Genomic DNA, 144,179 nt, shown 5'->3' on the forward strand with positions numbered 1-144,179 from the left:
TGTTTTCTTTGATCAGTGTGTTTATTTCCTCTATAGTATCTTCAGCATCTGAGATTCTTTCTTCTATCTCTTATATTCTGTTGGTTATACTTTTCTCTGTAGTTTCTGTTCATTTACCCAGATTTTCCATATCCTGTCATCTCTCGGTTTGTGTTTTCTTCATTGCCTCTATTTCAGTTTTCAAGTCTTGAACTGTTTCCATTACCTGTTTGATTGCTTTTTCTTGGGTATCTTTGAGAAATTTTTTTCATTTCTTCTAACGTTTTGTTAGTCTTCTCATCCATTTCTTTAAAGGAGTTTTCACATCCTGTTTAATGGTCTCTAACACTTTCATAATCTTACGTTTAAAGTCTATTTCTTCTACTTCTTCTGGATTAGGGTGTTCAAGTCTTCATGTTGTATGTTCATTGGAATCTGGTGTTATCATGTTGCTTTTCTGATTGTTGGAAGAATTCTTGCATTGGTGCCTTTCCATCTCTTCCTTCATATGCTGTTAGGAGAGTCTTGGTGGCTTGGTCTGATCTTTGCTGTGGTAACTGTGTACTTGGGGGTTTTTCTTTGTCTGCCCTCTCTTAGGTTCCCTCAGGCCTGGAGTTGGCTCTCAGAATCTCTCCACCCTGAAGTAGGCTGTGGTGACAGATCCCTCCAGATGGATCTACTGGTACTGGACCAGGGCCACTTGCTGGGCAAGGACCTCGCAGACAAAAGGGCGGGCTTGGTAAATGTGGGCTAGGTGGAACAATGAAACCCTTGCAGTCCTGCACTCACCACTGTGTCCCCAGGCCCTCAGCCACAATAAAAGGCTGTGTTGGGGGATGCTGGGATCCCACAGATGGAAAGGTGTGCTGGGGGTAAGCTAGGGTGCGATAAATAGAGAAAGCCAGTAGCCGGGGAGAAGCAACACTGAATGGCCGGAAAGTTACGGGGATTGGAGGGTGCCTGTGCTCCCTTCCCGGGGCATCTGGCCAGACTGGGGGGGGAGGCACGCACTTACCCCTTAGGATGGATCTACTGATACTGGTTCAGGGCCACTTGCTGGCGAAGGACCTCACAGACACAAGAACGGGCTTGGTAGATGCTGGCTTGGTGGAACAAAGAAACCCCTGCAGCCTTGCACTCACCACTGTATTCCCAGACCCTCAGCATTGAAACAGGCTGAGTTGGGGATACTATGACCCCGCAGATGGGAAAAGGTGTTTGGGGGCAAGATGGGGTGGGATATGTAGAGAAAACCAGTAGGGCATTTGGCCAGCAAGCAGACACACACTTACCCCTCTGGAGGGATTTACTGCTACTCTCTAAAATCTATCTTACAGTACTCATACCTGTTGAAGCTAATGATAAATTTTTGTGAGTAGATAAATTAACTCTAAAAAACTAAGAGATAAAAATATATGTATATTTATATTTTTGTATTCATATGGCTATGTGTTTATGCGTACCATTATGTATGTGCTTGTGTATTTAAAAGAAAAGATTACCAAAAATTCTTTGATGTTATAAAAATAATGATCTCCAGATCTTAATTCTCATAGAGACATTCTATTCATGAATATATTTAGCAAATAGAGTTTCAACCCATTTCTAACCATTTATCATTCCAGCCATGCTCACATTTTCTGAAAGTGTAGAAAGCTTAACTGGAATATTTTGAATACACATCTGCCTTCTGTGTAGGGACAGAATCAGTATCCTTTCTAGCTCACCCATCCATTGCCTAGTTCAATAAGAAACACAACTGCAAAATTTACTCATAAGGAGTTTGATAAAAAGGAATTTGTGCTTGCAGCAGAAATAAGCCTATAGATCTTAGATATTTTCTGAAATCTCAGTACAAGTATGAATATCATTAATTTCAATTACCTTTAGTTTGTTCTGACTATATATTTTCAATTAAATTCATTTGCTCTTCAAAGTATACCAACCGACACTGTGATTCTTGGTAATGTTTTCACACCAGAGCTGCCTTGGAGCTTTTTTTTCTTTGTAATTTTTGTGTTTTTAAGATTCAGGATTGGGGATATCCCTGTTTCAGTGCTGAGGAGTTTCATCGAGACAGACAGGAACAGTTCCTGCTCCTGCACTGAGGAGATCCACCTAAGAGTCAGTCACAGCAGACTGAACCAAGACACCAAGACTCTCCTGGCTCCATTTGAAGGAAGAGATGGGCAGGCACCAATGTAAGAATTCCTCCAACAATCTAAAGGCAACATGACATCACCAGAAACCAGGGATCATGAAACAAGAAGAATTGAACACCCTACTCCAGAACAAATAGAAGAAATTGACTTTAAATGGAACTTTATGAAAATATTAGAGGACCTTAAACAGGAGGTGAAAAACTGCCATAAAGAAATAGAGATGACAAACAAAAAGGTTGAGGAAATGGATAAATCTCTCAAAGATACCCAAGAAAAACAAGAAAAACAAGATAAAGCAATCAAACAGGTAAGGGAAACAGTTCAAGACTTGAAAAATAAAATGGAGGTAATGAAGAAAACACAAACCTAGGGAAGGTGGGATGATGTGGGAGAGTCTTCTGTTTGTGTTGATTTCATTTGTTAATAAAGAAACTGCCTTGGCCCATTTAATAGGCCAGCCCTTAGGTGGGTGGAGTAGACAGAACAGGAAGAAGGAAGTGAGGTAGATGGCTCAGACAATTGCCCCGCCTCTCCTCTCTGGGACAGTTGGCATGAAGCCAGCCACCAGGTCAGACATGCTGAATCTTTCCCTGTAAGACACCACTTTGTGGTGTTACACAGATTATTTGATATGGGTTAGTAAAGATGTGAGTAAGAGGCTGAAACTAATGGGCCAGGCAGTGTTTAAATGAATACAGTTTGTGTGTTGCTATTTTGGGGCATAAGCTAGCCGGTGGCTGAGAGCCGGGCGGGATGAAAAGCAGGTCTGCCCCCAGCTCAACACTACAGCGGGATATGGAAAATCTGGGTAAACAAACAGGAACTGCAGAGACAAGTATTACCAACAGAATACAAGAGATAGAAGAAAGAATCTCAGACACTGAAGATACTACAGAGGAAATAAACTCACTGATTAAAGAACAAAACAAATCCAACAAATTCTTAACACAAAACATCCAGGTAATCTGGGACACCGTGAAAAGACCAAACCTAAGAATAATTGGGGTAGAAGAAGGAGAATTACAGCTCAAAGGCCCAGAAAATATATTCAAAAAATTATAGAAGAAAACTTTCCCAACATAAAGAAGGATATTCCTATGAAGGTACAAGAAGCATACAGAACACCAAATAGACTGGATCGAAAAAAGCATCCCCTCATCATATAATAATCAAAACACAAAACATACAGAATAAAGAACAAATATTAAGAGCTGCAAGGAAATAATGTCAAGTAAAGGGAAACCTATCAAATTACACCTGACTTCCCAATGAAAACCATGAAAGCCAGAAGGTCTTGAATAGATGTACTGCAGACACTAAGAGACCATGGATGCAAGCCCAGACTACTATACCCGACAAAGCTTGCATTCACCATCGATGGAGAAAATAAGATATTCAGGACAAAAACAGATATAAACAATACATAGCCACAAACCCAGCCTTACAGAAAATACTAGAAGGAAAATCACAAACCAAGGAAGTCAACAACACCCATAATAAGACAAACATCTGACAATCCTCCACAAGCACAACTCTAAGAAGAAAAATAAACTCTACCACCAGAAAAATAACTAGAGTTAACAACCACTGGTCTTTTTTTTTTTCTTTTTTTTTCTGGTCTTTAATATCACTTAATATCAATGGACTCAATTTACCTATAAAAAGGCACAGGTTAATAGAATGGATACAAAATCAGGACCCAACATTCTGCTGTTTACAAGAAACATACCTCAAACTTAAAGACAGACATACCTCAGAGTAAATGGGTGGGAAAAGGTTTTCCAATCAAATGGACCAAAGAAACAAGCGCGTGTGGCTCTACTAATATCTAACAAAATTGATTTCAAACTAAAATCAACCAGAAGAGATAGAGATGGACACTTTGTACTCATAATAGGAACATTTCATCAGGTGCAAGTCTCAATCCTGAATATCTATGCTCCTAATATAAAAGCACCCACTTATGTAAAAGAAACATTACTAGAACTCAAAGCATACATCAAACCACACACTCTAATAGTTGGAGATTTCAACACTCCACTATCACCAATGGATAGGTCAACCAGACAGAAACTTAGCAGAGAAATAAGAGAACTATCAGATTTAATGAATCAAATGGACCTAACAGACATCTGTAGAATATTCTACCCAAACAGAAAAGAATATAGCTTCTTCTCATTATTGCATGGAACCCTCTCAAAAATTGATCACTTTATTGGTAACAAACCAAACATCCATAGATACAAAGAAATTGTAGTAACCACCTGTGTACTATTGGATCACCATGGAATAAAGCTAGAATTCAACAACAATTCTAACCCCAGAAAGCCTACAAACTCATGGAAACTGAACAGTCAACTACTGAACCAAACCTGGGTCAAGGAAGAAATAAAGAAATTAAAGTCTTCCTTGAATTCAATGAAAACAAATACACATCATACCCAAACCTATGGGACATTATGAAAGCAGTGCTAAGAGGAAAATTCATAGCGTTAAGTGCCCACTTAAAAAAATGGAGAAAGCACTCATTGGAGACTTAACAGCACACCTGAAAGCTCTAGAAAATAAAGAAGCAGATTCACCTATGACGAGTAGAAGATTGGAAATAATCAAACTGAGGGCTGAAATCAACAATATAGAAACACAGAAAACAATCCAAGGAATCAATAAAACAAAAAGCTGGTTCTTGGAGAAAATCAACAAGATTGACAAACCCCTAGCCAAACTAATCAAACGGCAGAGAGAGAACATGCAAATTAACAAGATCAGAAATGAAAGGGGGACATAATCACAGACACAGAGGAAATTCAGAGAATCATTAGATCTTACTACAAAAGCCTGTAGGCCACAAAATTGGAAAATGTAAAAGAAATAGACAGTTTTTTAGATAAATAACATATGCCAAAATTAAACCAGGACAAGGTAAATGCTCTAAATAGTCCTGTTAGTCGCGAAGAATTAGAAACTGTTATCAAAAACCTCCCTACCAAAAAGAGCCCAGAATGTTTTGAACTTATCCAATTTATGAGAGAATTTATTTGTTAGTAAAAGAGATCTTACAAATTTGAAACACAGGAATCAGTACGTAGGCTATTATAGACATTTTGTGCTTATTTATGTGCATAGATTTCAATGGATTTTTTAATACATGAAGGATTACATTTTTAACACAATTAAGAAATACACAAATTTGCTTCAATGTCAATTATGTGATGGAAGAATATGAGTTTTTCTTTAAAATATTTTGCTAATAAATGAATATGTTCTAGTAGAATTTTTCCTGAGGCACACATAACAAACTGAATCTATTACAGCATATCATTGTCTTTCTTTTTTATTTTCTAGGAAACATAGTCACATTTTAGCCACTGGGGTTGTCAGAGTTGTGTCACTATTTTTATAGTATATGAATATTTTAACATTTATATGGAAAAATATTTCCTCTCCATTGAGTTTAAAATGTTATGTCCATAGGCTAAATCCAGTGTTTCATGCCAGATAAAATACATTGCTGATGAATATCTGAGATCTTTTTGTTAAGAGCATTCAGATTTTTAGTTTCAAATGTTTATTTAATTTTAATATATATATGTTTTAAATGGCCATTTGTAATTGGAGGATTTGGGTCCCTCCTAATTCTGTAGCTGTTCAGAACCTTATATTAATTAAGTCCTAATGTTAGGACTATTGCTCAGGCTTATCACTAACTAGCTCTTAAAACTTAACACAAAATTCTTATCTATGTTTAGCCATGTGGCTTGGTAGTTTTTCTCACGAAGGCATTCTCTTTTCTATCTCTGTGTCTGGCTTGTGGCTGCATCTCTGCCTTTCTTCTTCCCAGAATTCTCCTAGATTATACATACTGCCTGGCTACTGGCTAATCAGCATTTTATTAAACCAATATGAGTGACAAATCTTTACAGTGTATAAGAGCATTATTCCACAACATTTCCCATTTTCTTTTCAAAGCAAGGGCACTGAATCTAATCTCTTTTGTTTGACTTTTTTCCTGACAGTTAACCATAACAAACAGACAAACACCCCTAACCCTAACCCATTCAATGATCAAAACCATCTACCCTTTCTCTTGGGAATTTGAGTGCTATGCTGCTTTCTTAAATTTACAAACATTGGGGAAGATTTATGAAGTTTTATCCTGTTGGAGAGGTGATATGCCAATATGCCAATTTACTCTTTTTTTCTTCTCATTTTTTTTATTAAAAATTTCCATCTCCTCCCCTCCTCCTCCCTCTTCCCTCCCCTCCCTTCCACCCATACCCCCACTCCACTCTTTTTATTGGAAATTTTTTTTCTGGATGATTTGTACCTTTTCTTCAGATGTGTCATTTATCTAGTGGTCTTAGGATTTCTTAGCTGGTTGCCTTTAGTCGCCTAAGAAGACAAGTAAAACCCTTCCCCAACCCTAAATTTTGGGGAGGTTCCCTTTTTGTTAGTTATAGCTGATCGAATGAAAAATATTTGTTAGTTTTATAGATTAGTTTACATTGAATGGCCACGGTGCTTGAAGAACTATGATCTCATCTAATTAAGAGGCCTCTCTTGTTCAAATCGAATGCTTATCTTTTTTTTCCCCTGTGGAAACAATAACAAAACCGTTTCCACAATGTAACACTTGTCCTGGTTTCCATTCTGAGATCAACACATCTTTAAAATATTCTGGCTGATTTAATTTCATAGTTTTTATTTTCTATTTTCCAATATTTCTCCACAGCTGTTGTTAGTTTCTCATTAGTATTTAGAAAATTCAAGGTTAATGAAACATTTTTCAATATATTTTGGGGAATTTTATTACCCATTTCTGTTTATTGAGCAAAGCATTTAGAGTTTGATTTGATATTACTACAACTCCTTGCCCTGTATGATTTTGTGGTATACCTCTAATTTACTATGTCTTAAAATAAGCAAAAATTTGCTTCATTTTCTCAGAGACATATGCTGGAGCATTGTCCACTTTGATTTGTGCAGGTACTCACAATGACCATAACTTCTACCAAATGTGTGATTACCAAATTAGCCTTTTCCAAACACAAAGCAGTTTAGTGTTGAAGTGCTGAATAGGCAGCAGTGATATGTGTGCATATTTCAATTTTCCAAATTCTGCAAAATTGAATATATCCATATGACAAATTTCATTCCTTTGAGTACCCTTTGGGTTACTTACTGCAGGTAGTGGTGTTTGGTTGAACAAAGAACAAGTAGGACATTTCCTTGACTTATTGCCACATGATGGAAAAATCTTTTTTTGAAACCTTTGCTGTTGATACGATGTTTTCAATGAAATTATGAGGCCTCCAGCACATTTCCAATCAATAATTGATCAATTTCTTCATTACTTTGTGCTGGAAGATATGACAGACTTGTATGGGATGTGGGTAATATAAAAGGGATGAGTTCTACTTATGATTATTTCTTATAACTTAATAAATAATAAAATCAATTCTGTATCATTTGGTATAAATTTAGTGGTTTCAATATGCAAAGCAACTCTTTGAACATATTGTGAATCAATAACTATGTGGAGAGGTTTTGTAAAATCCACTAATACCATGAGAATAGCAAATAATTTTGACTGCTGAACAGAATCTTATGTGCTTTAATGCACTTTATTTAAATTTTATGACTTGTAAACCACTTTTCCTATTTTATTGACATCAGCATAAAATTTAGGGATCCAGATATTATTTCTTATACAGTGTGAGGAAGGATCCAGCTAATTCTCTTTATAAGTTTAATTCTTTTGATTTTGGAATATTTGTTAATTTCTCCCCAAAAGTTACTGAAAACTCTTTTCCAGGATTCACTTTCTGTCCATAATTTTTCAAGATACTATAATTTCTGCTGGGTCTATTCCTACTAATTGATGAAATCCCCATTTTCCCTTTAGAATCAACTGAGAGATATTTTCCACATAAGTTTTTAATTTTCTGCTTTGTTTATGTGGTAAAAAATCCATTCTAAGATAATATCTTCCTTCTACATTAAAATCCTCTTTGGGGAATGCTTGGAGGGTAACATAACCAGAATGCAGTTAAGTTTCAGATCCACACAATTCACATGTGCATGCTGTAATTTCTCTTCCACCAAAGCCAATTCTTTCTCAGCTTCAGCTGTTAATTTTCTGGGACTTTTAAATCCTCAACAACTTCTAAGGTTTTGAACAAATTGCCCATTTAATCAGTTTTTATTCCTATAGCAGCCATATAGGCAATGTCTCCTAGCAAGTTTTGAAAGTCATTAAACATCTGCAATTGTTCTAGAACAACTCCTAATTTGCTCCTTTTTGGGAATATTTTTTGTAAACTTTTTCTATTGCCTAATAATTAATAGAAAATACTCCTTATATATTTTCATGAACAATTTGTAATTCCCAACAAGGTAAAATTTTACTTACTTCCTCAAACATTCTTTTTAAGAGCTGGGCGGTGGTGGCGCACGCCTTTAATCCCAGCACTCGGGAGGCAGAGGCAGGCGGATCTCTGTGAGTTCGAGGCCAGCCTGGTCTACAAGAGCTAGTTCCAGGACAGGCTCTAAAAAAGCTGCAGAGAAACCCTGTCTCGAAAAACCAAAAAAAAAAAGAAAAAAAAGAAAAAAAAACCATTCTTTTTAAGGTATGTGCATTTGAATCAGATAGTAAAATGTCATGCAAGTTATGGCAAACTATAGTTGCTTACGTATCATTTCCAATGACTAAAGTAAAAAATATTGGCACAGGATAGAGGTATTTAACATTCCTTGTGGAAGAATCTTCCATTGATAACTCTTAGCAGGATAAAAATTTTTATAATTTGGCATTGTGAAAGCAGAATTTGCTTTGTGTTTTTCTTGTAAAGGTAAGGGAAGAAACAATCTTTTTTTATTAAAAGTGTCCATCTCCTCCCCTTCTCATCCCCCTTCCCTCCCCTCCCTTCCACCCATACCACCTTCTCCCTCCCTCTCCAGGCCAAAGAGCCATCAGGGTTCCCTTCACTATGTTAAGTCCAAGGTCCTCCCCACTCCCCCTAAGTACAGGAAGGTGAGCAACCAAACTGACAAGGCTCACAGTGAACCCGTCCATGCTGTAGAGTCCAAGCCCATCACCGTTGTCCTTGGTTTCTCAGTCCTCCTCCACCGTCAGCCAAATTCAGAGTCCGGTTTGGTCACCAGTTCCATCAGTCCCATTCCAACTGGACTTGGTGATCTCCCGTTAGTTCTGTCCAACCGTCTCAATGGGTGAACGCACCCCTCACGGTCCTGACTTCCTTGCTCATGAGCTCCCTCCTTCTGCTCCTCATCAGGACCTTGGGAGCTCAGTCCAGTGCTCCAATGTGGGGATCTGTCATTTTCTCCATCCATCACCAGGTGAAGGTTCTATGGTGATATTCAAGATATTCATGAGTATGGCAATAGGATCTGGACATTTCTGGCACCCTCTCCTCAGCTGTCTAAGGAACTAGCTGGGGGCATCTTCCTGGACACCTGGGAACCCCTCTAGAGTCAAGTCTCTGCCAACCCTAGAATGGCTCCCTTAATTAAGATATATAATTCACTGTTCCCACATCCACCCTTCCTAAATCCCAACCATCCTATTCCCCCAAGCTCTCCCCATCCTCCACTTCACACTTTTCTCTCCCCATCTCCCATCCCCCCATCCCACCCCACCCCCAAGTTCCTATTTTTTGCCTGGCAAGCTTGTGTACTTTCAATATCCAGGAGGATAACTATATGTTTTTCTTTGGATTAACCTTCTTATTTAGCTTCCCTAGGATCATGAATTATAGGCTTGATGTCCTTTATTTATGGCTAGAAACCAATTTGAGTGAGTACATCCCATGTTCATATTTTTGGGCCTGGGTTACCTCACTCAGGATGGTGTTTTCTATTTACATCCATTTGCATGCAAAATTCAAGATGTCATTGTTTTTTACCGCCAAGTAGTACTCTAATATGTATATATTCCACACTTTCTTCATCCATTCTTCCACTGAAGGGCATCTAGGTTGTTTCCAGGTTCTGGCTATTACAAATAATGCTGCTATAAACATAGCTGAACAAATGCTTTTGTAATATGATTGGGCATCTCTTAGGTAAATTCCCAAGACTGGGATTGCTGGGTCCTGGGGTAGGTTGATCCCGAATTTCCTGAGAAACCGTCACACTGCTTTCCAAAGTGGTTGCACAAGTGTGCATTCCCACCAGCAATGGATGAGTGTACCCCTTACCCCACAACCTCTCCAGCAAAGGCTATCATTGGTGTTTTTGATTTTAGCCAATTTGACAGGTGTAAGATGGTATCTAAAAGTTGTTTTGTTTTGCAATTCCCTGATTGCTAAGGAAGTTGAGCATGACCTTAAGTATCTATGGCCATTTGAACTTCTTCTGTTGAGAATTTTCTGTTCAGTTCAGGGCCCTATTTTTTAATTAGGCTAATTAGCATTTTTAAGTGTATTCTCTTGAGTTCCTTATATATTTTGGAGATCAGACCTTTGTCTGTTGCTGGGTTGGTGAAGATGTTTTCCCAGTCTGTAGGCTGCCTTTTTGTCTTAGTGACAGTGTCCTTTGCTTTACAGAAGCTGCTCAGCTTCAGATGGTCCCATTAATTCAATGTTGCCTTTAATGTCTGTGGGGCTGGCGCTATACATAGGAAGCAGTCTCCTGTGCCCAAATGTTGTAGAGTACTTCCCACTTTCTCCTCTAACAGGTTTAGTGTGTTCAGATTGATATTGAGGTCTTTAATCCATTTGGACTTGAGTTTTGTGCATGGTGATAGATATGGATCTACTTTCATTCTTCTACAGGTTGACATCCAGTTAAGCCAGCACCATTTGTTGAAGATGCCTTCTTTCTTCCATTGTGTACTTTTAGCACCTTTATCGAAAATCAGGTGTTCATAGGTTTGTGGGTTAAGATCCGGGTCTTCTATTCGATTCCATTGGTCGACTTCTCTATATTTATGCCAATACCAAGCTGTTTTCAATACTGTAGCTCTATAATAGAGTTTGAAGTCAGGGATGGTAATGCCTCCAGAAGTTCCTTTATTGTATAAGATTGTTTTGGCTATCCTGGGTTTCCATATAAAGTTGATTATTGTCCTCTCAAGATCTGTGAAAATTTGATGGGACCTTTAAGGGCATTGCATTAAATCTATAGATTGCCTTTGGTAGAATTGCCATTTTTAAAATGTTGATCCTCCCAATCCAAGAGCAAGGGAGATCTTTCCATTTTCTGGTATCCTCTTCAATTTCTTTCTTCAAGGACTTAAAGTTCTTGTCAAATAGATCTTTCACTTCCTTGGTGAGAGTTATCCCAAGATATTTTATGCTATTTGTGGCTATCGTGAAAGGTGACGCTTCTCTGATTTCTTTCTCTGCTTCCTTATCCTTTGTATATAGGAGGGCAACTGATTTTTTGGACTTGATCTTGTATCCTGCCATGTTACTAAAGGAGTTTATCAGCTGTAAGAGTTTTTCGGTGGAGTTTTTCGGGTCGCTTATGTACACTATCATATCATCTGCAAATAACAAAAGTTTAACTTCTTCATTTCCAATTTGAATCCCCTTGATCCCCTTGTGTTGTCTTATTGCTAGTGCTAGAACTTCAAGCACTATATTGAAGAGATAAGGAGAGAGTGGACAGCCTTGTCGTGTTCCTGAATTTAGTGGGATGGCCTTGAGTTTCTCTCCATGTAATTTGATGTTAGCTGTCAGCTTGCTGTAAATAGCCTTTATTATATTTAGGAATGACCCTCGTATCCCTAATCTCTCCAAGACTTTTATCATAAAGGGGTGCTGAATTTTGTCAAATGCTTTTCAGCATCTAATGAGATGATCATATGGTTTTTATCCTTCAGTTTATTTATATGATGGATTACATTGATAAATTTTCTTGTGTTGAACCAGCCCTGCATCTCTGGGATGAAGCCTACTTGATCATAGTGGATAATTTTTCTAATGTGTTCTTGGATTCTGTTTGCCAGTATTTTATTGAGAATTTTTGCATCGATGTTCATGAGTGAGATTGGCCTGTAATTCTCTTTCTTGGTTGAGTCTTTGTGTGGTTTAGGTATCAGGGTAATTGTAGCTTCATAAAAGGAATTTGGCAATGACTGTTCTGTTTCTATATTATGAAATATATTAAGGAGTATAGGTATTAGGTATTCTTTGAAGTTCTGGTAGAATTCTGCATTGAAACCATCTGGTTGGGCTTTTTTTGATAGGGAAGTTTCTGATAAGAGTTTCTAATTCTTCGCGACTAACAGGACTATTTAGATTGTTCACCTGGTCCTGGTTTAACTTTGGTATTTGGTACTTATCTAAAAAAGTGTCCATTTTTTTTTACATTCTTCAATTTTGTGGCATACAGGCTTTTGTAGTAATGTCTAATGATTCTCTGAATTTCCTCTGTGTCTGTGGTTATGTCCCCCTTTTCATTTCTAATCTTATTGATTTGTTTGTTCTCTCTCTGCCATTTGATTAGTTTGGCTAGGGGTTTGTCAATCTTGTTGATTTTCTCCAAGAACCAGCTTTTTGTTTCATTGATTCTTTGGATTGTTTCCTGTGTTTCTATTTTGTTGATTTCTGCCCTCAGTTTGATAATTTCCAGTCTTCTATTCCTCCTAGTTGAGTCTGCTTCTTTCTTTTCCAGAGCTTTCAGGTGTGCTATTAAGTCTCCAATGAGTGCTTTCTCCATTTTTTTAAGTGGGCACTTAGTGCTATGAATTTTCCTCTTAGCACTGCTTTCATAGTGTCACATAGGTTTGGGTATGTTGTGTCTTTATTTTCATTGAATTCAAGGAAGACTTTAATTTCTTTCTTTATTTCTTCCTTGACCCAGGTTTGGTTCAGTAGTTGACTGTTCAGAAGAAACAATCTTTTAAGTCAATAACTCTAAGAGGCCATCCTTTAGGCAATAGAGAAAGCAACGGAATTCTAGACTGTAGAGAACCCATTGACTGAGTAGATGACCTTATTAACAGCTCTTAGATCTGTTACCATTCTCCATTTTTCTGATTTCTTTTTAATAACAAATACTGGGGAATTCCAAGGACTGGTTGAATCTTCAACTTTCTGAGCACTTAACTGCTTTTGTACCATCTTTATAAGGCCTGAAGTTTCTCTGTTGTTAAACACCATTGTACAATGATACTGGTTTTTGAGTCAACAGTTTTAAAGCTAGGACTATTGGTGCCTTTGAAAAATCAGCATCTGCTATGCCCTGTTTTAGTACAACCTGAAAGTTTGGTTACTTTTCTTTATAATACCTTGTAATGTTTCCCCAGAAACATACATTAATTTATGGTTTGGTTCTGAGATTGGGGGAATGTTAATCTGTATTCCATTGCTATAACAAATCATGTTTCCACAAATTCATTGCTATGTTAGTGACATATGGCTTTAATTTTTGTCTCTGTCTTTCTTGCCCTATACTTTTGACCCATCCCATGCACTGTTTTACTTGAGATAAAGTTCCTATCTCTAAAGCTGAGTTTGCCTCAAGAAGATGCCAATTTGGATGCCAAGATTCTAGTGCAATTATTATATCCATACCTGTGTCTACCAGATCTTCAGTGACAACATCCTTTATTGTATTTTTAATTTTGGTCTTTGCTCATTTATAGAAGTTCGCCAAAATACTCACTTTGTGTTTTCTCCTGAATTTTTTGTTCTTTCTTCTATAGCTGTTATATCATGTGGAGCAGTATGGCCTCTTACAATAGGCATTAAGTTTTTTAATTGCTCTGAGAAGAAGTTTTATCTCTGATGACAGGAAATAACTGAGCCGAATTTCACATGGGGGTCCCCCAAGGGAGGCTGCTCAAAGAGTATCTGGATGTCAAAAGGTTACCTTGACTGTACATTGTTGATATGCATTTATTCATCCAATGCCTGCCTTTGACACACCTTCTGTGTAATCCAGGAGGGACATTCTGTTTGAATTATACTTAGAAGAAACAATGTTTCTTGGACTACAATGCCTACAATTCCTTTTAAGATGACCTTGTTTGTCACAATTGAAACACTTGACCTTTTGATTTTTCTTCCAACCTCTGGGAATCACCTCTCCTATCCAAGTATCATCATGGTCACAAGAGTCAATTATTGATTATATCTTTGATCCATGCCCCCAAGGGTGCTGATCTTGCCCTTTAAAGACCTAACTATCCTTTTGCTTTGAGAATTAGCATTTTGAAAAACCAGAGATTCTATTGTTGTTTGTCTATCTTCTGTATTTGATATTCTAGTTACTGTTGATGTCAACCTTTGTAAAAAATTAGTGATTTCTTTCAGGTCCAGTGTGACTTTAGTACATGACTCAGTCTTCCTTCCTACTTAATCAATTAGGTCCAAGTATACAAACATGCTGCATGACATAAAACCAGGATGTGGCCATCATATAGGGCTTGCCTTTCTATTTTAGAATTATCTCTCTCTCAAAAAGTCAGTCTTGGGAGATTTCCATACTTCCAGCCTTATTCCACTGTTCAATGTCCTTAGCTTGTTCTTTCCAATGGGTTCTCCATTGTTATAGTGGACCAGGCTCCAAGACTACTATAACCAACTCTCTAGTCTTGAGAGATAAATTTATTATTAGTTGACTATGGTATAACATATGTTTCACAAATGGTGAATTCATGCCATATGAGACTATTGCTTCCTTGAATCTTCTTTAATTTAATGTTGCCACAGGAGTCCAATCAGCTCTTACAGATCCTTGGGATATCTATCATTTGGCATTTCCTGTAAGGTTACGGGATATATTAAGGTTGTTTGCTTGAAAACCTTTGGCTGTTTATCTATAACTTTATAATGTAGTGCTGCAATTCATTCCCATTTTTTAACACGACAAAAAAACCTCTTTTAACTAACTACCCTCTTTATGAATCTTCAATTTTCTCAGCAAAACTGCTGATGTTGATGATGGAGATGTGAGGTTGACTGCTGCTACAAAGAACAGTAAAAGCTTGTTTTTTGAGACAAATATTTAGTTTGACAGCAGCCCTGGAAGGGGGTCCAGGAAACACCTCCAAGGAGAGAAGAAAAGAAAATGTAGCTGCTGGGGCTGTTGACTCTGATTGCATGGAACTCTAGCCTTTGCCAGTGCCTGCAAAGCCACAGGCAAACAGCTTTTTTTTTTTTTTTTTTTTTTTTTTTTTTTTTTGTGAATTCATACCCCCAAACTTGGGTACCAAATGTAGTATGAATTCTAATTGTTCTTAATAATATAAACCCTGAGTCATATACCAGGGTTAATGTTGAAAGATCAGAGACACAGAGATGGGAACCATTAGAGAGTTCTTACGTCTATCAATGTTTAGACCAAAGGGGCTATCCTATCTCCATGAATCCTCAGACTGCATGCTCAGATTGAATCTTCAGAGTTCCTGTCTCCTCCTTTCTTATATTCTTCTCTATCCAATCATTTCACCCTTATTTCCACATGACTAGTGTTGGGATTAAGGGCATGTGATCCCAAGTACTCAGATCACCTTTTTGTGAATTCTGTATCTTTTTTATACATATTTACTCTCATGTTAGCTAAGGTGGCTTTGAACTCACAGAGCTCGATCTGTCTCTATTTCCCAAGTGCTGGAGTTAGAGGTGTGTGCTACCAGTGCCTGGCCTCTATGGTTATCTGCACTCTGATCTTCAAGCAAGCTTTATTTGTTGGATTACAAACAAACTATTACAATAATCACCCATATGTACAAGGGTACTACTTAGAAGTCCCAGTGTTTTTCTATTCTCTTCTGTTTGTTAATACAGCATGTGAATTTTCAAGGGACTAGGGGACAGTTTGCAGGGAAAGGAATGAGGTTTGCATTTGTGTACAAATGCATTATTTGCATGCATGAAATTAAAACAATTAAAAAAAATGACCAATTACAGATAAAACAAAAGAAATTTCAGACTAGGATTTCCAAGGCCACTTTCAGTCTTTATAATTATAGAGAATTGCTCACATAATTTAGAAAAGTTTTTATAATTAAGCCTTATGGTTTATTACACTGAAAATAGTACTTAAAATTATTATGAAAAGTGTTTATTAATAACTGGCTCAGAAACATCAGGTGTACAATTTCTGATTTTGTTTCCCATAGAGTAGAGATATACCAGATTCTCACAACTGTGTATCATATGACATTTACATCACATACCAAGAAAATCTCCTATACATCATAGTTTCTAGGGTTTTTACTGAGGGTCAACCATTTAGTCTGGAAGACCCACATAACTCCAATGATTCAGACATCATTTTTTCTCTTCTGTTATCAGCAGAGAATTCAGACAACCACATAAAGTACACTTATCATGTTAATTTAAAGCAGAATGACTCACAATCTCAGATAGAGAAAACCTCTTTGTCAGATCAAATGTTGCAAAATCTCCAAGGTTATGTCCTACAAACCAACTGTAGGCAAGTCCTGATGAAGAGACGTTCTTTCTTGTTGAGGATGTGTAGTGTTTGAAAAACTTAAAGACTGTTGATTTTACCCTTTCAGGTCTACTTTGCTTCATAATCACTTTATCATTTGTCTTCTTCCTGAGATGAGAATCCATATTTATTGCACCATTTACTTTTGAAGCTCTTAACTTTTCTCCTCTTAGCCTATTAAGAGAAAATAGAGGGAGTCTAATATTTTAAGCAAGTATCCTGAGCATTCTTGAGGAAACAAGAACACTGCCTGACTCTAATACACATTTTATATTCATGGTTTTTTATGCATAAACTGAATAGCTCACTTTAGTGACAATAGTCAGAGCAGTTTCTTAGAAATAAACTCACTTTTTTATTTGTTCCCTTTGGATTTGTTTCAGCAATAGTTTTCCATAATTGAAGTATCCTATACTATATTTTCCTATGTATCATGTAAAAAATCATACTCATATCCATGCAGTCATTACTTATCCATCCTACCTCAATGCTTTAATTGGTTCTGGATGCAGAATAGTTAAGGTTTCTCTTGACATGCTCTATGGTATACAGGTATTTCTTAGTGGTCACATTTTATCATCCCCAATGTCCACGTATACATTAGTGACCTGGCCTTCTTTCTGTAGGCAGCTAATTTGCAACTAAATCTGAGCACACTTTTTTCCCACTAAACATTACATTGAAGCTGAGGATAAGAGAAATTATTTAACTAAAGTCAACATGGCTGTAACTAAACAATTAATTTGCATCTGATTTGGTACATTCAAATAACAAATTAAGTATGACTTCCTTATATTCTAGAAAACTTTTATGAGTCTCAGTGATGATGTGTTTTCTTACTTCTGTGAATGCACATTTTGGTTTTCCCAGAGAAATTGCTCTTAATCATTAAAATGGCCCTATTCCTCAAAGCTTTAAATAAGTCAACTTAGGCAAACATTTATGCAGCAGAGCTGCAGATTCTGCCTGCCATCATCAAGAGTACTTAGACATCATTATGGAGAGCAATTTGGCAATTCATTGTCTCACAGCAAACTCAAAATTCTTTGTTGGCTGGAGCTAAAATTCTTTCATTTTCAAATTCTAAAATTCCAGTTAGCATTTTAATGTAGAGTATAATAGGGACATTATAACTGTGCCCAAATGGTTTTTAACATTTTTGGAAGTTGGAATAAAGCTGGCTGTCTTTTTCTATGAGGGCTCTCAAAGATTCACTGTGGTTTATACATCTATTCCTGAACCACCTTTCTTTGAGAGTACTAGAACAATGCTTAAAAGGTCTTTACTGTGACAATTAGAAGTTATAGTAAATGAACTGTCAGCTTTATAGTGCAACACTTCTGTAGTATAAATAGTAAAAGGCAGAGACATACATTGGGGTTTACTCCCAAAGCTAGAAAAGCAAAGTAGCCAAGCTACTAGAGAAGTCTTACCTTCTGGTGACAGCAAACTAAAACAGCCTACGTCTCTCTCTCTCTTCCCATTTTATATTTCCTCTAGTGCTGGGATTAAAGGTGTGAGCCATCACCACCTGGATTTGTTCCTGAAGTGATCTTGTGTAGCCTAGGGTGACCTTGAACTCAGAGAGACCCATCTGACTCTGTCTCCCAAATCTTTGGATTAAAGGGTTTTATCACCATTGCATGACCTCTAGTTGCTTTAGATTTACCTCTGTTCTTCAGGAATTATTGATTTATGAAAATACAAATAATATACCACTACACAGTTACCATACCAAAAAGTAAATTAGCTGTCTATAATGGATTTTAAGTGATTTGCAGTTTAAATAACCTATTTTTTTTAGTAATTTTGATGTTTGTTCCCATCTTCATGCTTCAGTTTTAGTAAAAGTTGTTGAGAATATCGTATGTTTCATGTTTCTAATAAACATACAATAGCAAAGAAAGATTTACTGGATATTTGCTTTAGTTAAACTTGAGGACCTTATAAAAATAGGGCCCTTTTGAAGTTATTATCAAAAACTGACACATTGTATCATTTATACCTTTTATTTGCACTAATGGTTCAAAATGTTTTACCTGTGTGCAAGCAAAGAATTCACTGTACTTTCTCCTACACAGAAAATCAGAACTTTGTTGAAATTAGTTACACAGAAAATGTCTCTTATAAACAGGGTATTGAAAAGTACATAATTGATTAAAGATCAGAAGAGCTCTGCCTCAGGATGGGAAGTAAAGAACCTGAAGCTCTTTAATTTCTAACTCTTTTTCTAAGTTTTAAAGTGTTTAAGAATATGGAATTCTTTTTAAAATATTGAAGAGAAGGTGGTCCCTGGAATTTCATTCAGTATGGCTTCAGAAAACACTTTGACTTCATTTTGTCATCTCAAGGACACACATGAAAGAAAAAAGTTATAATTGTGCTATAAAATATTCATATTTTGAAAACCTGTTATGTGACTTGAAGATACAGTTTCTGTTTTTTTGGTCTAATATTTCTTTATTACATATAGTCTAATGTGAGGTTTTAGATATTTAAGTAACATTTGAAGTTGATACTACTTTATTTTTATATGATTTATCAATGATTGCTTAAGTTTCACTCACAAAACACTGCTTGTTCGCATTATTAGTCAAAGCATTTTTGCTTGTGGCTACATGTACATGCAGTTTACCATTTCATAGACTAAACATTCAACTTGGACTTCATTGTGTTATTCCTAACACCACTTAAAATGTATATGCTAAGAAATTTGTCTTGAGAAAAACATGTTATTTATTAGTTGAAGAACAATTTCTGTTGTTGCCTTGTGAATGTTTGTTCTTAGAATTACTGCAGCATGTGTCATTTTGATCTGTTTCAGTGTCGTGCTGTGAATACACTGGTCAGCTTCCAGCAATATTTAGTGAGGTTTAGATTAATAAGCCACTGATGAGTTGATATTTAAAAACAGATGGGACTCACTTTCAGTATGACAGAAAATTCATCATCAGAAATCAAACAGTGAAGAATGCTAGACTTTGAACAATATTAAAAGTTGGGCTTATAACTCAAAATTAAAATGTCATGAAAAAAGTTGTTGATTTCTAATAAGGCTGAGCATCCAATGATAAATTAGTTAAAAATTCAGGCAAGGAAAATGTTCATTTCCCTTTAGATGATCATTCTTAATCTTCTATTTTGTCCCTTTCCTAATAGAATCTAATTTGGGCCAAAACTACAAGTGAAATAATTGAGTTGAGCTGAGCAAAAGTATGCAACTGATCTAGAATGTGTTACAGAAATACATGAGTTCCTCTTGAATCTTCTACTTATTAATTTATGTTAATTTCTATGTGTGTATAAGTGTGTACGCATGGAGATCAAACTAGGGCCTTGTATCTCTTTTCAAACATTCTACCATTGGGCTCAGTTCCCAGTGTCTATATTCTACTGATGCTACATACACATATTTATACCATTTTATACCCTGACTTTTGAAGAGAGATATACTTGCTTCTGACATATTCCTTTTTTATTTCATGCTGAGCATATATTTCAACATTTATAATCACCATAGTAAAGTTCCATCCTGAAGCAAAGACAGAAGATACAGAATACAAATCTGCCATTTATGTCAAATGATGAAAAAGGAAACCCTGGACTTTTGGTAAATCATTTCTTATTATCCTAAACGCTCTTGACTTGAAATAGACTCTGATATTCTCACATGTATAAACCCTGACAGCCAAGTTCCAGAGACAAGTCAGAGAAGTGAGAGTTAGCAACAATGTAAATGATACACATAGTTTGAAAGACTTAGGTAAACATGGTGACATTTATTTAAAAAGAGAAATCTTTTGAAGTTAAAAAGTCTCAAATCATTATATAATATTTTTATTTTAAATATTTAAATTAATATTGTATTATTGTTGGATCCATAACTATCTTGTTTTAACAGGATATTTGGGTGATGACAATCTAGTAACAATTCATTAATCCTTGGAAGCCAGAGGCAGGCATATCTCTGTGAGTTTGAGGCAAAAAAAAAAACCTTCAATAACTAGAAGAGGGGACTTCAAAGGCAGCTAAAGCACAAGATTGATAAATATTTAAGATAATAATATAGAGTGTTTCTATCTGTTAATTATATGTTGTATAGATGTTTTAAATTATCACACTCTATTAGTGAATGTACCATGACAATGAAAGTTAAAATTAATTCATGTGAAAGTTTATAAATTAAACTAATTAATTAAAGTAAAAGTAAAAAAAATTGAAAAAATCATCCCTAAATTAATGATTACAGTGTTTAAAAATGATAAAAGTAGAAAAACTTGTATTAGTAGTCACATAATCATTTTTAAATGCCTATCTTCAAAATTATGTGACATTTAAAAAAAATGTTTCTATTGTGCTAGATAATTTTCCACTTCCCTCTCTTTGTCTTCCCTCCCCTTCTACCCTCTTTCATGATCCTCAAGCTTCCAATTTACTCAGGAAATCTTGTCTTTTTCTAATTTCCATATAGATCAGATCCATATAAGTTTCTTTTGGGGTCCTTTTTGTTGTCTAGGTTCTCTAGGATTGTGAATTGTAGGCTGGTTTTCTTTGCTTTATGTCTAAAACCTACTTATGAGTGAGTACATATGATATTTGTCTTTCTGGTTCTGGATTACCTCATTCAATATGCTGTTTTATAGATTCATCCATTTGCCTGCAAATTTCAAGATATCATTACTTTTATCCACTGTGTAAACACTCCATTGTTTAAATGTACCACATTATCCCTATCCATTCTTTGGTCAAGGGGCATTTAGTTTGTTTCCAAGTTCTGGATAGGACAAATAAAGCTGCTATGTCCTTGAGGTATGATTGAACATTCTTTGGGTATATACCCAAAAGTGTTACTGCTGGGAATTGAGGAAGGTTGTTTCCTAATTTTCAGAGAAATTGCCATACTGATATCCAAAGGGGCTGGAACAGCTTGCAGTCCTACCAGCAATGAAAGAGTGTTCCCTTTACTTCACGTCTTCTACAGCTTAAGTTGTCATTAGTGTTTTGATCTTGGCCATTTTTACAACTGTAAGTTTGAACCTCAGAGTTGTTTTGATTTCCATTTCTCTGATCTAAGGATGGTGAGCATTTCCTTGAGTATCTTTCAGTAATTTAAACTCATCTGTTGAGAGTTCTCTGTTTAGCTCTGTACCCATTTTTTATTGGATTATTTGTTCTTTTGATAACCAATTTCTTGAGTTCTTTTAAATTTAGAGATCTGAACTTTGTCCAATGTGGGATTGGTGAAGATCTTTTCCCATTCTGTAGGCTGATATTTTGTCTTGTTGATCATGTCCCTTGCTTTATAGAAGCTTCTCAGTTTCAGAAGGTCCCACTTATTGTTTCTCTCAGTGTCTGGGCTGCTGGGATTATATTTAGGAAGTGGTCTCCTGTGTCCATGCATTCAAATATTCTTTCCAGTTTCTCTTCTATGAGGTTCAGTATGGTTGGTTTTATATTGAGGTCTTTGATCCATTTGGACTTGAGCTTTGTGCATGGTGATAAATATGGATCTATTTACATTCTTCTACATGTTGATATTCAGTCATGCCAGCACTATTTATTGAAGCTGCTTTCTTTTTTTTTTCTATTTTATGAATTTTTTTGCCTCTGACAAAAATCAGGTGTTAGAAGGTGTGTGGATTGATACCTAGGTTTTCAGTTTTGTTTCATTGGTCTGTTTTTATGCTAATGCCAGGTTGTTTTCAATACTGTAGCTCTGTAGTAGAGTTTGAAGTCAGGGACTGTGATGCCTCTAGAAGTTCTTTTATTGTTCAGTATTGTTTTGGTTATCCTATGCTTTTTTCCTTTTCCATATGAAGTTGAGTATTATTCTTTTGAGGTCTGTGAAGAATTTTGCTGGGGTTTTGATGGGCATTGCACTGAATCTGTAGACTGCTTTTGGTAAGATTGTCATTTTTACTATGTTGATTCTACCTGTCCAAGAGCATGGGAAATTTTCCATTTTCTGGTGTCTTCTTCAATTTCTTTCTTCAAAGACTTAAAGTTCTTGGCATACAGGTCTTCCACTACTTTGATTAGAGTTATGCCAAAATATTTTGTTATTTGTAGCTATTGTAAATGGTGATGTTTCTCTGATTTCTTCTCAGCCCATCTATCTTCTGTGTAAAGGAGGGCTACTGATTTTTTTGAGTTAATCTTGTATCCTGCTACGTTATTGAAAATGTTTATGAGTTGTAGAAGTTCCTTAGTAAAATTTTTGGGGTCACTTATGTAAACTATCATACCATCAACAAATAGTGAGAGTTTGATTTGTTTTCCAAATTATATTCCTTTGATCTCCTTTTGTTGTCTTATTGTTCTAGTTAGAACCTCAAGTACTATATTGAATAGATATGGAGAGAATGACCAATCTTGTCTTGTTCCTGATTTCAGTGGGACCTTTTTGAGTTTTTTTCCATTTAGTTTGATGTTGGTTGTTGGCTTGTTGTATATTGTCTTTTTTATGCTTAGGTATGTTCCTGGTACCATTGGTCTCTCCAAGACCTTCATCATAAAGGGATGTGGTGTTTTATCAAAGGGTTTTTCAGCATCTAATGAGTTGATCATGATTATTTTTCCATTTTGTTTATATGGTGGATTACATTGACAGATTTTTGTATGTTGAACCATCCTTGCATCTCTATGTTAAAGCAGACTTGATCATGGTGGATGGTTTTTCAGATGTGTTCTTGCATTAGGTTTTCCAGTATTTTATTGAGTGTTTTTTCTCATGAGAGAGATTGTCTGTAGATATCTTTCTTAGTAACGTCTTTGAATGCTTTGGATATCAGGGTAATTGTAACTTAATAAAAAGACTTTTGCAATGTTACTTCTGTTTATATTGTATGGACCAATTTAAAAAATATTGGTATTAGTTATTTAAAAATCCTGTAGAATTCTTTTCTCAAATGATCTGTTTCTGGGTTTTTTTTTTTTTTTGGTTGGGAAAATTTTTATGACTATTTCTATTTCTTTAGCAGCTATAAGTTTATTTAATTCGATTATCTGGTCTTAATTTAATTTTGGTAAGTGATATTTATCCAGAATGCTGTCCATTTCCTTTAAGTTTTCCAGTTTTTTTTTTTTTTTTTTTTTTTTGGAGTACAAGTTTTTGAAATATGACCAGATGATTCTCTGGATTTTCTCTGTGTCTGTTGTAATATCCCATTTTTCATTTCTGATTTTCTTAATTTGGATATTCTCTCTACCTTATGTTTAGTATGGATAAAGGTTTATCCATTTTATTGATTTTCTCAAAGAACCAACTCTTTGTCTCATCGATTCTTTGTATTGCCTTCTTTGTTTCTATTTTGCTGATTTCAGCTCTCAATTTGTTTATTTCCAGCCATCTAGTTCTCCTAGGTGAGTTGGTTCTTCTAAAACAAAAGTTCTAGAGTTTTCAAGTGTACTGTTAACTCACTACTGTGGACTTTTTCAGCTTCTTTGTGTAGTCATTTAGTGCTATGAACTTTCATCTTAACACTGCTTTCGTTTTGTCCCATAAATTTGGGTATTTTATATGGTCATTTTCACAAAATTTTAGAAAGTCTTTAATTTCCTCATTTTATTCTTTCTTGGCCCATTGATGATTGAGTTGAGCATTGTTTATTTTCCATGAGTTTGTGGGCATTCTGAAATTCATGTTGCTGTTTAATTCTAATTTTAAGCCATGGTAATCTGGAAAGATACATGGGGTTATTCCAATTTTTCTGTATCTGTTGAGGTTTGCTTTGTTACCTAGTATGTGGTCAATTTTTGTGAAGGCCCTCTGAGGTGATGAGAAGAAGGTATATTCTTTTATATTTGGAAGGAATGTTCTGTAGATGTCTGTTATGTTCATTTGGATAACAACATCTGCTAGTTTCCTTATTTCGCTGGTAATTTTCTGTCTGGCAGACCTGTCCAATGGCTAGAGTGGTGTGTTGAAGTCTCATATTATTAGTAGTGGGATTTAATGTGGGATTTAAGCTTTGATCATGTTTCTTTTACATATGAGGCTGCCCTTGTATTGGGGGCATAGATGTTCAGTATTGAAAATTTCTCTTCATGAATTTTTCCTACTATTAATATGAAATTTCCTTCATCTCTTTTGATTAATTGTAGTTTGAAGCCTATTTTATTAGATATTAGGATAGCTGCACCAGCTTATTTCTTAGGTCCATTTGATTGAAAAAAAATTCCTAGCCTTTTTGTCTGAGGCGATGTCTGTCTTTGAGGTTGAGGTCTGTTTCTTGTATGCAGCAGAAGGATGTGTCTTTTTATAGGTTAGTTGAGTCCATTTATATTAAGGGATGTTAATGACTAGTAAGTACTAGTATCTGCTATTTTATTTTTCATCGTTGGTTATATTATTATATGTGTTTTTTCCTTTCAGATTTGCTACTCTGAGATCATTTATTCTCTCTATTTTTGTGGAATTTCTAACTTCTTTGGATTGTAATTTTCCTTCTAGTACTTTGTGTAGGGCCGGGTTTGTAAATATGTATTGGTTAAATCTGGTTCTGTCATGGAATATCTTGTTTTGTCCATCTATAGTGATTGAAAGTTTTGCTCAGTATAGTAGCCTGGGCTGGCATCTGGGATCTCTTAATATATGCATAATGCTTGACCAGGACCTTTTATTGTTTTCATAGAAAAGTCAGGTATAATTCTGATAGGTCTGCCTTTACATTACTTGGCCTTTTTCCTTTGCAGCTCTTAATATTTTTTTTATTCTGCATGTTTAGTGTTTTGATTATTATGTGGTGAGAGGACTTTTTTGATTAAGTCTGTTTGGTGTTCTCTAAACTTCTTGTATGTTCATATACATATCTTTAGGTTGGGAAAGTTTTATTCTATGATTTTGTTGAATATATTTTCTGTGCTTCTGAGTTGAACTTCTTTTTTCCCTACTATTCTTAGGTTTGGTCTTTTCATGATGTCCCGTATTTTCTGAATATTTTGTGTTAAGCTTTTGTTAGATTTAATGTTTTCTTTGATCAATTAGTCTATTTACTCTATTGTATCTTCAGCATTTGAGATTATTTCTTCCATCTCTTTTATTATGCTGTTTATGCTTGCATTTGTGGTTCCTGATCATTTTCTCATATTTTCTGTTTTTAGAATTTCCTTAGTTTGTGTTTTCTTTATTGTCTCTATTTTGGTTTTTGAGACTTGAATCATTTCTTTAACCTGTTTGATTGTTTTTTCTTGGTTTTCTTTAGGGGATTTGTTGATTTGTATTTTTTTGTCTTTTATTCTATTTCTTTTAGTGAATTTTTCATTTCCTCTTTAAGGGCCTCAAACTTCTCCTAAAGTTATTTGTAGGTCATTTTCTGCTGCTTCATCTATATTGGTGTATTCAAGTCTCATTGAGGTAGCAGAAATAGTTTTTATTGGTGTCGTATTGCACTTTGTGGTGTTGAGTGTGTTCTTAATTTATGTACTCATTTCTTCCTCTGATTGGTGTAGTTGGGACTGTGCCTCTGGTGATCAATCTTTCAGGTGTGAGTGGATCCAAGGCTCAGATGGTCGCTCCTATTTGTACAGTCAGATCTGCAGTTCCAGTCTCTCTGGTGGTCACTTGGTGTTCCCAAAGGCCACTTGGCACTCCTGGGGGTCACTCTGTAATCCTGGAGGTTGTTTTTGCCTGCTCCCACTGAGATTACTGGCCTGGGCGTGCTCTAGCAGAGGTCACTGATTCAGGTATTCCCTGGTGGAGGTTGCCAGCCTGCTTTGGTGGATGTTGCCAGATCAGGCCTTCTCCAGTGGAGGTCCCTGGCTTGGGCCCAGTCCTGCAGAGTTACCTGGCTTGGGCCTGCTCTCTTGGTGGTTTCTCCCTCATAACTATGTGACCTTCAAAAATGTCTACATTAATATAAATATTATAACTCAAATATATTTTTTAGATACAATCTCACAGTGTATGCTTGTCTGGCCTTCAGCTAACTGAGATCTGCTTGCCTCTGCTTCTCAAGTCTTGAAATTAAAGACATATACCTCCTTGCCCAGTTATTATATAAACGTATTATTGATAATTTAAAATATCTTGTTCAAAAATAATTTACTAGCTTACCAACTTTTCACATAGTTGAGATATATGTTTTTATCTACATTTTATCTGTTTTCAAATGTTAAATTTAGTTTGCCTTCTTGAATTATAAAGAATTTGATCTTGCCATATGTTGTATTCTTTTAAGTTCATGGATTTCCTACATTGATGAACTATTCTTTTTATATATGAGAGGACTATTGCTCCATACTTTAAAAATTATTAAGACAAAACTGGCAAAACTGTATAATTATACACATTTGCTGTACTTCATTTTAGTAGATTAGGATATGTATTATATACATGTTCATAATGTATATATACTTGATTAGCTTTTATTGTCAACTTAATATAACCTATAATAACCTGTGTAACATAAGTAAAGAAATTGAATAATTCATTTCAATTATGAATGGTTTGCAGTCATATCTGTGAGAGATTGTCTTGATTGATGATTGATATGGGAGAGTGTTTAATTTAGTTTCTATTCCTTTGGTAAAATACCATCACTAAATGAAACTTGTGGAAGAAATGTTACATTCAGCTTCAATGACACATAGCTGATCATTGATGGAAACCATGGCAGAGTTCCAGCCAGTGCAGACACTGGGAGTGATACTCAAATCAAACAAACATTGCCTACTGTTTTTCTCCCCATGGCTCACTCAGTCTGCTTTCTTATACAGGCAAAGCCCAACTTACCCAGAGTGGCACTTCCCACAGCATGCTTGTTCCACTCACATAATTACTGATTAAGAACCTCAGCGTCAAGACCATCTGATTTCTGGATCAAGGTCAGTGATAAATGTCGGTGTCTTTTCCTCATGAGGCTCTTGTTCTCATTTTCCTCTTCATTTTGAAAGGATTAAATGGAACATGAAGCCCATAGACTTCTTTAATGCAAAGAATAAATGAATAGAAGATTTCTACCAATAAAATAACATATTAATGCCACGACTTTCATGAAAAGAACCTAATTACTAAATTTACTTATACTCATCTTACCACTTTGAAACTATTAATTTTGGATTACTTGTTTAGATGACTAATGTATTACACTGATTTAATATATTTCATGATGTTATTAATATTCATATCATCTCCAGAAAAAATAATGATATTTTGAATAACAATGGATGTGAATAAGGGAAAATAATAAATGACTCACAGAAATCAAAACACACCTACTGACACCCTTGGCCTGGCTCTTTCCTTACTTCTCCATGCTGTGCCTCACATCTATTGACTTCATCCAAATGAAGAAGAGAGAACAATTGACAGTGTCTGGGAACTAACCCTGAACCTATGTTAGTCATTCTTGGAGCACAGGAGTGCTGTAGTCTCTTGGTGAGCCCTCATGTAGTGTGCCATGGTTAATTCTTTCTATGTAGTTCTTCTACTTCCAGTTTTTCACAGATTTTAATTTTGGTTTAACTGATTTTTACTGGAGAGAAATGATCCAGTATCATTTAAATCTTGTTCCCAAAGTTAGCTGAAGCTCATTGAAGGTTTGTCTAAAGGAGCTATGAGGTAAGTATGCAGGAACCTCTCTTTTCTTTCAGTCAAATTGCCACCATGGGCTGGAAGCCATTCAGCTGCATACACTAGATATGTGATGATTCAAAGATTTCCAGAAGTGAGCTTTGTTTTCTCTGCTCAGACTGATGAAAAAACTACCAGCTGCATGAGGAGTGAGAGGCTGGATCTGAGAGACTGGTCAGTCCCATTTGATCTGTCCTATCAGACAAATTAAGTATGGATAGAGCCCAAGTCCAGAGTGGCTTGCATAACATCCATCTTTCTCTGAGTTTTTTTTATTGATGCTTCATGCCTCAGCACTCCTTGTACTGTGGCTGTTCCACCTGATTTCTGCTTCCAAAATATCGTGCCTGTTCTTTACTGCCCTGTTCCTCATGGCTTCACTGGTTAATGGTTTCTATACTTGGTTTTGCTAGGTTTTGAAAAAAAAAAGATTAGTTGCAAACATGTGTATAGGATGTCAACACCATTTCAAATATTGTCAGGGGGTCATAGAGTTATATCAGGTGATAGTGTTCAGATGTCAATCCACCAGAGGAATGATTATCTGATTGAGGTTAAATTATCCAGACAAGTTGTGTAGGACCATTTGACTCTGGAAACTGTTGCTCACTTTTGCTAAAGCAACTTGGTGTCTCCTTTACACCTGTATTGTAGTGTGTAATCTCATGTGATGTTTATATGGAATCTCATGATTACATCTCAATCTTAGGGGGACATAAATCTGTGGATGGATATTGTGGGAACTCCTTCAGCCAATAGCCTTTAAGATACTGGCTCACTTTGGGTGTGGTCTCATGTACAATAAAGGCAGATGAAAAGCATTTATGGCTCTCTTTTCTGCTGGATTCTGTTCTAGTTCCCAGCACACAAAGAGGACTGCAAATTGCTAGTCCTACTGTGAATTTATCCCCAAATAAATAAACCTTTGATAAACTCCATTCCAGGCCATTGTGTAATTCTTTGGCATGACTACAAATTGACACCCAACATTACCTGAGGATACACCATTGTTGGGCCCTGCCCAGAACATTACCCGTGGCTTCCTCCCAACCCATGCAGCTGAACTACCTCTCTGGTGCAATGCACACAGTTTGACTCAGTTGGCCCATTACACTGAATTGGTGATTTCCTGCCAGCCCTTGCCTGCATGGCTTGTTCCCATCTACTAAGTGACTGACTTACTACAACCTGATTCTTGTCACAACTCCTCTGTGGCTTCTCTGGCCCATATTTCTCACTGCTATTCCCCAAACTAGGATTTGCTTCTGAGGTCCAGCTGTGGCCAGGCCGGCTCTGTTCAGGTCAAGGTCTTACCCTGAAAGCTCTAAGCCTGTTCTCAGAACACAGCCTTGCATTTCCCATTAAGATCAATGACTCCCTGACCCAAGCTCTGGCCAGTAACCTAATGCTTCATGACTATCTGCAAGCTCTGGCTTCCATGATCTTCTGCCCAACTCAAACCTTCTCTATGAGCTGGTGTGCTGCTCTTAAGTATTTAAACAAATTTTTTAGTAAATATAAGTCTAAGGTAATTCAGGTACTGATCTAGGACCTCTCCTATCACAACTGTTACATTTACTGTGACATTTACTGGCTAATCACAATTATTATACCTATAAAAATTTTCTAAAAATTATGACAGAAGTAAGTTAATTTGTTAAATAAATAAATAAAAAACCAACACCAAGATAATTACAAACAATATCACCATCCAAGAATTTAATAACCTTTTGGTTTCTACTATGGCTGAATTTCAGCAAGAGCTATATGACCTACCTGGTAAATATATTTTTGTGGTCATGGTGGCTGTTACTTTTTTTTTTTTCTTTCTCATGGTTTATTTTTTTTTATATTTAAAAATTTCCATCTCCTTCCCTCCTCCTCCCCCTCCCTCCGCTCCTCCTCCCCCTTCCCGTCCCTCCTTCTCCCCCTTCCCTCCCCTTCCCTCCACACATACCTCCCCTCCCTCCCTCTCAAGGCCAAGGAGCCATCAGGGTTCCCCACTCTATGCTAAGACCAAGGTCCTCCCAACTCCCCCCAGGTCCAGGAAGGTGATCGACCAAGCTGAGAAGGCTCCCACAGAGCCCGTCCATGCAGAAGAATCAGAGCCCAGCGCCAATGTCCTTTGCTTCTCAGTCAGCCCCCTCTGTTGGCCACATTCAGAGAGACGGGTTTGGTCGCATGATCCATCAGTCCCATTCCAACTGGAGTTGGTGATCTCCCTTTAGTTCTGTCCCACCATCTCCATGAGTGAACGCACCCCTCACGTTCCTGACTTTCTCCCTCATGTTCTCGCTCCTTCTGCTCCTCATCAGGACCTTGGGAGCTCAGTCCAGTGCTCCAATGTGGGGCTCAGTCACCTTCCCCATCTGTCGCCAGCTGGAGGTTCCCTCACGGTCCTGACTTTCTTTCTCATGTTCTCCCTCCTTCTGCTCCTCATCAGGACCTTGGGAGCTCAGTCTGGTGCTCCAATGTGGGGCTCTGTCATTTTCTTCATCTATCGTCAGGTGGAGGTTCTATGGTGATATGCAAGAAATTCATCAGTATGGCTATAGGAACTGGCCTTTTCAGGCTCCCTTTCCTCAGCTGCCCAAGGAACTAACTGGGGACGTCTCCGTGGAAACCTGGGAACCCCTCTAGGGTCAAGTCTCTTGACAACCCTCAGGTAGCTCCTTAAATTAAGATATATGCTTCCCTGCTCCCATATCCACCCTTCCTATATCCCAAGCATCCCATTCCTCCGAGCTCCCCCCATTCTCCCCTTCACATTTTTCTCTCCCCATCTTCCCTTGGCCCAGTCTCGCCCAACCCTCAAGTTCCCAATTTTGCCTGGCGATCGTGTCTACTTCCAATATCCAGGAGGATTACTATATCTTTTTTTGGGAGTTCACCTTCTTATTATCTTCTCAAGGATCCCAAATTTATAGGCTCGATGTCCTTTAATTATGGCTAGAAACCGATTATGAGTGAGTACATCCCATGTTCATCTTTTTGGGTCTGGGTTACCTCACTCAGAATAGTGTTTTCTATTTCCAGCCATTTACATGCAAAATTCAAGATGTCATTGTTTTTTACTGCTGAGTAGTATTCTAGCATGTATATATTCCACAGTTTCTTCATCCATTCTTCCACTGAAGGGCATCTAGGTTGTTTCCAGGATCTGGATATTACAAATAATGCTGCTATGAACATAGATGAGCATATGCTTTTGTTGTATGATTGGGCATCTCTTGGGTAGATTCCCAATAGTGGAATTGCTGGGTCCTGGGGTAGGTTGATCCCGAATTTCCTGAGAAACCGCCACACTGCTTTCCAAAGTGGTTGCACAAGTTTGCATTCCTACCAGCAATGGATGAGTGTACCCCTTACCCCACAACCTCTCCAGCAAAGGTTATTATTGGTATTTTGGATTTTAGCCAATCTGACAGGTGTAAGATGATATCTCAAAGTTGTTTTGATTTGCATTTCCCTGATAGCTAGGGAGGTTGAGCATGACCTTAAGTGTCTTTTGGCCATTCGAACTTCTTCTGTTGAGAATTCTCTGTTCAGTTCAGCGCCCCAATTTTTAATTGGGTTAATTGGCATTTTACCGTCTAGTCTCTTGAGTTCCTTATATATTTTAGAGATCAGACCTTTGTCAGTTGCAGGGTTGGTGAAGATCTTTTCCCAGTCAGTAGGCTGCCTTTGTGTCTTTGTGACAATGTCCTTTGCTTTACAGAAGCTGCTCAACTTCAGGAGGTCCCATTTATTCAATGTTGCCCTTAAAGTCTGTGCATCTGGGGTTATGCGCAGGAAACGGTTCCCTGTGCCCATTTGTTGTAGAGTACTTCCCACTTTCTCCTCTATCAAGCTCAATGTGTTCAGATTAATATTGAGGTCTTTAATCCATTTGGACTTGAGTTTTGTGCATGGTGATAGACACGGATCTACTTTCATTCTTCTACAGGATGACATCCAGTTATGCCAGCACCATTTGTTGAAGATGCTTTCTTTCTTCCATTGTGTGCTTTTAGCTCCTTTATCAAAAATCAGGTGTTCATAGGTTTGTGGTTTAAGGTCCGGGTCTTCTATACGATTCCATTGGTCAACTTCTCTGTTTTTATGCCAATACCAAGCTGTTTTCAATACTGTAGCTTTGTAATAGAGTTTGAAGTCAGGGATGGTAATGCCTCCAGAAGTACCTTTATTGTATAAGATTTTTTTGGCTATCCTGGGTTTCTTGTTTTTCCATATCAAGTTGATTATTGTCCTCTCAATCTCTGTGAAGAATTTTAATGGGACCTTGATTGGGATTGCATTGAATCTATAGATTGCTTTTGGTAGAATTGCCATTTTTACTATGTTGATCCTCCCAATCCACGAGCAGGGGAGATCCTTCCATTTTCTGGTATCCTCTTCAATTTCTTTCTTCAAAGACTTAAAGTTCTTGTCAAATAAATCCTTCACTTCCTTGGTTAGAGATACTCCCAGATATCTTATGCTATTTGTGGCTATTGTGAAAGGTGATACTTCTCTGATTTCCCTCTCTGCTTCCTTATCCTTTGTGTATAGGAGGGCCACTGATTTTTTGGAGTTGATCTTGTAACCTGCCACGTTACTGAAGGAGATTATCAGCTGTAGGAGTTCTTTGGTGGAGTTTTTGGGGTCGCTTATGTATACTATCATATCATCTGCAAATAATGAAAGTTTAACTTCTTCCTTTCCAAATTGAATCCCCTTGATTCCCTTATGTTGTCTTATTGCTATTGCTAGAACTTCAAGCACTATATTGAAGAGATAAGGAGAGAGTGGACAGCCTTGTCGTGTTCCTGAATTTAGTGGGATAGCCTTGAGTTTCTCTCCATTTAATTTGATGTTAGCTGTCAGCTTGCTGTAAATAGCTTTTATTATATTTAGGAATGACCCTTATATCCCTAATCTCTCCAAAACTTTTTTCATAAAAGGGTGCTGAATTTTTTGTCAAATGCTTTTTCAGCATCTAATGAGATGACCATATGGTTTTTTTCCTTCAGTTTATTTATATGATGGATTACATTGATAGATTTTCGTATGTTGAACCAGCCCTGCATCTCTGGGATGAAGCCTACTTGATCGTAATGGATAATTTTTCTAATGTGTTCTTGGATTCGGTTTGCTAGTATTTTATTGAGATTTTTGCGTCAATGTTCATGAGTGAGATTGGCCTGTAATTCTCTTTCTTGGTTGAGTCTTTGTGTGGTTTAGGTATCAGGGTAAATGTAGCTTCATAGAAGGAATTTGGCAGTGACTCTTGTGTTTCTATATTATGAAATACCTTAAGGAGTATAGGTATTAGGTCTTCTTGGAAGTTCTGGTAGAATTCCGCATTGAAACCATCTGGTCCTGGGCTCTTTTTGGTAGGGAGGTTTCTGATAACAGTTTCTAATTCTTCGCGACTGACAGGACGATTTATAGCATTTTCTGGTCCTGGTTTAACTTTGGTTTATGGTATTTATCTAAAAAACTGTCCATTTCTTTTACATTTTCCAATTTTGTGACATACAGGCTTTTGTAGTAAGATCTAGTGATTCTCTGAATTTCCTCTGTGTCTGTGGTTATGTCCCCCTTTTCATTTCTGATCTTATTAATTTGTGTGTTCTCCCTCTGCCGTTTGATTAGTTTGGCTAAGGGTTTGTCAATCTTGTTGATTTTCTCCAAGAACCAGCTTCTTGTTTCATTGATTCTTTGGATTGTTTTCTGTGTTTCTATTTTGTTGATTTTTGCCCTCAGTTTGATTATTTCCAGTCTTCTACTTCTCCTAGGTGAGTCTGCTTCTTTTTTTTCCAGAGCTTTCAGGTGTGCTGTTAAGTCACCGATGAATGCTTTCTCCATTTTCTTTAAGTGGGCACTTAGTGCTATGACCTTTCCTCTTAGCACTGCTTTCATTGTGTCCCATAGGTTTGAGTATGTTGTGTCTTTGTTTTCATTAAATTCAAGAAAGACTTTAATTTCTTTCTTTATTTCTTCCTTGACCCAGGTGTGGGTCAGTAGTTGACTGTTCAGTTTCCATGAGTTTGTGGGCTTTCTGGGGGTAGCATTGTTGTTGAATTCTAATTTTAATCCATGGTGATCCGATAAGACATAGGTGGTTACTAATTTTTTTTGTAACTGTGGAAGTTTGCTTTGTTACCAAGTATATGGTCAATTTTCGAAAAGGTTCCATGAGCCGCAGAGAAGAAAGTATATTCTTTCCTATTTGGGTGGAATGTTCTATAGATGTCTGTTAAGTCCATTTGGTTCATTACCTCCATTAAGTCTTTCAATTCTCTGTTAGGTTTCTGTCTGATTGACCTGTCCATTGGTGAGAGAGGAGTGTTGAAGTCTCCAACTATTAGTGTGTGTGGTTTGATGGCTGCCTTGAGTTCTAGAAGTGTTTCTTTTACATAAGTGGGAGCTTTTATATTAGGGGCATAGATATTCAGGATTGAGACTTCATTCTGATGGATTTTTCCTGTTATGAGTATAAAGTGTCCCTTTCCATCTCTTCTGATTGATTTTAGTTTGAAGTCAACTTTGTTGGAAATTAGTATGGCCACACCTGCTGGTTTCTTAGGGACATTTGCTTGATAAACCTTTTCCCAACCCTTTACTCTGAGTAGGTGTCTGTCTTTGTGGTTGAGGTGTGTTTCTTGTAAACAGCAAAATGTTGGATTCTGTTTTCATATCCAGTCTCTTAGCCTGTGCCTTTTTATAGGTGAATTGAGTCCATTGATATTAAGTGATATTAATGACCAGTGGTTGTTAACTTCAGTCATTTTTAGTAGTAGAGTTTGTGTGTTTCCCTTCTTCTAGTTGTGCTGGTGAAGGGTCGCTAGATGCCTGAGTTATTGTGGGCGTTGTTGGACTCCTTGGTTTGTGATTTTCCTTCTATTACTTTCTGCAAGGCTGGATTTGTGGCTACGTATTGTTTAAATCTGATTTTGTCCTGGAATATCTTGTTTTCTCCATCAATGGTGAATGCAAGCTTTGCTGGGTATAGTAGTCTAGGCTTGCATCCATGTTCCCTTAGTGTCTGTAGCACATCTATCCAAGCTCTTCTGGCTTTCATGGTTCCCATTGAGAAATCAGGTGTAATTCTGATAGGTTTCCCTTTATATGTTATTTGACCTTTTTCCTTTGCAGCTCTTAATATCTGTTCTTTATTCTGTATGTTTTGTGTTTTGATTATTATATGGCGTGGGGATGCTTTCTTTTGATCCAGTCTATTTGGTGTTCTGTAGGCTTCTTGTACCTTCATAGGAACATCCTTCTTTAGGTTGGGGAAGTTTTCTTCTATAATTTTGTTGAATATGTTTTCTGGGTCTTTGAGTTGTAATTCTTCTCCTTCTTCTACCCCAATTATTCTTAGGTTTGGTCTTTTCATGGTGTCCCAGATTTCCTGAATGTTTTTTGTTAAGAATTTGTTAGATTTGTTTAGTTCTTTAATCTGTGAGTTTATTTCCTCTATAGTATCTTCAGAGTCCGAGATTCTTTCTTCCATCTCTTGTATTCGGTTGGAAATACTTGTCTCTGAAGTTTCTGTTCGTTTACTCAGAGTTTCCATTTCCAGTCGTCCCTCAGATTGTGTTTTCTTCAATACCTCCATTTCATTTTTCAGGTCTTGTACTGTTTCCCTTACCTGTTTGACTGCTTTTTCTTGTTTTTCTTGTTTTTCTTGGGTATCTTTGAGAGATTTATTTATTTCGTCTACCTTTTTGTTTGTCAACTCCATTTCTTTATGGCAGTTTTTTACCTCCTGTTTAAGGTCCTCTATTATTTTCATAAAGTACTGTTTAAGGTCGGATTCTTCTATATCTTCTGGGGTAGGGTGTTCAATTCTTGTTGTTTCAGGATGTCTGGATTGTGGTGATGTCATGTTGCCTTTCATGTTGTTGGAGGAGCTCCTGCATTGGCGCCTGCCCATCTCTTCCTTCAAAAGGAGCCCGGAGGCGTTTGGTGTCCTAGACCAATCTTTGCTGTGACTGAAACTGGTTGGATCTCCCCTGTGTCAGAGGAGGACCTATTCCTTGTGTCACAATCTGAAGAAGCCCGCACTCCCTTGCAGGAATCCCCAGACCTGCCTGGAGGCCAGAGTCTGATTCCTCTGGGTAGATGGCCTTAGAACAGGAGCAGGACACCAGTTCAGGTGGAACTGAACTGGTGGAATACCACACAGCGAACCTGGCAGCACAATCTGAAGGAGCCCGCACCCCTCCGCAGGAATCCTCAGACCTGCCTGGAGGCCAGAGTCTGACCCCTTTGGGTGGATGGCCTTAGAACAGGAGCAGGACACCTGAGAACACTAGGGAAAACTTGGGAGACACAGGGATGGGAGAAACCAACACAAGCCTGCAGAAGGAAGTGGTGGTAGGGGGGTCTGTGCTCTCTTCCAGGGCAGGTTGCCCCAGGATCCGCATTCACTCACCAGTTCAGATGAAATGTCAGGGCACAGGATCAGGGATTCCAGGCAGCCCAGGGTCGCAGCCCAGGCAAAAGGGCCAAGGTGGGGGCAGGGCGGGATGGAATACCACACAGCGAACCTGGCAGCACAATCTGAAGGAGCCCGCACCCCTCCGCAGGAATCCTCAGTCCTGCCTGGAGGCCAGAGTCTGACCCCTTTGGGTGGATGGCCTTAGAACTAGAGCAGGACACCTGAGAACAACTAAGAAAATATCACTGGTGCTACTGTGTTGAGAGGTCAGCGAGGTATGAAAGTGCATCTCCAGAAGTCATCATCAGGACTGCAGTGTTCCAAAGAATGATGGATCCTCTGGCAGACTGTCAGGTCCCCTTACAGGCCAAGCAGCTCTCAGACAAAGGCCTACCCTGCCCCAGGCAGGCCAATGTAGGAGGGGACCTCCCACGGGCCTGGGTGCACTCAATTCCAGGTCCCCAGAGCCCAAACAGGCTGAGCTGTGGGATTTTGTGGCCCCAAAGACGGGAGGATGAGGCAGGGGGAGGGGGGGAGGATTCTGGGTGCAAGCTGGGAAGGGACAGGAAGAGAGAGGCAGTATCCGGGGAGAATAACCCCTGCAGGAAGAGCAGGAAGTGTGCTGGTGGCAGGGGGAGTTGTGGAGTGTAGGTGGTCCCTCTCCGGGCAGCTGCCGCGGTTCGGGCACTCACTCCTCACTCACCCCAAAGAATGATGGATCCTCTGGCAGACTGTCAGGTCCCCTTGCAGGCCAAGCAGCTCTCAGACAAAGGCCTACCTTGCCCCGGGCAGTCAAATGAAGGAGGGGACCTCCCACCGGCCTGGGTGCACTCAATTCCAGGTCCCCAGAGCCCAAACAGGCTGAGCTGTGGGATTTTGTGGCCCCAAAGAGGGGAGGATGAGGCAGGGGGAGGGGGGGAGGATTCTGGGTGCAAGCTGGGAAGGGACAGGAAGAGAGAGGCAGTATCCGGGGAGAATAACCCCTGCAGGAAGAGCAGCGTGGCTGTTACTTTTGATCTTCATATTATATCTTCAAAGAAATGGTTTGATAACAGTGTCAAGAATGAGAAACTTTTAGAAATTATATAGTCTTTACAGACTGGTAATATAAAGTTTTCTGAAAGGATTCATACTGTAGAAATTAATAATCAAAATCTGTTAAAAAGTTATGATAAGATAACAGAGAGAACATCCCTCTGGAAGGCAAACTACACATTATCCAAGTAATCTCTAAATATGAGAAGATGTCATTAATGGAAAAATTTAAAACCTTGGAATCACATGTGCAGAATGACAACCAGAAATTGACTTTAAAAAATCAATAGAAATATTCACAAATCAAGAAATTCAGGCTTTACAAAAGACAGTGATAAAAAGATTTTAATCAACTGAGCAACTTGTCAGAACTGATAAGCAAGGAGAGGAGGTAGAGGCAAAGTATTTAGCATGGCCAGTACCTCTCAGAGTCACAGATGACTTACCAAGAGTTTTAGCTCATTTTCTTATTACCTCTGAAAACCCAGCAAATACCCAATGCCCAAACAGATATCCAGAATGTAAATGAGAAACTATAGGTGTGAAATATCTAAAAGATATTAAGCAAGCAGCAGTATCTTATGGCATGCATTCACTGTATTTTAGGGAGTTAGTAAAGACTTGTGATTAAGCAATAAAGTCACTCCAAATGATTGACTTCAATTAGAGCCAGCTGTGCTAGAAGATGAGCTGTGGTTACAATGGAATTGCTACTAGAGAGAGGAGGCTAAAGCTCTGGCACATCAAGATAAAATCAAAGGATTTGAGGCCTCCAAAGATCAAATTCTTGGTGAGAGTCATTGTACTGATCCAGATAGTCAAGCTATATACAATGAACACATCTTGTTCATATGTCATACAGAAGCCTTGAATGCTTGGAACAAGATACAGGAACTAGAAAAAATAATTGAATAATATATAAGGCCCAAGAGAATCTCTTAGTGACTTTTTACAAAGATTAACTTTAAATGTATAAGTATGGGTAACAGATCCAGAAGCTAGATGAATACTCATTGAATCTCTTTTTTTAAATGTCAGCTTAGAATGCAAAATGATACTTGAGCTTTAAAGGTCAAATGAACACCAATGGATGAATGAATCCTGCATACATCTAATGATGAACCATTTTACTATAATACTGAGGTTTGGGTAGGAGAAGAAATTTCCAAAGATGTGAACAGACATCAAAATACCAAATGTTTTCACTGTGGTAGAACAAGACATCTGAGAAGGGATTGTAGACAAGGCATTCCTAGAAATAATGTTTCTTCTGGGAATGACAAAAATAAAAGTTGTCAATCTTCTGGATTATGTAGATGTGGCAAGGCCAACAATGGACCAAGGAATGTAGACGAACAAGAGAGAAACAACACAGCCCATTACCAGCAGGAAACTCCTTGGTGGCCTCTCGCAGGTCCCCATTTCAAACGTGGCCCAGTCAATCCCAGTCACTATTGAGGATATATCTCCCCAGGAAAAACTGGAAAACTCAGTGCCTATTGTAAAAAAAAATCCATACTGCTCTGGATAATAGAATAATCATGGAATACGAATCAAAAATTTCAGGAGAAAATAGGAAAGGTATATTTTGGTAGACTTCTACCAAATACCAAAGCTGAGAGTACAAATAAATAACATTATAATTGAAGGATTAACAGACATGGGTGCAGATGTGACTATTATTACTCCAGAATCTTGTCATCAGAATTGGCCTCTTCAAAAGGCAGATGTTCAGTTCTTAGGAACTGGAACCCTATCTCAAGCAAAGCAAAGCATGAGATGGGCTGAATGCATAGAGACAGAAGGACAGAGAGAAAGGCTGAAGTCACATGTGGCTAATATAGCAGTGAATCTATGGGGTTGTGACCTTTTGCAGCAATGGAATACCCAGGCTAACTTCCTGAAGTCTCTGAAATGGAACATAAACCAGCTCATAGCTCATGATTCTGGGAAGGATATTATATGGAAAAAAATCCAGTCACCAACCATTCAGGCTGTATAAACTACAAAATAACTAGCAAACTTTCAGAGGTACCAACAGCCCTACTTTTCAAATGGCTAACTAAGTAACATATGTGGGTTAAAAAAATGGCCTTTAACAATAGAGAAAATATGAGCCTTAAAACAACTGGTACAGGAGCAACTAGATGCTCAGTATATTGAAGAATCAATGAGCCCTTAGTATTCTTCTGTATTATTTGTTGTTAAAACAAAATCTGAAAATGGAGAATGCTGACATATTTAAGAGCAGTTAATAAGGTCATTCAGCCAATAGATCCTCTACAATCTGGAATACCTTTGAATTTCCAATCGCCTAAAACCTGTTATAGCTATTGATTTTAAAGAGTGTTTCTTCACTTTATCTTTCCATGAAAAAAGAAAAAAAAATGCCTTCACATTGCCTACTTATAAGAATTCTCAGCTTATTTAAAGATAGCAATGGAGGGTCCTCTTATAGGGAATGTTAAATATCCTCACTCTGTGCTAATATTTTGTAAATCAGTCAATGGAAATAATATGTAAGCAATTTTTTTAATTTATAGCTTATCATTAAATGTACAACATTTTGCTATCTGATTCAAGTGGAGATACTTTAGAAAGAATAAATGAAGAAGTAAAGAAAGTTTTGCCTATTTTGGGGATTACAAAATGCTCCTGAAAAATACCATGAGGAAATTCTGTTATCAAGGTTATAAAATACATTTATAGAAAGTTAGAACACAAAAAGCATAAATTATGGGAGATCAATTGCAGACTCTTAATGACTTCCAGAAATTAAACCTTAGATGTTGACGAAGACTTAAATAGTCCCAAGGAATTATCAGCTGAAAGTAAGAAAGAATTGACTTTGACAGAAGAGAAATTACAGGGTTCACATTGGATTATATGAATCAAAATCTTAACTGCATTCTGGTCATATTACCTTCCAAATAATCCCCTAAAGGAATGTTAATGCAGAAGGAAGATATTATCTTATGATGGATCTTTTTACCACATAACTGAGTAAAAATTTAAAAACTTATGTAAAAAAGCTCTCCGAATTTTTTATAAAATCAAAATTGAGACTTGGTCACTTAGTAGGAATAGACCCAACAGAAATTATAGCACCTATGACTAATGATGAAATTAACAAATTATGGCAAGACAGTGAACCTTGGTAAAGAGCTTATATTATTTTTTTGGGAGAGATTAATAACAACTATCCAAAAAAGCAATAGAATTAACTTATAAAGAGAGCAATTGGATCCTTCTTCTCATTGTGCATGATACACCAATAATTGGAGCTCTTACATTTTATATTAATGCAAATAAGTCAGGAAAGGTAGGCTACAAATCAGAATATTTTAAATGAAGTGAAACAATGCCCCTATGATTCTGCCCAAAGGGATAATTATAAGCTATTCTCATGTAGTAAGGGATTTTAAAGAATCTCTCAATGTATTTACTGATTTGCAATATGCAGGAAGAGTTGTTTTGCATGTTTTAACCACTCAATTTATACCAGGTGATAAAAAATTGGCATCATTATTTATTCAGGTTCAAGATGTAATCTGGATAGGCTTCATTCCATATATACCATATATATATATTCAACATATACAGGTATACCAAGCAATCCTACAGGTCAGGTAGTTATAGAAAGATCAAATAGAACTATAAAGGATATGTTAAGCAAGCAGAAAGGGATGATAAATACCCCACAGAAATAGAGTTTATAATGTTTAATTAAACTTGAATTTTCTTAATGCTGGGAAGAAACAATGACTGCAGGGAGACATTGGATCATTGATGTTGGATTCCCTTCTGTATGCTGTGAATACCATTGGTTAATAAAAAAGCTGCTTTGAGCCTATTGCAGCACAGACTAAGGCAAGGAAGGAATTCCAAGCAGATAGAGAAGGAGAGAGATGGCCCCAGCTAATACCCTAGGCAATAGTGAAGTGGGTGCCCAAACTGGCATGACCCTGTATTCAGATTAATGATTATCTTAAATATCACCATAGAACCTTCATCCAGCAACAGATGGAAACAGAGGCAGAGTCCCATATTGGAGCACTGGACTGAGCTCCCAAGGTCCAGTTGAAAAGCAGAAGGAATGAGAATATGAGCAAAGAGGTCAAGACCATGAAGGGTTCATCCACTGAAACAGTCTGTCTGAGCTAATGGGATCTCACCAACTCCATTGGGACTGGGAAGGAACAAGCATAAGACCAAGTTAGTCTCTCTGAATGTGGTTAACAGTTGTATGGCTGAGACAGACTGAGGGGCCACTGGCAGTGGCACTGGGATTTGCCTTTGCTACATGTTTTGGCTTTTTGGGATCCTATTCTCTTTGGATGTATACCTTGCTCAGGATGGATGTAGTGGTGAGGGCCTTGAACCTTCCACGTGGAAAGATGCCTTGCCTTCTCTTAGGATTGGAGGGAGTGCTGTAAGAAGGTGTGTGTGGAGGGAATGGGAAGAAGGGAGGGAGTGGGAATTTGAATTGGTACTTAAAAATTAATCTAATAAAAAATCAACTGGTATATTTCAAGGATGTGCTGATCTCAGAATGAAAATAATGAGATGTATTACATTGGGGAAAATGTTTTACTCTTGTTTCCACAGGGGAAAAAAAAAACTATGGGTACCATCAAAATTAATCAAGATTTGGTGTGAAAAGTAGAAACTTCTTTATAAACAGAGAAGACAGCTAATCCACAAAGATGACAATTCCACAGGTTGTAAGGAAATCTATCAAGAGTTAGGGTAGGGTTCTGTTCTTGTCTTTATATGAAAATACCCATCTCAAAGATGGGTCAAGAGACCTTAGATATCTAGATGCTTAAAGAAGAAAAGATAGCTATCTAGTATGAATTACCAAGCAATGAGAAATCTGACTTACAATAAGAATATCCACTGTAGGGTAAGATATCAATACCTAAACATACATATAATAGTAGTCATCACTGATTAGAATTCAGAGTTGGCTTTGGAGTTGGATAGTGGCTCCCTTTCTCTAAATCCAAGCAGGTTAAAGAAAAATTCAGAGTTTCTGTCTCATATCAGGACCCACTTGATGTGGGACAGAAGGAAGATAAAATCTAGGGACTACTATTATCAAAACTCTGCTTTCAAAAATTTTACTTCTCCCTATACCTCTTTTTGTATCTATGGTATCTTTCCTTGAATACATACATACATATATATATATATATATATATATATATATATATATATGAATAATGTTTAACTTTTCAAAATCAATAATACATTTTCCTGCAGTAAGCTTTCAAGTCTTTAGGAAGAAGATGGGGCCCCACAACAATGATTCCACCTCTTTGATATGATGCCATTATGCTGATAGCACCACTAAATTAGTTCATGGGTTACAACCTGCTCAAAATGATTCCAACTTGGCTAAGTGAGATGGTGCACCTACTTACAACATTCTGGCCAGAACTTCAAATAAGTATTTCAGAAAACTCTAGCCACTACTCAGAGGTTATTTGCAATTGCACCAGACAGTAATCTTGAAATTTAAACATCATTTTACTTTTTTCAGGATGCCATAGAAATAGCATTTCCCCCATGACAGCTAGAAGTAATTCAAGAAAATGATGTCCCCTCTCTCAACAAACTTTGTGCTCAGCATTAGGAATATCTGTTGGATTTCTGTTAGAGGTTGGTTATAAGGTTTGGGATAGAAATGAAATAGGTACTGGGATCTCTTTTGAAAAAAAGGATTGGATAGAATGGAATAATAGGTAGATTAGTGTATCTATTTGTAAGTTATTATTTATAGACCATTTGCATTGGTATAAGTTTTTATATATTGATACAAATCTAAATTATATTTGTGATATTGAACATGCCCCTATTTCTGTTTATAATATTAGTACACCTATGAAAAGTTATTTTGCCATATTGTATGCATGCATGTAAGTACCTGCACTTAAGATATTTTGTATATTGATGCCATTTTATGATATATTTATAATATTGCACTACACTTTCTACCTCTGATTAAGATACTTACATATACATTGTTCCCAGTACACATAGAGAACTGTGGATTGCTACCCTTACTGTGAGTGTATCCTCAAATAAATAAACCTTTGTTATACTCCATTCCGGCTATTGTGAAACTCTTTGGAATGACTCTAGATGGTCAGGAAGAATCCAGAAAGTTAGAAGAAATGAACAAATCCCTCAAAGATACCCAAGAAAAAGCAATCAAACAGGTAATGGAAACAGCTCAAGATTTGAAAACTGAAATGGAGAAAATGAAAACACAAACCGAGAGATGACAGGATATGGAAAATCTGAGTAAATGAACAGAAACTACAGAGACAAGTATAACCAACAGAATACAAGAGATAGAAGAAAGAATCTCAGACACTGAAGACACTATAGAGAAAATAAACACACTGATCAAAGAAAACAGCAAATCCAACAAATTCTTTACACAAAACATCCAGAAAACGTGGGACACTATGACAAGACGAAACCTAAGAATAATAGAGGTAGAAGAGACAGAAGAATTACATCTCAAAGGCCGAGAAAATATATTCAACAAAATTATAGAATAAAACTTTTCTGACCTAAAGGATATTCCTATGAAGGTATAAGAAACATACAGAACACCAAATAGACTGGATCAAAAAATAACACAAGACATACAGAATAAAGAAAGAATATTAAGAGCTGCACAGGAAATAGGTCAAGTAACATATAAAGGTAAACCTATCAGAATTACACATGACTTCTCTATGGAAACCCTGAGAGCCAGAAGGTCTTGGATAGATGTGGTGCAGAAACTAAGAGACCATGGATGCAAGCCCAGACTACTATACCCAGAAAAGCTTTCTTTCTTGATCAATGGAGAAAACAAGTTATTGCAGGATAAAAACAAATTTAAACAATGTGTAGCCACAAACCCAGACTTACAGAAAGTAATAGAAGGAAAATTACAACCCAAGGAACCCAACAACACCCACAATAACTCAGATATCTAACAACCCTCCACCAGCACACCCCAAAAAAGAGAAACATATAAACTCTACCACCAAAAAGAAAATAACCAGAGTTAACAACCACTGGTCATTAATATCACTTAATACAAATGGACTCAATTCACCTATAAAAAGGCACAGTTTAAGAGAATGGATGGGAAAACAGGATCCAACATTCTGCTGTTTACAAGAAACACACATCAACCACAAAGACAGACATTTACTCATATTAAAGGGTTGGGAAGAGGTTTTTCAATCAAAAAGACCTAAGAAACAAGCTGGTGTGGCTATACTAATATCTAACAAAATTGACTTCAAACTAAAATCAATCAGAAGAGATGGAGATGGACACTTTATACTTGTTTATAATTGTTTATGGAACAATTCATCAGGATGAAGTCTAAATCCTGAATATCTATGCCCCTAACATAAAAGCACCCACATATGTAAAAGAAACATTACTAGAACTAAATCACACATCAAACTCCACACACTAATAGTAGGATACTTCAACCCTTCTCTCTTACCAATGGACAGGTCAACCAGACAGAAACCTAACAGAGAAATAAGAGAACCAACAGATGTAATGAATCAAATGTACTCAACAGACATCTATAGAACATTCCACCCAAAGAGGAAAGAATATACATTCTTCTCAGCATCTCATGGAACCTACTCAAAAATTGATCACATACCGGTAACAAAGCAAACTTCCACAGATACAAAAAATCTTAGTAACCACCTCTGTCTTATCGGATCACCATAGAATAAAGTTAGAATTCAACAACAATTCTACCACCAGAAATCCTACAAAATCATGAAAACTGAACAGTCAACTACTGAACCACACCTAAGTCAGGGAGGAAATAAAGAAAGAAATTAAAGTCTTCCTTGAATTCAACGAAAATAAAGACACAACATACCCAAACCTATGGGACACTATGAAAGTAGTGTTAAGAGGAAAGTTCATAGCACTAAGTGCCCACATTGAAAAAATGGAGAAATCTCACATTAGAGACTTAACAGCAGAGCTGAAAGCTCTAGAGAAAAAAAGATGCAGACTATTGCAATTTCTTTATCACTTCAAGCCTCCTCAGAAAAAGAGACTTTTTAGGAGAGAAAGAAAAATTTAGGAGCAGAAGCTAGGGGGAATTCAAGTAGGAGAGGAGAATTAGGATAGAAGCAGAATAATAAAAAAAAAAAAACTGGCATGAAGAAGTATGGAGTGAAAGATTAATTTTTCCCTCAGATCCTAAGCATTCTGGTGACTGTATATTCCTTTGAACTCCAAGGATCCTTGGGACTTGCCACCAAAGGCTCTCATTAAAATATGGCTCCTACTTTGTTACATTGGATGATTCCTTTAGCTTCTAAAATTATGAATTTTGAGGCAAGAGTTTTGCCTCTCATGATATATTTTCAAATTATAAGTTAACTTCTGAGCTAGAAATAGTTCATTATATCAGCAGTTAACTTGGAGTCAATAATAGTCTTTACACAGAATGCAATAGGCTAGTTGTTTCCTAGACTATTGACAATCCAGCATCATTTTTTGGAATTAAAAGGAAATCCACTTCAGAGAAAATTTATTCTACATAAATATATTTTTAAAGAAAAATGAAAAATTATCTTTGACAAGTAAAAGTTAATTTATAGAAATGAGTCATCTCCAATAAACAAAGGAAACTTGGTAAAATGTGAGATAATGATATAATAAAAAATTTGAGAGTATGACATATAGATTTTCGCTCTAAGAAGTTAATATACCAGTTAACTACAGGCATTTCTTAATCTCTTCCCATGACTTCATTAGTGTACTCCGAGTAATGTTTTAGTAAGGAACAATTATTCCAAAATGAAATTTTAATTTCACCTGAAAGGTTTGGTCCCTCATTTTATAAATTTATGGAATGGGAGAAAGAACAGAGAATAAAGAAATAGAACAGTCTTGATAGGCTCCTCAGTGAGTGTCTATTAAATTGCCAAAAGTTGTCTTGAATGGTTTTGAATAGATAGCACAAAGCACAGACAATGGACATGCACATAGCTTGTTAAAGAGGTCTGCCAAATCATCTCATATTCAAGATTTTCATTTCTGTAGGCACTTAAAATATACAATAAAACATGATTTTTATTATTTTATCTTATTTTTATTATTTTATTTTTTAACACAGATTTTATGGGAGAAACAAAGACTATGAAATCCAAGCAATTTTAATGATTTGTACAAACATATTGCAGGATTCTAGAAGAATTATAGAATATGACCCTGAGGCTAGAATCTATGTTCCAGTATAATGTAGTTGAATTTCTCTCATGCACATATAGCCTTTAGCACAAGAAAATATATAATTTAAGTTTTAACTCAATAATAACAATGAAATGAATTTGAAAGTCATTCACCATCACTGAATGAACATAGCAAAATATATGGTTTTTAAGTAAGTAGAAAGGGTTGAATAAATATACCCATTAAAAACAAAATTTAAAAAGTGAGATAAGAAACATAAATAAAGCTATTAAAGATGCAACAATAATATAACTGGAAAAGAACATTAGCAAAAAACATAATAAAATTTCAAATAGATTTAATATATATTTATTAAATATATAAATTAAAGAATTTTAAAATATATAATTTTATTACTGTTCCTGACAATTTTATAGCCCTGAGGGTTATGAAAGTCATTGATAATAAAGCAGAAGCAGATAATTTTGGGATATGTTATCCTTTCACAAAAAGGAATATTTAGTAAATTCAAGAACAAATTTGAAACACCACTTGCCATAAAGAAACATATGAAATCTTAGAATCATATAAAGAAAAAATTGAGAAAATAACAACCCAAGAAATAATTTTCAAATTTGTTTGAAATGAAAACTACAGATATCTAGTTAAAATGTATCAATTGTCTTGAGCACTATTAAAATCTCTGTGTCTGTTTCTCTGCCTCTATGTCTCTATGTCTCTCTCTGTGTATCTCTGCCTATGTCACTGGCTGTCTTTGTACATGATTACTTATAAACATATGGAGAAGGAGAAAATGTCATATTCTCCAGATGGAAATAATAGATTTTTAAATGTGAAAAATAATTAATTAAATTTGTATCGTTATTATTGAAAATTAAACATAAAGATATGCCACCAAAGCACAAACAACCATTACTGATTGGGAACATGATGCCACATACACATAGTATTTAGAATAATAGAAATGTTTTTTAATTTAAAATGTGTTTTCAGGTGTGCACATTTGTGTGCACACATGTAGAGTCTAGATGTTAACGTCAGGCGTGTTTTTGAATCCTCTTTCATCCTCTATTTTGACTGGCTTTTCCCTTTGATCCTGAAGGTCCTCAGCTGACTAGGATGGCTGGATAGCTAAGACCCCTCAAACCTCCCCAACAAACCTACCCAGCACTGGAGATTCAGTGCCACAACTATGCCTCATATTTGTGAGGGTTCTAGGATGCAAATCAGATCCCCATGTTTGTGTGGTAAGTCCTCTATCTAGTTATCTACTTCTCAAGGCCTAATTTTAAGTCTCTGTGTTTTATAACATTATTATATCTGTAGGAATTTGTCCTAGTAAACTATAAGGATGCTTATATTATTTACAAAAGTAAAACTTTAAACAATAATTTCCTAAGATTTTAAAAATTTGTACTTCTGTGTTTATATGCCCAGCAAATGTCTAACTTTCAACTATATAATACACTATGCTTAAATTTGACTTTTGAGTTGTTAATATTTAAAAAAAATTATTACCCATTACAAATATTATTCTATTACTTTTCTTGATAATATTTTTGAATACCATCACTTACTATTAACTTTTTCCATTGGGGTATTGTGTGGAAAATGAGGTTTATATATTTGGTAGGCTCCTAGTAATTATAAAATGGCTGACCTACTTAACATAATAAATAAATAATCATTGGATTAATAGTTCCATTAATAAATATTAGTCATGTAATGAAACATTATTTCAAATGTTTGTGTTACAATTATGGCTAGATTAGCCCCATCTCTGTGTCATGATTCTTAAAATTATTTCTTGTTCTATAAGTTGAGTTCATGTGTATTTATTGTTTATATTAGTTAAAAGCTCTTGTGTAAATAATGTATAATAAATACTAGAAATATAACTTTATACAAAGTTCAATGATTTCATAAGAGTATGTTTTCAAAGAATGTTAATTTTATACATATAATAAACTGTTATTCTTTATAGTTATTATTTAGAATTTTGCTTGATATCCAGAGAGGGATCTATGATGGAAAGTACTTAGTAAACTTTTTTTGTTTCTTTTAATGTTTGGACAACCTGTTATTTCTAAACATAGTGATATATTTAAAATTTGAAAGGGTCTCATGTATCTCATATTGGCCCATTATGCAGATGATGCTGGCCTTGGACACTGGGTCCTTTGTCTCCTCTGCCTCGGTGTTGTGATTAAGGGACATGCTGCCTTCATTCCTAAGGTACATTTTTTTCTTATTCATTCAATTTTTGATTATTTCTGGTTAACTTAGCCATAAAAATTACACTAAGACAGTTTGATTCCTGAACTCCCTCTCCTTTTTTTTTCTCTTTTATACTTTTTACTTTTTAAAATTTTTTAACAGTGTGAAAAGAAAGCTATGAAAGTCATTAATGCAGCTATTTTCCAGAACAATCAAACATTACCAGTGAGACCTTAGAGTAATTCAACAATTATATGCAAATATTTATACAGAGGATTTATTCCCATACTCTGCACTAAAACTGCAGAGGATTGAAGCTTGCTCACACCCACAGGGCTTGGCCTTGAAGGAATAAAAGAAGGTCTTTTTTTTCTGAATGAGATGAGACAAATCCATTGCACATCTCTAATGTTTGTTTTCATATGTGACTGATAGAACTCTGATTGTACTGAACAAACATTAGTTATCTTGAAACTGAAAGTTTAAATTACCTTATTTTCCAAAATCACTAACATCATTGCTTTATTGCAATAAAGCAAAAGTTTCTGATGGTCGAGAAAGGGGAAATAAACCCCAAAATGCCATTCCTAAGTTACATATAATAAATGAATTTAAAATATATAATCCTGTCATTCTTATAAAATAAAATCAATTATGAAAATTCACAGCAAGCCGAAGGCTATTCTGATTTCACGACAGAGAAAACCTAGCTTTAATATTGGATTTCTGAGGAGATCATGCAGAGAGTAACACCCTGGGAGAAAGATGAGTTATGAAATACTGGTGTTAGTAGAAATTATTTAAAGTAACTGAAATTGCAGGCACATTTGAGAGTACATTTAGTTACTTCAGGGTACTGATTATCTATTATTAACATTCTGCCTGAAAACCAGTGTATACAATTATACAAAAACTCTCTTTTCTTTTATAATGATGGGAATGCGGTACTGCTGTCTCATGCATACATTTTTCTACAGGCTTAATGAATGCATTTGTCTGTTGATAGGTGTGCATAAGTATTGTTAGTGTTTGTGATTGATTTTTTCAGAAATGTAAATTGAATGTTTTTAAGCATTTAAAATAATCTTCTGAGTCTATTATGCAGTGTATTTATGATTCAATCCTTTTGTGAAGAGTATGCAATATAAATTTTATTCCACAGCATCAGGTTATATTTGTATGCTCTGTTTCGTTATGTTTTCTTTTATATATCTATGAAGGACAGCACGTGCTTAATAAAGGCATACTAAAATTCAACTTTTCTACTTCAGGAAATCCAGTTTTCCTATATTTAATATGTTTATAGAATATTTTATGTGTTTGTGTGTGTGTGTGAGTACTGTAACATCATAAAATGCATATATAAACAAGGCACTGATCAAAATACAAAACTATTCTTACTCTTGGGTACCTTATATTTTATAGAAGTTAAAATAAGCAAATAAAAGATAAATCTGATATAAATATTCATTCAATTTTGATAGTGGTTTGTGAAAATATGTATAATAAGGAGCTGGTCATTGCCTGAGTATTTGACCAAGATTTCTGTCCCACCCAGTCTTGCTGTTTAGTCCCAAAGGAACATACAGAGGTCTACATTAAATATAAACTGATTGGCCTATTAGCTCAGGCTTATTCTTAACTCTTATAACTAATATTAGCCCATAATACTTGTGTGAGTTAGCCATGTGACTTGGTACCATTTTAGGTGAAGCAGTAACATCTTGCTTGCTCTGTGTCTGGTTTCCTCTATGTCTGGGATATAACTGCAGACTGAATCTTTCTTCTTTCCAGAATTTTCCTGTTCTCATTGCCCCACCTCTACTTCCTGTCTTATCATCCCGCCTATACTTCCTGCCTGGTTAGTGGACAATAGCACTTTATTAAACAAGTATAAGAAACAAATTTTTACAGAGGAAAATTATTGTCCCACAGCACAGCACTTTCCCCTCATTTTTAAAAACAAGAACTCTGAATTAACTCTCCTTTGTTTATCTTTTCTCTTGACCATTATCTATAACAACTTGTAACCAACATTCTAAACAAAGGAGAATATCTATAGTCCATTTTTTTTTTTGGAAATGTGGGTATGGTTTTCCGGGCTACTTGTTGTTGATCACAGGTGGCAATAATCTTATGGGGACCGACCCTAAAGAAAATTTAGAATTATTATCAAGTTGTGACTGGAGTATCCTGTGAGGCTTGATCACTTCAGGCAGCAGTCTTGAATCTGTTCTAGATATAGAACTCAGACATCTAGGCCATCCACTCCTACCAGAGATTTCCCAGGGGATCTTCCTTGATCAAACCTGATTTTTCTTAACCCAGAATGAACCCACAGTCTCTCATTTTCTGTAGAAACAAAAGCAAAACCTCTTCTCCAAACTAATATACCTTTTGACTTTAATTTTGAAGTCAAGGTATTTTCAAAATACCTATCTTGGATTAATTCAACAGCATTTATAAACAAATATCTTTTAGTAGCTGTTGCTCTTTCCTAAGCATTCAAACAATTCAAAGAGAACATAATAACATACAGTATACAGATTCTCTGTGTTTTCCATCTTTACATGGCTTTATTTTAAACTCTATTTCTTTTATTTCTAATTTTTGGATTTTTTGAGACAGGGTTTCTCTCTGTTTCTTTGTCCTGAAACTCACATTTTAGTCCAGGCAGTGAGATGTCTCTGTCAATTCTAGAGTTTTGGAAGTTGCTTAAAATGTACTTCCTGTTTACTTAGGTAATATTATATTCTTCTGGAGTTGAAGAATAGATAAATAGTTATAGTTTTCCTTAGTTATGATAAAAATAAATAGAAATATTGTAACTATAATTCATGCTTGATACCTGTTATATGTAATTTTACTATGTTAAAGTTAAAAACTTTTTATATAAACACTTTTTCATTGCTGGTGTGTGTATAAACTTATACAGTCACTATGTAAATAAATATGGAAGTTGTTCAGAAAATTGGAAACTGGTCTATCTTAAGACCCAGCTAAACAACTTTTTGGTACATATCCAAAGGATGTTTTATTTTACCACAGGGACACTTGCTGTACTATGTTAACTGTAGCTTTATTTATAATAGCTAGAAACTGGAAACAAACTACATGTCTCTCAATAGCAGAATGGATAAAGAAAATGGATAAATAAAGCATTAAGTATTATTATTATTATTTTATTAAGATAAAATTTGCAAATGAACTGTAGACTGGTGATGACAGGAGTGGGAAGGATCAGGTGGGGGCAAGTAGGAGAATGAGAGTGAGGGAATATACAGCTTATCTGGGAAATTTGGGGGACATGGTATGTAAAGTTGGTGGGACATGGTATTTAAAGTTAGTGCAGCAGAAGGAAATTTCTTGGAATCAAAGAGGGTATGTAGAGGAGGAGTGAGTAGGTAGAATCAATGAGAAGCCATGTATGTGCTGGAGAAGAAAGACACCCTGTGCTAGTACTGGCAAACCACCATACTCATGGTAAAATATAAAATAATGGGAAATGGGTTAATTTAAGATGTAAGAGCTAGCTAGAAATTAAGCTATTGGCCAAAGAGTATTGTAAATCATATAGGTTCTGTGTGATTATTTTGGGTCTTGGCAGTTGGAAACAAACAAGCAACCTCTGTCAACAAGGATGACCTTATTTTAAGACTTCTAGTAATGGAGGATGCCAGTCTTAAGTTTCTGTGGCTTTTAGCCAGGCAAGGTTTCCAGTGGTGAGTCTGTTACATTCTTTTGAGCTCTTGGACAAGGGGATTTCGTGGAAATACCTAAACAACCCTGGCTGATGCTAGGTCAAATGGTCACTCTTTGACAACTAACAGAGGGACCACATTGCTGAGAACATCCATCCAGCTCACTTACCACAGAGGTTATGCCAGTGTGTGCATGGAGCTTTCACCCCTTCTAGGCTCTTGTCTTGAGAAGGCACTTCACAGGCTACAGATAGAGAAATCTGAACACTAAGTCAGCTACAAAGCATTCTACCTACACTCTGTCTTGCCCTCAAGATGTTCTGGGGCAATGGTCAGTGCAGAACTTGTGGGAGTGACCAACCAATGTTTGGTTAAAGTTGAGGCCCATGCCAGGTGAAAGAGTTCATATCATTAGTCCATTCCTAATGATGTTCTGATGTTCTGCTACTCATAGATCAGTGGCTTGTCCATTAGAGTGGCTTCCTCAGACATCAGATAGAAGGGAATGCAGAGACCCACAGCAGACATTAAGCAGAATGAGTCTAAATCTGAGATTTTCATCTGGTTTCCTTTGATATCATAGAACTCTAGAGCAGAGAGGGGCAAAAGACCTCAGGAGTCAGAGGATATGGACAACACAGCCCACTAACTTGACTAAGTTGGACTCATAGAGATTGAAGTTACAAGCATGGATCTGCATCAGTTATTCTGTGTCTGTTGTGATTGTAATCTTGTTGTTTCTGTGGGACTCCTAACAGTGGGAGAGGGTGTATCTTTGACTTTTTGCCTACTCTTTTTTTTTAAATTTTTTTTTGCCTACTCTTGGGACTCTTTTCCTCCTATTGGATTGTCTAGTCCAACTTCAATATAAGGGCTTTTGTCTTGTCTTATCTTGTTCTCTTGTTTGCCTATAGTTTACTGAAGGCCTGCTCTAGAGAAAACAGAGCAGGAGTGGATCTGGGAGAGAGGGGAGGCAGAGGGTTCTGAAAAGAGTAGAATGAGTGGAAACTCTGGACAGAATATAATATATGAGAGAAAAATCTATTATCAATAAAAAAATTAAAATTAAATAAAGTATATTAAAGAAAAATAAGATAATTTGAAAACATCTGTTAAAACAACTCATGCAATCATTGGAGTTTCCCTATCCAATTCCCTATCCAGAAGAACTATGCTTAAAATGTTTTTTAACTTCCTGGGTGGCTATGGCACATGCCTTTAATCTTAACACTTAGGAGGCAGAGGCAGGCAAATCTCTGTGAGGCAAACCTGTTCTACAGAGCAAGTTCCACAGCAGGCTGCACAGTGAAACCCTGCCTCCAAAAACCATAAAAACAAACAAATGAACCAAAACAACAACAAAAATTCTGTTCAGATACCTATCTTTAGACTTTTATTCTTATTAAAAACAATAAAGACTTGCTGAGCAGTGGTAGCTCATGCTTTTAGTCCCAGCACTTGGGAGGCAGTGGCAGGCAAATCTCTGTGAGTTTGAGGCCAGCCTGGTCTACAAGAGTTAGTTCCAGCATAGGCTCCAAAGCTACAGAGAAACCCTATCTCAAAAAACCAAAACTAAAACCAAAACCAAACCAAAATAAAGCAATGAAGACTTGAAGGCTGAGTCCATTTCACTATTTAGATGCAGTTTATTTTTTAAAGATAAATTTTAGAAAACAAAACAATTTTATCCTAGAGAGTCATTCTGCATACTCTGACATGTGTAAGACATTCTGTCTACACTAAGGAAAAGAATAAAACCAGAAAACAAGACTCAACACAACACCATATTAGTAAAATCAGATCCATTAGAAAATAATTCAAAAAATTGATAAAAAAAAGCTAGAGAGCAATTTAGAAATCTTTTGTATGTGTATGCTTACTATATTTAAATGTAAAAGAATTTTAAATTCTTTAGTGAATATATATGCACATGTGTCTAAACACAATAATATATATGTATATATATACATACACACACATATATATGTGTATATATATATTCTATATATATATGTATATATATATATTATATTATATGTTTCTTCAGGATCTTTAAATAATTTATTATTCTATTCATTTCAAGGAAGTTTAGAATTTAAGAGCTCTCATGATTCCAAAACTGTGGACCTTCGAGTCTCCTGTCTTTTTTCAAAGTACAAAAAGCAAACCGGTGGAGGAAGACCCCTCATCTGTCTGCTCACAGACTCTCAAAGCCCCATGCCTTAAGGAGTGACCAGGTTTTGGCTTCTTCATTAGCACCTCTGCTGTTAAGAAGGCCTGTTTTGCTGTGTGTGTTTAAGTCTCCAAAACTGTAAAAAAAAAAAAAAAGCCTCTCTTTACTGACTGAGAAAAGCAAAGCTCTCTGCACAGTGATGAGATTTTAGATAAAACAAATGTTACTTATAAAAGTATTAAAAATTTAAATGCAAAAGGAAATCATGAATTTTTTCAGTCCTTTTTATTAGACCATTAAAATTGTGTTGTTTTTATTTCCTTAGAAAATCATCTCATATGTTGCAAAATAATAGAGAATAACTTCCCAAGTCCTACACCACTCTAATCTTTCATAATTTCCTTCTTTTCTATTGTGATGATTTCTTCCTTGGCACTCTCCTTTATTTTAATTAATTCTACAGAAATGTTTCTGTTAAATTTTTGAGATAAATTCCCTAGGGGTTTTATAAAATAAAATAGCATTTTAAAAATAAGAGACTTTGTAAAATAATTATTTTCTCTGATTTGTTTGATTTCTCTAATTCCACCTTATTTTAATTTAGCATTCTATACTTCTTATCTTGCTTTGTAAATTGAATTGCTGCAAATTTCATGAAATTAGAGAAATAAAATATTTGATATTAATTCAATTAACAAAAATTATTATTAAATAACAAAAAATTATGCTACTCTATGTGACCATATTTAATGAAAGGGTAGATGCTCATAACAAAGTATATTTATCAAATGTGATTCTTCATGGATGTTTTAGGCATACCACTTCAGAACAAAAGTTTGTTCTAAAGAAGACATGATTTTGCTACTCATTACTCTCTCATGTTATTTCTTCTAGGATAATATGACAGATGTGAGTTCTTGAGATAATGATATAGCTTTGTGAATATATAAATACATACTAATAAAAAGGAGAATGACTTTTAGTTTTCTTTCTGTGACTTTTAAAGTAATAATTCCAAACGACTCAATAAACTCAAATAACTCAGTGAAGCTAAATCCTAACTGTAATATGTATGTAAATATTCCTAGCATTCAATTTGTGACAGGATCCAGAAGCTGCAAGTAGCCAGAGATTCTGCATTCTATTCTCAGAGGATGCTTGGGAATAAATAAGACTGTGACAAGCAACTGTACACACGTCAAACACCCGGTGACCTGAGTGTCCTGCATCGCTAATGGACAGATAAAAAATAGCAAACCCATCTTTGCAGTCTGACATACTGTGGTATCAATCACCTTACTCTTACTCTCATAAAAGCTGTGTGTTTATTCAGTTATTATACTTGGAAATGTGAGATTTCTCATCCTCCTGACTATTAACAATATGTCTTCTCAAAATATGATATCATTGAAATGCTCTTAGAAAATGAGATTTAGTTTTCAGTCTATTACTGTCATTGGGAGACAGATGTGGTGCTATTTCATAAGAAATGAAATGAGGGGTGAAACATTTGGTAGCTTTCATAATAATTTCTGTTTGAAGTGGACCTTTCTTATGCTATTGCAGCCCAATAAATAGTAAATCATTTCAAAGGAGAATGTCATATCCACTTGCCTTATTACTGAAATATATCATAGTGATGGATGCTTTACTCTTTTTATAAAATAGATATATGTATATTGTGAATAATATTCAATTGGAGATAGAAAAAATCTATTAGCATGATGGAGCACTTACATATGGATAGAGCCACAAACATATACTATATATGTTGTATATATTACATAATATATATATTATAGTTGCATTTGATTAAATATTTATATTTAAAATATAGTAAATCAAATTATTAACAATTGGAAATTATATCATCTGTGTTTATATTAAAATATATACAAATATAATTACTAATATTAAAGTAATTATACTTTATTTTTACTATACTTTCATTTTAAAATGAAATGCACATACTAGGTTATAAGCTGCTGAGTATGAGGAGGACTGCCAAATATAACTCACCATGTTTCAGTATTTGCAGATATGTGTTTGTATACTGTGCATCATGGTTGAGTGAGATGGATGGAGAAAACATCTTGTACAATGTTTGTCAAGAAGTTAGTGACAGTGTTTGTCTTCTTGTCACAGATCTTTTGAACTTTGTTCTTTTCTATTGCCCAAATTTTCATCAAGAATGATAAAATTAATAGTAGCAAAAATTCAAAAGGAGACCTATCCAAAGGTATCTCAGTTTTTCTCTTCTCAGGCATCTCTTTGTGTTGTTCCCAAAGAGCTTGAGTCTTAGATTCATAACATTTCCCATAAAAATAACAATTCAAATGTTAGCATAAGATTTTGATAAGAATTAAAAGGCAAAATAAATGGCTTTTAGAAAAAATATTACTATTTCTTATGTATGACCCAGAACAAGACCTTGAATGTATATGCAGATCTCTAGAATAAAAACTCTGTCCTTAGTGTTGATTGATTTCCATGGTTCTGCATACAAGTTTAAAAAGCCATGGTAGTAGCTGTAGTCTCTCTTGCATCAGATAGGCTATTATATCAAATTCATGTAAAATCTTTCATGGATACATAATATATACATACATGAATTAATAATATATATTGTAATGCTAATAGACACTTGAAAAAATATTTTTAAAAAGTAATTTCTGAGGTTATTTGAACAGTAGATATTGGCTTTATCAAGCAGATTATGGTAGAGGGAAGTAACTGAACTTTGATGTAGGAATTCATGGTTTTAGTACCAAGATTGATAGTCTATTATTGGAGAATGAGACACAAAACAGTTCAGTTATATGTCAATTTGAATATATGACACACTTTTAGAATGAACTCTGGTTGGTAACAAGTTATATCCTTATTTAATTGTGAATAAAATACAGTTGACTGATGTAATGTCTAACAAACTTTTAACAATTTCTAATATAAATAATATGATAAAAACTTCATTGTATTCTTAGCCTGACACATAATAGGTAACCTACCTGGCTATGGTGAGGCCCTAAACGTAGACTCCAGTTACCATTTTTTTATTTTTTTCATGTTTTTTTTTTTTTTTTTTTTTTAGATTTAAAAATTTCCATCTCCTCCTCTCCTCCTCCTCTTTCCCTCCCCTCTCCTCCACCCATCCCCCCTCTCCCTCCCTCTCCAGGCCAAAAGCCATCAGGGTTCCCTACTCTATGTTAAGACCAAGGTCCTCCCAACTCCCCCCAGGTCCAGGAAGGTGATCGACCAAGCTGAGAAGGTTCCCACAGAGCCCGTCCATGCAGAAAAATCAAAGCCATTGTCCTTGGCTTCTCAGTCAGCCCCCACTGTCGGCCACATTCAGAGAGTCCAGTTTGGTCATATGTTCCATCAGTTACCATTTTTATGGAAACCAAAGAGGCACAACGTGAAGGCATTTGTAGGTGCTTGGCTTTGGACACAGGTCAGTTGCCATCCTAGCTAAGAGTCAATATCGCCTGCCAGAATTTAAGGCACAACTTTTTCACAAAAAATTAAATTTCATGAGATGCTAGTAGAGAACAGTGAATTTGATCTCTATGAACTCAACTTTAAAATCATAAGCAAAATATAAGTTGTTTTTGTCTTCCTTTAATTTATTTTTTGGAAATTTTCTTACTTATGGAGCAAGGTAGGTAAAGGAATGCATGTTTTCCTTTCCAGTCACTAAAGTTTAAACTTGTTTACAGTAGTACAAGCTACTAAAGCAAGAGGAAGAATCAGGTCATATCCATATTGTTACAATTGCACAAGTATAAATAAAAATAATTAAAAAGGAAAACAATGTTTCAAAACAGTAAAGCGAAGAGACAATAAGCCAATGACATAGTGAAAGTTAGCCACTAGCTGTGGGCTGGAAACTTCGACTAGAAGCCTGGGAGATGTGGTCAAGTAATATTGAAAGGAAAGTTGTTGACTGTTGCTGTGGTTGTTTGTGCAGGCCCACTAAGGATTCTTATAGTAGTAATTCCTTCTTCAGGGAGAAACCTTAAGAGGTAGATATCAGTGGGTAGAGACTTGAGAAGGCTTGCATTGGAATTGACTAAGTATTCTTATAAAATCTAGTTGGTTTGAGGGAAAATAAATTGTTGTCAAAGCAAGTGCTTTACCCTTTCATCATTGGCTTACCTTCTTGGTACATGGACAGTTCCCCACACATGCATTCCTATCTTGTTGCCATCCAACAAGTGGTACACACAAGCAAATTCTCAGCTAAGACTAACTAACTGAGTCTGCTTGATGTTGTGCTGTGAGATTCAACAACTGTCAGCTGAATAAACCACTTTTCTTTAAAAGGTTCTGGAACTAAAATACATTGTAATAGCCATAGAAAAAAATGACTAGTACAACCTCATATTAAAGTGTAAGACCAAAACTTATGACAACTTTTTAAAAAGTATTCCTTTTGTTTTCATTTTAAGGAAGTGTCTCTTTATGCATTCTTTTATTTTAAAATATTACATTATTCTTTGAATATTCCATAATTGTATACATTCTCCTCTATTTTCCCTTCTACCTCAGCCACATTCAGAATACAGCTTGTTTGACATATATAACAAATAAAAATTAGTTGTGTTGCTTTATTAATTAATATTAATGAATAATAAAGAATTAAAACCTACCTCTCAAATTTGAATTTTTAAATTTGTGAAGTAGCTGCTTCATGTATGTAAAAAAATCTCTGATTATAATATTATGCTTTAAGTTTTAAATAGGTATTTAAATATTTAAATATTATTTAAATAGGTAGAAATATCCTGAATTTAGCCCAAAATCTGTCATACATGCATGTACCACCTAGTTGGAAAGTGTATTAACCATCATCTGATCAATTAAGATTAATAAAATTACATTTTTATTGAATATATTTGATATATTATTCAATATTTCATTTTATGGTTTTCCTCTTATTTTTTATTTCTATTTGGTGGCTTCTCTGGAGGTGGTTTTGGGGTGCTGGCAACTCAATGTTAACAAAATACCTAATTATTCAATATTACCTAATATTTCAATATTTGTCTTTGGTAAACCAGATATCTCTATAGCATTTACAAAAATAGCAGCATAAAGGGCTAGATATCTTGGTAAACAATGAAGAGTGCTTACTGCCTTTGAAAAGGATCAGAATTCAGTGCCTATAAGTAGCTCATATCTGCCTTAACTGATGCTCTGGGAGATCCAAACCCCTCTACTGGCTTCTACATGCATTGCTCTCACAACACAAACTGACACACAGACACATACATACATACATACATACATACATACCCTACCCAACAAACAATGAAATTACAACATTTTTAAAGCAACATAAGAAGTAAATGAGTTCATTTTAAACCCCTAAAATAAAAGTTAATTATCTCAGTTTTCATAGATTAGATTCCTCTATAAAGTATTTCGTGTTAGAAACAAGAAGCACCCATTATATCAATGGCTTCTCATCACAATAAACATAGAGTCCTTGGTCAACACTGTACTATGTAGCAGGGAGCATTAGCCAATAAAATAAATCCAGAAGTCATAAAATCTTAGGCCACAACAAAACTCCAATTGGATGCCTCTTTGTGAGACAAATTGGAACTTCTGAATCATTTTTAGAGCGCAATCTCTACTGCAGCTTGCCTGGAGTACATGCTTATAAGTTGTCTCTGTGTTAAGTGCAGCAGCTAAATTAATAGCATATATGTAATGTCCATACATGTTGTGGTATTATAGAAGGCTATCCAAAGTTTATCTGTAAGTATGTCATAATGTTAGAGAATATTGGTGTTCTTCTTAGATTTATATTTTGCCATACTCTAAATAGTAAATGAAAGTAAACAAGCCTGAAAGCTGTACATAAGAACAACATAAAACAGGATAAAAAAAATAATGGCAAGAAAGCATCAGAAATGTGTCAGTGGATTGAGAATGTGAAGGGAGTAAGCTTTGCAAATGTAGGGAAGTTTTTTGCTAAGTAAAAGAATATTTTAAACATGGAAAGACAAAGGTGTTGGGGAGGGAGAGTGTGGAATGCTTCCTTTATCTTAGTTAGTTTGACAGGATTATTTGTTAAATAAGTAAGTAACTTTTCTTCCTCCCAATACATTATAGTCTTTAATACTGGTAGGAAAGGTATTTTGTTTGCACCTTGTCTAAGTATAACTTTAAACATTTCAAGCCAAGTAATGCTCTTCCCACAATGCTTCGCAGTGTGGAAATGATGCCAGTGCCAACAGAGCCCTCTTCTAAATGCAGAGAAAATGGTCTTTTAGGGAAGAAACTGAAAATGGGATCATTTTTATATAGTGAAGTAAAGCATTTTTATAAGCCATTCCTTTCATATAGATGTTGGACGTTTTCTCTAATTTTAGAGAGCTAAGTTCTATTTGTATTACTTGTCATGTAGACTAACCAACAAGGAAGAAATATTAGGGAACATTATTGAGACCAGACCATGAATTCTGTTACACAATATGTATTGATAGAAGGAATGAGTTCTATTTGATACTTTTTACATTGTTTCTATTTCCTTCTTTCTCTAGCTTTACAATTGTATATTCATAATTAAGTATTAGCAGGTTAAATTCAGCTGAATTCTCCAAAGCATGCTTAACTGGACATATTTGTTTATCCCTATGGACTTTCTAATCATGCTGACTTTTTCTTTCTCCACAATAGACACTCTTGATTGATTCCTTCCTAAATATTAATGTCAAGTATTTTCAAAAATTCTGAATTTTGAACAAATAAATTAATTTTCAATGTTCTTTCAAAGCATATATCTATCTCTACCTATCACCCTATGTATACATACATACATACATACATACATGTACATATATATATATACATATATCACAAAACATTTTATTCTCTTTCAATTCAAACATTTTCAAGTTTATTAAAACTTTATCATCTGAATGACATTAAGCGATACCATTATTATACTATTATTGCAATAGGAAATTTGGAGAGTGACCTTTTCTCAACCTCTTCGAACAATAAACCTTAATAAAACTGTAGAAGAAGTACTGTGGACAAATAGTTAAAGGAATTATAAGAGATTTCCTAACTATTAAAGTGATAACTAATTTTATATTCCTACTTTTAGTTTTATTTTTAATCAGTAATTATGTTTTTATTAAACTACCCTTTTGATAGGTAAAATAAAAAATAAAATAAAATGCAAATATTCCTAGAGGTTCAAACATTAACCTCTGTATCTATTCAAACAATAGGTATGTAACATGTTCATGAATACAACTGTTTAATGTAACATGCTCTTAGAAGTTCTCTACAGAGATACATAGTAAGCTTTGATTTGCATGGGTTCAAAAGAGTTCTAGGGTTGCACCAAGACTTATAATAATTATAGGTAGTTTATATATGGTATAACAGTTTTAATTACATTGATCTACTCAGTCAATTAAGAGAAAAAAAATGTAGGTAGTTGAAATGATTCCAAAATACAGTTGCTTGGACAGGTTAGGAAACTAATTAAAAGTTCTAGGCTGAGCATGCAGCTGAGAGGCCAAGATGAACATGTAAGAGCCATGCTGAGCCTGTGATTGCAGGATTACTATCAACTTATTTGTCTGTAAAAACAATTCTCCTTATTACAAGGTCAATGACAGCACATGATGGAAGACCAGCCATTAAGTGGCCAAGGCCTCAGTGAGTGGCTCCCTCAGGGATACTCAGTACTGAGGTTCTAGGGTCAACAAACCATAGATCATCATAATGACAGATAAACTCTCAGCAACTGTCTAGTGACAGATTGCTGCTTAATGAATAGTTTGTTAAGCAGGACAACTGAGGGTTGAATGTTGATGAGTCAAAGGTCACATTGTCAATCTGTTTATTTTGAAATGTTTGTCCTTCACTGGGATTGCCATAGGCTTTCTTGTGATCAAGGGTGATAAAAATTTGCCTTTCATATTTGAAACGGTGGAGAAATTTTGTTTCTGGAAAAGATTCAGATATATAGACATACTATGTAGTTTACAAAATATTCAAATGTAAGCACCATTAGCCTGTGTATATTTTAGATACACAAGAAGAAAGTGTCCTTTAAAGTAATTTATCTTCTTTGGCCTGTTGACTTTATAATTGCCATGGATAATTTTACTAAGTGGCCTGAGACTTGAAAGTATTCCCAACCAGGAGGAGACTAATGGAAGTAGAATATTTTATGAGCTTTAATTGGTGTGGAGCTTAAAGAAATATTTCAACTGAAGTTAAAGAAGCAGCTTCCGATATTGTTAAGTTCAAAATGACATGCAATAGTCACAAGATAACTGAGCAAATTTTATCATTAAAAATCTTGGAGAAATATTCTAGATGTAAATGTAAAATATTATGTCAAGAGGTTTTTTGTGGCTATTGCAAGCTTCATTGTGTACAGCTGCATAAACATCACACTCAACAGAAACTCAGTCTTTATTCAGGAAGATTATGCTACACTGAATCTACACACAGAAGGAAGGTCGCTAAACTACACTAAGAAGAAGATAAACTATTGTTTGAAAATTCTTTTTCAATAAAAGAAATATATAAGGAAAATGCATACTAATCAACTCTAGAAATGAACTGCCAACTAATGAATAAGATGCGGACATCTGTGTAAAACTTACAGTAGACATAATAATGCCAGTATACGGCTTCCCCAAAGCCAACTTCTTCCTTTGTATTTTCATACAATACAATGTGCTTTTATTTACATATCAGCATTTGCAGGCTTACATTGATCTAAACAATCATGCTGCTTTTTCCATCCATAAATATGACCTTCCCATGTATGTGTGCATACATAATTCATTGCTCATGACAATTTATTTTAAATTACTGTAAAACTTGATAATGTGTTTTGAATTGTCAATTGCAAAATAAGATTATTTGAGATTTTCAAATTTGCTTAATTTATAAGTTGTGTATGTAGCTATAAATGATACTCATTACAGGTACTGGATAATTTTATGTCCATTTGATACAAGCTTAAATCAACCAAAATGAGGGAACATCAATCAAGGAAATGCCCTCATAATATTGGGCTCTATGCAAGGATATGTGGCATTTTGTTAATTAGTGATTGATGGATAAAGAGCCTACCCCATTGTGGATAGTGCCATCCCTGTTCTGGTGCTCTTGGTTTTATGAGAAAGCAGGCAGGCAGAGCAAGCCATGGGTCACAAGCCAATAAGGAGCACTTCTGCTTCAGCTCCAGGTTCCTGCTATGCTTCAGTTACTGCCCTGACTTTCTTAATGATGAACTACAATGTGGGTGTAAAAACCAAGTAAACCCTTTCCTCCCCTGGTTGCTTTAGGTCATGGTGTTTCATGAAAGCAATAGTAACCATAACTAAGACATCACATTTGTTCCTTAAAAGAATTTCCTGCTACTTAAAGTACTATGTTTAGAGAGCTTAACAATTTAATAGTTGTTCTTAATTTTAAAAATATAAACTAATCATATTTGTAAAGACAGCTGCTTATTCTTATTTTGCACTGGCATATGCATAAATGACAAGAAAAATATATCAGTGGAATTATCTGAAAATTCTGTTTGCCTTTTATAAGTAACATCTGTTTGCCTTTTACGTGTAACTTTTCCTTTGTTTTCAAAGAAAGAATAGGGCCAGGAAGTAGACAATCATTACTACTTGCTCAGGGACTGCTGAGTGGTGGCTTGACTAGCAGAGATCCTATTATTCATGCGTACTGACATTCTGACAAAGATGTACAAGCTCAAAGGTTATCGTCTTTGAAGGAGGGTTTTGAAGAAAAAAAAGATTTATACTCAAAGTGGTGACATGATGTATAATCAATGGAAACACAGATGTAGTCTGTATTTTGGCTCATATGAGTCATGATATTTGTGCTACTATAGTAAGATGTGTATTCAAATAAAGCTTACTCAGCAACCACCATATTACAAAGCTTTCTATGTGCACAACTTTAAATTTATTATATTTAAAGTGAAATTAAAAGGAATGAAGTAATGCCAATAAGTGGAATCTTTTCAACAAAGGCTATAGCATAATTATTATTTCTTTTAATTTTCTTTCTTTGAGATTATAGTTACAACATTTTCTCATTTCTTTTCTTCTCTCAAATTCACCAACGTAACCCCTTCTCTCACTCTTTCAAATTTATAACCAATTTTCTTTAATTGTTGTGTGAAAATGCTCCTAAATACCTTAACACAATCACTTCAGACTGTATAAAGTTACTTGTATTTATGCTTTCAGGATTGACCGTTTAGTATTGGACAATCAGTTTCTGCACTCCTCCCTGGGAAGACTATTTTTTCTTCTCTCAGCATTCCCTAGTTGCCTTTAGTTCTTTCTCTTCTCTTCTCTGTAGTGAGGTGGCGGGGCTGCTTCCCGCCACCTGGCTAGCTTTACACCTGAAATAATTACACAGAAACTGTATTCTTTTGAACACTGCGTGGCCCATTAGTTTCAGCCTTTTATTGGCTAATTCTCATATCTTGCTTTAACCCATCTCTCTCCCAGAATTCTGTTCTGTCTATTCGGCCTACCTATTTTTCTGTCCTATTAAAGGGCCAAGGCAGTTTCTTTATTAACCAATGAAAGTAACACAGACAGATGACTCTCCTCCATCACTTCTCTCTATATATGTCTTTGTCTCTCTATGCTGGAGGATGCAAGAAAAGGTTTTATCATTTGACTTAAATTCCAGGTCATAATTCATTATCTTATAATGAATTACCTTAAAATTCAGGGCAGGAATTCAAGTAAGAACTTAGATCAAAGTGGTAGAGCAACACTTCTTTCTGGCTCACTCAGGATCATGCTTAGCTAGGTTTCTGATGCAGCTCAGAGCCACTGACCCAGGGAAAGGAACTGCCTGAAATGTGCTGAGACCTCCTATACCAATCAACAATCAACTCAACCCATGAAAGACACACTTACAGGCACTATCAGACCTGTATTTCACTTCAGATCTTCATAGTAAAAATTAGTTGTAAAGATTTCTACACATCTTTACTGTTAAACCAAATCAAACTGATTTTTATCACTGCATCAGAAAATTCATTAACTTCTGCTAGCTCATAACTTATTTGGGTATGTAGCTTAAAAAGTTACAGGCCATATGCCCCAGATTTCTTCTTAACTAAATGTGGTTGTTTGATAAGGTATTATTTAGATAATAGATACATTTTTGAATTATATCCTTAAAAAGCAAGGATATAGTTTTTTTCCTCTTCTATTGGCTAAATATAACCCCTGCCAAATGTGATCTTTAGATACATTTAAAAACACAAACAATACAATGAAGGATAGATGAAGTAATGTTGCATTTATACCTTCTCAAACCACCAAAGGATCCTTGAACCACCTACAAAAATTTGTAGGGACATTTAAATGATGGGGAAGCTCAGCCAATCACAGGACCCCTGTCGTGTGAGTTTTCCCTGTTTCCAATTATTAAATTATATTCGTTATTTTTGAGCTAGTCTGGTTAATTCTAGCTTACTGGTCGACTATGCCAATCATTTAAAGTAGTTTTAATTGTAGTTCTTTGTGGGGGTTAAGTCTCATGAACTGTCTTCCATGCATTTTAGTGTGCTTATTGCAGTTGATTTTGTTCACCTCACATTTGGGTAGAAATGTTGATAAGACTTTGTAGGCATGACTTCAACATTTCTAGGAGACATAATTTTACAGTAAACTCTATTCCTCTGGCTCTTACAATCTTTGTTCCCTCTTTTCTGCAATCATCCCCTGGTTTTAGGTGCAGGTTGACATATGTCCGATGTATTCCATATACTGTTTGCTCAGCCATTTTCATTGCTTTTCTATTCACAATAACCAGGAAATGGAGACAACATAAATGTCCTCCAACTGATGAATGAATAATTAAAATATACACAATGAACTAGTATTTAGCTGTAAAATCATGAAGTAATAAACTCTAAAGGTAAATAGCTAAACCAGAAAAGATCAAATGGTGTGAAAAAAATCTCAGCCCCAGGAAGCCAAATGCCACATGTTCTCTCCCATTTGAGGTTTGTAGTTCCAAATCTTCAGGTACATAATATGTATCTGAAGTACCTGGAGTAATTGTAGAAAATTGAAAAGCAAAAAATAATGCTATTGTGGGAGTCAGGGGAGGAGAACTATGTGTTATTTTTAATAGAATTCTTAACATTATAATGTTGTTGTTTTATTAGTGGAAATCTATAGATGCACTCCCATAACAAGAAAAGGAATAGATTTTATTTTAGAAAACAAGATTGATTTTCTTGTAATGATTGTGTATATTTTGTTTAGTGTAGAAATGCACATTGAGATTGAGGAGGTAACTCATGGGCAGAGAATTTACAATGAAACAGGCATGAGTTCAGATCCCCAGAACTGTGCAAAGCCAGATGTGGTGATTTGTAGCTGCAATTCAAGTGCTCCTAGAGCCAGATGAGAGGCAGAGACAAGACAATTCCTCTGAGCACCTGAGGCAGCAAATCTGGCACACTAAACAGTGACCAACAATGGTTCTTATGGGAAATAAGGCAGAATTTGCAGGTGTACATAACTGCACTCACTCGTATAGTCACACAGACATATCCACACACACATACATTATGCATGTATACAACGTTAAAATTTAATATCAAATCATGCCTTGTGTGAATAGAATTTTTCTTTTAATGTGATTTTCTTAAGAAACTTAATCTTAAATACCATAATTTTCATATTTGCAAAGCATTTTGTTTATTATTTATTTATTTATTTATTTACTTATTTATGTGCATTTGTGTATATGTGTATGTGTGCTTCTGGTGTATATGTATGATGCATGTATATCAGTGTACAATGTACAAGGTAGGATAGGCACAAGTGAAGATCAGGGCAAGATGTTGTCTTCATCTATTATACTCTGCTCTGTAGACCTGAGCGAAGGTCAATCACTCAATTGGAAGCTTGACAGTTAGTCTAAGAACCCTTGACTAAAACCTCCTCAACAACCTACAAATGCTAGAAGAATAACCACATGCACAGCCAGCCATGCCTGGATTTTCATAGAGTATTGAGGATTTATTTGTTAGGTCGTCATGTCATCAGTAAGTGTGCTCATCCACAAAATCATTTCTCCACATCAGTATACTATTTTTAAAGGAGCATTTGTGGCATTAATTGCATATATCTGATGACTGTATATCATCCCATGATGCAACACACATCACCTTCTCCTAGATATTCTTGCTATGGATGACCTTGCTGTCAAGAATGTCTTCCCAGCATGTCCTCATGCATGTAGAAATTCCATGAGGTATTTATAGTGTTAGAGTTGTATTAATCTGACCAAAATCCTCAATGGAACAACTTAGGTGGTGAAAAGATGTCTTCTGGCTTATGGTTCAGATGGAACAGAATGTATTTGCTTGCTCTCATGTCCAGAACATCAAGGCAGCAAAGATATGTTACAAAAGAGGGTGTTTTCCTCTCTCTGTGTAGGAAGTAAAACCAAAAGTAATATGGGAAGCGAGCCAGGGACAGTATAACCTCCAGTACACATCTCAATATTGTCTTAACATTTTCTAACTTAACCCTACTTACAACTACTACCCTTTACCATCAACCAATACAGTCACTAAGTTAGGGATCCATCAGGGTCTTTATGCCATAGTAAGTCAAGTCTGTCAACATGCAATAATGTCCTTAAAGTTTGTTAATTGGCAACCAAGTTGTCAATACATGTGTCTGAGAGAGTTCCATCACATATACATGGGTGCTAGATACATTCTTTTGTTTTCTTTCCTCTGCAGGTGTTCAAATTCTTTCTAAATAATTCCTCCAAATACTTCTTCCTCTATGGCTGCATTTTACCACCTTCAGATTCTGGCAGACAGGCTCACATAAAAGACTATTAGCCAAGTCTTTGCAAAACTCTCGTATACATAAGAGCAATAAATAATTTTGTAGTGATACTCTATTACAGACAATTGTGATTTGGAAGATGTAATGATTTTTGTTTTTTTAACCACTTAATTGAAATGAGACACAACTAAGAATCTAGAGACATACCTGACTAGTTGTGAGACACACCTTTATATATATGAGGCACACCTGGATAGTTGTAAGGCACACCTGGATATTTATGAGGAATTCTTGGAAAGTTGTGAGGCACAATTTCTGGTGTATCTCATAGAGTGTTTCCAGAGTATATTAGCTAAGGGAGGAACACCAGTCCTGAAATAGGAACACCAGTCCATCACACAGGTCCTGAAATTATAAGACAGCAGAAAGAGAAAGCTAGTTGATTTGTGACATTTCCCTTTCTCTGCTTCTTGATTCACACAGATGTGAACAAGCATCCACAAGCACAGCCATGAGTTGTTCTTAGTACTGTAACCTCTCCACCATAATTGTCGTCGCAAAGTGTAGCCCAAATTAATTCATCCTCTTTTAAATTGCTTCCTCCAAATAATTTATCATGAAATAGTAACTTATATAAGTGTTATATGATGGACATTTAGTAGGAGAAAATATTTTTTCTTTTAAAATTATCATTTTATTTTCAAAAAAACACAATAAATGAGAAAACACACATAGAAGAGAAAATAGAAACTGAGACATACAAGCCTATATATTTTGCATTGGTCCAATGTCGGCCTTTGCCACACTGTCTACATATACCTGAAGGCTGAATCCTCCTATTCTTGCCATTCCAAGAGGAGATATTATTCCTAGGAATTCCTTGTCTATGATCTTTTCTCAGATGTCCAATTTTACCACAGTTAAAACATTTGGCATTTTGGTGTTTCCTCATTCCTTTGGAAATTGCTTTCCCCAAAGTTCAGTTTTATAGTTGAATGACTCAATGTTCATTATATGCAGGATCTATTCATCCCTTGGTGCTAATCTAACCTATAAAGGCCCAAGTATACTTTTAGATTCTAAGTTGGCATTTTCAAAAGCCAGAGATTCAATAAGTACTAATCTAGCTTCTGGGTTACTTGTGCAGCCTTAGTTAATCATTGTAAAAGGTCACTAAAAGGTTCTCTCTGGCTTTGTTTAACCCTTGTATATGATTCAATTCCTTTTCCTAGTTCTTGAATCTTGTCCCAAGCATTTAAGGCCCCTTTGTGGCATAGGGACAAGATTTGTTCATTGTAAAGAGCTTGAACCTGTGGGTCAGCATAAGTGCTCTCGCCAAGAATTTGATCTTGGGAAGTCTCAAGTCCTTTTGCTTTTCCCTGTTGTTCTAAAAATTTAGCCTCTTCCCTGGAATAGCATTTAAACATCAGTTGAAGCCCAATATCCTGGACTGCTGAAACTAAGTGAAAGCAGTCTTCTTACATGGCTTTAATGCTAGAAGCCCGTTTCTTTACCATCTTCCTAGCAAATGTGGAATGCAAGCCATAAGTTACAATTGCTTGTTTAATTTTTCTTAGATCATTCATTCCTATAGGTATACATCTATCTTCTCTGGATCCTTTTGAGCCTTTAGAACTTGATACTTTGTCAAAGTAGATTACAGAATAGGAAGTTAAAAATCCTGTGTAAGTCATCTCTGACAAGTACCAAAGATGTTGATTCCTGTTCTTCTTTCTTTGCTCATCAGCTCCAATCATTTTGTCAATTGTTTCCAATCTTTATACTACTATCTTTTGTAAAGCCTGAATCTCCTGGTCTGTTTGTATTTCTAGTGATTTCACTGAGGAAACTAGCCTCTGGTCCTAATTTTACACAAGTGATTCCAAGGTCTAAAGTTTTTCCTTTAAAGATAAGACCTCATCCTTGGAATTTGCATAGCTTGCAAAATGCCATCCTGGAGAGATACTCTATCTGCTAACCTATCATAACTTTTTAACATATTTTGATTGTCAAATTCAACAGTGTGAATTCTTTCAGATAATTTCTCAGTATCCTTTAACACAAATTCAGTTTTGTCTGTTAAATTGTTACCCTTTTCAATAGTATTAATTTTTTCAGGTAACATTTGATTTTTGATGGTATTAATCCTGTCAGCTAGCTGTTCATTATTAATCTGTAAAGACTATATCATTTTGAAATTGCTTCATTCTTGGCTCTGTTATCAAAATATTTATAAAGATATAATATGAAAAAAACTGAGTCCCAATATCCAATAAGTAGATGTATCACCATAACCATATAAACCTTGCAGAATGCAATCCATAGTATTAGCAAGAAAGTTACTAAAAGTTGTAATGGCTGTGTTGTCTGCTATTATATAACCTTTAAGTTATATTGATTTATTGATTACCTGTTATGAAATCTAGTGAATTGTTTTAGGTGCAATAATCTTTATTGTCCAGCAGGTGTTGTGGTTGCAGAGTGGTGACTAGAGGTGCAACTAGGTGGCTTTGGTTTCCTTTCTTGTTGCTGGTTAAATACTGAGAAATATGCTTTGCTTGACAAATTAAAAGCAATTAAGTCAATTCCATACAAGGAGCAAGAAGCCCAGAACTGAGGAGCTAGGAGTACAAACTGGAAGTTCACAAGTAGCCAAGGGAAAGGGAATGCAACAGGGAACATGGCAGTGGGGGCAGGGGTGCATGCACACACTTGGAAAATTTCCACTGTGGCATGGGTTTTACAGAAAACCTCTTAGTAGGTAAAAGCAAGTCAAGCGGTTGGGGTTTGAAGACTTTCTGGCTTTGGATTGTTTAGGCCTTTAAGCCAATCCACTTGGTAGTTGTGGAGTTCGCATCCACATGGGTCACCAGATGAAAAAAGATGCTTAAAAGAAATACCGCATTAGTTCAAAACTGAGTATAACAGAGGGTTATTTAGTTAGGGACAGATTCACTGATCACAAAACTCTGCTGGAATGAGGAACAGCAACCGAATCCCACAGGCAGAAAAGAGGCCAGATGTGTGCTTTACATGGGTATATGTATTATAAGAGGCCACACCCAAGTGGGCAGATAACTTAAAGACTACCAGCAGTAGGAATTTCTACAGCAAGTTTATGATATATTATTCTAACTGTGAATACATATAGAAAAGAATAAATAAATACATGTAAGAGAAAGTAAAGCTGGAAAATGAAAGTAATTTAAAGTTTTACAGAATTTAAACAAGTTATTTTAAAGAGTGTATTTCAGAGATGAGAATACTGTCGACTCAAAACTAAAATTTTAGAAATCACTAACTTCAGTAGAGTATCTCTGTACTGCAGGTACATCATGTTCTACATTTTTTTTCTCTGTGAGCACAGGGAAAAGTTTAAGAGTCCCCACAGAAGTTATCTGTATGGACCCTCATAGTGGATCATTCAAGTAAAGGACTGGGATGATGCAGAACTGTTTTGTATGTGTGTGTTCTTGAAAACCAAACAACAGAGTTTAACATGTCTCTATATATTAGAGACTTAAAACAAATATTTATTTCATATAATAAAAGTCACAAAGAAAGTTAGTTTTATTAGTTTTACACACAGACTATTAAATACAATTAAAATGAACACTTTGAGTCAAGAAACTATCTTCATCAATTAAAAAAACTATTTATAGTATGGTAGAAATAGAACATAAAGACCCACAATGATAATGGCATTTGAAATATTACAGTTTTGTCTAACAGAATGTTAAGACTTAAGTGAAGGGTGAGATAACTGGTTCTCAAGATAAAGTTTTCATAATCTAGAAACATACTATTGAATCTATATCCTCCTGGGAGAAAGATGGCATGTGTATTTTTGTTTTCCAAGAGCTGAGATGGAAGTAGTAGCAGGAAGTTATACACACCTCTAAATAAAAACAGGTTACAATAAAAGCAAATTGCAAAGATAAAAAGAAAAACTAGAAGAAGGAAATTAATATTACCCATCTCCCAGGTGGATATATTGATTAAGCAGGAAACCTTTGAGTGTGTTATTATAAATTTTATGTTTTATTATTTTTTTAGGATTTATTAAATTTTGTGTCTATAAAACACATAAGACTGATTTTAAACTTTCCATGTACCGTGAGCTGTATTAGAATGTATATTAAGTAAAATATTTAAATTTAAGTCACTATATTATAAACTTAACACCATCAGGTTTGTATGGCCTTAGAACCATACAATAGTTAATAAGATTCTTTCTCCCCAGATAATACTTATATTCTTTATTTCCTCTCAAATAGTTCATAAAAATATTTATATGGACCATCATTGAAGAAAAATCTTTCATCTAATTCTTCTTTCTTAGCTTTGAAAAACTTCACCTGCTGTATTGACTTTTAATACAAATCTTAGAAATGTTTATATCATTACATTGCACTTATTTTTTCACCTGTAACTGTTGATTTTTAATAAAACCTTGACAATAATTGTGTAAGAAGTGTCCTTGTCAGAACAAAGTACCTTCTAGATCTATCACCAGGGTTTCATATTGCAGACTCGTTTTTCGCAGCATGAAGGCAAGAAGCTGCCTTAGTCACAGCATGAAGGACTATGTCTTTTGCTTCATTTCTTAGGGCATTTGACAAAATCATCAGCCTTAAATGAACTGGTGAATACTCTCTTTAATTACTAGGTAATAAATCTGCTTCCTGACTCAAGATAGAGCACTCAAGGCTTTAGTCAAATAATGATATATGCACCAGTTAGAGATGTACACAGATGCTTCTACATGCCCAGAAGTAGCAGTAGTGTTTATACACTGGGAAATTTCACAGAGAGAGTGAGAAGATATATACTGTTCTACATACTGAGTTCCTGAAATGAACATGGACTCCATATTTAGTCTAAGTATTTACTTATAGAAGGCTTTCTTACCTTACTGATAGTTTTAGCTTAAATTTAAAATCAAAATAGAAGTTGAAAAGAATGTAAAAGAATTTTTAAAATAGCAGTAATACCTGGTATCTAAATTTGGTTATTATTCAATGTGAAGCAGAAGACTTCGGTGGTGCTTTTTAATAGTAAATGTAATGCCACAGGCAGTGAACAGGAAAGGAGGGGAATGTACTTAATATTTGTTCAATTGCTAAATAGATATCCTACCCAATTTTTTTGTTTTTCATCTGTAACACATAGTATTTTACCATTGCCAGTTTCTAATTTCTCTTTGTTTTCTTTAGAATTGATTTTATACATAATACAAAAGTAATTAAGCTGCCCAGGAGTTTCTGGATATGGCTTTTTCAATTGATTTGTACATCCAATGACACAAAATGGAATAGTAATATTTTCCTGGCCATGGAAGAATGACCTCTTACTGAACTTTTCTCTGATACTGGCATATATCATGTTAAGATAAGACAATTAAAATAATTATTTTCCTTCTCTTTCTCTTTCCCAAGAAGAGCTCTACCTTAACAAAATTAGTCATATTAAAGTTCTCAAGTTCTGTGTCCTCAGTGGCAGTAATGCTACCATAGCAGCTCCTTTATTAAGAGACTTCTAAGACAAAAGTCGAGAAATGCTCATGTTAGGCTTCCTGTTTATCTATTTTTTTACCCAAATTCTTACAAGTGACATTGAATATAAATTTTTATAAGTAGAAAACAATTTTACCAAGTTTATACAGTGTTTTATTCAGTGTTTTGCCTTCAAATGATGCCTCTGCTTATGTATTATAACCAAGCTATATGGCTGCTGAGATAAAAATGTTACTAACTTTTAACTTACCTAAGATTTATTAAAACCATGGTGGGTACCTTTAATAACCCTGTGCTCTTATAAGTGGCGATTAAGATATTCAAAAGTTTATAATTTGATTAAGATTCTCAAAAATGACCTCCTGGCCTTTCTTCTTCTCATGCTTTATGTATACTCCACACTCAGTTCTTCCATTTCTGTTAAAGGAAACCTTTGCTTTTCCTGTCTTAAGTTCAACCCTTCAGTTCTTTTCCACCTCTCACGAGTCATCAATATCAGCTCGTGACATGGTCTCTATTGGAAAAAGTATGAAGTGTCTTTCCGCTGCTTGCTTTCCTTCCCTGGATGAAACCACCAGGTCTCTCTCATTCTCTTGCATTTCTTGCTATGCCTTTCCTTGACTCATTCCCTCTGTGGTCAATTCTCAATAAATAGGTTACAGATATATCAATATCCACGTTAATCAATAGCATCCCTCAATAGCATCCCTGCCAATGGATCCTCCCTAAAATTAAAATCAATTTTAAAAATATCCAACTGATCCAGAGCTCCAAGCTCAGCCTGATCTACAAACCAATGTGCCTATTACCTTTATGATTCCATTTGTTTTACTTTCCTTCTTGCTCACTTAAGAACACCCATATCAGCTTTGGGTTTTAAAATCTACATTGTTTTAGATGTTCTATATCCTCAAAGCCATGCACTGGTTGTCTGTGCCACACAGATATAGGAGCCTTCTCCACACTATTGATTGCCCAAGTGTCTTCTCAATGATGTAAAGCTTTCCAAACATATGCCAGCTTCCCTTCACACATTATTCTCTCCCTTTTGGGGGGCAGTACATCTCAACACATTGACTTTCACAGTACCCTGTGGAAACTCATGAAGAGAAAGAAAGAGACAAAGACAGAGACAGACAGCAAGCAAGAGAGAGACAGGGAGAGAGAAAGAGTTAGAGAGGCAGAAACACAGAGACATAGAGAGAGTTCACTTATGTATACGTGTGGAGGCCACAGGACAACTTGGCATTTCTGTTCCCTTTTTTTAGAGACAGGGGTTCTTCCTGACCTGGGACATGTCTAGTTGGGTGGCCAACTAGAAAAGAAGACTTTTCTATGTGGCAGAAAATTTTTTCTGTATCCTGAAGAATGTCTCACAGGCCCTTTCATGAAGCAGAATCCCTGAAGGATCATCTCACCTTTACTCATTTTAATCTATGACTATCTGTAAAGGCTTTACCCTTTTTTAAAAAATTAACTTTATTTTATGATTCTGTATACTCTTTTCCTTCTCTCTCCCAAGCCTACGTATATTTATCCAATACTATGACCCATTTAGAGGTCGTTTATGTCTGAGTCTGTCCTATTGTGAATCTGCAATTCTTTACTTCCCATGAATACTTCTTAAAATGCTAAATGCTTCTTAATAACTTAAGTTGTGCCATTAGTAGGGATAATATGGTACCCAGTCTTAAACTTAAGCTCTGCTTTTATTATGATAAACATGGTAGTTCCTGTCCATGCTCTGCACAGTTCAGCATGGTGGAGCTGTTTGTGCCTCTGAGCCACATGCATTGCCCCACTTCCAGGCATGCAGCAAGTCCACATTTCAATCAAGCAAGCTGTAGCACTTTGCTCACAAACCCCATCCAATTGCTCTGTCTCCCACAAGAGCCAAGCCCAGAAAGCATTTTAAAACTGCCACTTTTTCTGCTGTGGCTGCTGAGTCAGGAAAATCTCTCTTAAAGGAGCAATGGCACACCACCAACAAACAAAAAAAAGCTGTGTTAAACTTTCTTGCTATTTTTTAAGAATTCCTTTTTAAAGCCCTCTCAGGTTTTACATAGATTTAGTTGACCACGTTGGAGCACCAATTGTTTTAAAGAGAAAGTTTAACACTTGGAAGACAGACCTCTGTGAATTCAAGGGGTGGTGCCATACACCTTTAATCCCAGCACTTGGAAGGCAAAGACAGGCAGATATCTGTGAGTTCAACAACAGCCTGTTCTAAGCTCAAGGATAGCCTATTCTAAGAGGAAGTTCTAGAACAGCCAAACATGCACAAAGAAGCCCTGTCTCAAAAATCCAAAAATAAAAATAAAAGAAATAGAGGCTAAAGTAAAGACACATAAAGATGAAAAATACAGAGTGTGTAGATACTATATGTTATTATGCTCTCTTTGAATTGTTTGAATGCCGAGGAAGGAGCAAAAGATGCTAAAGGATATTTGCTTATAAATGCTGTTGAATTAATCCAAGTTAGGTATTTTAACCATGACTTTAAGACTGAAGTCAAAAGGTATGTTACTTTAGAGAAGAGGTTTTGTTTTTGTTTCCACAGAAAATAAGAGGCTATGTATTTATTCTGAGTTAAGAAAAATCAGGTTTGATCAAGGAAGACTACCTGAGTAATCTCCCGTAGAAACAGATGACCCAGATGTCTGAGTTCTACATGCAGAACAGATTCAAGACTTCTGCCTGAGATGATCAAGCTTCACAGGATACTCCAGTCAGGACTTGATCATAATTCTAAGTTTTCTTTAGGTCCCAATAAGATTATCAGTAACCCCAACCAGAAGGAAGTAGCCTGGAGAAATATGTCCACATTCCCAGAAAATGGACTATAGATATTTTCCTTTGTTTAGAATGTTGGTTACAATTTGTTATGGCTAATGGTCAGGAGAAAAGCTAAACAAAGTATATTAGATTCAGAGTTGTTTTTTTTTAAAGAATGGGGAGAGTAGTATGGAACAATGGTCTGTATTCTGTCAATCATATTTTACATAAATGCTTATTGGCCAGTAGCAAAGCAGGAAGTATAGGCAAGACAACCAGACAGGAACTAGAGGTGAGTCAAGGAGAAGAGGAGAATTCTGGAAAGAAGGAAGTCCTATTCTGCAGTCCTGTCCCAGCCACAGAAAAAGCAAGATGTAACTGCCCCACCAAATAAGGTACTGAGACATGTGGCAAACACAGATAATAATAATGGGCTATTATAAGTTGTAAGAGTTAATAAGAAGCTTGAGATACTGGGCCAATCAGTTTATAACTAATGTAGACTTCTGTGTGATTTTGGGGGAACTTAATTACTGTGGTGACCAGGCAGGACAGAAACCCTGACAACACGTGTACAATTAAAAATATTATGAACTTTGTACATTTAAAAAATAAAGATGGAGACATGACCCTTCTGTACTGAGGAGATCCATCCAGAGGGGTCAGTGTGTGCCCACCTAGCCAGAAGGTCCCAGGAATGGAGTACAGGCCCCTCCCAGCTCCTGCCGCAGAAGCTTCTTTGTTCCACATGACCCTGCTACTGTATTGAGGAGCATTCTAAGGGGTAATTGTGTGCCCGCCTAGCCAGAAGGTGCCAGGAACAGAGTACAGGGGCCCCCAGCTCCTGCTGCAGGAGCTTCTTTGTTCCACACGACCCTGCTTCCCCCAAGCCTGCCCTATTGTCTGCGAGGTCCTTGGCCCAGGAAGAGTTCCTGCTCCTGCACTGAGGAGATGAATCCAGAGGGGTAAGTGTGTGCCTGCCTGGCTGAAAGGTTCTGGGAATAGAGTACAGGGCCTCTCCAGCTTCTGCTTCAGCGGCTTCTTTGTTCCATATTACCATGCACCCCCAAGTCTACCCTTTTGACTGTGAGGTCCTTGGTCCAGCAAGAGTACCTGCTCCTGTACTGAGGAGATCCATTCAGAGGGGTAAGAGTGTGCCCTTCTGGCTGGACGGTTCCAGGAATGGAGTAAAAGCCCCATCCATTTCCCTAAATATATCTGGCCATTCAGCAGGGTGTCTCCTTGGCTACTGGTTTTCTCTAATTACTCCATCCTATCCCATCTCTCCCCAAACACTCCTTTCCATTTGTGGGGTATTTAGATCTACCAACACAGCCAGCTCCAGTGCTGAGGGGTCCTAAGAGAAAGCAGACCAAGAAAATCCCCCAAGTACACAGTCAGTCACAGCAAATATTGGACAAAGATGCCAAGACTCTCATGGTTGCATTCGAAGGAAGAGATGGGCAGGCACCAATGCAAGAATTTCTCCATCAACCTGAAAACCAACATGACAACACCAGAATCCAGTGAACATGGAACAGGAAGACTTGAACACCCTATTCCAGAAGATGTAGAAGAAATTGACTTTAAATGTAACATTATGAAAATAATAGAGGCCTTGAAACAGGATATGAAAAACTCTTTTAAAGAAATGGATGAGAAGACAAACAAAAAGAAGAAATAAACAAATCTCTAGAAGATACCCAAGAAAAAGAAATCAATCAGATAATGGAAATAGTCCAAGACTTGAAGACCAAAATGGAGGCAACAAAGAAAACACTGAGGGATGGCTGGATATGAAAAATCTGGGTAAACAAACAAAAACTACAGAGACTAGTATAACCAACAGAATACAAGAGATAGAAGAAAGAATCTCAGACACTGAAGTTATATAGAGGAAATAAACTCATTGATCAAAGAAAGCAGCAAATCCAACAAATTTTTAACACAAAACATCCAGGAAATCTGGGACACCATGAAAAGACCAAACCTAAGAATAATAGAGGTAGAAGAAGGAGAAGAATTACAGCTCAAAGGCCCAGAAAATATATTCAAAAAATTATAGAAGAAAACTTTCCCAACTTATAGAAGGATGTTCCTATGAAGGTATAAGAAGATTATAGTACACCAAATAGATTACATCAAAAAATTCCCTCACCATATAATAATCAAAACACAAAACATACAGAATAAAGAAAGAATATTAAGTCTGCAAAGGAAAAAGGTCAAGTAATATATAAAGGTAAACCTATCAGAATTACACCTGACTTCTCAATGGAAACCATGAAAACCAGAAGGTCTTGGATAGATGTGCTGCAGACACTAAGAGACAATGAATTCAAGCTCAGACTACAGACTATTATACCCAGCAAAGATTGCATTCACCGTCGATGGAAAAAAAAAAAAACAAAAAAAAAAACAAGATATTCTAGGACAAAAACAGATTTAAACAATACATAGCCACAAACCCAGCCTTATAGAAAGTACTAGAAGGAAAATCACAACCCAAGGAAGCCAACAATACCCATAAAAACACAGTTCATAGCACTAAGTGCCCACATAAAGAAAACGAAGAAAGCTCACATTAGAGGCTTAACAGCACAGCTGAAAGCTCTAGAAAAAAAAAAAGAAGCAGACTCACCCAGAAGGAGTAGAAGACTGGAAATAATCAACCTGAGGGCAAAAATCAACAAAATAGAAACCCAGAAAGCAATCCAAAGAATCAATGAAACAAAGAGATGGTTCTTTGAGAAAATCAAGAAGATTGACAAAACCCTATCCAAACTAATCAAATGGCAGAGAGAGAATGTGCAAATTAACAAGATCAGAAATGAAAAAAGGAACATAACTACAGACACTGAGGAAATTCAGAAAATCATTAGGACTTACTACAAAAGCCTGTATTCCACAAAATTGGAAAATGTAAAAGAAATGGACTTTTTTTTAGATAAGTACAATATACCAAAATTAAGTCAATACCAGGTGAACAATTTAAATTGACCTGTAAGTCATGAGGAAATAGAAGCTGTTATCAAAAACCTCCCAACCAACAAAAGCCCAGGACCATATGGTTTTAATGCAGAATCCTACTAGACCTTCCAAGAAGAGCTGATACCGATACTCCTTAATGTGTTTCACATAATAAAAACAGAAGAGTCATTGCCAAACTCATTTTTATGAAGCTAGAGTTGCCCTAATACCAAAACCACACAAAGACTCAACCAAACAAGAGAATTACACACCAATCTCACTCATGAACATTGATGAAAAATTTCTCAATAAAATACTGGTAAACCAAACCCAAGAACACATCAAAAAATTATCCATTATGATCAAGGAGGCCTCATCCCAGAGATGCAGGACTGGTCAATGTAGTCCATCATATAAATAAAAAGAAAAAAGAAAAACCACATGATCATTTTATTAGAGGCTGAAAAAGCATTTGACAAAATTCAACACCCCTTTATGATAAAGGTCTTGGAGAGGTTAGGAATACAAGGTTCATACCTAAATATAGTAAAAGCAATATACAGCAAAAAGAGAGCTAACATCAAATTAAATGGAGAGAAACTTAAAACCATTCCACTAAAATCAGGAACAAGACAAGGCTGTCCACTTTCTTCATACCTCTTCAATATAGTGCATGAAGTTCTAGCAATAGCAATAAGACAACATAAGGAGATCAAGAGGATTTGAATTGGAAAGAAAAAAGTCAAACTTTCATTATTTGCAGATGATATGATAGTATACATAAGTGACCCCAAAAACTCTACTAAAGTACTCCTACAGCTGATAAACACTTTCAGTAATGTGGCAGGATACAAGATAAACTCAAAAAAATCAGTAGCCCTCCTATATCCAAAGGATAGAGAAGCAGAGAGGGAAATCAGAGAAACTACAACTTTTATGATAGCCACAAAATAGCATAAAGTATCTTAGGGTAACACTAACCAAGGAAGTGAAAGATCTATTTGACAAAAACTTTAAGTCTTTGAAGAAAGAAATTTTCGATATCTTCTTTCCTGATTCTATATCCTCCCTTCCTCCATCTCCACCTCCCACTCCCCCAAGCTCTCAACAGTTGTTCCCTTCTCCCTTCCCTCTCTCTGTTTCCCCTTCTGCCACACCAACTCTAGTGTCGTCTGTGGGACATGACATATGTCATTATGCGGGACGGGAGCTACATGTCCCATGGGACTAGGCTTCCTGGAGGTCAATGGCAGACAGCCCGGTATTGGCTGCTTTTGGGGCATAGACAGGTTTCTCGATTAACTGGCTATGTGGGATATGAGCTTTGTACAATTTCTTTCATAATAATGATAGACCTTATATATACAAGAAAGGATCATTCTCTTCAGGAACAGCTCTGAGATAGGGAATCACAGAACGGGAATGTATAAGACTATAGCAGAACCTTTGTAATACACGGGGTGTACGATGAGCAAGGGAATAGATGGGTTAATGTTGATGGACAAAGACTGTTATGTTATACTTTGAACTTTATGGATAGGCTTCCTAGATCCCAACCCACATGGTGTCTGCTGCATAAGAAGGTACTAGAAAGTATATTTCAACAGGTGCAGAGAGCTGATTAGGCATATTTGGTCACTAGATGAGATAAAGAAATGGTTAGAAAGAGGAAGGGCCATGATAGGAATAATGAGACAGAAACTCTCTATTCATAAGGTGAAACCATTTGTCTGAGGTTTACGTTCCCAAGGACAATATTTCCTCTTCTAATGATGCTTTATGTCTAACACCTGTTCCTGATAATATACTTTCTTAAATATCGATGATGTGACTAAAAGAAGTTTTCATACTGTGCCAACTGATGACACATGACCTTCTGATTTGTTCTTTGTTTGAATACTATATAATGAAAACATGAATTTAGTAAAATTACAGCAGATTCTAAGCACTCTCTTGTGTGTTGTGTCTGTCTGTCATTCGCTGAACTTGTGCCTTCCTGCGTACCAAGACCCTGCTTCTCCCATGGTCTGAGTAGCTCCCCTGAGCTGGTCCTTGGCACCCTTCCCCCAACCTCAACCTTACCCCTTTCCCCACCCCCATGCTCCCAGCTTTTGCCCTGCAATGGCAATCTTGTTTGCTTCCAATTTCCAGGAGGATCTGTATATGTTTCCCTTTGGGTTCACCTTGTCATTTGGCTTCTCTAGGCTTGTGAACTAGAGGCATAATGTCCTCTGTTTATGGCTAGATCCACTAATGAGTGAACACTTACTATATTCATCTTTTTGGGTATGGGTTATCTCATTCAGGATAGTGTTCTCTATTTCCATCCATTTGCATGCAAAATTCAAGATGTCATTGTTTTTTAATGCTGAGTAGAACTCTAATGTGTAGACGTGCCACACTTTCTTTATCCATTCTTACTTTGAAGGGCAACTAGGTTGTTTCCAGGTTTTGGCTATTACAAATAATTCTGCTATGAACATAATTGAACAAATACTTTTGTAGTATGATTGGGCATCTCTTGGATATATTCCCAAGAGTGGAATTGCTGAATCCTGAGGTAGATTGATTCCTAATTTCCCAAGAAACCTCCACACTGATTTCCAAAATGGTTGTACAAGTTACTCAGCATTAAAAAAATGAAATCTTGAATTTTGCATGCAAATGGATGGAAATAGAGAACACTATCCTGAATGAGATAACCCATATCCAAAAAGATGAATATGGTATATACTTATTCATTACTGGACTCTAGCCATAACCATAGGACATTGAGAATATAGTTCGAGATCCTAGATAAACTAAATAATAGGTTGAACCCAAAGGAAAACATATACAGATCCTCCTGGAAATTGGAAGCAGACAAGATTGCTGGGCAAAAGTTGGGAGCATGGGGAAGGGGGTGTTGTGAGAGGAAGGGGAGTGGGGAAGAGAGAAGAGAGAAGGGGTGGATTAGGGAGAGCTTGGGGTAGTGTAATGGTTGAGATGGAAGAAGGGTGGATATGGGAGCAGGGAATTAGATATCTTAGTTAAGGGAGCCATTTTAGGGTTGAAAAGAGACTGGGCTCTAGAAGGGTTTCCAGATGTCCAAGGGGATGTCCTCACTTAGGTCCTTGGGTAGAAGAGGAGAGGGTGCCAGAACTGGCCTTCTCCCAAAACCACACTAATGAATATTTTGAATATCACCCTAGAACCTTCATCCAGTTACAGATGGAGATAGAGACAGAGACCCACATTGGAGCACTGGACTGAACTTCCAAGGTCCAGTTGAATAGCTGAAAGAGGGAGAAGATGAGCAAGGAAGTCAGGACCATGAGAGGTGCATCCACCCACTGAGACTGTGTGACTGATCTAATGGGAGCTCACCAAGGACAGCTGGACTGGTACTGAATTTGCATGTGATCAAACCAGACTCTCTGAATGTGGTTGCTAATGGGGGCTGACTGAGAAGCCAATGATAATGGCACCGGGATTTGATTCTACTACATATACTGGCTTTTTAGAATCCTAGTCTGTTTGGATGTACAACTTCCAAGGCCTGCATGAAGGGGGGAGGGCCTTAGACTTCCCACAGGGCAGGGTACTCTGCCCTCTCTTAGGACTGGACTGGAGGGGGAGGGGGCATAGGGAAGGGAGGGAAATGGGAGTGGGGAGGAGGTGGGAATTTTGAATGGTATTATTTATAAAGCAAAAAATAAAAATAAAATAAAATTACAGAATGATACAAAAATAAAGATGGAAATAATACATCATAAAATAAATTATTTTAAAGTCTACAAATTATTGTTTTTATTACATCTTTGCAGCAACCATTTTTATTAACTTCAAAATATTTTATACTTGCCCCTCCCAAAGAATCATGTATCCATTAGTAGTTATATTATAGTCCTCTTCATTTTTATTCTGTAGCAACCAGGAATATAATTTTTTATTCTTCACATTTTATAGTGATGGGATTATATAAAGTGTGGTTTCCTTGTCTAAATTCAATGCTTATATACATTGCAGCATGTTATAATTTTTGCTAAAAATTTTATTCTGATGTAGTTTACAAGAACACACAAAAATCACCTAACTCAAAGGTTCAAGAGATGCATAGGCTTTGCACTCATGTTCCCTATGGGAGCAGTGTACAGACCTGCAGAACAAGGGCAGCTGCTCCAGATCCCACATCACATGTGCATCCCAGCAGTTCAGAGCACACTACAGTGTGGCTGTGAAGAAATAGAATGATGTAATGGTAGCATCGATTCCCTATTGTCTGATATTACTTTGAAATTTGCCTTTTATATAAACCAAAGAGTGAAAGGTAAGTGATAATCATAACTAAAACAGTATAGTAAATTCACTAAAGTAACTTTTATTTGCAAAGACTATTTTGCATGCATTTTCAGCTCCTTAAAATATGCATATGATGGGATTTTAATACCTCCTTGTTTTTTGTCTCAATCCTCCTTCCACACTGCTGGGCCCCACTCCTCTCCTTTTTATAACTCTTGTCTTTGGTCACCCTCCATTTTCCTGTCGCTCCTCTCTTAAGACTTCCTTTTCCTCTTTTTAAAGTTTAAACTTACTTTCATGACTAATGCTGTAGGAAAATCCTTCAGCCAGTAGCCTTTAAGTTACCCACCCACTTTGGCATGATATATCTTTTAAAAAAAATATTTATTTGTTTGTTTGTTTATTATGTATACAATATTCTGTCTGCCATGAAGGCCAGAAGAGGGCACCAGACCTCATTACAGATGGTTGTGAGCCACCATGTGGTTGCTGGGAATTGAACTCAGGACCTTTGGAAGAGCAGGCAATGCTCTTAACCCCTGAGCCATCTCTCCAGCCCTGGCATGTTATATCTTATACTATAAATGCCTTGTAAAGCTCATGCTTTCTCTCTCTTCAGGCTGTTGGATTCCCTGTTCGAGCAGAGGACTGTGACCTGTGAGTCTACCCCTAAATAAATAATCCTTTATTATATTAAATTCTGAGCTACTGTGGGATTTCTTTGTAGCGTCCCTCTTCAGATTAATACCCTCACAAACACACGCACACACACACACACACACACACACACACACACACACACACAATTAAAATCTATAATCTATATTCTGGGAAAAATCTGTGGTATTTGTCTTTCTCAGTTTGTGTTACTCTATTCAATATCCATTATATCCAGTTCAGTCTAATTTCCAGAAAATACTGTGATTTTTTTTGTCTTCACAACTGATAAAGCTTCCACTATGTGTGTGGTTAATTTTCCTTACACAGTGTTCTGTTGGTAGGTAGCTAGGGGCCCTGTCTCAACTATTGTGAATAGTGCAACAACAATGTGGAGATGCAAATCAAGCTGCTGTAAAATAGTTGCATTTTATGTTTTGCATGAAGCTCCATGTGACTATCCATAGAGATAACAAGAGTTTACATTAATACTAGCATTCTCATCAGTGTTTCTGGTTCTTTTCTTGAGGTCACCTGTTACTGCATTGACATAAAATTTCAAGGTAATTTTGATTCATGTTTACAAGGAAGCAGAGGATTATTAGCAGCTTAAAATGTTTGTGCCTCCTTTTATAACTGGCTATTTGGTTCATTGGCCTATTTATTGGTGGAATATTTAAGTTCTTATATTAAATTTTAAGTTATTTTATGTATTTTATATGATAACCTATGTCTGAAGTATAGTATAAAGGGCTTGTTTCCTATACCGCAGGCTGACAGTTAATTGATTTTTTTTCCATTCAAAATCTTCTGAATTCCATTACATTTGTCAGCCTGAGTAGTTTTCTCCTATGCTATTTGAGTTTCCTTCAGAAAATTCTCACCTATTCCATCTATTTATGAACAGGCAATATCAGGTGTGGCAGTGAACCAGTGAACAGACAGTATTAGGGTACTATTTATTATTATTGTTGTTGTTGTTTCTCATGCTCTTTCTTGTATGTGTGTTTACATTCATGCATGAGTTCCATGGCTATGTCATAATGATGGAGGTCAGAGAAAGACTTGGGAGAGACTCAGCAATCAAACTCGGCTTTCATGGCAACATTATGCACTGGGGAATATTGCTTTCTCTGGTAGTAGTGATGTTGGCTTTCCTTTCCAGGGAATTATTGATCTTGAAGGATTTTCAAATTGTTTTTAATCTTCTCTATATTTTGTGAGCTGCTCAGTGATATGAACTTAATATGTTCCTTTTGTTAATATCACATATATAACATCTATTTCTCTACTTGTATGATGATTCCTTTTGAAGATGAATTTGTAGTTATTTTTGTTTCTGATGAAAATATGTTTATATGTTAGGAAAACATACAAGACAATCATCCCCCTGTATATGAAATTCTGATTTTGGTAACATATAATAAGGCATACTTCAATTTGAAATGGTATCTAAAGGAGAATATTGGTACTTTAAGACCAAATTAACCTTGTCAAGAACAATTGTTAATTCAATTTATTTAATTGGTTATACTTTCTAATTTGTTTTGCTTTGTTATTACAATACAAGGAAGAAGGAATTGTTAATGAGAACATAAAATAGATAAGGAACAGAAAAATGAATTACTTTAAGAAGTGATGAAAAATAATCTATAAAAGTTACTGGCAAATCCAGTTTACTCATTAATTGGTCATCAAATGATGGCAGCAAACAACTCCAAGCCTCTCATGAAATGTACCAGAGTCACAGGACACAGAAGCTAAAATACAATCCCATCAATAGAGATAGTATAATTCTCTTTTGAGAAGTGACACATGCTAAATTGCTCTTGAATGAGATTTGTCCATTTTAAGCCTCTTTCTGTGGTTTTAATGAATGCTTGAATATTGATGGACCTAATGTTGCACAGTCACAAATATAATGAAACAGTAGAATAATTACAATTTGATGGGTTTTATTTTCAGCTTTTTGAAGCTATTGGCTATTTGACACAAGTGAACAAGAGATTTCTTCTCTCATTAAGCTCTTGTTGACCTATGGTCAAGCCTTGAAAAAGACAGTGTCTTGAATCAATCTAACTGATTGCGGTTGCTGTAAAAGCAGGACTATGATTTTCAGCTGGTTTAACTTCTGATTTGTTTTTCAAATAAAGTTTCTCTGTTACAATGTCTTTTAGGGCAACAATTTTGTTCTCTAATTAAAATTTGATTCAAAGATTGCTAGAATTTAAATTCTAACATTTGTAAGAATTTGTTCTCCTGAACAAATTGTCATAGGTACAACATGGGGTGTTTGATCTATCATAGATTTATAGCATTTTAAAAAATCATTAATTCTCTTTATTAAAATTACTTTTAAAGGATGGTTATCAGACTATAAGAAGTTATTAAGAAAAACATTTCTTCTGGGGTCCTTGAACACGTGCAAGCTGTTATTTTTTTTTCTATTTTGACTCTAGTCAAAAAAAAAGCTGTGCCATAAGAATCCAATGATTTCTGTATAATAGTCCACCTCATATGTTATCTAATTGAAATATTATATATGAGATAGTGTAAGTGCTTTTGAAGAGAATGTTTTAAGAATTATTTTTTTATCTGCACATAGAGATGAAAATGGGTTTTCTTTGTATGCAGACATTGAGAAATGTGAGTTATGTCTTTTAGTGATCCCTGCCTTTACTTGTATCCACAGCACAGATAGCAAAATTTAAAAACCTCATGGTCTCTATGCATTCTTTTACAAAGAGAATATTTATAATATAATTCAACTATTGCCAGCCTTTCCTTCAATTCCTGAAGCTTATAAACAAATTAGAGACTTGGTCAAGACCAGAGTCTATGGATTTCCATTCTTAGTTAAAAAAATCCTGTCCTCTGAATAAGCTCTTGTTCTGTGTGGCTCAGGCTGTTTTCTATTGTGATCTTCTTTGCCTTGTTGTGTCAAAGCCTGTACATAAACACACAGAAATCAAAGGTTAAGGTTTCAGTGTCTTCCTGTGTCTTCTATTTGGTCATGCCATTTAAAGGATTACCAACATTCACCTTTATCTTCCATGTTCTTCAGTTCTGAAACATAGGCACATCAAGTCTCTCTACTACCAATTACTAAAATCATCTTCTTAAATATATAGTTTAATTTACCTGAGTAAACATGGACCAAATGGCACAGGTAATAAAGAAGCACCTACTGTAGTTAAGTTTTTAGTGGGAGTCCCCTTGTTTTTTCTTTTGCTTTGTTGTTGTTTTTAACAAAATCTCAATTGTTCGATTTTACCAATAAGGACCCTAGATCCAGATGCTGGAGTAAAAGCCAGCTAGCTCACCGAGATAGATAAAACACTCACCTGACCTTCCTCCTCTGTTTACTTCTCAGAAAACCTTTTTCTTCTCCCATGCTGATTCAAACAACTCCTCAAACTGAATGTCCTTTCCTTCTACTCCTGTGGGTCTCTCTATCCCTCCTCCTGACTCCCTCTGATTTTCTGTTTTTTTTTTTTTTTCCTACATTCACTTCTGGTCAACTAGTTGCTTGTTCTGTCTCTTGACCTATGGTTGACTTTATTTAATCCTGTTTATAACAAGCAGAAAGCTCTAGGATTAAAGATGTGTGTTAGAGCTGAGATATACCACAACTAGAGAAAGGTTCTTCTAGTACATAAAATAATCTGAAGGTTAATAGTGTGATCAAATATCCTGCAACAGTTATTATCTTTCTATGTAATTTAATTGAAGCATTTTTTCCTTTCCTTTTCTACCCCCAAATTCTTCTTTATGCACTTGCATAATTTCCTTGAAATTTATGGTCTTTTTCTTCATTTTTGTTTATACTTTGATTACTAATGTTTTTTGGAAGCTATGAAAAAATAAGTGTATTATTAATTTGTTATAAATTATAGAATAAAATATTACACTTAAATGGTTTTGCTACTTTTTATTTATTTTTATATTATTAAAAATTTTCACCTCCTCCCTGCCTCCCATTTACCTTTCCCTTTCCCCTCCACGCCCCCTCCCTCTCGTGCCATAAGAGCAGTAAGGGTTCCCTGCCCTGTGGGAAGTACAATTTCCTCCCCCCTCCATCCAGGTCTAGGAAGGTGAGCTTCCAAACAGGCTAGCCCCCCCACCCACAAAGCCAGTATGTGTAGTAGGATCAAAATCCAGTGCCATTGTCCTTGGCTTGTCAGCAGCCCTCATTGTCTGCCATGTACAGGGAGTCCAGTTTTATCCCTTGCTTCCTCAGTCCCAGTCCAGCTGGCCTTGGTGAGCTCCCATTAGATCAGCCCCACCATGTCGGTGGGTGGGTGCACCCATCGCTGTCCTGACTTCCTTGCTCATGTTCTGCCTCCTTCTGCTCCTCATTTGGACCTTGGGAGCTCAGGCCCGTGCTCCAGTGTGGGGCTCTGTCTCTATCTCCATCCATCCCCAGATGAAGGTTCTATGGTGATATGCAAGATATTCATCATATGGCTATAGGATCTAGCCTTTTCCTCAGCTTCCCAAGGAAGTAGCTGGGGGCATCTCCCTGGATACCTGGAAGCCCCTCTAGAGTCAAGTCTCTTGACAACCCTAAAATAGCTCCCTTAATTAGGATATATGCTTCCCTGCTCCTATATCCACCCTTCCTATATCCCAACCATCCCAATCCCCCAAGCTCTCCCCATCCTCCCCTTCACAATTTTCTCTCCCCATCTCCCCTTGCCCCCATTCCACCCCACCCTCAAGTTCCCAATTTTTGCCCGGCAATCTTGTCTAATTCCAATATCCAGGAGAATAACTATATGTTTTTCTTTGGGCTCGCCTTCTTATTATCTTCTCTAGGATCACGAATTATAGGCTCGAGGTCCTTTATTTATGGCTAGAAACTGATTATAAGTGAGTACATCCCATGTTCATCCTTTTGGGTCTGGGTTACCTCACTCAGAATAGTGTTTTCTATTTCCATCCATTTACATGCAAAATTCAAGATGTCATTGTTTTTTATCGCTGAGTCGTATTCTAATATATATATATATATATATATATATATATATATATATATATATATATATATTCCACAGTTTCTTCATCCATTCTTCCACTGAAGAGCATCTAGGTTGTTTCCAGGTTCTGGCTATTACAAATAGTGCTGCTATGAACATAGTTGAACAAATGCTTTTGTAATATGATTGGGCATCTCTTGGGTAGATTCCCAAGACTGGAATTGCTGGATCCTGGGGTAGATTGATCCCGAATTTCCTGAGAAACTGCCACACTGCTTTCCAAAGTGGTTGCACAAGTTTGCATTCCCACTAGCAATGGATGAGTGTGCTCCTTACCCCACAACCTCTCCAGCAAAGGCTATCATTGGTGTTTTTGATTTTAGCCAATTTGACAGGTGTAAGATGGTATCTCAAAGTTGTTTTGTTTTGCAATTCCCTGATTGCTAAGGAAGTTGAGCATGCCCTTAAGTATCTTTTGGCCATTTGAACTTCTGTTGAGAATTCTCTGTTCAGTTCATCACCCTATATTTTTAATTGGGTTAATTAGCATTTTAAAGTCTAGTCTCTTGAGTTCCTTATATATTTTGGAGATCAGACCTTTGTCAATTGCGGGGTTGGTGAAGATCTTTTCCCAGTCAGTAGGCTGCCTTTTTGTATTAGTGACAATGTCCTTTGCTTTACAGAAGCTGCTCAACTTCAGGAGGTCCCATTTATTCAATGTTGCCCGTAAAGTCTGTGCTGCTGGGGTTATACGTAGGAAACTGTCTCCTGTGCCCATATATTGTAGATTACTTCCCACTTTCTCCTCTATCAGGCTCAGTGTGTTCAGATTAATATTGAGGTCTTTAATTGAGTTTTGTGCATGGTGATAGAATATGGATCTACTTTCATTCTTCTACAGGTTGACATCCAGTTATGCCAGCACCATTTGTTGAAGATGGCCTCTTTCTTCCATTGTGTACTTTTAGCTCCTTTATCAAAAATCAGGTGTTCATAGGTTTGTGGGTTAAGATCTGGGTCTTCTATTCAACTTCATTGGTCGACTTCTCTGTTTTTTTTTTTCCTTTCTCATGGTTTATTTTTTTTTTTATATTTAAAAATTTCCATCTCCTTCCCTCCTCCTCCCCCTCCCTCCGCTCCTCCTCCCCCTTCCCGCCCCTCCTTCTCCCCCTTCCCTCCCCTTCCCTCCACCCATACCTCCCCTCCCTCCCTCTCAAGGCCAAGGAGCCATCAGGGTTCCCCACTCTATGCTAAGTCCAAGGTCCTCCCAACTCCCCCCAGGTCCGTGAGGGGTGCGTTCACTCATGGAGACGGTGGGACAGAACTAAAGGGAGATCACCAACTCCAGTTGGAATGGGACTGATGGATCACGCGACCAAACCCGTCTCTCTGAATGTGGCCAACAGCGGGGGCTGACTGAGAAGCAAAGGACAATGGCGCTGGGCTCTGATTCTTCTGCATGGACGGGCTCTGTGGGAGCCTTCTCAGCTTGGTGGATCGACTTCTCTGTTTTTATGCCCGTACCAAGCTGTTTTCAATACTGTAGCTCTGTAATAGAGTTTGAAGTCAGGGATGGTAATGCCTCCAGAAGTTCCTTTATTGTGTAAGATTGTTTTGGCTATCCTAGGTTTCTTGTTTTTCCATATAAAGTTGATTATTGTCCTCTCAAGATCTGTGTAGAATTTTGATGGGACCTTGATGGGGATTGCATTAAATCTATAGATTGCCTTTGGTAGAATTGCCATTTTTACTATGTTGATCCTCACAATCCAAGAGCAAGGGAGATGCTTCCATTTTCTGGTATCCTCATCAATTTCTTTCTTCAAAGACTTAAAGTTCTTGTCAAATAGATTTTTCACTTCCTTGGTTAGAGTTACCCCCAAGATATTTTATGCTATTTGTGGCTATTGTGAAAGGTGATACTTCTCTGATTTCCCTCTCTGCTTCCTTATCCTTTGTGTATAGTAGGGTAACTGATTTTTTGGAGTTGATCTTGTATCCTGCCATGTTACTGAAGGAGTTTATCAGCTGTAGGAGTTATTTAGTGGTGTTTTTGGGGTCGCTTATGTACACTATCATATCATCTGCAAATAATGAAAGTTTAACTTCTTCCTTTCCAATTCAAATCCCCTTGATCCCCTTATGTTGTCTTATTGCTATTGCTAGAACTTCAAGCACTATATTGAAGAGATAAGGAGAGAGTGGACAGCCTTGTCATGTTCCTGAATTTAGTGGGATGACCTTGAGTTTCTCTCCATTTAATGTGATGTTAGCTGTTGGCTTGCTGAAAATAGCCTTTATTATATTTAAGAATGACCCTTGTCTCCCTATTCTCTCCAAGACCTTTATCATAAAGGGGTGTTGAATTTTGTCAAATGTTTTTTCAACATCTAATGAGATGATCATATGTTTTTTTCCTTCAGTTTATTTATATGATGGATTACATTGATAGATTTTCTTGTGTTGAACCAGCCCTGCATCTCTGGGATGAAGCCTGCTTGATCGTAGTGGATAATTTTTCTAATGTGTTCTTGGATTCGGTTTGCCAGTATTTTATTGAGAATTTTTGCGTCAATGTTCATGAGTGAGACTGGCCTGTAATTCTCTTTCTTGGTTGAGTCTTTGTGTGGTTTAGGTATCAGGGTAACTGTAGCCTCATAAAAGGAATTTGGAAATGACTCTTTTGTTTCTGTATTATGAAATACATTAAGGAGTATAGGTATTAGTTCTTCTTGGAAGTTCTCGTAGAATTCCCCATTGAAACCATCTGGCCCTGGGATCTTTTTGGTAGGAAGGTTTTTGATAACAGTTACTAAATCTTCGTGACTAACAGGACTATTTAAATTGTTCACCTAGTCCTGGTTTAACTTTGGTATATGGTACTTATCTAAAAAATGTCCATTTCTTTTACATTTTCCAATTTTGTGGCATACAGTCCTTTGTAGTAAGATCTAATGGTTCTCTGAATTTCCTCTGTGTCTGTGGTTATGTCCCCCTTTTCATTTCTAATCTTATTAATTTGCTTGTTCTCTCTCTCTGCTGTTTGATTAGTTTGGATACGGGTTTGTCAATCTTGTTGATTTTCTCCAAGAACCAGCTTTTTGTTTCATTGATTCTTTGGATTGTTTTCTGTGTTTCTATTTTGTTGATTTCAGCCCTCAGTTTGATAATTTCCAGTCTTCTACTCCTCCTGTGTGAGTCTGCTTCTTTTTTTTTCTAGAGCTTTCAGGTGTACTGTTAAGTCTCCAATGAGTGCTTTCTCCATTTTCTTTAAGTGGGCACTTAGTGCTATGTACTTTCCTCTTAGCACTCTTTTCATTGTGTCCCATAGGTTTGAGTATGTTGTGTCTTTGTTTTCATTAAATTCAAGGAAGACTTTAATTTCTTTATTTCTTCCTTGACCCAGGTGTGGTTCAGTAGTTGACTGTTCAGTTTCCATGAGTTTGTAGGCTTTCTGGGGGTAGCATTGTTGTTGAATTCTAATTTTAAACCACAGTGATCCGATAAGACAAAGGTGGATACTAATATTTTTTTGTAACTGTGGAAGTTTGCTTTCTTAATGAGTATGTGGTCAATTTTCGAAAAGGTTCCATGAGCGGCAGAGAAGAAGGTATATTCTTTCCTATTTGGGTGGAATGTTGTATAGATGTCTGTTAAGTCCATTTGGTTCATTACCTCCATTAAGTCTTTCAATTCTCTGTTAGGTTTGTGTCTGATTGACCTGTCCATTGGTGAGAGAGGAGTGTTGAAGTCTCCTACTATTAGTGTGTGTTGTTTGATGGCTGCCTTGAGTTCTATTAATGTGTCTTTTACACAAGAGGGTGCTATTATATTAGGGGCATAGATATTCAGGATTGAGACATCATTCTGATGGATTTTTCCTGTTATGAGTATAAAATGTCCCTTTCCATCTCTTCTGATTGATTTTAGTTTGAAGTCAACCTTGTTAGAAATTAGTATGGCCACACCTGCTTGTTTCTTAGGTCCATTTGCTTGATAAACCTTTTCCCAACCCTTTACTCTGAATAGATGTCTGTCTTTGTGTTTGAGGTGTGTTTCTTGTAAACAGCAGAATGTTGGATCCTGTATTGTATCCAATCTCTTTGCCTGTGCCTTTTTATAGGTGAATTGAGTCCATTGATATTAAGTGATATTAATGACCAGTGGTTGTTAACTCCGGTCGTCATTTTTTTTTTTTGTAGGAGAGATTGCATGTCTCCCTTCTTTGAGAAGTGCTGTTGAAGGGTCCCTAGATGTCTGAGTTATTGTGGGCATTGTTGAACTCTTTGGTTTGTGATTTTCCTTCTATTACTTTCTGTAAGGTTGGATTTGTGGCTACATATTGTTTAAATTTTTTTTATCCTGAAAAATTTTGTTTTCTCCATTTATAGTGAACGATATCTTGGCTAGGTATAGTAGTCTGGGCTTGCATCCATGGTCTCTTATTTTCTGCAGTACATCTATCCAGGACCTTCTGGCTTTCATGGTTTCCATAGAGAAGTCAGGTGTAAGTCTGATAGGTTTACCTTTATAAGTTACTTGACCTTTATCCTTTGCGACTCTTAATATTCTTTCTTTATTCTGTATGTTTTGTGTTTTGATTATTATATAGCGAGGGATTTTTTTTTTGATCCAGTCTATTCGGTGTTCTGTATGCTTCTTGAACCTTCATAGGAATATCTTTCTTTAGATTGGGAAAGTTTTCTTCTATAATTTTATTAAATATATTTTCTGGATTGCTGAGCTGTACTTCTTCTCCTTCTACCACTATTATTTTTAGGTTTGGTCTTTTTATTGTGTCCCAGATTTCCTGAATGTTTTGTGATGAGAATTTGTTTGATTTGCTGATTTCTTTGATCAGTGCATTTATTTTCTCTATGGTATCTTCAGAATCAGAGATTCTTTCTTCTATAACTTGTATTCTGTTGGTTATGCTTGTTACTGTAGTCTCTATTCATTTGCCTAGATTTTCCATATCTAGCCTGCCCTCCGTTTGTGTTTTGTTCCTTGCCTCCATTTCAGTTTTCAAGTCTTGCACTGTTTGCATTATCTGTTTGATTGTTTTTCCTTGGTTTCCTAGGATATCATTTATGGATTTACTAAATTCTTCAAAATTTTTGTTATTCTTCTCATCCATTTCTTTAAGGGAGTTTTTCACCTCCTGTTTAAGGGCCTCTATCACTTTAAAAAAGTCAGTGTTTTCTACTTCATCTTGCTTGAGTTGTTCAAATCCTTCTGTTGTAAGATTGCTGGGTTCTGGTGATTTTATGTTGTTTTTTCAGATTGTTGGAGGAATTCTTGCATTGGTGCCTGCCCATCTCTTCTTCTGAATGGTCTTCTATGGATCTTCTTTAACAGGATCGGATGTCCTTGTTTGCCAAGGAGCTCCCAGACAAAGAGCCTAACGTGCTGCAGGCAGGCTATTGAAACAAAGAAACTCCCACCCGCCAGTTGCACTCCCTACCCGGTCCCAGTGCCCCATCAGGCTGAGCTGGAGATGTTATGGACCCAAAGAGGGGAAGAAGAAGGGAGTGTTTCTCTGGATGCAAGCTGGGATGGGACAGGAAGAGAGAGGCAGTAGCCAAGGAGAGTAGTCCCTGCCAAAAGACCAGGAAGTGTAGGGTGTTGAGGAGAGGCTGTGCTCTGTCTCTTGGGCTGCTGCTGCCGTGGGGTCAAGAACTCACTCACCTCCTGGATGTATCTTCTGGTGCTGAGATCAGGTGTCTGCTACTTTTTTATGAACATGTCTTTTTCCAGAATCATAAAATTCTTTCATTATTTAACTGTAAATGTTTATTACCTTACTGGCTTAATTACAGATTTCAAATGATAATTAAAGAAACAAAGAAAGGAACATATTTATGAGTGACTGAGTATTAAAAAGGAAATTATCTGAAAAATGAAAATGATTATAGACTGAACAGATAGCTAGGAAGTGGGTTGGGAGTTAAAACCCTTGCATTTCAAGTGTGAAGACCTCAGTTGGGACTTCTAGAACCCACATACAACATTAGGAAGATTGTGACTAAAGAGAAGGCTCGGGGGCTAGAAATAGTGTTTCTCTGGCAGGGAAACAGAGTTCAGTTCCCAGCTCCCATGTTGGTTATCTTTATCTAACTCCAGTTCCAGTGGTTTCAATGCCACTTTCTGGCATCTGAAAGCATTGTATGCATATAGTGAACAGGCTTCATGTAGGCAAACCTTATAGGTGAAATGAAAATAAAATTTAAATAAATGAATAGATATGGTAGCCTGTCTATAATTCCAGTTAGCTCAAGGTAGACACAGGTAGATTTCTCAGACAACTTAGCTACTTACACTACCATATTAGAAAACTTTTGGTTCGTAGACAGACCCTGCTTCAATAAATATGATGGAAACTGATAAAGACTTTGAGAATAAACATCTTGCCTTCACGCAAATGCAAACACTAATGCATACATATCCACACAAACATGAACACACACAAATATAAAAAGGATATTGATAGGATATTGAATATGTCATACACATTCACATGCAAAACATGATCGTTTTAGCATGCTCTTAACACATGTGCTGAAGTAATTATCTATTAAGACTATGCTATCTGTTATTGAGTAATGCTGCCAAAATTGCTAAATAAACTCCCAAGAAAGCATTTGACAGCACAGTGATGAAGCCACACTATTCTGTTATTTCTTAGTTCCATTAATGTTCATTTTCAGAGAAGTGTTGAATCAGTTGTTTTTTTTTCTTGAGAATTTTGTTGGCTGGAAACATTTTCTAAAACCAGAAAAAGAAAGAGGAAGAGTAGAAAGATGGGAGGTATAAAAGAGTGAAGAAAAGAGAGAAGAAAGATGGAAAGATGAGAAGGAAAGATACACTGGGAAATATTTTAACATCTTTGCATCATTTATTTTGAATATCTAAATTTTAATTTGTGCAGGACAATATGAGATGAAAGGGGCTAGGCTAGGAAGATAAATCAGTGGGGAAATTGCTTGCTGTACAAGCTTGAAGATTTCAAACTCAACTCTAAGAAGCAATAAAAAACAAGGTGTAGTGGACAAAGATGGGTATGTAAGCATATGTCCATGATCCTAGCAATGGATCCCATTGGTTATCTGACCAGCCAGCTTAGGCAAATGGTAGACTCCAAGTTCAATGGGAGATCTTCTTTAATTTTAAGTTTCATTTAATTGAAACTTAAATGGATAGCTATAGAAGAAGCAGCTGGATATTAACCACTGGCCTATGCACATGCAAAGACAGAGAACATACATGCCACAAGTGCATCTATGGTATACACACACACACACACACACACACACACACAAAGAATGAAGGGGCGTGGTCGATCAGCAGTTATGATTAACCAGAATAGCTTTAATATATAATATTCAGCTTTAATAAAGGAGAGAAAAGGGAACTTACAAAAGCCAAGGTTTAGCCGGGCGGTGGTGGCGCACGCCTTTAATCCCAGCACTCGGGAGGCAGAGGCAGGCGGATCTCTGTGAGTTCGAGGCCAGCCTGGTCTACAAGAGCTAGTTCCAGGACAGGCTCTAAAAAAGCTGCAGAGAAACCCTGTCTCGAAAAACCAAAAAAAAAAAAAAAAAAAAAAAAAAGAACAAAAGCCAAGGTTCCAGCGAGGAGCTCAAGAAAACAAAGAGAAGGCAGGCCGCACACCTTCAAGATTTTATAAGTAAATATTAGCCTAAGGGGGACACGCCTTACAAACAAGGTGATTGGCTGGGCTTCCCCTTCAAAAGAGTATAAAATTGCCATTTGTACACCTTGTATCCATTTCCAATTGCCCTTTCCTACAAGGCACCAGTAAGGATTACTGACAAAGTCTCTTTTTAGGACTAATAAAGTAGTAGAATCAGAAAGAACGAAAACAAGCAATAGATACAAAATATAAAATTTAATAATTTTTTTCTAATTTGAGAGTCTAGTAAGTGCTGTGAGGGAAAAAACACCACATTATGGAGGAAAGAGAGCAGAGAGCAGTATTTTTTTCTGGAAAGATCAGGATTACAGTAACTGAGGACATCAATTGCAGACAAGGCTTTGAAATGCTATGGTGAAGTTGATCATAGACACCAGAGTAAGTGACTGAAAGCATTCATGGTGGTGGGTCTGTAGGAGAACAGGGATGGAAATGGAAATCTGTAGGATTGAACAGAACCTGCTGAGAGCAGAAAGCAAAGGTTTTGGTTTCTTTCTTTTCTTTCCTATCTTCCTTCTTTTCTGTTACAAACAAAACAAAAGGTTAGAATTAATTTTTATTATTTTTCCCATGTGCTGGAATTAAAGGTGTGCCGCCATTCCCAGTGCTTGTTGTGGCTTTAATAATGGTTTCTGTGATAAATCAGGTTTTATAATTGATTTTACTAATGAGAACTAAGTATGTGTAACATTCTGATTCATGTTCTCTGCCTGTTTACTGTTGAAGGTGTTTTTTTTCTTCTAATGCTCTGCAGGGGTACTCTTACATGTTACTATGTATTTTGTACAAAATCATTTTGCCAGATTAATATGTAACTAATAGTATTGCACACTCTAAGGTTATCTTTTCATTGTATTCTATAAAAATGTGTTGACTCACACACTTCAATATATCAATATTTATTTTGTGTTGAGTTGAATTTGTTTATAGTTCCAGAAAAATATTTGCTGAGCTCAAAGTTTCAAGCACCTCTTCCTGTTTTCTTCTGGAAGTTTGCTTTATAATTTTCCTGTTTGGGTTCATATACAATTTAGAAATAATTATTATTATTTTGTTTTTTTCTTAAAGGTTGTAGGCAATTGTTTAATCTCTAGAAGTAATTAATAGTTGTAGCACTATTTTTAAAAATGTTATAGTACTTGATTTACAATAAAAAATTTATTAACAAGTGAATGAACCAAAATATGTGGGTTTGTAATTTCAAATTTTTAAAAAAAATCTCCTTATTGATATTTATAAACATTGTTAGAATGATGCTATATTCTGACATCTGGGTTTTCAAATTTGGAAGAGGTGTCTTTACTTGCCATTACTTACACTTATTTATCCATACTTTCTCCATCATTTCCAAAACATTTTGTCTCATCTAACACATCTGCATCTCATTACTCTTGCTGATTTTGGTACCATTTACTAAATATTATTAGCACTGAACTCCCAGTAGAATTAGATTTAACACATGCTTTACATGTTAGCATTACTGCTTCTTTACTCATAATCAAGCAAAAAATTAAAAAGTACTCTAATAAAAGGCATGAACAGAATCAATAATTATAGGGAAAGTCTGTATGTTTAAATATAGACTTCACATCATGACTTATGCTCTAGTGTTATACTGCTAAATAATAATAAGAAAACTGCCATACACATGGACAAAGCTTATGAGAAAAGTCTAATATTTGAAGAAAACAGTGCATTTCCCCAACTTTATGAGAAAGAAACACCATATATAAAATGTCCCGGATCATATGTAGCATACTAATTTTTTTATGACAACAGTAAATGCAGCCCAGGCAAAGTGGACCTCTTCCTGGGGTACAATAGATATAGGTTCTATGTCTCTTATGCAAGTGAAATTAACAGTCTCATTTATCAGAAAAGAGGATGCTGAGAATAAGTTCCATAGTGTAGGTGGAAGTATCTATGAGTTTCCTATTGAGTTCTAAACAAAAGGGAGATGAGTGGCCATAAAACATCAAGCGATTAGAATATTGAACTTCTAGGGATACTGAAGCATGAGGATAGCCATTGGTAAGGCAGTGTGGGCTACATAGTGTACTTGACAAAAACATGAGTTACATAACTAGACTGTGTCTCAAAAGTCAACAGATGAAAGGACCAAGAGTTATAATTTCATTAAACAGAATTAACAATTGTAATATTTTATTATGTATCTATCTATGATCATTTTACTATCTATTTAATTTTTCTATGTATGTATGCATGTGTGTATGTATGTATTTATTAGTAGCCACATGTTGGGGTGATGTCAGGGCCCAGCCTTGACAAGTTTCACACATTCCAAGGTAGGAGTGTAAGGATTAGAATTATTAAGCAGAAGGGTCAGAGATATGAGAGAAATAAAAGACAGGAATACAGAACAGCACCAGGATGTAAATTAAATGAATACTGAATTCATCTACATTTATTTTCTATATGCTCATATATTTCACTACAAAAGGGGAAAGTGTGGGTACCAGACTTCATTAACATGATATAAGGAATAGACTAAGTATCCTGTGTAGGCAGCCACTCCCTGGAGCCTCCTGTCAGTCTCCTTGAAGGAGCAAGGATAGACTTGAATTCTTTGATCTTTGGTCAAGGTGAAACAGATACAACTCTATACTCAAAATAGTAACTAATTGCATCATAGGTCAGGATATGCTGATTGGAGCCACAATTATTGTCAACAACTTTAAGAAAGAAACAATATTCTTAAAGTCTCTGACCTTTAGTTAAGGGGAATGGACTCATATCTGTGGGCCCTGACATGTATGTATGTATGTATGTATGTATGTATGTATGTATGTATGTATGTATGCAAACTATCTATCTATCTATCTATCTATCTATCTATCTATCTATCTATCTATCTATCTATCTATCTATTATCTATCTATCTATCATCTATCTATCATCTATCATCATCTATCTATTATCTATCTGTCTCTCTGTGTGGTGTCTGGATATGTATGTAGGTTACCTAGAAGCTTGCAAGGGTCTGTTTTCTATTTCCATCATGATCCTGGAGATCAATCTCTACTCATCAGGTTTAGCAGCTCTTGTCATTACCTGTATGAACAATCTCACCAGCGCTAAAACATTAGTATTTAAGTGCATATAGAAATAGAAAAGACTGCATGTATTTATGGAGAGAATGATGAGCTAAACCATCAGTAAGATTTCATAAGCTGTTTGGAAAGATGAATGGCTTTTTAAAAGGACAATTAACTATTTAATAATAAGATGCTGTAGGCAAATAAAATTTCTCATAAAGAAAATCTTATCAGGCACTGCATGTAACCTGTTCATATAGGTGTAAGACATTCTAAGAAATTACTTTTTTCAAAAAAATTTAATTGCTGGTTTTCTTATCATGTTGAAGCTTGATATATATTGCATTCATTTTATATATATGAATAAGGTTTTATGGCAAACTCTAAGAAAGCATATTTTTCTAGTTCTAAAAAAATATTTTTTCCACTAAGAACTGATGCCTTCTGGCTTATGAAAAATGAGTCTTTTCTCTGAAAAGTTTCATTTGATTTTGTTTATATTATTCAAGAAGACACAACTTAGTGATGCTATATTATTAATGTTAGCATTTTTTCACCACAACATATACTTCATGGTCCTTATTACAACTTTCATTAGAATAAGAATATTCAGAGATATATTTTCAGAATAGAAAAAATACTTAAATTAGAAAGTTTCTTATTTTTAATTTTTCTCAGAGAAATCTACTTTACTCCTTTGAGATAAGATGTTTCTCATGATAAACAATGTTTATTTCTAACTAGCATATTTTTACCATATATATTGCTTTCTTACAGTGTGTTGATGCAAATGGTATATATTTAATGTCGTTGTGAATGTTTTTGTGCTCTGTTCTAACGTAATCCCTCTCACTGATATTTGAATGCAAATTTGAATAAGTAGTATTAGCGTGTGTGTTAGCCCACATTTTTTTATTCTGCTTAGCTATTGGATTGAGTAGGGCTGTAGAATAAATTTGGAATGTCATAGAGGTCCATGAGTTAAAAAACTTGTTCACTTAATTTATATTACTCATGAGGCCATAGTCAGAGATTAGAGTTCATTGAGAGAATCCTTAACAGGACTGTGGACCTCTGTCCCCTTCTACTTCTCCTGTATCTTAGGTGTGACATGACCATCTTTTAAAGAACTCATGCCACTGTCATTGATGAATGCCATTGCACAGTCTCAAATGTAATGTGGAAAAAGCCTAGACTGAAGCCTTAAAAAGTTAGTTTACATAATACTTCTCATTTAATTACATGATCAATGAGCTACTTTTAAAAACATTATCAGGGGTTAATAACACAAATAAAGCTGCACATACTCTTTGCCTCTTTATAAACATAAAAATGTAATATTTTTTAAATCTATTTATATTGTTTTTCATAATTTCATAATGAGTAATATATTTGCAGTATTTTAACCATCTCCTACTACAAACTTCTCCAATGTTCCTGCCCTTTTCAAATTCATGGCCTCTTCTTTATTATTGTTGCATATATGTGTATACACACCACATGTACAACTTACCCTCTCCATGTATATCTTGGGCTGACCCCTTAAAATTGAATAACCTATCAGGTGGCCTGTCCATTGATAAAAAGATTATTACATTCTTAGTAGCCACTTACTGCTTGTAACTCTTTATCTAGTTGTGGGGCTATGAAATTTCCACCATTTATCTTGGGATGTCTACTGATATGTTTATGCATGTGTGGTTTAGGCTACCATACTGGTGAGATTTTATGGATACAAGTATCCTGTAATGCCTAAGAGATGTCCTCTGGCACATATAGTCTTTCCAATCTCTTTTTCCTGATCCTTAAATGTAGGGATTATGTTATGTATTTGTCAATAAGTAAAGGTAGAATAAGCAAAATTTGTTTTGTAATGCAGCATTGCTATTTTGAGTAATGCTTATTTATATATTTATTTATGCATACATTAAATGTGTGAAATGTCAGTCCTCCGATATACTAAACCTTAGATATGTAAGGCTGAAGATAGACACGAAAAAGAAATCCCACACTAGCTCAGGACTCTTTTCTTGTATCCTGCTTGTCCTGTCTGGAAAACATGTATTTTGTCAGTGTTCAATGCATGGGCTGTTCCTTGCCCAAAGGCCACTTTTGCCAAGAAAAAAAAAATAAGATCCAAGTGGAGTATCTTTAGTACTCAACATTCTCTCAGAAATAGATTGGTGCTGTCTGGAGCAATCATGTCTCATGTCAACAGAACCCTAAATTATTTAAATGCCATATTGTACAACTCTTTGAAGTGGTTGAAATTACCTATCTATGCAAATACAATCTCTATGTATCTAAAGAACCTGATTCATCTAAATATAAGTATCACAAACATGGATGACTACTGACCTATAATTGTTAATACCTATATAGATTAAAGACTAAGACTTCATATTTGAATATTAAAAATCTTTAAAAAACTGTGCAACAAATAAGGTCAATGACCTCAAAATGTAAAAAATGTATAAGTATCTTGATTAGAGGTAGAAATGTATATTGTAATATGATTAATTTATCCTAACATTGTATCAATATACAAAATATCTTATGCAGAGGTAGAAGCATACATGCATAAAATATAACAAAATAACTTTGCCTAGGAATACAAATATTGTAGACAAAAATGGGAACATATTCAATATAATTTAATTTTTTATCAATATATAAAAATCTTTACCAATGTAAACTGCCTATAAATAATAGCTCACAAGTATTCACTCTATTATTTACTATTATTATCAGTGTGAGTAAGATCACACTAATCTATTATCCCCTACAATTTACTTTTTTTCCCCAAAAAGATCCCTGATATACATAATTTCTCCCCTAACCCCCAACTGTATACCAATTAAAATCAACTCCTAATTGATGTCCTTAACCATGAGGACAAACTTTGTTGGGAGAGGAGACTTCATCTTTTAGAATTACTTCCAGTTTTCATGGGGGCAATGTTCTTTCTATGGGATTCTGTGAAAGTAAAATGATGGTTAAATTTCAAGATTATTGTCTGGTATAATTAATAATAGTCTCTGAGTACTCAGTAGAGTTTTTCTTAGGTTCTAATTTGAGTTCTGCCCAGAACGTTTTAAAAAGTTGTACCACCAAACCATCTTAAGCAGCTGGTATCCAAAACTGGTCTTAACTTAGCGTTGTCAGCATCATGACATCATATAAATCAGGTGGAGTCATTGTTGTGGGGCCTCATCTTCTTTCTGAAAACTTCAAAGATTACTGTAGAAAGATTCATTGTTCATTGTGGAAAACATAAACATTATTTAAACAGACATATATTCAACAAATGGTGTTACAGAGATAAAAATAGGTATGAAGAAAAGTAAAATTATTTCTAAATTCCTTCTTCTTTCTGTCCCATGTCAGACAGTTTCTGACATGAGACATAAACTCTGAATTCTTCTTTTAACAGGCCTGGATTTAGAGAAGGACAGAGCTATTGTCCAATTCCAAAGCCAGCTTTGATTTTTAAGTCAGTCATGGCCATTATTCTTGTTTATGGTCAGGGATTCTTACCCTCAGATGACATGTACTCATAAGTCATTATTCTCTTTGCTTGGTGGGTAATTATATTTTCTTCTTTAAGCATTTAGATATCCAGGGTCTCTTGATTTTTTGAAGATGAGTATTTTCCTGCAAAGACAAGAACAGGACTCTGCCTAAACCTTTATGATATTTCCTTACCACATGTACGGTTAACACCTCTGTCATTTATCTTTCTCAAGAGATTTCTCTTTTTCAAACTGAATCTTTATTAATTTTGATGGTATCCATAACTTTTATTCTCCTGTTTAAACAAGAGCTAAGCCCCTTTCCCAACATAGCATATTTTAATTTTCCAAAATACGAAAAGTGGAACAAACCCGTCTTCCAGATTTCATTTCTTTTTGTACCGTTTGGGTTACTTCTGCAGGTAGTGGTATTTCATTATAGAAAGAGCAAGTAGGACATCTCTTTATAATCTCCTTAGCTTGTTTCCATGTAACAGAAAACTCTTTTTGTAAACCTCTGCTCTTTACATGATGTTCATTATGAAATTCTGAGGCCTTCAACATACTTCCAACCAATAATCTATCAATTTCTGCATTACCTTGTGCTAGGACACCTGGAAAACCTGTATAGGATCAGATTTATGCTATGTATATGGGACAAAGACTATTCCTAATTATATCTTGAAACTGTGTGAATAATAAAGTCAATTCTGTATCATCTGGTATAAATTCAGCTGTTTCTATATTCAAGACAACACTTTCTGCATATTGTGAACCAGTAACTATATTGAGATGTTCTTTAAAATGTCTTAGTACCATGAGATTAGCATATAATTCTGCCTTTTGGACAATATTATAAGAGCTTTGTTTCACCTTACTTAAATCTTCTGATTTGTAACCTGCTTTTCCTGATTTATTTGTACCAGAATATAATGCGTGGGCTCCAGTTATTGGTGTGTCCCATACAAGGTGCAGAAGTATCCAAGCAGTTCTCATTATAAGGTCATGTCTATTGCTTTTGGTATAATTGCTATTAATCTCTCCTAAAAAAAATTATCACAAATTCTTTGCCAAGGTTCATTGTATTCCCATAATTTTTAATTTCATCAGTAGAAAAAGGCACTATAATTTCTGCTGGGTCTATACCTGCTAGTTGACAAAAATCTCAATTTAACTTGTATAATTAATTCAGAGACTTTATTCCACATAAGTTTTTAATTTTTCCTTGGTTAATGTGGTAAAAAAGATCCATTCTAAGATAATATCTTCCTTTTGCATTAAAATTCCTGTTGGGTAACTTCTGGAAGGCAATATGTCTAAAATGAAATTAAGATTTGGATCCATCCTATCCACATGCCCCTTCTGTAATTTTTCTTCAACAATAATCAATTACTTTTCTGCTTCAGATGTTAATTCCCTGGGACTAGTTAAGTCTTTGTTGCCATCTAAGGTTTTGTTTGAATGAACTATTATCAGGTGTTATCCCAATAGCTGGTCATAGACTGAAAATATCTCCTAACAATCTTTGAAAGTCATTAAGAGTCTGAAACTAGTCTCTCCTAATCTATGCCTTTTGTGTTTTAATTTTCTGTAAGCCAATTTTATAACCTAGGTAACTGACAGAATCTCTTCTCTGTGTTTTTTCAGGAGTATGTGTAATCCCCATTTTGGCAAAACTGTCTTTACTTTTTCAAGCATTCTTTCTAAAGCATCTATGTTTGAATCAGTTAGCAAAATGCCATCCATGTAATAGTAAGCTATAGATTTAAGAAATTTTTATGTATTATTTCCAATGGCTAATTTACAAAGTATTCGCATAGAGTGAGGCTATTGAGCATTCACGGGGGAGGATGGTCTACTGGTATCTCCTAGTAGGGTGAGAATTATGATTAGTGGGCAATGTGAAGACAAATTTTACTCTGTTCTTTTCTTGTAAAGGTATAGTTAAGAAACAATCTTTTAAATCAATAACCATAAGAGGGCACCCTTTAGTAATAGAGAAGGCAGAGAAATTCAAGATTGTAGATGGTCCATAGGCTAAATTACCTTGTTGACAGCTCGTAGATATGCCACCATTCTCCATTTACTAATATTTTAACAACAAATACAGAGGAATTACAAGGACTGTTTGGTTCTTCAATATGGTGAGCATCTAGTTGCCCCTGTACCAGTTGTTCTAAAGCCTGTGCAGTTTGTCTTCTGTTAAAGGTAACTGTTTGATTCATATTGGTTTTTCAGTTAACCATTTTAAAGGTGCCATTGGTACCTCTAGAGGTTTGCTAGTTGTTTTGTTTTCTTTTTTCCCAGTTTATTTATTTTTTATTAAAAATTGCCATCTTATTTTATTAAAAATTTTATTAAAATTTTTATTTTATTATTATTATTTTATTAAAAATTACCAGTTGAGGTCTGTCATCCAGAACTGCTGAAATTAACTGAAGCCAGTCCTGTGGTGCAGCTTTAATACTAGAAGTCTATGTCTTTACCATCATCATAACAAATGTGGAATACAAGCCACAAGTTAGAATGCTTGCTTAATTTCTTTTAAATTACTCATTTCTATAGGTATCTATCTACCTGCTTTGAATCCTTTTGAGCCTTTAGAACTTGATGCTTTGTCAGAATAGGAAGCTAAAACCCTGGGTAAGACATCTCTGACAGGTACTGGCAATGTTAAGTCCTGTCCTTGTACCTTCTTTCCCTGCTCATCAGCTCCAATAATTTCCTCAATTGTTTCAAATGTTTTTACTATTGTCTTTTGTAAAGCCTGAATGTCCTTGTCTGTATATATTTCTAGTGATTTTATTGAGGCACCTAGCCTCTGGCCCTCATTCTGCACATGTGATAACAAGGTCTGAAGTTTTTCCTTTAAAATTAATATCTCATTCTTGGACATTATTTGGATGGCATGCAAATTGCCTTCTTGGAGAGATACTTTACCTGCTAACCTATCATAACTTTTTAACAATTTTTATTCTCAAATTCAACATTATGAATTCTTTCAGATAATTTCTCAGTATCCTTTGACATGGATTGAATTTTGCCTGTCAATTTAATGCTATCCTTATCAACAGTATTAATTTTTTCAGGTAACTTTTGAGTTTTGATGTTATTAATCCTATCAGCTAGCTGTTCATTATAAGTCTCTAATGACTGTATCATTTCTAAAAGTGTCTCATTCTTGGCTCTGTTATCAAACCATTTTCTTAAGGATATAATATGAAGAAAAACTGAGTCCCAATATCAAAAAATAGATGTATCACAATAACCATATATGCCTTTCAGAATACAATTCATAGTATCAGCAAAAAGTTTATTAAAATTTTGCATGATAATGTTGTCTGCTATTATATACCTTTCAAGTTTATTGATTTATTAATTAATGAAATAATTACCTGTGTTATGAGATCTGGTAAATTGTTTTAGGCATAATAATCTTTATTTTTGAGCATGTGTTGTGGTTGTATTGTCACGACCGGCGGTTGGCGCAACCTGTGGCATCACAACAGTCCTGAGCTGCTTTGGTTTTCTTCCTTGGTGCTGATTAAATACTGACAAACATGCTTTGCTTTACAAATTAAAAACAATTAAGTCAATTCCGTACATGGAGCAATGAGCCCAGAACTCAGGAGCAGGGAGGACAAACCAGAAGCTGCTCAAGTCACCATGTGGGAGGGAACGCTGCAATAGGGGGAGAAATGTTTGCAAGCTTGGAAAATTTCCAAGTCATAATGCACTTAGCTCTGCTGTGGTGGGGGTTTTCCAAAAAACTGCTTAGTAGGTGAAAACAAGCCAGGCAGTCAAAGGTGGGAGACCTTGTGGGCCGAGGACTGTTTGTGGGCATTTTAGATTGGTCCACCCCGTAGGTGTGGAGTTGGGATCCACGTGGAGAACCAGAATCTTTTTCCTGATCCTTAAATGTAGGGATCTTGCTGTGTATTTGTCAATAAGTGATGGTAGAGCAACCAAAATTTGTTTTGTTATGCAGCATTGCTATTTTGAGTGATGCTGATGTATATAATTATTTACACATACATCAAATGTGTGAAATGTTGGTACTCAAACATACTAAACCTTAGACATGTAGTGCAAAAGGGAAACATGCCTTTCCTCATGGGGTCTAGCCTAGTCATATGGAGGTATGAAAAAACTGATATTTTACTCTCCCTAACAAGTGTTTTTGTTTTTTATTTTACGCATTTGAATGCTAATTTTAAAATATGTGCAATAATTTACATGAACTTTATTGGGACTATGCATCATTTAATGACTGCAATCATATTTCAGTGAGACTTATTATATTTGACCAGAGTAGAGAATAGATATTATTGAGCTGTCATTTTTGTTTCAACAAATAAAATCATGTATATAAATTTATGAAAAAAACAATAAAGTGTTTCATAGCTCCAAGCTTATGAAAATATGTCTAAAGATATGGTATTAAACCCTGACTATCTCAGTTTTCACGGTCAGTCAAACACTGCCAATTTCATCACTATATGATGGCAAGGTAAGTGAAAATTACAAAGAAATATGAAAGGGAACCTATATAATGTGAAGGACCAGTCAACATCATGTTAAGAGTTTTTATTTCCATAACAACAGGACTGACCCTTGTACAGAATTTTAATGTACTGCCAGGCGGTGGTGGCGCACGCCTTTAATCCTAGCACTCGGGAGGCAGAGGCAGGCGGATCTCTGTGAGTTCGAGACCAGCCTGGTCTACAAGAGCTAGTTCCAGGACAGGCTCCAAAGCCACAGAGAAACCCTGTCTCGAAAAATAAAAAAAAGAAAAAGAATTTTAATGTACTGACTTTAAGTGTTCACATGTTAGAAGTTATACTTACAAGATATCAACCCTAGGGCACAATGTATCATATGACTAACTCTTCACATTCATTACATATGGATCAAAATGGCAACTCTCTTATACTTGAAATTCTATCATTTTCATAATGTATTTCAATTTTATCTTCTATGAACTGAATTGTAATGAACAAAGGTTTGTGTATTAATGTAATAAATTACATTATGCTGAGTTTATCATATTTTCATCATGAAATTCTATTAAATTTAAATTTCTATCTTTTTTTTATTGATTTTCTTGAGCTATACATTTTTCTCTGCTCCCTTCCCTTCCTCTCCCCTCCCCTTCAATCCTCTCCCATGATCCTCATGCTTCCAGTTTACTCAGGAGATCCTGTCCTTTTCTACTTCCTATGTAGATTAGATTCATGTGTGTCTCTTAGGGTCCTCATTGTTGTCTAGATTCTCTGGGATTGTGAATTGTAGTGGGGGGGGGTTCTTTGCTTAATGCCTAAAAAACACTTATTACTAAGTACATATGATATTTGTCTTTCTGGGTCTGGGTTAGCTCACTCAATATGGATTTTTATAGATCTATCCCTTTGCCTGCAAATTTCAAGATGTCATTTTTTCCTGCTGTTTTGTACTCCATTGTGTAAATGTACCACATTTTCCTTATCCATTCTTCAGTCAAGGGGCATTTATGTTTTTTTCCAGCTTCTGGCTATGACAGACAATGCTGCTATGAACATAGTTAAGCACAAATACTTGTGATACGATTGAGTATCCTTTGAGTATATACCCAAAAGTTTTATTACTGGATTTTATGGAAGATTGTTTCCCAATTTTCAATGAAATTGCCATACTGATATCCAAAGGGCTGTACCAGCTTGCACTCCCACCAATATTATAGGAGTGCTACCTTTATCCCACATCCTCTCCTGCATAAGTTGTCATCAGTGTTTTTGATCTTGACCATTTTTACAGGTTTAAGATAGAATCTCAGAGTTGTTTTGATTTCCATTTCTCGGATGGTTAAGCATGTTGTGAATTACCTTAAGTGCCTGTCAGTCATTTTAGATTTCTCTGTTGAGAGTTCTCTATTTAGGTCTTTACTCCATTTTTTATTGGATTATTTGTTCTTTTGATAATCAATTCCTTGAGTACTTTGTATATTTTGGAGATCAGCCCTTTGTCCAATGTGGGGTTGGTGAAGATCTTTCACCATTCTCTCGACTGCCATTTTGTCTTATTGACCATGTCCTTTGCTTTACAGAAGGTTTTTGGTTTCAGGAAGTCCCATTTATATCAAGGAACTTCTACAACTCATAAACACTTTCAGTAAGGTAGTAAGATACAAAATTAACTAAAAAAATCAGTAACCCTCCTTTACACAGATGATAACTGGGCTGAGAAAGAGATCAGAGAAACATCACCCTTCACAATAGCCACAATTTGAATAAAATATCTAAGAGTTACTCCAAATATGCAAGTAAAAGACCCATATGACAAGAACTTTAAATCTTTGAAGAAAGAAATTGAAGAAAACACCAGAAAATGGAAAGACCTCCAGTGCTTTTGGTTAGGTAGAATTTACATAGTAAAAAATGGCCATCTTACCAAAAGCAATGTACATATTCAATGTAATGCTCATCATACTCCCAGCAAAATTTATCACAGACCTTGAAAGAATGGTTTTAAACTTTATATGGAAAAATAAAAACCCACGATGGTCAAAATGATCTTGAACATTAAAGAATCTCCTGGAGACATCACAATCCATGACCTCAAATTCTATTACAGAGATATAGTACTGAAAACAGCCTGGTATTGGTATTAAAGCAGACAGGACCAATGGAACCAAATTGAAGACCTGGGTATTAATCTACATACCTACAAACACCCAATTTTTGACAAAGAAGCATGTTTAACAAATGGTGCTGGCATAATTGGATAGCAACATGTAGAAGAATGAAAATAGATCCATGTCTATCACCATGCACAAAATTCAAATCCAAATGCGGTTGCCCCAATATAAAGGCAACCACACTGAACCTCATAGAAGAGAAAGTGGGAAGTACACTTGAATGCATTGTCACAGGAGACAACTTCCTAAATATAAGCCCAGTAGCACAGACAATGTCTACCTTTCTTATCACTTTCTCCTGTTTTCTTAGCATTATTTTGAATATCTTCTAAATTGTTAAGCTAATTATTGTGTTTAATTTTCTATAAATTCTTTTTCTAGTACATTTGTGAAATGTTGTATGGAATTACCTAAATGTTTTTAACAAATCTTATAATTCATGTGTATGATATTAGTTATTCCTCCTTAAATTTTAAGAAGTAACTGTAGTATATTTAAAGTCTTATTTTTTAACTCAATTAAAATTTTCAAACTTTGGTATTTTCTGAGTATCATCTTAGCTTTATTTCCCACACTATTTGAGAACATTTGTAGAGTGTACTCTCTGACTTGGTTCTTCCATCATCCATGGGCATTATACCTATCTCCAATTTTACAGATCCATATCCAAGAGCATTAAGTGTTTGATCTCTTAGTCTCGGAAAACTGAAAACCTTTTCTTTGTCTACAGGATGATGTCCCTTTTCATGTTCTCATTACCTACAAGATTTTTCTATTTCTTCATGTCATGGATTTCCTCAGAGCAAAATAGCTATCTCATCTTTTCACTTATTTTAAGGTGAATGCCATTTCTTCTCCACTTCTGTCACTGTTTCACTTTCAATATTTATTATCTTTTGCATAAGGACTTCATGGTTTACCTTTGATCTAGTTACCATAATCTTTTCAGAGATTTTCCTCTAAACTAAAGCAATAATCCTATCAGTCTCTTCTTTAAAACACTTTGGAAGGTGAAGGAAACACAAATGTCTTCAGAATCAGCCACTATATACTGTGTAATATTTGGAAGAGAACAGTTAACCTTTCTGCCTATCAATTCATGGATTAAGCTCTAATGTTTGAATTTTAGGTCTATAAAGCAACTGTTAGGGTGCAGTGTAAGCTGTTCAAAGCTCTGTCCCTGTACTAGCTAATCATACTTGATTGGAATCACATCTTCCACTTGATTGCTCAGACAGCAAGGCATAATGGAGGGTATTTTTCACAATCTTTCTTTTCACTTAAAATATCCAGATGCCTCAAAGGCCAGTAGTCTACATTATAATGTTTCAATTTTAGAAAGCTTTTATAATAATTTAGACCAATTGCAACTGAAGTATTTTGCATTTTCTAAAATAAAAATAAATGCTTAGAGCCCTTAACATAAAATGGTAGTAACAATTCTTTTTTGATAAACCTTGAAAATATATTTCCATATTAATAGCTCCCATATACATACATGTAATTTCATTAGTCTTTATAAACTTTGAATAAAAGCCATTTTGTTTAGTTATTTTAAAATTAAATACTAAAAATTTCATTCTATTTTTTTCAAAATATAGATTTTTCATATTGTGTATTTGTCTTTTTCAAATTGTAAACTAAGGTTTCTTGTGAATATAATTGTAACTATCCCAAGCAAGAGGCATAGTTCTTATAAACCAAAATATAAAAAAAGAGCAAAAAGCCAAAACTGACAAAACATGATATTAAGTAGTCTAGATAACAACATCCAAACTCCCTAAATGATTGTTTATAAATGTTTGTTTAAATTTAAAAGTAGATAATCTATAGAGATAAATGCTTTTTGCATTGGTATGGAATTTGTTCTATTGATAAAAATTTAAGGTCAATTTTGCTATATGTATATTTGTGCTCTTGATTAAGGTATTGTATTTGTGCAGCTCATTTAAAAATGCAATTTATAATTAAGAAATACAAGTTAATAGATAGTCATCTATAATAATCAAGCTTGTAGTCAGGTTAGTTAGGTTTTCTAGATGTAGAGATATATTTCAGATGAATAGGTATTCTTCAAATCTTTCAAAGACTAAAGAATATGGCATTTAAAACGTTTAAAGAACTTAGGACTTTTCATGACAGTGAGACTCATCTACTCATCGCAGCACTACTTTATTAAGGGGATGGTGGGCATTGAAGAGGCTTGTCATGGAGTTTGCTAGCCATTTGGGCAAGAAAGTGCTCTTGTCCGAATTGCTTGATGAATGCTGTATGAACCTGACATTCAAGATTCATTGAAAAATGACTGTTGAAGTTGTCTAAACAAGGTGAAACAGTCCTTTAGGGTTCCTGCTGCATGAGATAACTGCCAAACATTTTGCAGGACACAGAAGAAAACAACTGACAAATTTTGTCAGTATGAGGCATAAAAGATCTTCAAATTTCTTGCTTTATGGAAACATCTGCCAGAAACTATGGGCCTGTAGGCTGAAGATGGATGCTGCAATGTCACAGAAGAACTGGGGGTCACTGTTCAGGCAGTAAGATATCTGTGTCAAATCTAGAGCTCTGGAAGTTTCTTTTAATGCACTTCCTGTTTACTTAGGTAATACAATATCCTTCTGGAGTCTTTGATGAAGTTAAAGAAAGATAGTTATAATTATATAAGATAGATTAGATATAAAACTTTAAACTCACAAATATAGGATAGATGATAGAGTATTTTCCTTAATTTGCCAAATGTGAATGTATTAAATATTTTAACTATAATTCTTGCCTGAAAATTGTTCTGTTGTATGTGATCTTGCTATCTTAAAGCTAAAACCTTCCTTTTCATTTAGTCAGAAAAGGGGAGGTGTTGTGGGATTCCTGATGTATACTGTGAACATATTTTATTACCATTGGTTAATAAAGAATCTGTTTTGGGCCTATAGAAGGGCACAATATAGCTGGTAGGAAATCTGATATATAAAGATAGTACAAAAAATCAGGGAGATGCCATGTAGCCACTCAAGGAGACAGATGTTCAAGAGCCTTGCCAGTAAACCATGAGTGTAGTGATAAAATATAAAATAATAGAAATGGGTTATATAAGATGTAAGAACTAGCTATCAATATGCTTAGGCTATTGACCAAACAATATTGAAATTTATATAGTTTCTGTGTGATTATTTCAGGTCTGGGCAACCAGGAGTCAATGTGTGGCCTCTGCCAACATATAATAATGAAACATTGAAATTGATTTTGAAGAGCCCCAGTGAGACTCCAGAGATTTTTCTTAGTTGCTCGGGGGCAATTCAAATCTTACACAGGTACCAGGGCTGTGTATGAATTAGTTTTTGAAAAAAAAAATGTTCATTTCCAGTGAGATTCTTTGACTGTTTTTAATAGAAAGTCTGCTTTATTTAAACTGAAGCTTGTTAAGCTCAGTTTTTTAATGGAGGAAAATAAAAGGATAAATTGAAATAAATGATATTTTCTAATATTTTATTACTATTACAGTTTCAGTTTTGATTTAGAAAAATGGGCCATACACGTCGGTAGTGAAATGATGACCACACATGTCAGTAGTAAAGGACTTAAGGAAGTTCTAATAGGATGGAAGAAAAGTCAATCTGCTGGCTTCAAAGTCTCTGATATGTCTGCCATATCCACGTGTCAACTCCATTAATGAGTCAATTGAAATTCTACTTGATACACAGGTTCTCTTTACCTCTAACCCAATATTAACTTTTCTTGACTTTAGACCTATATCTTTGATAATACTTTAATTTTGACTCTATTCATTCATTTTCAATGGAAAGAATTGTGCTTCTAATTTAATTGTTAATGTACCTGAGTATCACTTTCATTTATTGCTTCTACTTTAAACCACTTTTCCCCCTGAGTTTCAAAAGTTCATGTTCTACACCAATGGTTTTCAATTTATTTGTAAATTATTTCTTTATCTTTTATTATTTTAGTCAGATAAATTCACATTCATTATCTTATATATAAATAATTTTGAAACTCTTCACAGGACCAATATGTCCTTCTTTTTACTCAGAAATGATTACCACCTTTATAAGATTAGGTCCTAGCATAAGTAGCCCAGTAATGATTAGAGTTTCTGATATATTTTTCTTTTATATCACAAACACAAGAAAATTCCATTCTTGCTCTCAATCCAAAGAAGTTGCCTCTTAACATTTTTTCTATACACATTTTTATTTATTTCACTGGTCCTTTTACTCATCTATGATTCTCAAAATGTTCCATTTGTAAACTGACTTACTATAATTTAGATAGCCAAAGCAGAGAATTACTTGAATCATTTCAAATTAAAGTGCTGGGAAGAAATAAGAGCTATAGCTATTTTAGATTGTTCTACTCTGAACCTAGCAATTAAAAATAATTGCTATATTTTCCATTTTTTAAAAACCACTCTGGAAGTAGCTGAGCTTTATGCCTGTTAAAATGAAAAGGAGAAAATACATTACTTCTAATTATTACAAAGCTTTAAAGTAGAAAGCAATAGCTTGATTTAAGTAAAAGTTCAATTTTTTTTGCTCAAACATTTTCTTTTAAATACTTCAAAAATCTTCATTTTAACTAACTCACTTGTAACTAGCAATTAGCAGCGGTTTATCTGTTAACATTTAAGTAGAAATGATATGTATGTTATTAATGCTGTTAATGAATTTTTTTATATTAGAGTAGAGAAAATACAGGACCAACTAGGGTATCGATAAGTTTGTTTAATCAATAGCTGTTAGTCTACTTCAAAATTCTCTGATGATAATCCCAACACAAAATAACCTATACAATAAACAGTTATCATTCTTTAACTTTCTAAAATGGTTTTTATTTTAATTTTATGTTTAAGGTATTAAGCCCACATGTATGTTTGTGCACAACATGTATGTAATACCTGTAGAGGCCAGTAGAGTACATTGGGCACCTGTGTATTGTGAGCAGACATGTGTGCTCACATGTGTGCTCAGAATTGAACCTACAGTCCTCTGGAAGAGTAGCCAGTGCCTTTAACCTCGTAGTCATTTTCAGATTTGCTTTTAATAAGTTGTTCAATGTAGTAATTTCATGACACCAAAAAGAAACTGAAAATAATATATTTGATTTTGACTGGTGTCATTTACTTCATTCTGAAATTTTCCTTAGTCCTGAGAGTCATAGGAAACTCCACTTCTAGAGAATTTATGTTTCTATTGAGGATGTTATTTTTACTTGATGTGTAAAAATATTTGGCTACATCTCTGTAAGTGGTATGTTCCTGGTGTCCACAGAGTCAAGAAGAAGGCATTGGTAACCGTGACACTAGAGATATAGACCATCCATTGTGATCCACCTTACAGATTTTAGGAACTTAACCTGTGTCCTTCACAAGAACAGCAGATGTTGTTAACCAGTGAGCTATCTCTCAGACATGTATTGTTTTTCAAAATACAAAAAGCTTTTTAGAAAGCCATGTAAAGCTATGGAAGCTTATGTGTAATTTCAATGTAAACTGCAAGATTATAATTTTAAATCTGGGTAATGATAGTATTTTAATCTCCTTTGAGGTCTGCATTCTCTATGCTATGAATGTCTATGTACTTTAGTTTTGTCCATATGTTTCATGTGAACTGACGTGCTGATTTTGATTTTTATGCTTGATATTCCTTTAAAGAAGCCTAATACCTCAAAGTAGAAGCTATGCACTATCAACTCCTGACAGTTTTATGATGTTGGAGTCGCCTCTGTATGCTGTGATTACCACTAATGAATGAAAAAACTGTTTTGAATTATAGCATGGAAGAATTTAGGTAGGTGGGGAAAACAAAACTGAATGCTGGAATAAAGAAGGGAAGAGATAAAGAGAAGCCATGAAGCCAGAGATGGCCACTGGAACTTTTGCCAGTAAGCCACAGCCATGTAACAATACACAGATTAATAGAAATGGGTTAAATTAATATGTAAGATTTAGCCAATAAAAAGCTAGAGCTAAGGGGATATTCTCCCCTGTTATTGCCTCTCTATTCCTGTTCCATCCAAGCTTGTGCCCAGAACCTCCCCCCTCTTCCTCTCCTCTTCGGGGCCATAAAATCTCCTAGCTCAGCCTGTTTGGGCGCTGGGACCAGGACCGGGTAGTGAGCACATCCAGGCAGGTGGGAGTTCCTTTGTTTCAATAGCCTGCCTGCAGCAAGGTAGGCCCCTTGTCTGTGAGCTGCCTGGCCAGCAAGGAGACCTGATTCTCCAGCAGAAGATCCATCAATGGGGTTGTTGGGAGCAGTGAGACCCCAGATCCTAAGTTTCTTGTAATCCCCTGATCTGAGTGCCTACAGCTGCTCTGAGCACGAGACCTTCAGGAGTTCCTGATGGCAGAAGAGTGGTTTCTGGTGGGTTCGTCTGGCGCATGGCTATCTCTATATAATCTGCCCCTGAACACAATAAAGGGGGCATTCTTGGGGAATTCAATGTTGACCCGTGTCACTGTCTCTGTCTGTGTGTGTCTGTGTATTTTAACCTTCAGCCCTTTGCCGGAAGCTGCTTTTTTTTTTCCTTAAAATCCCCCAGCTCAGCCTGTTTGGGCACTGGGACCAGGTAGTGAGAACAACCAGGTGGGTGGGAGTTCCTTTGTTTCAATAGCCTGCCTGCAGCAAGGTAGGCCCTTTGTCTGTGAACTCCCTGGCCAATAAGGAGACCTGATTCTCTACCAGAAGATCCATCATTGGGGTGAGTGAGTGACAGACCTGTGGCAGCCACCTGGAGATGAAGAACAGACATTCCTTAACCCTCTATACTTCCTGGTCTTCCTGTAGGGGCTATTCTCCCTGGATACTGCCTCTCTCTTCCTGTCCCATCCCAGCTTGCACCCATAACTCCCCCTTTCTCCTCCCCTCTTTGGGGCCATAAAATCCCCCAGCTCAGCCTGTTTGGGAGCTGGGACCAGGTAGTGAGTGCAACCAGGCAAGCTGGAGTTCCTTTGTTTCAATAGCCTGCCTGCAGCAAGTTAGGCCATTTGCCTGCAAGTTCCCTGGCCAGCAAGGAGAATTGAATCTATAAAAGAAGATCCATAGGGGATTAGTCAGAGGAAGAGATGGGCAGGCACCAATGCAAGAATTCCTCCAACAATTTGAAAAACAACATGAAATGACCAGAACCCAGCGAACTTACAACAGGAGGACTTGAACACCTTAATCAAGAAGAAGTACAAAAAAATTGACTTTTTGAAAGTGATAGAGGCCCTTAAACAGGTGGTGAAAAACTCCCTTAAAGAAATGGATGAGAAGAATAACAAAAAGTTTGAAGAATTGACTAAATCCATAAATGATATGCTAGGAAAACAAGGAAAATCAATCAAACAGATAATGGAAACAGTGCAAGACTTGAAAACTGAAATGGAGGCAAGGAACAAAACACAAACCGAGGGCCGGCTGGATATGGAAAATCTAGGCAAATGAATAGAGACTACAGTAACAAGCATAACCAACAGAATACAAGAGATAGATGAAAGAATCTCAGATTCTGAAGATACCATAGAGAAAATAAACGCACTGATCAAAGAAATCAGCAAATCAAACAAATTCTCATCACAAAACTTTCAGGAAATCTGGGACACAATAAAAAGACCAAACCTAAGAATAATAGTGGTAGAAGAAGGAGAAGAATTACAGCTCAACGGTCCAGAAAATATATTTAATAAAATTATAGAAAACTTTCCCAACCTAAAGAAAGATATTCCTATGAAAGTTCAAGAAGCATAAAGAACACCAGATAGACTAGATAAAAAAAATCCCCATGCCATATTATAATCAAAACACAAAACATACAGAATAAAGAAAGAATATTAAGAGCTGCAAAGGAAAAAGGTCAAGTAACTTATAAAGGTAAACCTATCGGACTTACACCTGACTTCTCTATGGAAACCATGAAAGCCAGAAGGTCCTGGATAGAAGTACTGCAGAAACTATGAGACCATGGATGCAAGCCCAGACTACTATACCCAGCCAAGATATCATTCACTATAAATGGAGAAAACAAAATATTCCAGGATAAAATCAAATTTAAACAGTATGTAGCCACAAATTCAGCCTTACAGAAAGTAACAGAAGGAAAATCACAAACCAAGAAGTCCAACACAATAACTCAGACATCTAGCGACCCTTCACCAGCAAAACTCAAAGAAGAGAAACACGCAATCTCTACTACAAAAAAAAAAAAAAAATGATGACCGGAGTTAACAACCACTAGTCATTAATATCACTTAATATCAATGGACTCAATTCACCTATAAAAAGGCACAGGCAAAGAGACTGGATACGAAAACAGGATTCAACATTCTGCTGTTTACAAGAAACACACCTCAAACACAAAGACAGACACCTACTCAGAGTAAAGGGTTGGGAAAAGGTTTATCAAACAAATGGACCTAAGAAACAAGCGGGTGCAGCCACACTAATTTCTAACAAAGTTGACTTCAAACTAAAATCAATCAGAAGAGATGAAAAGGGACATTTTATACTCATTATAGGAAAAATTCATCAGAATGATGTCTCAATCCTGAATATCTATGCCCTTAATATAATAGCACCCTCTTGTGTAAAAGACACATTAATAGAACTCAAGGCAGCCATCAAACAACACACACTAATAGTAGGAGACTTCAACACTCCTCTCTCACCAATGGACAGGTCAATCAGACAAAAACCTAACAGAGAAATAAGAGAATTAATGGGGGTTATGAATCAAATGCACTTAACAGACATCTATAGAACATTCCACCCAAATAGGAAAGAATATACCTTCTTCTCTGCCGCTCATGGAACCTTTTCGAAAATTGGCCACATACTTGATAACAAAGCAAACTTCCACAGATACAAAAAAATATTAGTAACCACCTGTGTCTTATTGGATCACAATGGAATAAAGTTAGAATTTAACAATAATTATACCCCCCCCCCCAGAAAGCCTAAAAACTCTTGGAAATTGAACAGTCAACTACTGAACCACCCCTGGGTCATGGAAGAAATAAAGAAAGAAATTAAAGTCTTCCTTGAATACAATGAAAATAAAGACACAGTATACACAAACCTGTGGGACTCTATGAAAGCAGTGCTAAGAGGAAAGTTCATAGCTCTAAGTGCCTACATTAAAAAAATGGAGAAAGCTCACATTTGAGACTTAACAGCACAGCAGAAAGTTCTAGAAAAAAAGAAGCTGACTCACACAGGAGGAGTAGAAGATTGGAAATAATCAAACTGAGGGCTGAAATCAACAAAATAGAAACACAGAAAACAAAAGAATCAATGAAACAAAGAGCTGGTTCTTTGAGAAAGTCAACAAGATTAACAAAACTTTATCCAAATTAATCAAAAGGCAGAGAGAAAAAATGCAAATTAACAAGATCAGAAATGAAAAGGGGGACATAACAACAGACACATAGGAAATTCAGAGAATCATTTGATCTTTTTTTTTCTTTTTTTTCTTTTTTTGGTTTTTCAAGACAGGGTTTCTCTGCAGCTTTTTTAGAGCCTGTCCTGGAACTAGCTCTTGTAGACCAGGCTGGCCTCGAACTCACAGAGATCCGCCTGCCTCTGCCTCCCGAGTGCTGGGATTAAAGGCGTGCACCACCACTGCCCGGCTCGAATCATTTGATCTTATTAAAATAGTTTATATGCCACAAAGTTGGAAAATGTAAAAGAAATGGACTCGTTTCTAGATAAGTACCACTTACCAAAATTAAGTCAAGACCAGATAAACAATTTAAACAGACCTATATGTTGTGAGGAAATGGAAGCTGTCATAATCCCCCCAAGTAAAAAAAAGCCCAGGACCTGATGGTTTTAATGCAGAATTTTATCAGAACTTACAAGAAGAGCTGATACCTACTCTCCTTAATGTGTTTCACATAACAGAAACAGAAGAGTCATTGCCAAACTCTTTTTATAATGCTACAGTCACCCTGATTCCAAAACCACACAGAGACCCAACCAAGAAAAAGAATTAAAGACCAATCTCACTCATGAACATCGATGCAAAAATTCTCAATAAAACTCTGGCAAACAGAAACCAAGAATACATTAAAAAATTATCCATTATGATCAAGTAGCCTTATTCCCAGAGATTCAGGGCTGGTTCAACATATGAAAATCTATCAATGTAATTCATTATATAAATAAACTGAAAGAAAAAAATATGATCATTTCACTAGATGCGGAACAAGCATTTGACAAAGTTCCACATCCCTTTATGATAAAGGTTTGGAGAGGTTAGGGATACAAGTATCATACCTAAGTATAATAAAAGCAATATATAGCAAGCCAACAGCTAACATCAAATTAAATGGAGAGAAACTCAAAGCCATTCCACTAAAATCAGGAACAAGACAAGGCTGTCCACTCTCTCCACATCTCTTCAACATAGATCTTGAAATTCTAGCAATAGCAATAGGACAACACTAGGAGATCAAAGGGATTCAAATTGGAAAGAAAGAAGCCAAACTTTCGTTATTTGCAGATGATATGATAGTGTATATTAGTGACCCCCAAACCTATACCAAAGAACTCCTACAGCTGATAAATAACTTCAGTGAGTGGCAGGTTACAAGATCAACTCATAAAAATCAGTAGCCCTCCTATACACAAAGGACAGAGAAGCAGAGGGGGAATTCAGAGAAACTTCACATTTTATGATAGCCACAAATAGCATAAGATATCTTGAGGGTTACTCTAACCAAGGAAGTGAAAGATCTATTTGACAAGAACTTTATATCTTTGAAGAAAGAAATTGAAGAGGACACCAGAAAATGCAAAGACCTCCCATGCTCTTGGATGGGTAGGATCAACATAATAAAAATGGCAATTCTACCAAATGCGATCTATAAATTCAATGCAATCCCCATTAAAATCCCATCAAAATTCTTCACAGACCTTGTGAGAACAGTAATCAACTTTATATGGAAAAACAAAAAACCCAGGATAGCCAAAACAATCTTATACAATAAAGGAACTTCTGGAGTTACATCCCTAACCTCAAACTCTATTACAGAGCTACAGTAATGAAAACAGCTTGGTACTGGCATAAAAACAGAGAAGTTGACCAATGGAATCAAATAGAAGACCCAGATATTAACCCACAAACTTATGAACACCTGATTTTTGATGAAGGAACTAAAAGTATACAATGGAAGAAAGAAAGCATCTTCAACAAATGGTGCTGGCAGAACTGGATGTCAACCTGTAGAAGAATGAAAGTAGATCCGTGTCTATCACCATGCACAAAACTCAAGTCCAAATGGATTAAAGACCTCAATATCAATCTGAACACACTGAACCTGTTAGAGGAGAAGGTGGGTAGTACTCTACAACATTTGGGCACAGGAGACCGCTTCCTACGTATAGCCCCAGCAGCACAGACATTAAGGGCAACATTGAATAAATGGGACCTCCTGAAGCTGAGCAGCTTCTGTAAAGCAAAGAACACTGTCACTAGGACAAAAGGCAGCCTACTGATTGGGAAAAGATCTTCACCAATCCCGCAACAGACAAAGGTCTGATCTCCAAAATATATAGAGAACTCAAGAAACTAGACTTTAAAATACTAATTAACCCAATTAAAATGGGGTACTGATCTGAACAGAAAATTCTCAACTGAAGAAGTTCAAATGGTCAAAAGACACTTAAGGTCGTGCTCAACCTCCTTAGCGATCAGGGAAATGCAAATCAAAACAACTTTGAGATACCATCTTAGACCTGTCAGAATGGCTAAAATCAAAAACACCAATGATAGCCTTTTGCTGGAGAGGATGTGGAGTAAGGGGAACACTCATCCATTGCTGGTGGGAATGCACACTTGTACAACCACTTTGGAAAGCAGTGTGGTGGTTTCTCAGGACATTCGGGATCAACCTACCCCAGGATCCAGCAATACCACTCCTGGGAATATACCCAAGAGATACCCTATCATACCAGAAAAGAATTTGTTCAACTATGTTCATAGCAGCATTATTTGTAATGACCATATCCTGGAAACAACCTCAATGTCCCTCTATGGAAGAATGGATAAAGAAAGTGTGGAATATATATGCATTAGAGTACCACTCAGCCGTAAAAAACAATGATATCTTGAATTTTGTATGCAAATGGATGGTAATAGAAAACACCATTCTGAGTGAGGTAACCCAGACCCAAAAAGATGAATATGGTGTGTAATCACTCATAAGTGGATTCTAGCCATAGAATTGAGCCTATATTTCAGGATCCTAGAGAAGCTAGATAGGAAGGTGAACCCAGAGAAAAACATCTAGTTATCCTCCTGGATATTGGAAGTAGACAAGATTGGCAGGCAAAAATTGAAAGGTTGGGGGTGGGGGTAGGATGGGAGTTAAGGGAAATGGGGAGGGAAAAGTGAGAAGGGCAGGATGGGGAGAACTTGGCGGAATGGGACAGTTGGGATGGAGGAAGAGTGGATATGGAATCAGGGAAGTATATATCTTAATTAAGGGAACCATTTGAAGATAGGCAAGAGATTGGACTCTAGAGGGGTTCCAAGGTGTACAAGAAGATGTCCCCAGTTTGCTCCTTGAGCAGCTGAGGAAAGGGGGCCTGAAGTGACCCTTTACTATAGCCACACTGATGATTATCTTGCAGATCACCATAGAACCTTCATCTGCCGCTGGATGTAGATAGAGACAGAGACCCACATTGGAGCACTGGACTGAGCTCCCAAGGTACAAATGAGGAGAAGAAGGAAGGAGAACATGAGCAATAAAGTCAGGATCATGAGGTGTGTGCCCATTCACCAAGACAATGGGACTGATATAATGGGAGCTCACCAAGGCCAACTAGACTGGGACTGATGGAGCATGTGATCAAACCAGACTCTCTGAATGTGGCTGACAAGGAGGGCTGATTGAGAAGCCAAGGACAATGGCACTGGGTTTTGATTCTACTGTATGTACTGGCTTTGTGGGAACCTAGTCTGTTTGGATCCTAACCTTCCTAGACCTGGATGGATGGGGTAGGAACTTGGACTTCCCACAGGGCAGGGAACCCTGACTGCTCCTTGGACTGGACAGGGAGAGAGAGGAGGATTGGGGGAGGGGAGGGAAAATGGGAGGAAAAGAGAAGGTGAAAATTTGTAAAATTATATAATTTAATAAAAAATGAAAAAAGCTAGAGCTAATGGGCCAAGCAGTGATTTAAATAATATGGTTTCTGTTATTTCAGTTCTGGGTGGTTGGGATGAACAAGCATCCTTCTCCAACAAATTTGTGCCTACATGGCCACTGAAATCCATTTAAAACCTAAGAGGGCTTACAAAGGAATTCTCAACACTAAAAACCAAAATTGGCTGCATTTTTTTCTGAGTGGGCTTTACTTGCTGATGGCATGCTGTAGTTCTTTTAAGAGAGGTTTTCCTGCCTCAGCACTAGAAGAAAAAAGCTGCCCTGTTTTTAAATGCCAGCTTTCTGGGCCGTGCTGCCACCGTGACCTCTGGCTCTTTCAGAAGACTAAGCATTTGAATGAGGTTTGTGAGGAATATACTATGGCTTGCTTTGTGGCAACATGGACCATATGTGTGCCTAAAGATGGAGCATTGTGCATGGCTCTCAGAGGTGTTGAAAAAGTCTGCCATGCTGGGCTGGGCAGGGAAAGCATGCAGTGCTGTATTTCCCCTAGCAATTGCACAGTTTAAGTTTTAAGAAGCACTTAGCATTTTAAGAAGCACTTCTGGATAATAAAGACTTACAGATATATAATAGGACATATTCAGATATAAAAGACCTCTTAATGGGTCAAAGTGCTGAATAAATGTATGTAGGGTTAATGGAAAAAATTAATAGAAAGTTATAAATTGAAATAAATGTTTTATAAAAATAACACAGTCTTTAAAGAGACAGAGTACAGACAGTCATAGATTAAAAGGAGTAAATTTAATAAACATTAAGAAGTATTAGGGTAAAAACTATGAAGCCACACAAAGATGGAGAATACAGAGAGTCTGGATTATGTATATTATTTGGTTTCCTTTGAATTTTTTGACTGTAAAGGAGCTAAGTAACCAACACATATTTTAAAGGTATCCTGAATTTAAAATTTGAGCCTAAGGATATGTTGCTTTGGAAAAGAAGTTCTTCTTTTGTTTCCACAGAGGATAAGAACCTGTGGATTATTTCTAGTCTAATATGGTTTGATATAACAAGAGTGCTGTAAAGGTCAGAACTTAGGTAGGCAGGTAAAACTAAACTGAATGCTGGGAGAAAGAAGGGTAGAGTCAGAGAGAAGCCATGTAGCCCTGCCAAAGATGGATGCCAGAACTTTAGCCTGGAAGCCACAACCACATAGCAATACACAGATTAATAAAATGGGTTAAATTTATATGTAAGAGTTAGCCAATAAGAAGCTAGAACTAATGAGCAAAGCAGTGATTTAAATAATATGGTTTCTGTAAATAATATTATTTCAGTTCTGGGTGGCTGGGATGAACAAGCAGCCATTCCAGCAGTTTTATATATGTGAAATAAAAGAAAACAGACTTTAACAAGTGGGTATTTAAAATGTAAAGTAATCTGGTCCTGTGATTAAACATTTGTTGAGTTCCAAAGAATCTTGCACAAAGGGTGAAACTATTCACAGTACTTATGAGGCATTCACACTCCAGGTAATATGACTGTATCCACTTGCCTGTTTGTGTATGCTGCACACCAGGTAATATGACTGCTGCCACTTGGCTGCCTCTGCTGCATGCCAGGTAATATAACTGCTGCCACTTGGCTGTTTGCCTGTGCTGCATGCCAGGAAATACAACTGCTGCCACTTGGCTGTTTGCCTGTGCTGCATGCCAGGTAATACAACTGCTGCCACTTGGCTGTTTGCCTGTGCTGCATTCCAGGTAATATGACTGTTGCCACTTGTCTGATTGCCTGTGCTACATTTTAGATAATGTGATTGTAGCCCCTTGCTTGTTTTCCTGTGCTGCATGCCAGGTAAATAACTGTTACCACTTGACTGTTTTCCCTGTTTTGCACACTAGGTAATATGACTGTAGCCACTTGCCTGTTTGCCTGTGCTGGAATTTATTTTTAAAATGCTTCTGAGTTTTTTTTTTTTTAATTCCAGCTATACTGGCAATGATTCTTGTAACTGGATCTATTTGGACCTGAAGCAATGCTTGCTCCATTATTGTATTAATCAACTCATTTTGGATGGAATAAATATATGTTAGAAAATTAATGGCTGCATTTTCTCATTTAACTATAGTAGTTAGTGAGAAATACAATACAAGCCTTTAGTTTATCTAACAGATCCATATAATGGTAGTCATATTCTTGTTTTGTTCATGAGAAAAAGGAAGTCAAAAACTATCCTCTGATATCTCAGGTTTTTACAGCTAAGGGATGGGAACAAATTATAGCATGACTGGCTAGAGCCAGAGCTTGTAATTTCTGCCCCTTGTAACAAATGTGAGATTCTTCTCATTATTAATTACAAGAATTGTGTTATGTATGCTTCCTCAGTTATCAGATACTTTAATAACAATGAATGGGGAAGTAGATGCTTTGGATAAAGGGTAGCAGCATAATTACAGTTTACAGAATTATTTAACCAAGAGTATTTTACTTTATTCAAATTAGTTCATGCTGTTAGTATATTTTGAATTATGGTTTAAAAGCAATTTTCACTTAACGGCTCCTTAAGTAAGTCTTTAAGATGTTAATGCAGAGCTTCTCATTTTCCAGTTTAATTCCTTAATCTTCTCTTGATTTGAAATTCCTTTTCATTCTCTCTCTCTCTCTCTCTCTCTCTCTCTCTCTCTCTGTGTGTGTGTGTGTGTGTGTGTGTGTGTGTGTCTCTCTCTCTGTCTCTCTCTCTCTGTCTCTGAGTGTGTGTGTGTGTGTGTGTGTGTGTATGTGTGTGTGATTATAGGTGCACACACATCATGGAGGTAAAGAATACTCTTGTGTGTTTGGTCTTACTTTCTATAATATGGGAATTAAGGTCTCTTGTTCACTAATTCATACTCCATGCTTCTTGGCTCACATCTATCAGGGATTCACCTCCCCCATCTATGCATAACATCTAACTGTACATACCTGGATTTAAAAATGTGTGTTACCATATACACCTTTACATGAGTTCTGGAGATATGTACTCAGGATCTTATATATTCATGGCCACTACTTTACTGACTAAAAAATATTAAGGGCTGAATAGATCCAGCAGTTAAGAGTACTAATTTTTTTTTGCAGAGGATTCGGGTTCATTTCTCCACAAATACATGATGTCACAACCATACATAACTCCAGTGTAAGGAGATTTGAAGTTGTCTTCTAATCTCTGTAGCATGCTTATGGTGCACATACATATATGCAGATAAAACACTTATACACATAAAATATATGAATCTAAAAAATAAAACAAAGTAAAATTTCTATATATTTTACACTTAATTACTAGAGCTAGAAAAAATTCAACCTAAAATTTTAAAGATTTTTATGTTTTCCTCTTATGCTAATTTAGAGGACACACTATAATTACATTGCTTAGATTTATTGAGAAGTTAGATTTGATATATTAATTTGTAAATGAACTTTCTATCTCTAAAGGATATCATGTCTCCTATTGTAAGTTATCAATATTAAATTAAAAAATTTATCCTTTAAATTGGCAAAGTAGACAGGCTTGGTGACTGACAACTTTAATTCTGCACTTGAGGTTGCATGCAAGAGAATCAAGAGTTTAGTGTTATCCTAGAACACAAGATAATTGTTTTTGAGAAGAAAGCAATAAGAAGGAAGGAAGGGAGAAATAGAGGAAAGGAAGAGGGAGGGAGGAAGAGATGGTGGAGGGAGGAATGAAAAGAAAATAAGAGAGTAACTGAAAGAAAGAGACAAGGGAGTAGGTCAACACCTACCTAAATATTACTAGATAACTGATCAAAAAGATATATAGATGGGACTACTTTTGAGAAATGTAAAAGACATTGGTGCTTTCTTACAAGACTTTATATGTTCTTTACAATCAATGCCTCAGCTGTGCCCCTTGGTATTTGTGTGAAAAGTATCTCATGTCTTATACAACCTGTATTCTTATGTTCATGAAATTTTGGAAACAATAAATATGTCCTTTGTAAGTTATAGATTCATAAATGGTGATAGCATCAGACAATTAAACATTGTATAACTTTAATATGAAATAACCTCCAAAGTTGAGAAGAGACATGCATGAAATATTAAAACTTAGGTTAGGTGCAAGAAGCCAATGGGATTGGGCTTTATATAAAACGTGTGCTTAAAATTATGATATTTGGGGATAGTAAATTGATCAATAGTTATTAAAGTAACTATTATATTCATGTTCAATATATTCAAATTAATATTACCAAGCTGAAAAGTAGGTAGCTGTTAAAAAACCTATCTATATCTATTGCGTTTATTGTGTTTAGGTATGCTCCTTGTACCCCTGATCTTGCCAAGATTTTTACCAAGAAGGTGTATTGGATTTTGTCAAAGGCCTTTTCTGCATCTAATAAGATGATCATGAGTCTTTTTTCTTTAAGTTTGTTTAAGTGGAGGGTTACATTTAGTGATGTTCATATGTTGAATCATCCTTGCATCTTTAGTCTCAAGCCTCATTAGCTAAGGATGTTGAGAACTTCCCTACATGTCTTTCAGCCATTTTAGATTTTAGATTTCTCAGTTGAGCATTCTCTGTTTAGGTCTGTACTCCATTTATTTAAATTGGATTATTTGTTCTTTTGATGACCAATTCCTTGAGTTCTTTGCATATTTTGGAGATCAGTCCTCTGACTGTGGTGGGGTTGGTGAATGTATTTTCCCATTCTGTAGTTTGCCTTTTTTGCCTAGTTGACTGTGTCCTTTGCTTTATAGAAGCTTTTCAGTTTCAGGAGGTCATCCCATTTATTAATTGTTTCTCTCAGTGTCTGTGCTATTGGTGTTATATTTAGGAAGTGGTATCCTGTGCCAGTGCATTCAAGTGTACTTCCCACTTTCTCTTCTATGAGGTTCAGTGTGGTTGGCTTTATGTTAAGGTCTTTTATCTATTTGGACTTGAGTTTTGTGCATGATTACAGGTATGGATCTATTTTTATTCTTCTACATGCTGATATACAGTTATGCCAGCACCATTTGTTAATTGTGCTTTCTTTTTTCTATTTTATATTTTTTGATTCTCAAAAATTAGGTGTTTGTAGGTGTGTGGATTAATATCTGGGTTCCATTGTTCCTCCTGTCTGTTTTTATGTCAATACCAGGCTGTTTTCAGCACTGTAGCTCTGTAGTAGAGTTTGAAGTCAGGGAGTTATATAGGATTGTTTTGGCTATACTGGGTTTTTGTTTTGTTTTGTTTTTCCATAAGAAGTTGAGTACTGTTCTTTTAAGGTCTGTGAAGAATTTTGCTGGTATTTTGATGGGCATTGCATTAAATCTGTAGATTTCTTTTGGTAAGATTGCCATTTTTACTATGTTAATTCTACCTACCCAAGAGCATGGGAAGCCTTTCCATTTTCTGGTGTCTTCTTCAATATCTTTCTTCAAAGCTTTAAAGTTTTTGTCATACAGTTCTTCCACTTGTTTGGTTAGAGTTACACCGAGATATTTTATGCTATTTGTGGCTTTTCTGAAGGATGATATTTCTCTGATCTTTTTCTAAGTCCATTTCTCATTTGTGTAAAGGAGGGCTACTGATTTTTTTGAGTTAATCTTGTATCCTGCTACATTATTGAAAGTGTTTATGAGTTGTAGAAGTTCCTTATTAGAATCTTTGAGGTCACTTATGTAAACTATTATATAATTAGCAAATAGTGAGAGTTTGACTTCTTTTCTGATTTGTATTCCATTGATCTCCTTTTGTTGTCTTATTGCTCTAGCTATGACCTCAATAGCTATATTGAATAGATTGGAGAACGAGGAAACCTTGTCTTGTTCCATATTTTTGTGGGATCACTGTGAGCTTCTTTCCATTTAGTTTGATGTTGACTGTTAGTTTGCTGTCTATTGACTTTATTATGTTTAGGTATGTTCCTTGTATCCTTGTTCTCACCATAAAATTGGAAAACTTAAAGGAAATGGACAACTTGCTACATACATATCACTTATCAATATTTAAATCAAGACCAGATAAGCAAATTAAATGGATCTATAACTGCTAAATAAATAGAAACAGTCATCAAAAGTCTCACAACAAAAAAAAGAACAGGACCAGGTGTTTTCATCTCAGAATTCTTCAATATTTACAAAAATGATCTAATACTAATACTCTTCATATTGTTCCACTCAAATAGAAACAGAAGGAACATTGCCAAACTTTTTTATGAGGCTACAGCTACACTACTACATAAAGACATTATTAAGAAAAAGATTTACAGATTAGTATTACTCATGAACATTGATGCAAAAATTACTCAATAAAATATTGGCAAATTGTATCCATGAAAACATCATAAAAATTATCCACCATGATCAAGTTGGCTTCATCCCAGAGATGCAGGGATGGTTCAACATATGAAAATCTTTCAATGTAATCCACCATATAAACAAACTGAAAAATAAAACCCACATAATCATCTCATTAGATGATGAAAAAGCCTTGTACAAAATAAAACATCCCTTCATGATTGGAGAGAGAATGGAGATACAAGGAGCATTTCTTTGGCTTTTGAAATCCAGTTTTAATATATAATTATCTGATAGATGTTGTGATGAGGTGAGCAGGCCTGCTTTTCATCCTGCCTGGCTCCCGCACGTCTAGCTTAACACCTGAAATAACAACACACAAATTGTATTCATCTGAACACTGCCTGGCCCATTATCTCTAGTCATGCATTGGCTAACTATCATATATTGATCTAACCCGTTTCTAATATCTGTATTGCCACTTTACTGTGGCTTATCTGCATGAGTCTAACCAGTATCCATCTCAGAGAGGAGAGTCATAGTGTCTTCCTGACTCTGCTTTCTTCCTCCCAGAATTCTGTTCTGTCTACTCCACCCACCTAAAGTTTGGCCTATCAAAAGGCCAAGGCAGTTTCTTTATTAACCAATGAAAGTAACATATAGACAGATGACCCTCCTACATCAAATAGATTTCAGGGGATTTATTCAAATTTCTTGTGTGTTGAGATGTACTATATGACTGAGAATATGGTCAATTGTGGAGAAAGTTATGTGATGTTCTGAGAAGGTTTGTGTGAAGAAGATTCTTTTGTGTTTGTATGAAATGATCTGTAGATATCTCTTAGGTCCAATTGGTTTATGAGGTCTATTAGCTTCAGTATTTCTGTGTTTCATTTTTGGCTCAATGATATGCAAGTATATGAGAGATGAGTATAATTCTCCGACTATCAATGTGTGATGGTCAATGTGTGCTTTAAACTTAGTATTATTTTTTTTTTTTTACAAATTTGGGTTCCATTGTATTTGGCAAATGGATGTTAAGAATTAAAACGTCATCTTAGCAGATTTTTTTCCTGATGAGTATGTAGTGTAGCTTCCAGTCTCTTTTGATTAATTTTGGTTTAAAGTCTATTTTGATATTAGAATGGCTACACTAGCTTGTTTCTTAGGTTCAGATGTCTAAAATATCTTTTTCCAATCCTTTACTTTGAGGTAATGTATATCATTGATGTTGATGTGTGTTTCTTATACACATCATAAGGATGTATCCTGATTTAAATCCATTCTGTTAATTTGTGCTTTTTTATTGAGGTAATTGAGTTCATTCATACTGAAAGATATCAATGATCAATGATTGTCACTTCCTGCTTTTTGGTTGTTGTTAAGGTTGTTGGATGTGTGTATGTTTATGTGTGTGTATGTTTCCATATATCTTTTGCTTTTGTTGCTGTGAGATTATTTATTCCTTGTGTCTTCATGGGTGTGGTTATCCTTCTTGGATTGGAGATTCCACTCTAGTACCTTTTGTAGGGTTATATTTGTGAATAGATATTGTTTAATTTGTCTTAATTGTAGAATATCTTGGTTTCTCCATTTATTATGGTTGACAGTTTTGCTGGGTATAGCAGTGGACTGGCATTCTTTATTCTCTTAGAGCCTGCAAGACATCAGTCAAGGACCTTCTGAATTTTAGAATCTCAATTGAGAAATGATACTCAATTGAGTATGATTCTAATATTTCTATCCTTAAATGCTACTTTCCTTTTTTCCTTGCATCTTTTAATATTCTTTCTTTGTTCTGTATATTTAGTGTTTTGATTATTATGTGGTGCAGGAACTTTCTTTTCTTGTCCATTCTGTTTGGTGTTCTAAGTGTTTTGGATCTTTATAGCCAAGCACCTCTTTAGTTTGGGAAAAAATTCTAAGATTTTGTTAAAATATTTTCTGGACCTTTGAGTTGGAAATCTTCTCCCCCTTTTCTTACTATTGTTAGGTTTGATATTCTCATATTTTTTCCAGATTTCTCGAATGTTTGTGTTCAGAATGTTTTAGATTTAACATTTTCTTTCATTGACATGTCTTTTTTTTTCTATTGCATCTTCAATGCCTGTTTCTCTTTCATATCCTACATTTTATTGATACTTGTATCTGTAGATATTGTTTACTTACCTAGATTTTCTATTTCAAGAATTCCCTCAGTTTGTGTTTTCATTATTGTTTATATTTTTATTTTCAGGTCAGAATAGTTTTATTCATTTGTTTCAATGGCTTGTTCATATTTGTCTGGGTTTCTTTAAGGATTTATTCATTTCCTCTTTAAAGACCTCAATCATCTTCATAAAGATGGTTTTAAGATTTTGTGCTTCAGATGTATTGGAATCGTCAGGGCTTGTTTTAGTAGGATAGCTGGTCTCTGGTGGAGACATATTGTCTTGGCTGTGGTTTATTGTGTTTTTACATCTTTTTATAGGCATCTGGTCTAGGGGTGTTTATAGGTTGAGATGCTGATTTCTGGGGGATTGCATTTTTGAATGGATATTTTGTTCCTTGGATTCTGTTTCCTTTCTGATCTTCTGTCCAGTGTGTCCTATGATTGAGCAGGTGTTCTCAGCCTAAGTTGGGGGCTGGGACACAGTGATGCAGAGGGGTGGGGATTGGGGATAGGGTATGGAGGCACTGCAAGAGTCAGAGAGTGGGAGTGGGCTCCAAGGGCAAGGGGCCTACCTGAACTTCTGATGGCCAAAATGGCCTCTGGTAGAGTGAACTATGTCTCTTTATTTCTCTGTAATTGTTTTGAAATGTAAAAGTAAAAAATATAGGCAATTTTAAAAAGCAAATAATGTCTTTTCTTTTAAGATCCTAATGATTTGAACTTTGTTCAGAAACACTTTTTATGCTAGTATTTTTCTTAAGCTGTCTAAAAATTTAATGTATCTTTTTTATGAAGCAAAATAGTGAGTTAAATAAATAAGGTAACTGTAACTATTAATTATCAATATTTAAGAAGGTGCTATAAGAGTTCATCTTTCTCAGAATGGCTTGAAAATTTATTAGAAATGAGGGATAATTTATTTACAATATAAATACCAAAGTGCAGTAGACCCACAAATGCTTTGTAGTTTCCTAATGAACATTACATTGTGCTGCATTAGTTGGGAAGAGTAATGGTTTAGAAGATTTTGGAAGATCAATTCACAATTAATTAAAATGTAAATGATGAATCAGGTTGTTTGGCATATAGAAGTAAGTGCTTGAACAAATTTGAAAATTAAATAGTCCATTTACATAGGCATTAATATTCTTTTTAACAATAACAAGTGTAGTAAACCTATATCTAATTTTTGTTAAATTAATATCAATATATCGATCAATTGTATATGAGCTCATGAAAATTATTATCAGAATGATGAACAGTAATCATAGCATAACAAATGTTTATGATAAATTTTGTAACATTAAGTTTACTTTGTACATGAGAAACTAATCCTTTACATATGATATTGCTTGTTGAGTCCCCAACTATGTTATGAGATAGAGGCAGTTAATTTACCTCCAGAGAAGGGATGCTGTTAGAGATTAATCTTATGTCCTTTCTGATCTAAGGAGATGTGGACCAGAGAGAATGAATTCTTTCAGAAGTGCAGAAGGCTTGAAAAGTAATCATGTTCTTTTGTCTGAATTGGATGGTAATCACTGCTCTGGTGTTTGTAGGTCATATAGGAAAAGCTGCCAGAGCTCTCCATGTTTCAAATGGTCTGAACTTTCTGGGAAGCAATCAAACTGAACAATAGTCTAGGCAGACAAAGTAATCAGTTCTTCTGTATTTGAGGACCTGAAATGAGCTGATGTCTGGACTTGGAGAGGCAACAGAAAATTGACAGGGGGCTGCATCTCAGGATAAAATTAAGGAATATACCTGGCTGCTTTCATGTCCTGATTTCCTGGAACACTCTAGGAACTAAGAGTCACAGAAGTCCACTATCAAAGGAATGGTTCTTCAAGTTCAGCTTAGAGATACTGAATATGGAATTCATATAAGACAACCAAGTTTAGGTGTCAAGCATAGTGTGGCACTTCTAGTGCATTATTAGGGTAAGAAACATCGATGTGATAATTATAGTGAAATGGGTGCTTAGTGTGTAAAGATGAATTAAGTGTTAGAAAATACCTCTTCCTGTCATTAAATAATTTTCTACTCATAAATATATCTACAGTAAATTATTTGAGTTTGGTGTAACTGTTATCACCAAAATAGTATACTAAAGAAACAATAAGCACACCACTAATGCAAATATTTGATCTTAAACTCTGTGAAGTCCTGCAATATTGTAAGAAAATATAGCAACTATACATGGTCAGATAATTGAAATGACTTTCCACGTGCTAAAGAGAATGCTTCAAAGCAATCCAACCTCATGCTTTAAGGAACCCAAAGATGCAGTATAAGAGGAAGCCATGCAGTCCCTCATGAAGATGTATGCAGATCTGAAGATGCAGATCTTATGGCTCTTTCTCAGTCATATGGGGTAACTCTAAATAGACATAGGCCATCCCAGTGGATGAGTCCATACCAATTAGAGAAGAGCTCTAACTGTAGTTAGGAGGAGACTATTAATAACCATAAAATATCCATAGAAGCAGAACATGTGCTTGGGAGGAAGGAAGAGTGGACTAGCATACTAGGAAGATTTGAAAGAATAAGTTAATCATGGGTGGATCTGATAAAATAATTGTAAAATTATGAATTTTTTAAAAGAACAAATAAAATCTATCAATTGAAATATCTCTGGCTTGTAACATGAGGGCTGGTGCAGGAGAATTATCTGTATTCTGTCAATCGTGTTTTACATAAATGTGGATTTACAGAATACAGACAATTCTCCTGCACCGCTGGCTGATCAAAACTTCTGTAGATTGTGAGATTTTCTTTCACATGGCAGTTATCAACTTTATAGCTTCTCTTTTAGGAATCTTCTGGGATCTTTTCCTTCTGGAAAATTCTATTTTGTTTCCTTTTTTATCAAGAATTTTTTAATACAATCTTTTCTTATTTTACATAGCTATACCTGATCCTACTCCCTTCCCTCTTCCTGCTTCCTTCACCTCCCCCTGATGGAGGACTCTCATTGGTTAATAAAGAAACTTCCTTGGCTTTTTGATAGGGAAGGATTTAGTTGGGTGAAGTAGACAGAACAGGATGCTGGGAGTGAGGCAGATGCCTGGGGCAGATGCCATGCCTCTCCTCTCTGAGACAGACGCAATGGAGCCAGCCGCCAGGTCAGACATGCTGAATCTTTCCCAGTAAGACACCACTCGTGGTGTTACACAGATTATTGGATATGGGTTAGTCAAGATGTGAGTAAGAGGCTGAAACTAATGGGCCAGGCAGTGTTTAAATGAATGCAGTTTGTGTGCTGTTATTTCAGGTGTAAAGCTAGCCATGCGGGAACTGGGTGGGACGAAAAGCAGGCTTGCTCACCTCATCACTAAATCCCTCCCCAATACTATTCCTCCATCCACCCCTCAGAAAGGGTAAGGCTTCCCATGGGGAGTCAACAAAGTCTGTCACTTCACTTCGAGGCAGGACCAAGGCTCTTTCTTCTATATTTAAGCCAAGAAAGATATCCCTCCAAAAAGAATGTGCTCCTAGACTCTACTTCTAGCACTAGGGATAAATCCTTGTCTAGTCTCACGACTGTTCCCCACATTCAGTGGGCCTAATCTGGTACTGTGCCAGCTTTCCTGCTATCCATGAGCACAATTACAGTTATGAAGCAGCAAGAAAAATAATTTCACAGTTGGGGATCACCACAACATTACGGAAGTTGATAGCCACCATTTCAGTTCTTTGTTTTTTTGGTGAGGCCTGTAAAATTGTTGCCTTCTACAGTAACATGCTTCCTGGTGTTTTTATTGCTCAGGCCTTGTTGCTGAAGCACATATTCTTTAAGTGTTGAACCATCTCTCCAGTGGTGCTTTCGCATTGTTTGTTTTTTGACACAGTCCCATGTAGCCCAGGCTGATATGGCACTTCACATATAGTTGAGTAGGTATGGCCTTAAGCTTCTTTTAGTTCTCACTCCACTTTCTAAGTGCTAGAGTTCATGTCACTCCAGATTTTATAGAGTTCTGGAATCTGAATCCAGGACTTTGTGTAAACTAGGTAAACATTGTTTCCAAATTCACTACACCTCTATTTAAATTTCAAGGTGACATAGGAGTAATTCTTTAGTGTGCACACATGTTTGTAAACACTACTTATGTGTGTAGGCAGCTATGAATTCTGAGTTACTGGTACTAGCACATATGAAAGACAGGACAGTAATCTTAGGTACTATATACCAAGCAAATGTTTCCAATATAAAAATCTCTGTATTATCATATATATTTTTAAATGTACTGTAGAGTATGTATGAGTTGGGGATATACTTTTGTAATGCTTTTAAGTCTCTTAAAATCTTACTTTTCTAGAACGAAGAAGCTCTTCAGTTTTACTAATGGGATGCTATTATTGTAACTAAAACTTATTAGAATAATATGAGTGCTTGGGAAAAGGACCTTTGTATTTGATAGCATTATGTATTCCATTGTTAAGGGAACATCATGGTTCAGATTCTCAAGGTTTAAAAAAAATAAATGCAATAACAGTGAAATTGTAGCACAGCATGAAAACCACTACAGAGAATTAACTTTCATCTTCAGTCAAAAAGCATTTTGAAAATAAATCATCTAATCTACAGCAACCTCAAAGAACCCCTCATTTTAGTAGGAATAGCCCCAAAAACATGTACTGTGACATTTCATTCATGTGACAAAGCATCTAAACCAAACAATCAAAACCAATTCATATTTTAAAGCATTAATTGGGTACTTAAGCTTTATCAAAATATTTATTTGTATTTAGTGTCTCAGAAATCCTATCACATGTTAAAATGTATATTAAGAGATCCATATAACATTTGGAAATACTTTGCCTTTGATTTTAAAATAAATTTAGATTGTTTTTATAAATTTCTAAATATCCCAAGATATTCTGCTTAATTATATAAAGTAAATATACTCTTCTTAAGAACACAGACACATAGACACACAGGCACACACATCTAAACAAGATCACATAAAAATACATTCAATTGGAGAGAAACAGGTTTTGAAAGCCAGAACCCAAAATTCAAGAAAAGCATCCTTTTTTCTTCTTCATGAGCACCAGTCACACACATGGTGGACATACAGACATACTGGCAAAACACTGATTTCTATTACAGCTTGACAGACACAGCTGATTTCCTTCATCATCATAGGGAAATAATGTTTGGTTCTGAACATAGAATTTGAGATTTTCACTGTCATTTGTCTCATTCTTACCAACTTATCATTTAAAGCCCACCTTATATTTCCTCTTGATGGATGATATTTTATATTCTCCCCACATTTAGGCAAGAAGCATTGGCTTATCCCCTTGAAGCTCTGTTTGTAACTGAGAAAAGTGATGAATTCTGCTTCTCCTAAATAAAACCAACAATTCAAGAGTGATCTTCATATAGTAGCAAAAGAACCTCTGTAAAGCAGCCTTGCAACTTCAGGAAGCAAAATCACTGTAGATATATGAAAGGAATCGTCAAAAAGAAATACAGACTAAGGATGTGCAAGCATATTCAGGAACTTATTGAGGACAGATGGGAATCTTCTAGGACCCCGAGACAACACTTTTTCTTATTTCATGGTCTGCTGTTTCTATTCATGGTCCCTTATAGGACTCTTTCTCCCAGTGGTAAAAGAGACAAAGGAAACTGGCACAATTTAATGACAGACATGTTGATCTTAGGAGTTATCTGCAGACCCAGAAGAGGGTTTTTTTTTTTTTTATAAAAGCTGCCTTCTACCTAATGAATGCTTTATCCTACCACAAAGACACTTGCTCAACCATGTTCATCGCTGCTCTATTCATAACAGCCAGAAATTGGAAACAACCTTGATGTCTCTCAGCTTTAGAATGGATAAGAAAATACAGTACATTTCCACATAGAGTATTACTCAGCTATTAAAATGAAACCGTAAAATTTACAGGCAAAATATTTAGAAGTTAAAAAGAAAGACAAATACCACACACAGTCATATTTTTGTGGATAATAGCTGTTAAGCCAATGATAACCAAATCACAATCCATAGATCACAAAATTACAGGAGGACCAAGTTGGGGTGGAAGGGAGGGATGAAGGATCAAATATGGGGAGAGACAGCCAAAATTAAGGGCCATTTGAAAATGAACACAATAAAAGCTTCCTAAAATATACACATAATAAAGGGAGGGTCTAAATGAAATGATCAAATAATGGAGGAAACTGAGGCTCAACTGGCTATCTCTCATCACCAAATTAAGCTTCCAGTAATGAGTTTGGATTAATGTGGAGTCCCCACATAACCTAGGCTTTTGTTAAGACTATAGGTTGTTCTCTACAAACTGATGGATGGCAAGGTCCTATTGCTGAAGACAAGGCCTACACATCTCACTGAATGTGAAGAAGTCAAGCTGGTACATATAAACCTTTATATTCTAATTTGTTTGGTATATGAAAGTTCTCTGCATATTACAAAAAAAAACAAACACCAAACCAATCACAAACTCTTTGATTTACTATGCTGTCTTGCCTGAAATATTAGTGCAATAGTAGCACAAAACTTGTGGAAGTAGCTAACAAATATCTGATTTTACTTGAAGCTGAGACCAAGAACCTCAGATTAAATATCCCAGGGACCTAGGATAAAATCAAATACCACTGTTTTAAAACAAAGTAAAAACAAACAAAAAATGCATACTTATAAAACAACGCCTTATTGCATTCTGTTAAACACCTAGGTCAGTACTTTGTTTAACCATCGTCAGAAAAACTTCCTCCTGCAACAGATGGGAACTAATGCAGAAACCCACAGCCAAACACTATACAAAGAGGGAGAGACCTTTGAACACTCAATTCTAAAAGAGATGTATCCACTTAATCCCAGAGTGGATAAAGGCCCTCTACTTTAGCGTGCTCAACTCTCATATGAATTCACAGCAGCTGGAGCAGCAGACACAATGCCTGAATGAGTGGACCTTAGTCCCCTGGCATAGTTATTATGGCTTGCAGTTGAGTGTGTTTTATGGGATCCCCATATGAGTGAACAAGCGAGTTTCTGCTTCTTCTGATTTCTGCTTTCTTCTGCTTGTTTTGTCACATCCCAACGTACTATTTTGTTATGTTATAAATTGTATTTGTTATAAGCATTTAAAGTCTGTTTGTTTTTTAATTAGAAACAAAAAGGGAGTGGGTATGGATAAGAAGAGATCAGTGCAAGAACTCGGAGTAGAGAACAGGGATACCATAATCAAGACGTGGTCAAAAGATCTTTTTTCTTTTTTTGTTGTTGTTTTTCAAGACAAGGTTTCTCTGTAGCTTTGGAGCCTGTCCTGACACTCGCTCTGTACACCAGGTTAGCCTCAAACTTACAAAGATCCACCTACTTCTGCCTTCCAAGTGCTGGGATTGTAGGCATGGACCACCACTGCCAGGCTGAAAAAGCTCTTTTTTCAAACAAAGGAAAAACAAATATAATAAAGCTGCCCTGAAGTCCACTTCCCAAAGTGCTGGGGTTAGATGTTACAAATTGGATATTGAGATATACTATTAAGATACTGTTTTGCTTACAACCTTTCTGTATATTTTTAAATCAAATCATTAAAATTTTTGATTTATATAAAGCTTGTCGTTTTTTCCCTGGGGTCTTGAGCAAAGATGTTCATATAGAAATACTTATCTTAAGTCTAACACACATATGGAATTTCAGGAACTTATGGAATATTGATGGAAATCCAATAGTTTTAATGAATCCCCTCCTACTTCTACTTGTGTTTGATAAGCAAACACAAGATGATACAGAAAATATCATGCCTCCTGTCCCCCATTCTACACCTCATAGCTATATCTACTCTAATGATTGTGTATATCAGTGACCCCAAAAACTCTACCAGAGAACTCCTACAGCTGATAAATACCTTCAGTGATATGGCAGGATACAAGATCAGCTCAAATAAATTAGTAGCCCTCGTATACACAAAAGGTAAAGAAGCAAAGAGGGAAATCAGAGAAACATAACCTTTCATGATAGTTACAAAAAACATAAAGTATCTTGGGGTAACACTAACCAAGGCAGTGAAAGATCTATTTGACAAGAACTTTAAGTCTTTGAAGAAAGATTTGAAAAAGATACCAGAAGTGGAAAGATCTCCCATGCTCTTGGATTGGTAGGATCAACAAAGTAAAAATGGCAATTCTACCAAAGGCAATCTATAGATTCAATGCAATCCCCATCAAAGTCCCAATAAAGTCTTCCTTCTATATGTTTTCTTGGTCATGGTCTTTGCAAAGCAACAGAAAAGAAAATGAGATACACCCATTTTAGAAAAATATATTTTGTAGGTTAAATAATTAGGTAATATTAAATTTATTACTCAGGATTCTCTAGAATTATGGAATGAATAATTTCTCTATTTCTCTCTTCATATATATATCCACATGTATGTGGATATATATACATATATGTGTGTATGTATATTTGGAATTTATTGGAACATTATTTAAGCTGTGGTCCAGCTAATACAATATGGCTTGCTATAAATATAAATTCCAAGATTCCCACAGACCTGGATTATCAACGGGTCTTCAGTATGTGATGGAACCCTGTAGATGTAAGTTCTAATTCCAGTGAAGAAATGGACATGCTAATGAGATGAGAGCAAGCAAAGAGCAAAATCTTCCCTCTTCCATGGCCTTCTATATGCTTCCAGCAGAATGTCCCCCAGATTATATCCATATTAAAGATTTAGATTTGAGGTGTATCCTCCTATCTCAAAGATCCAGATTGAAAGAAGATCTTTCAATTCAAATTAACCATGAATCTCTCACAATGTGCCCTTTATTTTTGATTTTAGTTAGTTTTGGGTATCATCAAATTGACAATCAAGAAGTGATAGCCACCACAAGTCCACCCCGCGCCAGCTTGACACACCATCATATCTCTTTACCTCATGAATAATTTCTAAATGAAAACAATAACCAGGTTATAATAACATCTAAACATAATATAATTAGCCTATATATAATCACAAATAAATTAAATATTTAATTATATTATAAATATGCCTATCATGATATAATAATTCCTTATATAACTGCAAAGACATAAATTTGGAATAGGTGGCCATGTCCCTTGAAGGATATTTTTGTTCATAGTATCTCAAATTTAAATATGATAACCACTGATATTATCTTAACTAATATTAAATCTCATGATAAAAAATTAAGAAAGAAAAAATGATCTGTACAAAGCATTCTTAACAAAATATGACATAACCACTTATGTCAATTATAATCATCTTTTCTGAGACTTGTCACATGGCCTTATGTTTTTTAGTAACTAATTTCCTTTACTCCATATTTGTATTTAGAAGTTTTTTGGGGACAGCTCCCAAATAAAGATATGGAGATTTATTATTAATTATGAGTGCTTGGCCTTAGCTTCAACTTGTCCCACTAGCTCTTTTAATTTAACCTATTTCTACTCATCTATATTTTGTGTTGGGTCTTTTTATCTTTCTTTCATTTTGTATGTCATTTTTTTGGCTTCCTCCAAGTCTGTCTTTCTGGCCCCTGGTTTCTCTCTGGAATATCTTTTTCTTTCTTTCCTAAGCCTCAATTCCTCCTCCTACTTACTCTCTCTGCCTGGATTTCCTGCCTCTTGCCAATACCTCTGCCCTTGCTATTGGCCATTCAGCTTTTTATTAGACCAATCAGGTATCTTAGGCAAGGAGGATAAAACACCAATAGATCTTTATATATTTTTTAAAAGCAGCCCATCTTTGTATAGTTAAATAAATATTATGCAATAGTCTATTGATCATAGGATATACTCCAACATGCTATAGGTACATGTCTGGCAGCAGACTGCATTGTAACAAGAGATTTTCAAAGGGAGAGTATTTGTCTGCAGATGATGGTAGAGCCTGCTCTAAAATCTTAAAGGTCTCTTTTGTGATTTTTTTTTTACAGGGACCTGCCAAAGATTCCAAACAGTATTCATATACACACTGACACCTCAAGTACTCTCTGGTATGCTGGATCACATGGTTCAAGTGGTAGGACAGTGTATATATTTGCCTAGACCTGTTGAAGAGACTTCTCTAATTTTAGGACTCATTCAAATCTAGCAGCTTTCCAAGATGGAATGAGGAATATGCTGTCCCCACAATCCAAATAGGAGAACTAAGTGCTGTGTGTGCCCTTTTCTTGGTGTTGGGCATGACCACGTACAATAAAGTATTCTTCACCCTGGAAGGAACATCTGCAGGAGCGACACCACTGGACTTCTAAGAATTTCACAGAAGTAGGAGGGACTTGAGTTTTGGTTGGCTTTATCTCCCATCCTCTGCGGTATACATGTGCTACCAATGAGTATCAAGTGGTTGGTACCTCCTGTTCACTTGGTTCAATAAACATAATGTTTTCAGTATAGTCCATGAATGCGATATTTTGTGGAAGATAGAGACCATCTAGATTCCTTCTAACTAAGCTATGATACAGGGATGAAGTTTATACATCCTTAAGGTAAAACTGTTAAAATATACTTTTGCCTTGCCAACTGACAAGTGAGAACAAGTGTTGCTTCTGGTAGTTCTTATGGGCAAGAACTGCGAGAGAGAGAGAGAGAGAGAGAGAGAGAGAGAGAGAGAGAGAGAGAGAGAGAGAGAGAGAGAGAGAGAGGAATAGCTGCATACCATGTACACAGAGATGTATTAATTTGATTAAATAAGAACAGTACAACTAATATGGCTACTGTAATTGGAGTCACTGTCTAATTGAGATTTTAATAACCAAATGTTATTCTCTATAATCCTTCTGTCTTCTGCACCCGCCTGATAGGTGACTGAAAGGGAGATGTGGTAGGAGCCACCACTCCTGCATCTTTTAAGCCATTGATGGTGTCATTAATTTATACAATTCCTCCAGAAATGTAATAGTGGTTTTGACTCACTATTTTCCCTTCCCTCTGAAGGCTTCCATTTAGCCTTTCCATACATAATAGTCTTCACTGCACAGGTCAGGGAGCCATTGTGAGAATTCAGACTAATTACTTCTATCCCAATTAATCACTCTGAAACAGGGGAAATAACCACAGAATGAGCTCAGGGACCCATTATACCTACTGTGAGTCAGACTTAAGCCAAAACTCCATTAATACATGAATTCCATAAACCCCTATTTAGCTTGAGGGTCACAATATATTTTTGGAATCTCCCAGAATCAGTATTATGTCAGAAGCAGTATTCAACAGACTAGAAAATCTGATTGATTTCTATTCCTCAGTATACAGTTACCTTTGCAAAAAGCTACGTGTCCCTCTGGGGAAGGACAGGAAAAATGCTAACAGTAAAACTTTTAAATATTTTATCAAGATTTTCCTTAGAGGAACCTAACCATTACATCATTCAAGGGATTTTCAGTCTATGATTTGGCTTAAATCTCAAATTGACTCATGGGCTGAGATTCTCTTTTGCCATGATTCAATGTTGCCTTTCCTTTTTTGAGAATTTTTTAAAATTAAACTTATTGCACTTAATCCATCCAATTAAACAGAAAGATCTCACACCCTACAGTCTGACAGAGGAAAAGAAGCAACAACAAAGCTCTTCAAATGTGTTTGTGCCCCTCTACTATTTTGAGTCTTGTAGTATTAAGCAAGAACATATCTTCTGCACCTTCCCATCCTGGAGAGTTAGGTCTTACATAATGTACCCATACTATCAGTGCAATTTCCCTGAGCCTTAAA

The sequence above is a fragment of the Arvicola amphibius genome, chromosome 4 (genome assembly GCF_903992535.2).
Source record: "Arvicola amphibius chromosome 4, mArvAmp1.2, whole genome shotgun sequence".
Lineage (NCBI taxonomy): Eukaryota > Metazoa > Chordata > Mammalia > Rodentia > Cricetidae > Arvicola > Arvicola amphibius.